This window comes from Gossypium raimondii, chromosome 10 (assembly GCF_025698545.1).
Source record: "Gossypium raimondii isolate GPD5lz chromosome 10, ASM2569854v1, whole genome shotgun sequence".
In the NCBI taxonomy this organism is placed as follows: domain Eukaryota; kingdom Viridiplantae; phylum Streptophyta; class Magnoliopsida; order Malvales; family Malvaceae; genus Gossypium; species Gossypium raimondii.
This window is the reverse complement of record NC_068574.1, coordinates 54,293,279-54,437,457: the sequence shown is the minus strand read 5'-3', so window position 1 is coordinate 54,437,457 and position 144,179 is coordinate 54,293,279. Positions and strand designations below refer to the sequence as shown.

Below are 144,179 nucleotides of genomic sequence, written 5' to 3'. Positions count from 1 at the left end.
TTACTAAGCTTTGTAGCTTACCTTGTTTGTTTTTCCCGTGTTTTATAGATTTTGAAAGCTAGCTTGAGTTCGGGGATCATCCAGGAACATCGTCATTTTATCGATCGTTATTTCGGTACCTTATAAGTTTGTACTTTCGACTTATGGCATGTATAGACTAGTTTCGATATGGTATATTTTGATTAGTGTATATATATAGCCATGTGAAAATGGCTCAATAATACTGTTAATGTTTGTGAATATTATGCCATGAATTGAGCTCATTTTAGAAGTATGTTATATAGTATATAATTGTGTGATAATAAGGATGTCCAAATAAGTTTGCTGATTTTGCTTCTTAATGTTCAGATATGGATATTAAGTCATGCTCGAATGTGTTTAAATGCTTAATTATAATTGTCTTAATGGTGACTGATTGACGCTACCTAATTATGCTACAAATGTGTTTCAAAGACATTTAAATGTGGCTGTTTTTACATGTATAAATGCTGTCCAATTTAATGTATAAATGTTGTCCAATTTGATGTATAAATGCTGTCCAATTTAATGTATAAATGTTGTCCAATTTGGTGTATATGCTGCCTAATTTGATGTATAAATGTTGCCCAATTTGATGTATAAATACTGTCTAATTTGGTGTATAAATGTTGTCCAATTTGATGTATAAAAGCTGTCCAAAACAGGGTAGATTACCTATGTTTGTATTATGTTGCATAGTTAGTAAAGTGTTATGAAATAAATTTATACAAATAGATGTTTTGATATATGATTGGTATATGATATGTAATGATAAATGTTTGAAAATATTTTAAGTATTTGAATAATATAAAATTTTGATTAGGTAAATGGTAATGAAAGGGTTGAAATTTGAAACATGATTTGATAATGTAATTTAATTAGTAAAGCATGATTGATATTTGACGTGGTTTGTTAATGACCTATGTTTTGACGAATAAATTGTTTCGATCATTAAGTGAGATAAATTAAGGTTTAAATATTTATATATATACAACTATGGTATTTGGTATATTTTGTTAAGTATGAGATTTTTATATTTAGTAATGCTTTGTAACCCTAATTCGGCGTCAGATACGGGTTAGAGGTGTTACACGGTTGGCTTGCCTTTTGGCAGCTGCCGATCCTTGTTGAAGAGGAACAAAAGATTGCTCCGGATTAGCCATCATTAAGTCTTAAACTCATCGGCCCCATCTGAACTGATTTTTCATCTACCCATCACACTTTCAAACATACTTTGATCTAACATTACGCCTGTAATATAGCTCTCTTCTAGCTATTCTTTTTGGGCTTTTGAGAATTACCCTCCAGTGGGCTAAGAAACCCACTTAGACTAACCTTTTCACCAAATTAACCCGCTCATCATTCATGATTAAACCATCATGATCCATCAGCTTCAAATTAGTGTCCTTAATTTGTGGGAGTAGAGAATCCCTAGAATCCCTAAAAATATGCGGCAATTCAGTAGTTTCCAAAATTGTCGATATATTCTCTGATTCCACTTTCTCTTCCGATTGTTGACCAACATCCAAGACCTAGTTAGATGTACCATCATTACTAACCTTTCCATTGGCCCCGTTAAACACTTCAACACCCATTGTATAGGAACACTGCTTCATCGATTTCTTAGTAGAAAAACCAAATTTCAGACTCTCTTTCCCTAACAAATTTGATTCAGCTTTAAGCGCCAATGAGTAAGGGAGTTCATCTTTCAGTTTATCCTTTTCATCAGTTGGGATCCCATTACACACCTTAACCCCATGACCCATTCGTCCACACCCAAAGCAAAAATTCGGCAAGTTCTCATACTTAAAAGAAAGTCAAAATTTCTCTTGATTACCAACTGAGATAAAGAGCCCTCTTCGTAACGATTTCTACACATCTAACTAAACTCTTAAACAACAAAAATCCCCTTTGATTTATGATCTGATAACCCTTCCAAAAGTTGACCCAATTGCATGCATGAGATCTTTCTTATCACATTCCGGCAGGAATGGACCAATCTTAAGCCAAAATGGAGAGAGAACAAGCTAGATTTTACTTCGTTCTATGAGATTTACCAATCAATCAAAAATGATAAGTTTCCTTCGAAATAGCCAAGGTCGACCTTCCAGGATCATCTCCAAATCATCATCGTTCTCAAACGAGATCAGAAATAAATTTTGCCCTGCCACTTGGATCTCAAACTTCTTCCTTATCTTCCAAATACTCTTGAGTTGTGCACGAAAACTATCCGGATTGTAGGATTTCCTTGTCTACACAGAGCATAATAATGCCGGGCTATCACTCGGGACAACCAACGAACTCTTCACAGAAAACTAGACAAGTTCTTCTTCAAGGAGAGAGATCTCATCCTTCCCCATTCTAAAAAAAGTCACCACCTTCCTTCAATGCAACCACAACAATCATTGTTTCTTTAGGACACTAAGAGAAAGCACTATTGACTTTTTCAATTTTGTAATCGACATCTAAAAACACATTTTACTAAATAGTTTTTAATCATAAATAAAGATAAACTATATTGAGAGTGAAAATTAAATATGAAAATAATAATTTACAAAATGTTAATCCTCTTAACTAATGAAAATGAAAACTCACTTATAAAAGTAATTAATCAATTGGAAAATAGAATAACGTAATCAACAAAATATAATATAATAGATAAAATGTAAAATTTCAGCAACTAATAACAACAATAATAGATAAAACTCACTTATAATTTGAAATATTACTTGAGGGTATGTATGTATGTATAAACAGAGAATTTGATTATAATACCTCTTATATTATTAAAATTTGATACTATTAGTAGGATCATATTATTTTGAAACTAAATTATGATTAAAAATATAAAATTTCGATCGATGATTGTAGGTTTTGTGATTCAAACAACCTTTAAAAATTTTATCCTTTTTAGTTTTAATTATTAAATTAAAATTCAACCCTAAAATTAATTATTTTCAAAAGGAGCATAAATTGGTTGGCTGTTTATCCTAAAACGAAGTCCCAACTGATATTTAGACAAAATTTGAAATTGTCTTAACTCAATGTTCAAATTGATGTTTAGATAGAAGTTTGAACAAGATAACTTAAAGTGAGAAATAGGAGAATAAGGCAAAGAGCGTAATATATATACAAGCTTCGTTAATGTAGCTTGGATAAACAATCCTAAGTTTATAATGTTTATAGAATCTCGCTAAATGAATGATTTTATTTAACAATCATCAGGATCACCTATTAGCTTAGCCCAATCTATCCTTAGACAAGAAGTAATTGCAATCCCAAAACTGATCCTAATTGTTACAAATCACTGACAAAAAAATTTCACTTATAAATCGCAATAACTCTCAAACAAAATGTCTATCACAAGTGAAAAATTACAAACCAAAAGATCAATAAAACACTTTACAAAAACTCCCAAAATGCACTCAATAGTCGCACCAAATGTAGTCAACCAATACAAGAGCTCTTCAACCGAATTTTTGATAAGATTAAAACTTTAAGTGTTGGGGATTGACCCGATTAAGTAACGAACAAGTAAAAAATAGTGGAAGTAATTGAGAAATTGAACACACAAATTTAACGTGGAAAAACCTCTCCAAAGAGGACAAAAAACCATAGGCAAAGATAATTATACTATAATGGCAAAAGAATGAAGAGTAAAAAGATGAAGATAAAAACTAAACCCTTAAACCTGAAAAAACAAAGAACCCTCAAAACGTAAACACAAAATTCTCCAAAAGTGTTATATGAGTTCTAATATCTAATTGGTGTATTTTCTAAGGTTGTAAGAGCCTATTTATAGGCTAAATTCATAGGTCAAATAATAAAATAATCTAGACTAATCAGAGTTTGATTGAAACAAATAAACAGAGTTTAACTGGAAGATTATTTCTCAAATTTGACTGAAATAGGAGTCATACTTAACAAATCTCTAACTTCACTTATATTTCCATAACACCATCTTTGCCAAAGCCCGCCACAAGCCTATCTTGAACTATGCAGGAAATTAATTGAGTCAAATATGTGCTTAGAAATTGGAAGATTTCTAGCCTTCAACTTGTATGCTGCCAAATCAAAACCAACCCAGGTATGATTTTCACGAACACAGTGCCTTAAATTTTCAAAACTTACATCTAAAAGAGAACCTCTCTTCAATCAAACGATCATACCTTTTTCCCTCTTATGACCAAGTTGCTCCGCTCCAAACCAGTTGATTCAACTTCGTAACGGACGAGGGACGTCCGATTTCACTAGTAAATGTAGAACCTTTCAGAATATAAAGACTGTCGGTTCTTTTACTTTTTAACAAAATGAAAGCCCCACAAGACACCTTAATGCCGCTCGACTCAATGTTGATTCTGCAACCTTTTGAGTCTAAAACACTCAATGAGATGAGATTCTTTCGTAAATTAGGTACATACCTAACGTCTGAGAGTGTCCTAAACGTCTCATCGTGCATCCTAATTTTAACAGTGTCAATACCAACTACCTTACTGGATAAATCGTTTCCTATCCGCACAACCATTCTCTATTATGACACATGTGGAAAGAACATCCTAAATCTAGGATCCACTCAGACGTAAGCTCGGAGCTTTTGCTCGTTGACACTAATAAGAAATCATCACCACTTTCGTCGGCCAAATTAGCACCAACTATATCTTCCTCGTTACTTTCAGCAGCCCTTTTATTTCATAGTTTATAATAATCTACTTTGGCTTGACCTAACTTCTTACAATAGCGACACCTTTTGTCTTGCTTCTTTGATGTAACCAAAATGGAAGCTTGCCTATCTGCCTTGCTATCCTAATCAAACTCATTGTTGAGTTTGTCTTTACTCAACAAATGACCTTTCACATCCTCGAATAAGAGTTTGCCTCTGTCATAAATCAGGGTCTCCTTGAAAGACTTGTATGAAGGGGGTAAAGAACACAATAATAGCATAGTCTGATCTTCATCGTCAATCTAAACCTCAACGTTACTTAAATCATTTAAAAGGGTAATGAATTGAATGATGTGATCTCTAAGAAGCTCACATTCGTTCATGCGAAACGTAAATAGACATTGTTTCAACACTAAATGGTTAGCCAGAGACTTAGTCACATAAAGAGTTTCTAACCTTTTCCACAAGGTGGATGAGGTCCTCTCCATTAATACCTCATACAATACCCTATTTGCGAGGCACAACTGGATTGCAAACAAGGCCTTTTCATCAAACTCTTCCCATTCTGATTAATCTAGATTTTTGGGCTTTTTCCCGGTAACGACCTTTTTCAGGCCAGTCTGAACTAAAATTGTCATCATCCGAACTTGTCACAAATTGAAATTTGTGACACCATCGAACTTCTCAATGTCAAACCTTGTTGTTGCCATCTCTGAATAGGCTGATCTATGAAAATTGAACTTGTTTTGATAACACTTTGGGGATCAACTTGATTAAGCAACGAACAAGTAAAAAATAGCGAAAGAAATTGAGAAATTGAGAAATTGAACATAAATTTAACATGGAAAAACCTCTCCAAAAAGGATAAAAAACCACGGGCAAAGATAATTTTATTATAATGACAAAAGAATGAAGAGTACAAAGATGGAGATAAAAATTAAACCCCGAAACCCAAAGAAACAAAGAATCCTCAAAACGTAAATATAAAATTCTCCAAAAGTGTTATAAGTTCTAATATCTAATGGGTGCATTTTCTAAGGTTGTAAAAGAGCCTATTTATAGGCTAAATTCATAGGTCAAATAATAATAAAATAATCTAGACCAATTAGAGTTTGATTGAAACAAATAAACAGAGTTTAACTGGAAGATTATTTCTCAAATTTGACTGAAATAGGAGTCATACTCAACACTAAGTTAATAATTGAATTTATCTCTTGAATTATATTGAATATTTATGCCATAACTTCCTTCACATCCAAGTACAACCAACTTGATCTCCAAGTAAAAGGATGAGAATAAGGTATGAAATGAGGAAAACTAATCCTTGCTCCTTTTCCTCTCCAAATTTGATCAACAACTTTGAATACAGATTAGAACATGGCTTGAGGATCATTTGCTGACTGAGAATCATACCATGGAGAACTAAGGAAAAAAAATGCCAACTTTATATTGCACTTAGATTGTCTTGAAGGCATATCTAGATTGCCTTCTAAATTAATTATTAAATTAATTAATTTAATCTTCTTATAAATTTTAAAATTTTACTAAATTAATTTAATTCAAAACAAAATTTAAATTTTAGAAGGAGATTAAATTAATTAACTAAATTAATTTCAACATTATAATAGCAAATCGATTAATACTATTAAGGGATAACAAATTTTCAACAATTTATTTAATTGATCTTTAATGTTTTAAAAATTAAAATTTCAATATTGCAAAAAATAATACTTTAGACAAGGGATAAAAAGTACAAAATGATCAATTTTAATGCATTATTTTAATTTCTATCACTTTTTCACTTTAATTCTTAATGATTTTTTAACCTTAACCCAATATTTAAAAATAGGATATTTTTGGGCGACCAAAATAAAAATGTAAACATAAAAGTAAAATCAACCTCAAAAAGTCAATTTAAAATTTTTAATTTGAAAAGTCATTTCATATACTTTAGACGATGAAAGTATAGGCAACAATCCCACGACTGTTTATCGTTACAATAGAATTTTAACAATAACAGCACAACATTTAGAAATGACTTTTGACGTTGATAATATCAATTTTTCTTTAACCCTAAGTCATTCAGTCTCAAGGTGTAATATACCGAAAAAGAACTCATTTTATTCGTTTTCTTTCATGACTACAAATTGATTTGATGGTGGGAGTTACCAAAATCAATCAACACCATTGCATATGAGTTACAAACTACATTGACTTGCCATTATTTTAGTTGTCTGACATTCGGAATACCTTTGCTTCATCTCTTTCAATCTGCAGATGGTCTTTGCAACACCACCTCTTCATCACAGAGTGCTTTTGTATCCGAATTGGAGACCCTATTTTGCTACAACCGTAAAGTTATTGATATAAAATTTAAAATTATCAAATTATTAAAAATAAATTAAGAATAAGGTTAAATGTGAAAGTGTATTTGAATCCATTGATATTTTAAAATCTTCGAGTTTTACAGTTTTGATCTTCTAAATTAGCACACAAATAATTTAGAGAAGATGATTAAAAGATGGAATGTCGGAAAAGTAATATATGTGTAATTTGGGGATCATAACCTTAGTATATAACTTCTGCACATTAATCTTAATTCCAATCAGTCTATTATCAATTAAAAATTAATTACAAAAGTATTTACACATATTTGACCCATACTTAATTTATTAACTAAATTGTTAGAGGTTGGTGTTGGGTCATATATGCACATTTATTAGGCTTAAATTGCATTAGTCGGATCTTACTTTCTTGGTCCAAAAAAAGGGTATTGCTATGCCAAGGCCATAGTCGCAGAAATGTAACCAGCCTCATACGCGGCGTGTTGTGGTCAGAGAATGGTTAATTATTTTCTATATTATTACTCTCTATTTACTTTCTTAGTACATTACCATTATATTATCATATTTAATTCATTTGACTTCAATATAGATTGAGAGACTGTAAAATTACCAAAATTGCATTTATTAAATTATAAATAAAGATTAAAAGATCAATTAAATTTATGATGTAATGACAAATGATTTTCGTTAAAAAAGTCTTTACTAACATATAGTCTTGTGTTCCATTCTTGTTAACTCTTTACTCCTTTTCTCTATCAATAAATAAATAAAATAAGAAAACCATTACACTATATTGTAAGTGAAAGTTAACTATGAAAATTAAGAAAATATTATAACAATAACACTAATAATATTCAAAATATTGAATTTTCTCAATTAATAAATAGATATAGAAAAATGCACTTACTATAATAAATAAATATAAGCGAAATGTTAATTAAGAGAAAACCAATAAAAAAATGAAGAGACTGATTAATTAGTATTTTTTTGAACAATTTTATTATTGGTTCAAATCATTTTTTTTACACAATGCCTAAAAATTATCTATGACCCCTCTCCAACACATAAGTAGGAGGATAATGCACTTCAGCGCACTCGAACCCACATCCTTCTGTATTGGCAACAATGCCCATGTCAATCGAGCTAAGACTCAATTGACTAATTAGTATTTATTTTTATCTTTGCCTAATAAAAATAGAACAAAATTATTAAAAGGGTAAACTACAAAATAGTCAATTTTGGTTAATTTTTTTTCCATTAAATTATGAAAAGTTATATTTTGGTCACCAACATTATCGAGTTAATGTTTAAGTCACTCATCCATTAATAGTCATTACAACCTTAATGGTAAAGTAACATGGCACGTTAGCACAAGGGTTAATATCTAATTTCACCCTAACACTATAGTTAACATATTTAGTCCTTTTACAACTTTTTTTTAACGATAATTCTAAAAAATATTAAAAATTCTTTAAAATTTTATAAAATTATTTATTTACTTTTGAAACTACAAAAAATTATAATTATGAAAAAAAGAAATTTTAAAACTCATAAAATCCTTAAAAATTAATATAAGTTTAGTCACTTTAGGTTAAATTTTAAAATTATAAAAATAATTAAAATATAAAAATTCTTTAATTTTTTTGAAATTTCATCATTGATTTTTAAATAATATAATATTTTGAAAACATAATATCAATAAGAGAAATATTTGATAAATTGCCAAGAAAATTTTTAGACTCGACAAATATGGTCACAGGGGTTGACAAGTGTCCTATAGAGATATACTAAAATATTAAAAAAGACACATGATAATTTTCTAAAACTACTTATGAAAAAAATATATATATTGACAGCATACCTAATACTAACCCTATCAAGAATAGGTTTTGAAAATAAATTTAAGATTACCTAGAATACTACTAGCCGACCTAAAATTTCTACCATAGGATCTTAAAAAAACAGCTAATAAAAGCTAAAAAAAAAGTGAACCATTAGATTAGTAAGAATGAAATCCCAACCATTGGAGAAAAGAAAAAGGGTTAAAAAAAGGTGGAAATTGGCATTTCCTGGTTACGGGTATCTAAGACACCAAACAAATATGAAATTAGGGGATCCTTTGAATGTGTGATGCATTTATTTACAATTAGTGTAAAAACAATTGTGATAGTGAAATTAAATACTATAATGATATTATAGCATAAAATAAAAAAAATTAAATACACCGCACTGAAAATAAACGCCATCCAAAGAGACACTAAATTCAAAACGTGTATAATCTTTTTAGATGAAACACAATACCATGCCTTTACAACACCATTATCTTTTTATTTAATTTATCAATTTTTTTGAATTTTAAATTTCTCAATTAGTAATACTAATTTTTCTTTTTGCTTTTTAACATACCCATCATCTCCAAAAAGTTTCATCGAACAATAAAAGCAAAAACAAAGAAGCAAAAATCAAGCCTCAGAATGAAGAATGAAAATTGAAACCGAAACTAAAATGAATAAAGAAACAAATATATATTTGATATATGAATTTTAATTTGTTACAATTATACACATAAAATTTTGATTGTAATTTAAATATATACACAAAATTTTAATTTTGATTCAACCATACACATTTAAAGAAATAAATATATAAATTTATTTTTATATTAGATAAATATAATTAATATTGTATGCAATATTTAAATATAAAAATATTATATCAATAATTATATTAATAATTTATGAAAATTGATCAATTTAAAATTTCATGTATAAAATTATACAAAATAAAAAATAACATATAAAATTACACATTAAAACAAAATTGATATATATTTTTAAAAATTTAGCCCTTTAAAAAAGTTCCTAATAATGCTCAATAAAGTAAACTATTATCATGATCTGTCATGTTCTTTGTCCCCTTTTCTGGAAAGATTTCCCACTATAAATCCACTCATCAATCACGTTGCACTTTTTGTTTGCAAATAATAATATTAGTTTTTATTTAAAAGAAAAATATATTAGTCTTTTTCATAATTAAGATGGTATTTTATTAATTCATAATAAAAAATTCACTTGATAATTATTTAACAAAAAATAATATAATAATAAATTTGAATTTAATAGTAAAATTTGTAAGTACAAATATCCTGTGAGGAAAATCTTGAACACACGAACGAAAAAAAAGAAAGAAATAGGACAAGACTCCAAAGCGTGTATCAAACCACTATCTTTAAGGTTATATTTGCCCCTACCTATCTTCGATGTACAAATGAGTTCCAAGCAAATTAATCTCGAGGATACAATGAAATTAATGACTATTTGTGTTTGCACTGACAAGAATAGTTTACTAAGCACTAAGCAATATATAGCAAGAAACTCAATTTCTACAAAGAATTTCTGCAGAACTTTTTATAGAACAATCTAATAATATTAGAAAATGAGGAAGGATAGAAAGAACTTTTAGAACTTGTTTGTGTGATTTTCAAATGAAATCTCATTCCTATTTATAAGAATTTTCATGTCTCTTCATAGAGACATCTTTCAATAGTGTATTTATGAATAAATAAATAATAATAATTATTCATTTAATTTTATAACCATTTAAATAATATTATTTGAATAGTTATAATTCTTTTTAAAAATCAAATGATAGAACTTTTGACCAATGACCAAAAGATTTATCTTTTGACTAATTACACCCATTCATTTATAGTTATTGGAATACTATAAATATTTGAAAATGTTCCAACACAATTTTAACAATGTTAATATTTTTAAAAAAATCACTTTAATATTTTTATCAAAATGCTTTAATATTTTTATCAAAATAAATGTTAAATTTCTTATTTAAGTGTAGTATAGGGATCGAAATTAAAATTTGACTATTAACTTATAAATATGTATATTTAAAATTATTTTAATTAAAAATTTAAATAGATAATCATATTGCTTAAAATATCTTGCCGCATCCAAACCTTTGAAATATATATATACATCTTTGTTGGAAAACAATAAAATAAATTTTTTTAAAATGGAAAAATAAAAAATATAAATGTTAATTCGATTGGTATCGGTATTGTTGTCAGTATAAGAGAACATAAATTCGAGCATGTTCAAGCACGTTTTATCCTCCTATTTAAAGGTTGAAGAAGAAGTAAGAGTAATTTTAGACATTTCATAAAAAATATAAATGTAACTGAATAAAAAATTATTAACTCTGCATGATTAAGAGAACCTATTGGTAAACAAAACTTAAGCGAAAAGCATAATTTTTGGGTAAATTTACCTGTTAGTTACTCTAGAGTTAGATCGTTTTCATTTTGATCATTTCAATTTTTTTCATGGGGTCATTTTTTCATTCGTGAAACAGTTTTACTAGATATACTTGCACTTTTGTATTTGGATCTCTTTAATTGAAAACTCTTACTTTTTTTTCTTACATCACTTTGAAAATTTTAGGTAGAAATTGAGTGGATTGATTTGTGTTGAATATCAATCAATCAAAGATTCTTTTAAACACTTTTAGCGTGAATGTATTTTTTAATTGAAGAAATCCAATTTTTATTGAAGACTAATCATAGAAGATCTATACATATTTGATTCATTATTGAAGACTTATTGAAGCACAATTCAAGGGAAGATATGTGTCGAAACTATTTTTATTTTGAAAAACGGGGTCGACTTTTAAAACGAAAATGGAGTCGCTATTAATCTTTTTTCGAGGTGTGATCGCGTCACCTTAAGATTAATCATTTTAATAAAATTTTTTGATTTATTAAAATAATAATTTTGGTCTACAAAATTCGAGAAAATGGGCTCGGGAGTCGGTTACACACGAGGAAGGATTAGCACCCTCGTAACGCCCAAAAATTGGTACCTAATTCATTAATTAACGTCCTAATGTCGAAAATTTGAAAAGATTTTAAAAATCTGAATAAATCATGTTGACACCATTTTTTTGATGGAAAACGGGGTCGACTTGGGTTTTGGAAAATGAAAACGAAAATGGGAGTCGCCACCGATCCTTTTTAATGAGGTGTGATCGGATCACCTTGAAAAGTGATTATTTTTAATAAACGATTTGATTTTATTAAAACAACAAGTTTGGTCCACGAAATTCAGAAAAACGGGTTCGGGAGTCGGTTACGCACGAGGTAGGATTAGCACCCTCGATACGCCCAAAATTGGTACCTAGTTAATTACTTAATGTCTTGGTGTCGAAAAACTGAAAACTTTAAAGAAATTTAAAATACTATCCTTAAAAAAAACTCGAATAGCATGAATTAAAATTTAAGAGAATATTTGGCTATTTGGTCAAACGGAAAAATCGAAACCCAGCGCATTAGGACACGTTTCCTTAAATTTCCAAACGCAAAATATTGTCTTATTTTAAAATTTTTAAAAGGATATTAAGCCATTTGGTTGAACAAGAAAAATCGACACCCAGCACCTTAGGGCATGTTTTCTCGAATTTCAGTGGACTAAAATGAAACAAGAGTAAAATTTCAGGGCTAGATCAAAATAAAAGAAAAATAACGAAATAGGACCAAACTGTAATACGCTGCAAAATCAGGGGGATTGCACATACAAATAGCCCGAATACTAAAAACACGCGGATCCTCCGGGTCGGGTCGGGTCAACACGCGGATCCTCCCCACCAAAATGACGTCGTTTCATGTTTAGTATAATGTAACAGCCCAATTTTCAGTAGTGTCAGAACAATGATTTGAGATCACTAAATTTGATGAAAAAGTTAGAAATATTTTTGAATCAGTGAATTTTGTGATTTAAAAGAAATTATTAGGTAAATTGGGTCAAAAACGAGGTATCGAGACCTCGATATCATAAACTGAGCCGTAAATATTTTTATAAATATTTACAGAGTGTCAATAGGATAATATTAAAGTTTCGTTAAGAAATTTTAACGTTTCGATAGTTAATTATGAAAAAGGATTAAATTGCAATAGGGATAAAAGTTTAATTATAGATTAAAGAAAAGTTAAAAGGACCAAATGGGCAATTATGTCTTTTTCCAAAGTTGAGGCGGCATAAGTATAAAAATCTGAGATTTTATGTGTTAAAAAATATTATTATATTATAGTAATGATTATGTTTTTATATTATATTATTATTAATATATTATATTATATTATATATATACATAAAACAAAAGAAAGAATAGAAAAAGAAAGAAAAGAAACAGAATAGAAGAGACGAAACAGAGAAAGAAACAGAGAGCAAAACGGGCAGAGAAGGAAGGAAAGAAAGAAAGAAAGAAAGAAAAAGAAAAAGGGGAATTTAAGGTTTTAAGGTTCCAAGCTCAATTGGTAAGTCAAATTAAGTCTTTTTCTTATAATTTTGAGTTTTGGAATCCTAGAGATAAATACTACTTGATTTATGTTGATATTTTGAAAGTTAGTAGATTGTTAGACATGAGTTATGTTGAATTAATTGATGAACTAGAGGTTAAAATGATTGAATTTTAAGTTAGAAGTTAGTAAAAGATTGATTTGTAAAATAAAATATAAGTTTTGAATTGATAGGGATTAAATTGAAAGAATCCCGAAATTAGGGATTTATGGGGAAATTGAAGAATTAAACTGAGTTTATAGTAAGAATTAAGAGAGAATATAGAGTTAGAATGAAAAATAAAATTAGTATTGATAAGGGATTAAATTAGAATTTGGGTAAAGTTTAGGTATACGGAAATGTTTTAATGAAATTGTGTATTAATGATTTTAATTGTTTAATTACGTAGCTAATGTCGTACACGAGTCATTGTCCGAGAAAGGAAAGGGAAAGTGGACAAGAAGTGACTCGAGAGAAATTCCGGTTAGTATTACCATAATTCGAATTTAATTATTAATCGTTAAAATTTAAATTAATATACATGATAAGAAAATTGAGGTGAGTATCATGATTGAATCGAATGAAATATATATATATATATATATATACGTATTGATATTGAATTTATTGATAGTAATTGTTGAATTTTGAATAATATGTTTAGTAAATAAAAATAAGGAGAATATCGATATTTAATTGAATGAATTAAAAATATGAATTGAATAAAAGTGAATTAAATTATGAATAAGTGTGAATACGTGAATTGAGTATTGACTGAAAAGTGGTTTGATTCGAATCGAAGTATGATTTGTGAAATATGTATTGGTACTGAACTGTACATTGATTTGAAAGTGGGAAGTGAATTTGAAATAGAAAAATGTATTGAATCAAATGGTGATTAAATTGGAATGATTTGAATTGAAAGTATGAGAAAGTGATTGAATTGAAATGTGATTCGGAAACCCTATTAACTAGTCGGGCTGAGTCGGATATAGTTGGCATGCCATAGGATTGGAAGAGTTCAGGGATACTTCGACCTCGAGTCGATGAGACACTGGGTGTCACTATATTTCTTCGGATAGATTCGATGAGGTACTGGGTACCAACTTACTTTGGCTTTGCCGATGAGACACTGGGTGTCAACTATTGCTTCGAACTATCCGATGAGGCACTGGGTGCCATTCTGGTGTGTTTGGTTGGATCCGTGTATCCGCCAAGGTCCGAGTCTTGTTAATAGGGGTAAATAATTGAAATGAGAAAATTTGAATAAGTGTGACTGATTGGGATATGGAAAGAAATGAGAAAGTGAAATTGTGAATTGATATGTGAATTGGAAATCGAGATATGAGATTTAAATATATGAACCCAAAGTTCATAATATGATAAAGAGTAAATTTTGTTATATGATATTAGTGAGTAAAAATTGCAATAAAATTGATATTGAATATAAATTAAATGAAATGAATTGTATATGAATTGAAATGAACTATTGGAATGAGATGTAAAGAAAAAAAATCCCACGGAATTGAGATAGTGAAATAAGGTATGAATACAATTAAATATAAGATTTGAATTATTGCTTATTGTTATTAATTATCAAGTTGATTTAATGTATGAGATAATTAATGAATAATTGTAGACATAAATAAAATATATATAATTTATCGATTAATGTTATTAATTTGAATTATGGTAATACCACTGAGTATACCCATACTCAACAGACGGTTGTTTCCGTCATGCGCAGTTAGTAAAAAACCGTTGTTCGATCCAAAGATCCAAAGTAATCCCGACCTCGAGACATTTTAGTGATGTACCTTTCTGTTGATAATGTGGCATGTACCTAGGTAATGTATAAACCTAAGTGATGTATAGGGATTAGTCATTTTGAATGTTGTATCTATGAGATTGCTAAAGAAAGATGTGTGAGTATGTGATAATGTTTGGCTTTTAAAATGGTTAAGTATGAAAATCAAGAAAGGGTAAACTTTGCAAAGAAATAGAATTCAGGCAGCAACAGTGATGTAACTTTGAAAAATCACCTAGGATAGTATAAAATGAATTAGAGGGTGAATAATATATTAAATTAAATCTTGTTAAGTCTATTTTCATAAAAAATAACGGTTTAGCAAAAAGAATTTTATATTTTAAGATATGTGAATTTTAGTGAGACAGGGTCAGAACTGTTTTGGAGTCCCCTGTTCTAAGTTTAGAAAATCACTAAAATGGTACAAAAATAATTATGAGTTGTAGTTTATATGTATAGAATCCTTATTGAGTCTATTTTCTGTAGAAACAAGTAATAACTTCATATGACAATCCTACAATGAGAAATTTTATTTTTAGTGACAAGAGGTCAGGGCAGTCAATTGGTGAAACAGGGCTTACTTTAACTAATAAACTGTACTAATTGGCTGGACCAAAAATTATGAAATTTTTATGGTAGGAAGATATACGAGTTTAGTTTCAGGTAAAATTTATGGAATTAAATTTTGAGTTCCGTAGCTAAAATTATAAGTAATTTAGTAACTGCTGCGCGATTGGGCAGATTTGTTGTAAACTGTTTGATACTTTCGGTAATGCCTCGTAACCCTATTCCGACGACGGTTCGGGGTTAAGGGGTGTTACATATAAATATTAAAAAAACCAAAAAAAAAAACAAATCAGTTTCATCACTTTAAAAAAAAACAAGAGAGAACTTTCTCATTCTCTCTCAGGCCCCAAGTCCGGCCATAGGTTCCGGCAATCCTCCGTAGTAGACGCTGCAGTCAAGTCAAGCCACCGTCTTGTGATGGCGAAAACTAAAAAAAGGTAATTTTTTTCTCATTTTCTTTATTTTTGCTATTTATATTTATATTTATATATATGTAATCGAAAAGAAAAGAGAATAAAATAAAAAAAACCTTCCAGATCGAAAAAAGAAAAAAAAAGGAACAACACCTTGAATCTATTTTTTATTTTCTTTCGATTGAATCCTTTTTGTTACAAAAGTTGTTGGAAGCCCCCCCAAAATCTCGTAGAGAAAAAAAATAAAAATAGAGACCCCCCACTTTACAATGCAACACATTCGGCTTTATAGCCGAAAGAAAAGAAAAAAAGATCTAAGAAAATCTCTCATTGCTACTGTTTTCTTCTGCTTTGCGTGTTTCTTTTCTCTTTGCAGGGAGTTGTTGGCGCGATAGGGAATAGGCGGTACGGTGGCAGAGGGTAGGTGGTGCGGCTCCAGAGATTAGGAGGCTAGGGTTTCTCTTTTTTTGTTTAGGTTGTGGGCTGTTAGGGTTAGATTTAGGTGGGTTGGGATTTGGGTCTTTATTGGGCCATCTGATTTGGGTTTGTAATTGGGTTAGTTTGGGTTTGTTTGCCTGGGCCGGGCGAAATTGGGCTACTACAGCTGCCCCTCTTTACTCGTTGTTGTGTAACAAGAACAGAGCAAAGAGTAAGAAAGACCAATTTTGCCCGGTCTCACCGAGTCTTGACTTCTTGGTGCCTTTCTTTTTCAGGTAACTTTATCCCAGTCCACAGTGTCTCGTTGCTTCGATCGACTTCACTGCACTTCAGAAAGATCTGACTTGTAGCTTCAATCTTTTTCGCAGCAACTTCAGGGGGATGATGTTTGTGGTTCTAGTCTGCTCCACTGCTACGTCAGGGAGATAAGATTTGTATCTTCAACCTGTTCCACTGTGACTTTAGGGAGATAAGGTTTGATCCAATTCGACCTACTCCAACTTTAGAGGTATATGATTCATCGTTTTCATCCACTCCACTGCAACTTCAGGGAGACACGATTGATATTTTTCGTCTGGTCCACTGCAACCTCAGGGAGATAAGACCTGATGCGATCTACTCTGCTGTAACTTCAGAGAGATAAGATCCTTTATTTTAATCCGCTCCACTGTAACTTCAGGGAGATAGGATAGTGTCTTCGATTTGCTCCGCTGTAATCTCAGGGAGATAAGATCTCTGGCTTCAATCTGCTCCACTGTAATCTCAGGGAGATAAGATCTGAAATTCTTCAGTCTACTCCACTGTAACCTCAGGGAGATAAGACCTGATGCGATCTACTGTACTGTAACTTCAGAGAGATAAGATCCTTTATTTTAATCCGCTCCACTATAATATCAGGGAGATTAAGATTACTATCTTCAATCTGCTCCGCTGTAATCTCAGGGAGATAAGATCTCTGGCTTCAATCTGCTCCACTGTAACCTCAAGGAGATAAGATCTGAAATTCTTCGGTCTACTCCACTGTAACCTCAGGGAGATAAGACCTGATGCGATCTACTCTGCTGTAACTTCAGAGAGATAAGATCCTTTATTTTAATCCGCTCCATTGTAACTTCAAGGAGATAGGATAGTGTCTTTGATCTGCTCCGCTGTAATCTCAGGGAGATAAGATCTCTGGCTTCAATCTGCTCCACTGTAACCTCAAGGAGATAAGATCTAAAATTCTTCGGTCTACTCCACTGTAACCTCAGGGAGATAAGACCTAATGCGATCTACTCTACTGTAACTTCAGAGAGAGAAGATCTTTTATTTTAATCCGCTCCACTGTAACTTCAGGGAGATAGGATAGTGTCTTTGATCTGCTCCGCTGTAATCTCAGGGAGATAAGATCTCTGGCTTCAATCTGCTCCACTGTAACCTCAGGGAGATAAGATCTGAAATTCTTCGGTCTACTCCACTGTAACCTCAGGGAGATAAGACCTGATGCGATCTACTCTGCTGTAACTTCAGAGAGATAAGATCTTTTATTTTAATCCGCTCCACTGTAACTCAGGGAGATAGGATAGTGTCTTTGATCTGCTCCACTGTAATCTCAGGGAGATAAGATCTCTAGCTTCAATCTGCTCCACTGTAACCTCAGGGAGATAAGATCTGAAATTCTTCGGTCTACTCCACTGTAACCTCAGGGAGATAAGACTTGATGCGATCTACTCTACTGTAACTTCAGAGAGATAAGATCGTTTATTTTAATCCGCTCCACTGTAACTTCAGGGAGATAGGATAGTGTCTTCGATCTGCTCCGTTGTAATCTCAGGGAGATAAGATCTCTGGCTTCAATCTGCTCCACTGTAACCTCAGGGAGATAAGATCTGAATTATTCACTGATCTGTTCTCTGGGAACATGACCTGTATAATGAACCTAATTATGCCTAATGATTAGGATGGCATGATCAAAATGAATCAAATGCTCCTAACTAGACATGTGTGAATGGTGTTTGCATGAATGCAGATTTTTTTTTGAGAATGATCCCGCTTAGGTTTTCATTACTCGAAGTTTATTAAAGCTTTGTGACTGACGTGCTACAACGCTGTCTCGCATGACTGGCTTTTCTGAAGAAACAATTAGCCAGGTTGCCTCCCATTGTAAACCTTAAAGTTTAATCCACTGGGGCACAAGAATTTATACCATCATTCTCCCACGGTAATCCAAGGGTAGAAATATTTGGCTTTTCCTCAGTCCTCTTTTAACACAATTCGGGGATATAGGATCTGAACCGTTCTGGTTTCTTACACCCTTCTCAGGGTGTCATTCGTACCAAAGACTTATGCGCAAATGAGGGCTCTCTTTTCCGAGGTAACCTCTTCCCATTACTTGATGATCATTGCTTGTTTGTTCATTTAAGCTTTGTCATTAACCCGTCATCTTATCATTTTGTTCAACCAATTTATTTGACAACATAATCCAAAGAGAAAGTCTAAATTTAGACTATTCCTTCTCAAATTTCCAACCTTTAAATTTGGTGTGCTCTAAACAATAGTCCTGTTTTAGGCTCCTATATTATTTAGAAACTTTTCAGAGTAATATGCAAAACTTCCTTTGTGAAAGTTTTATTAGTCCATTAATCATTATTCTAATGCAGCATGCTTTGCAAAAAGGGTCATAACAATGGATAAGAATAAAATTGGTTCTGAGCATAGCTCGAAAGGAATAAATTACCAAAAATAGTAAAGAAGGATAATGAAGAAATTGATCGGGAATGTATATCTTGGAAAGGAAAAAGGTATTCCAAGAACAACAAATTTAATATAGATAATATGATAATTGGGTGCCCCAGATATCACAGCTTGAACTTCTCTGTACGAACTTTCTGAAGACCATTTTGAGTTGGACATGTGCTTAGGAGATCTACAGCGCTTTGTCGATGCCCCAAGATGTCGCCTATCCTTTCTTGTTGATTCAGGCACATCAAGATCACCACATGCCCCAATATGATCAAAATTCGAATCGCTCTGATCGCCTCATGCCCCATTCTGAACAAATATTTGAGCCGCCATTTTCGGGTTTTCAACTCAAATCCCCTTTGGCCTAAGGCGCCCTTTCCGGGTTTTCCCCTTAGCCTCTCTATTTTTCATTTTCATTTTTCATTTTTCATTCTCATTTTTCATTTATTTAATTTTTTTTGACTCAGAGTGCCCTTTGCGGGTTTTCACCTTGGTCCTTTCTTCTTCTTTAAACAAAGTATTTCTTGACTGGATCTGAGTTTATAGGACTAGCAATCTCACTCAGGATCAGTGTTCTTCTGAAAAATGTCTTCTTTACAATGCAGGGACATTCTCGGTTTGGCATTCATTTCCCTCTGGAATATTTTTGGAGAGGAATGATCTTTTTCGACATCCAACTCTCTCGTGGAATTCTCTGAGATGACACTGTTCATTATGGGCTCGTATCATTTGTTTCTGGTACATTCGACCCTGAAGAATAGCTTTTAACCTTTTTCCTAGGTTCAACTGATCGCATCGCGATTGGATCCATTCTGCTTCATCCAATTCTAGCCCAACTAATACCCAGAGAGAAAGGATTTCAATAGGTAAAACTACCTAAACCCCGCAAACCAAAGAGAAAGGTATTGCCCCGGTATAGATGTTCGACAAGCAAAGAAGGCAAATAGTAATTTCTCATGTCAATCCTTGTAAGTCTCAGTCATTTTCCTTCAATTTTTTATGTTCAACTCTAGGTAATTCAGTGACGAATCGTGGTGTCCACTTCTGAGTTAATTTGAGACCTCAGCTATCGTGCTATTGTTTAAGCTCAATGCATTCTCCAATACCCTTTTCTCTGAAATTCTGTATCGGTATACGATGACCTTGATCCATGAAGTAGCCTTTCAAAAAAATGAAGCAATGCCCATTAGAAGTCTTTGATAATGGTGATGTCCATGCCCATTGTGCTCGAAATTTGAGTCGCCTTTTTCGGGTTTTCAACTCAAAACCTCATTTGGTCACAAAGCTGTTGACACCATTTTTTTTGATGAAAAACGGGGTCGACTTGGATTTTAAAAAATAAAACAAGAGTCGCCACCAATCCTTTTTTATGAGGTGTGATTGGATCACCTCGAAAAGTGGTTGTTTTTAATAAACAGTTTGATTTTATTAAAATAACAAGTTTGGTTCACGAAATTCAGAAAAACGGGTTCGGGAGTCGGTTACGCACGAGAAAGGATTAGCACCCTCGATACGCCCAAAATTGGTACTTAGTTGATTACTTAATGTCTTAGTGTCGAAGAGTGAAAACTTTGAAGAATTTAAAAATACGATCCTTGTATGAAAAAGTTGAAAATTTTCAGGAAAAGGGCATGTTTCACGTTATTCGAGAAAGAGAATCATATCCAGTAAGTTAGGACACAATGTCTCAAATTCCCGATGCGCGAATGAAAATGCTTGTTCAAAAGACATTTAACTATCTTGGATAAAAAAGGGATTACGACCAGTAAGTTAGGACACGATCCTTTTTTAATTCCCGATATCGTTTAAAACATGAGTTTGAAAAGATTCGTGTAATAAAGTTTAAAAGAATATTCAATTGTTTAAATCAAATGAAGAAATCGCAACCAAATACGTTAGGGCACAATTTATCAAAATATTAAACATTGAATATTACATTTATTTCGAAAAATCATCGTTTCGAGAAAACAACATGTCACATCCAATGCGTTAGGACACAATATATTGAATTCTCGATAACGAACTTTTTATCATTTTTAAAAGAGTAATCTCGGTTATTTAAGTTCAACGAAGAAAGTCGAAACCCAATACGTTAGGGCTCGATTCTCTCGAAGATCCAAAATACCGAATATTACTTATTTCTAAAATTTCTTTTTCGAAATCTAAATAAAAATGGGTGTAATGGAACAACGATGTTAATGATGTAAGTAAAATAATAATACGAGCAATAGCATCAAAGATAAGATAAAAAAAAAGTACAAATCAATAACATACTGAAATAGCAATGTATACAAGCAAATAAAATTAAAGCATTCCTTCAAATCAATGATGAAAATGAAATAAATAAATAAGTAAAGAAATGAAGAAGGCTATAAAATATAAAAGATATATATATATATATATGTATATACGTAAAAAAAATAAGAAGAACATATGTATATATATATATTTAAAATCTTGAGATATAAATGTGCAAGTGTGTATGTGTATACGGGTGTATATATAAAGTATAAATAATAATATATGTAAGTATGTATATATATATGTAGAAAATAAATAAAATAAAATAAAAGTTTATAGACGTATATATATAAATGTTTAATGAAGCTAGACATATATATAGCAAAACGTATGTATATATATAAGCTAGAAAATATTTAAAAGAGATATAGATATATATACATAATAAGATATAAAGATATTTATAATAAGGTATATATATATATATATATATATATATATGAAAATTAAAATGGCATATAAATATGTAAATATGTAAGTAAATCATAATATATAGAAAGAATATACACGCATAAATGTAAAAAGGAAGTAAGGCCTACTTATGATATGTTTTCTATACGTAGATACATATACATATATAATAATCTTTTAGACATAAAAAATAAAAAAATAAAATGAAAAAGAAGAAAAATACACAAATGAAATAAAGACAATAATATCAACAAGAAATAATAATACTGTATAATAATACTAAAATATTTGATTTAATGGGGAGAATAAGTATAGTAGTCGATTTTGGATCAAATCGAAAATAAAACAAAATTTTAGGGCCGTAATTAAAAATAAAAGAGACAAAAAAGACTAAATTATAACGTGTATGAAAAGCGGAGGACCGAATAGGGAAATAACCCCTGTTGATTAAACGACGCCGTTCCAACGAAGTCAAAGCACATGGTCTAAGGACCAAACTAAAACAGAAGCAAAATTCGATGCCAAAATTGCAAATATATAAAAAAAAACTGCATTGAATACGCCGCAAAAGAGGGAGGACCTATGGCGCAAATATCCCCCAAGGCAAAACGCGCGGATCCTTCCCCCTGGGCCGGGTCACCGCGCTGGTCAAGGGGTCTCAAAACGGCGCCGTTTTAATAGTATTATAAAAGCCAAATTTCTTTTTTTTAAAACCCTATTTTTAGCCTTTCTTCCAAAAAACAACAAAAAATCTCTCTAGTTTACTCTCCCCTTTCTGAACTCTGGCCCTGGGTCCGGTGAAGCTTTACCGTCGACGCCGTCGCGTCGGCCACCGTGCGCGGTGGCTGGAAAATTCAAAAAGGTAAAAGTTTGCTTTTTTTTTACGTTTATACGTTATATATATAGTTTTTAAAAATAAAAGAAAAATAAAAATAAAGAAAACAAACAGTTTCAAAAGGAAGAAAAAAATGAAGGGAAAAATAAAAAAATAAAAGGGAAAATAGAGTTTATACCAAAAAAAAAGGTTTTTGAATCTGTTTTCTTTGCCTTTCTATTTCTTGAAACCATGAAAGAGGGGCCGAACCCCTTTTACAATGTTTGATATGGCTTTTATAGCCATTTTACAACTCTCTCTTTTTGTTTGTTTTTCTCCCCTCTTTTCTGTTGTTGGTACTGCTATTCTTTTATTGTTTGCAGGTACCTTGACGAGACAAGGCAAGTGGGCGAGCAATGGAGCAGAGAGTAGGTGAACGACGATGGGATAGTGGCGGCGACAGGCAGAGCAAGTGGCCGAAGAGTTGGTGGCTAGGGTTAGGGGGCTAGGTTTTTTTCTTTTGTTGTTTTTTTCTGTTATTGTTTTCTGATTTGGGCTGAAAAGATTTTTATTGGGTTTGGGTTGTTTATTTGTTATTGGGCTGATTGTTTTGGTTTAATTGTTTTGGTCCCTTGGGCCCGGGTCAAAAATTGGGCTTGTACAAATCAAATTTGATGTTAAGACCTCCTTGTCCCGAAGTAATAAGATGTCACATCTAGTAAGTTAGGATACGACCTTTTAACCCTCGAAACTAAGCTTGTCTCATGCATTAAAGTTTAAAAAGGAGATTCGGTTATTTGGATAAAAAAATCGAAACCCAGTAAGTTAGGGCACGATCTTCTCAAAGCTCCAAAGTACCGAATATTGCCTTATTTTTAAAAGTTTTCTTTTTTAAAATTGGGGAAAATTGACGCAATATTAAAACGATGCGTAAAAACTTTGATAAAAAAAATGGCAATATGAAAATACAAATAAACAATTTATAAAACACATAATGGCAATTATTTAAATACTAGCATCAATAATCAAAGACCAATGAATTTAAAACAAAAAATAAAAAAAATATAAGGCAAAATAAAATGTAAACCAATTTAAAAATAATGAATTTGAAAATGAATAATAAGGAAAAAGAAATTTGAAATCAACAATATACAAATCAATAAATAAATTATATATATATATATATATATATAAAAAGTAGGTAATATGTATAGGTTTGGAATAAATAATATATAAAAAATGAAAATAGGTAATATATAAAGTAATAATATATAAATGAGTTTAAAAATAAATATTGTGTAATAAGGAATTTAGAAAAGTTATACACAAAACATCTTAAAAATAAATGGTATATAAAATAGATAGTATAAAAAAAATTGCGATTGATAATATATGGAAAAAATTAAAGCAAATAATCAAACAATTTAAAATAGATGATTTATAACACGAGTTTTTAAAAATAAACAACATGTGTGACATAATATTAAAAACAAATAAAGTATATAATTAATGGAAGAAAATAAAAGAATGATAAGAATGGTTAAATGAATGAGCAATATGTAAATAAGAAAGTTGATGGATAAATAAACGAATAAAAGTAAAAGAATAATTAATGATTAAACAATTAAATGGATAAATAAAAAAGGTTAAAAAAAGGCTTAAGTCAGCCTAACTCTCACAATATGAAGATTCAACGAAATTCCTCCACCAAAATCTAACTCAAAAAATAAGAACAAAATAAACGAAGATGAACGAAGAACAAAATAAGAACAAGCCACAGAAAATAAGAACGAGCCACAGAAAATAAGAACGCAAGAGAGGGAGAAATTAGGGTGAATGCTCTTAAGAATTATTATTGTTCCAAACTCAAGTGTTTTACAATGAAGGGACAGGCCTCTATTTATAGTTGAGCCTCCCCAAATCCAACGGTACAGATCAATTACATCAACGGCTAAGATTAAAGGGTATCTACAAATTAAATCTCTAAGATTACAAAATCATATCTTCTAAGATTGCGTATCATACCTAAGATTGCATATCCTTGAAGATTATGTTTCCATATGCGTCAAGCTTGTAGATGGACCTTCAACCTTTTCAAGTAATGGGACATTCCGATCGGGCCAAATGATATAATTTTAGACTAGACTTGGACTTTGTTTTATTATTTTGGGTTTATTAATTTTTTTTGTAAGCCCAAGCTAAATTGACCTATTACAATATGTTTACACTGATTGGATTTTTTCCAAGACTCACACACCTATTTAAAGAAGCCTTGTTTATTTCATTAAGTATGATTGAGAGAAAGAACTTATTTGTTCATTTTGCGGAACTCATTTTCACTATAATTGTTTTGGTCAACAAATTATTTTTTTGTGTTGAGTTTGTAACTAAGCTTTCAAGAGGGAAGTCTTAGTGGTGAGTGTTCTAGTTGATGTATAGAAGTGAGGTTGCAACTTAGTGAGCGAGTTGAACTTAAATCACATCTTGTACTGTAGATTGATAATGAATTACTCTCTAGGCAAGGCCCCTCAAGCTATAGGAAAATTTTCTGGATAGCATAAACAAGTTCTATGTCCATCTCCATTTTTACTCTTCAAGTTGTTCGTCTAATTACAATTAAACCTACAATTGACAAGAAATTTAAACAAATTCTCAATAGGTATCAAAGCCTAACACTAAGTGACAATTTTGTAGTTGAAATTGTTAAGAGATGCAAAGAATTTTTGTATTAAGGCTCCTATGCTTGATTGCTCCAACTACGCCTACTAAAAGGTAAGGATGAGGGTGTTTATTAAGTCTGTGGATGAGAAAGTCTGAAAATCTATATTGACTAGTTGTGAGCCTCATAAGATTGACATGAGTGACAGAAAGACTCCCAAACTAGAATTCACATGGATTACTAAGGAGAACAAGTCAGCCAATGAAAACACCAAAGCTCTTAATGCCATACATGACCCTCAAGAGTTCAAGCAAATCTCAAAATGTGTCATTCCTAAAGAAGCATGGATAATCATGAAAACAACTCATTAAGGTAGGTAATCCAAACTTCAAATGTTGATAACTGGGTTTGAGACTTTTAGAATCCTTAATAATGAATCTTTGTATGAATTTTATGCAAAACTCTATGACATTGTAACCAAGAATTTACTTTTAGTGAGGAGTACTCTAATGCTAAGCTGGTTAAAAAAGTCTTAAGGTGGCTATAGAGGAGGTTAAAGATATTGACACAATGAGGATTTGTGAACTCATTGAATCCTTACATATCTTCAAGATGAAGATACCAAAACGATTAAGGGTAAAGTAAAGAAGAATATTTCACTATATGTTACATCCGAAGGTTCAACTGAAGGTGAAGCTACCAATGAAGATTTGTCTGAGCAATTAGCCATTCTCATAGAATATTTTAATAAGATATTTAAGAAACTACCAAAAGAAAAGAAGAAACTTCGAAGGAAATCACAACTTCAACAAAGGCAAAGGCAAGGCTGTAACAACCAGTGAAAAAGCATCCAATGAGAAAAAGAAATGAGAACAAGGATTTGACCATATTCAAGCTAAATTTGAAAATATTTTGAAAAAAAAGAAGAAGGTGTCACTCTATGTGGCTTGGAGTGACAAGGATTCTTCAAGCTAGACAAACAAATATACGGAGTATCTTAATAATTATGTGGCCTTTACTACTCAAGATGCACTAGAAGTTGAAACTGACTTAGACAACTTCAATGATAGTGATTGTAATACCCCATACTCGGCTTAGACGTTATGGATGAATCTTAAGAAATTAAATAAAATAGTTTTAAACCCAGATGTTGAACTGGAGGACATGTGTTTCGATGATATTAATTTCTGCAAACCTCTTTCCAATTTTTAGAAAGTTTCTGTTTGAAGTTGTCCATTTTACAGAAAATCATTTGATTTATTTCTTAGTTTTTCAGTAGAAATTTTAGAGTATTAAAATTTGAAAACATATAACTTTGTAGTTTTAAAATAATATTTACTAAATCCAAAAAAATCAAACCAAAATCGAAAAGTAAAGTCTCAAGCAGTTACATAGTCCAAAAAGTCCAAAAATTTTAGAATCATTTAAAAATGTGAACCAACAAATTTAGCTAACTGGGAAACCAGTCCGAGCTCCCGTGTAATGCCCTGTTTAATTTAAATTTGTTTTTGTGAAATCTATCATGAATGAGTATTTGCTTCTGTGGTTAAGTGATGGGTGTGTGTGTTTGAGGTCTTAGGTTCAAATCCCACTTTTGGGAAATTCTGTTATTTTTTATCCTAGCATTATCCTTGGTGGTTTCACTTATATTCTATTACTAGTGAACTCATATTAGAATCAGCCTGCTGGTTTGAGTGATAAGGTGTTAGCTTACAGTGAGGTCTTGTGTTTGAATCCCTATGTAAGCGTGGATGATATTTTTACTTCGATTGTCTGATAGAGGTTCGGTGGTAGTGAAGTTCTGAGATAGTTGGATGTGTTTAGTGGATAAGATTCTAGGGGGATAAGGTGGTTAGTGGGGAGTTGGGATTTTGGGTGTTTTGAATTATTATTTTTATTAATTTTTTCCCCAAAAAATTCCATTTCTTTCTGGTATTCTGATGTTTTTGTTATCTTTTCTTTTTCTTTTTTTCCCTGTTTCGTCTTTGACTCTGAATTGAACAAATAAAGAGATAAAATAAAGACAAAAATGAAGAATTCAAAGCAAATAATGAGTTGGAAAAAAGAAAGGGAAGAACAAAGTATGTGTGGATTCAAAATAATCTAGAGAATATGACCTAAAAAAAAGATGTCGAAATAGTTCTGTCGGTTCTATAATCTTCTCACCTCCATTCAGAGTTCTTAGTTACTTCTGCAGGTTGAATCTTAGCAATGAAATAATATAATTAAGTCAAAATTCATTGGATGATTGTATCATTAACCATTTCTTTATTTTGGTGAGAGGAACTTATCATGAATCCACTAATTTCTTCTGCTTCCGTTATTCCTGTTGGGTTGGTTGTCGGGCTTGCTTCTATTGGACTTGGAGTTGGTCAAGGTACTTCTTGCTGCGAAGTCAGAGAAGGTATCATGAGACAACTTTGAGGCGGAGGGAAAAATACGAGGTACTTTATTGCTTAGTTTGGCTTTTATGGAAGCTTTAACAATTTATGGGCTGGTTGTAGCATTAGCACTCTTATTTGTAAATCCCTGTGTTTAATCCTATAAACATGAGAATTTTGTATTTTTTTCTTATTTTATGGCTTGGAACTTATTCCACGCTTTTTTTATTTCGATCAAGATTTCACCCCTACAATTTATTATTCGTTGGGACAATAATCCGTGGGAAGGATTAATTTGAGGATGAGGAATTATCACACCGACTCACTTTCTTCCTTCCCCTTCTTAGTTCAAGGGAGCCCCTTATTTCTTATTTTTTGTTTACTTATTTCTTATTTATTATTTAAAGGAGTGTTGCAACAAATGAGGTATTTTTCCATTGACATGAAACACCCCCCTAATTCTAAGAATTATTATTATATTGGGAATTTTTAATTGAAAAAAACACATTTCTAGCTAACTAGATAAATAGAATATATTTCTGACTCCATTTAGACATAGGTAAATGAAAATTCATAATCATAATAATAATTTTATAATAAATTTAATAATTTATTAAAACAAAAAAAGAAATACATAGAATTAGAATAATTAGAATAATATAAATATGATAGAATAGAATAAATGGAAAAGGAGTCAAAGCGATATAATACAAAAAAAAGTCTATCTAAAATGAAATAGGAGATCATATGAAAAATGTAACTGATTCTTTCGTTTCCTTGGGTCACTGGCCATCCGCCGGGAGTTTCGGGGTTAATACCGATATTTTAGCAACAAATCCAATGAATCTAAGTGTATTCCTTGGTGTATTGATCTTTTTTGGAAAGGGAGTGTGTGCGAGTTGTTTATTTCAAGAATAGGCTGGATTCACCCAGTTGTACTTTTTTTCATTATAACTAGGAAAGAAAAGAGTGCATGATCCCGCGAATTACTTCTGAATAAATTTTTAAAATCATATTATAGAACCATAGCATTTCGAGATTCATTGGTACGATAGACTTTGATTCTCTATTAACCAATAATCTGGGACCATTAACATGGTTAAGGCCAAACCCGTTTGAAGTTCAAACACTTATGTCGATAAAACGATTTGAACCCCTTTTTCCAATGTTGAATCGATGACCTATGTATAAAGGGAGAAGAATTCTTTGAATTTGAAGAAAAAAAGAAACAACTTTGCTGACAAATAACAATTATACAATTCTAAGTACAATTAGAAATTTCAAATTATATGTAAATTTTTTATTTTTTATTGTACTTTTTAATTTTTTGATATATTTTCTATTTTGGTCAGAAGAATCCTCTGAATATTCTGGTCTTGGATTAGTAATCAGTTTCGATATTTTGGAATATGAATAGAGACGAGAGGGAGAGGGTAAGCTCATTACATTAGAAAAAAAAGATATTCGAAATTAATTCCCAATAAATAAGAAATAATTGAGTGTGAGAGCTAAATGAATTGAAAGGTTCATGTTTGGTTCGGGAAGAGAACATGGAATTTTTGAAATAAAAAAAATGAATGGAAAGATATTCGAATTTTATTAAGTGATTTATTAGATAATCGAAAAGAGAGGATCTTGAATACTACTCAAAATTCAGAAGAACTACGCGAGGGGGCTATTGAACGGCTGGAAAATGCTCGAGCCGGCTTACGAAAAGTAGAAACGGAGACGGATCAGTTTCGAGTGAATGGATACTCTGAGATAGAATGAGAAAAATTGAATTTGATTAATTCAACTTATAAGATTTTGGAACAATTAGAAAATTACAAAAATGAAACCATTTATTTTGATTAATTCTTTCTCTACTACTGTGTGCTTTGCTTTCTCTCTATTTGGTTCAACCAATCGATCGTTTTAATTGTTGGGGTTTGATGTTCGGTTGTTTTTCGTTCATCTTGGTAAGTCTGGAAGTTCGTTTCGTTTGGTTTTCGTTCCTTTTGAATGGGTATGTTGGTGTGTAGTCAGGGAGATTAATCTCTGTGAGTATGTTACGTAGGAAAAGATTGTGAAGCTGAGGATTTTGCTACTACAACCTAATCCGTGTTAGTGGTTTTCTGTTCGTCGGTGGTAAGTTTGTGAATACGATTGGATTCTACTTTGAGGCTTTGTTTTTGAATAATTTTTTTTGAGTTTCGTAAATGTATATTGAAATTGAGCGTTGGAATGCTATTTTCAGGGTTCGATGGTCTCGGGGTTGATTTTGCATCGAAAATGAACCAGGTATGTAACAAAAACACGAGAAAATAAGGTTTGACGAAAGCTGAAAAAGCGGTCTGTTGACGCCACACGGGTGTGTGGCCGGCCATGTGTGACACATGACCGTGTGATGGGCGAGTGTGTGGCTGTGTGGGTCACACGGGCTAGGCCAATTTAGGTATGTGGGCCACATGGTCATGCTACATGGGCTTGTGGGCCACACAGCCATGTGGGCCTAAAATTTTGAAAATTTTCCTAGGGTCACATAAGTCGTTCCAATCGGCTGTGGGCCTTCCATGGGGTCGGTAAGGACAAAGCAAACCCTAATGCATGATATATGCTATTTCGATAGACTGATTTGAACATTTAGAAATTTATATGTATGATTAGACTGGTTCGTAATAACATGTATGTTACCTGTATATAAGCATGCAAGATATGTTAATTCTGTTATATCTTTTATTTGTTATTTGTATTTATGTATGGGGTAGAATTTGTATATATGGAAACTATCTTGTTAAGTGTTCTGTGAGTCGACATTTTGCCGATATACTGACAGCTTGACCGCAAACTATCCTGTTAAGTGTAGTACAAATACTATGTGGTGTGTAGGGCTGGGTGGGTGTTTCATACCCCACGTGGTGTGTTGGGATGGTTGGAGGTTGTGTGTAGAGGATGGGGTAGCACTTTGCATATCTGTATGTATCTGATAATCTGATTCTGATAAGGACTTATGTCTGCTTCTGTTCTGATATACTGAAATTCTAAAATTGATGCATGTATGTTTTCGTTGAGTTACACACTGACTTTATGAAAACTCACATCTATTTGTCTATTCTGTTCAGGTAAGGTGGATCGGTGCAACGGAGTCTCAGTAGTGGCCACTAGTTCGCGAATTATTTTGATTACAGTTTTATTTAAAATTTAGATTATTTTTGAGAGTTTTGTAATTTTGGGACTTTCTAAACTGTTTGTTTTAATTTCAGTTTTGGGTGTGGTTTTGACTTTTATATTGTAAAGTTTAACAAAACCACGATTTACACAAATAAATATAGTTTCTGAAAAGACAAACTCGGTTTTCAACTTTACTATATCAAACTTCCACTGCAAAATAATGTTTCTGAAAGAGCAAATTAACAATGTTTTCCTTAACGAAAATAATAATTTGTTTGATAAGATGTGGATTTCTTTTTAGTCATTTTAACATAACAAGATGATTTTTAATACTATTCTTCGTAACACTCCCAGATTCAGCCGTAACGTGTAGGTCGAATTTGTGGTGTTACATTTAGTGGTATCAGAGCCATGTTACAAAATTCAGGCTGTGAATTTTGTGTTCAAAATTGAATTTAGAAAAGGAACGATCCTGTAAGTACTTCTGGACTTAGAGGTACTGTAGTTAGAACTATCTGAAACTATATTGAGTTAGCTAGAAACTGTGATTTCTGAAAGATTTCTGAATTTTTGATAAATGTTTGAAGCATAAAACATTTGGTAATAAACATAGAAACCGATGCATAAAATTTTGTAATGTAGATAAAATTTTGGAACAATGAGCGCTCGTAGAACTCATGGTCATAGTATTCGTGGGCACAGCGGGCGTCGTAGGGGTACTCGAGCTGAGTTTTTCTTTTTGTGCAGTATGCCAAATCTGGATACGAGCGAGACACCAGTTTCACCTATTACCAAGACTGGGTCTCAAAGTCACTTGGCGGGAGACGACACATTATCTCAAGCCATGCTTAATTTTTTTGAGTGGGTCGCTGGACCCCATTCTAGATCTGGGGGCCGTAGATCAGTAACTTAACGACTCCGGTCCAATAGAGCTGAACTGTTTAGGGGTGTCATTGAAGTTGCTCCTACTGTGGTCAAATTTTGGTTGGAGGCCACCGAGAGAATAATGAACGACATCGACTGCACTCCTGAGTAGAAACTGAAGGGTGAATTTTTTTGGTTCGCGACGAGGCATATTAGTGATGGTTATCGATTGAGGAGGATACTTAATCGAATTGGATTAGTTGGGAGTATTTTAAAACTGCCTTTTAGAGGAAATATGTGGAAACGAGTGATGTGGATGCTCGCAGGCATGAGTTCATGAATATCACTCAGGGAGATAAGTCAGTGACCAAGTATAAGGCCGAATTTTTGAGACTGAGCCGCTACGCTCGAGGCATGGTGACATTTGAGTATGAAATGTACGTACATTTTGAGGATGGTCTGAGGGATAATCTGAGAGTATTGATTGCTCCGTAGAGGGAGAGAGAGTTCGCTATTCTGGTGGATAACGCGAAGATCGCAGAAGAGGTTAAGCGCGTGGAGCACCAAAATAGGGATCGTGAGAGAGGTAAGAATAAGAAGGAATCAGAGCCCTCTAGTTCTGTTCAGAGGCTTAAGAAATAGGCCAAACCTGATGGGCCTTCTAGAGTGGGAGTTTCAATTGCTCCTACTGGGGTTCAGTCGTGCAGCGATTGTGGTAGGCGCCATCCGAACGAGTGTTGGAGGAGATTAGGGCTTGTCTGCGTTGTGGGTCATTGGACTATCGAATTAAAGATTTTTTAAAGTATTCTGATCATATACAAGCTACGGGTCTGGATTTTGTTCAGCTTCAGAGGGCAGTACAGTAGCCATTTAGGGGTCGTGGTCCAGCCAGGGGTGGTAATGGTTTGGGTAGAGGACAGAGAGCACTGGGCAGAGGTCCTAATCAGACTGAGGCGAGACAGATTGCACTGGTATATACTGCTCGATGCCAAAAGGATAGAGACGCCCCTGATTTGATTACGGGTACGTTCTTTATTTTTGTCGCCCCTTATACTACTTTGATAGACATAGGGTCAATACACTCGTATGTAGCTAGTACTATTTCTGGAAACTTGAGGATTACTGTAAAGAGTACTTCTGGTGAGATTTTTTTACTGAGTCTATTAGGTCAATCTGTTCGGGTTAATAGACTGTATAGGAATGTACCGCTGGAGGTTAAAAGGGTTATGTTTCTGGAAAATTTGATGGAGATACCATTTGTAGAGTTCGATTTGATTTTGGGTATAAACTGGTTACTAGAGCACTGAGTCATTTCGGATTACGTGACTAAGAGGGTCGTTTTGAGAACCGAGGTTGATGTGAAAGTGGTTGTGATCGGCGAGCATCGAGAATACTTATCCAATTGATCTTCGCTCTAGTAGCCGAAAAACTAGTTCGAAAAGGGTGTGAAACATATTTGGCCTTTGTAAGTGTTTAATTTTCTAGGGACTCTTCTATTTGTAACACCAAAATAATGAGGGAATTTTCGGATGTATTTTTTGAGGAATTACCGGGCTTACCTTTGAATCGAGAAGTTGAGTTCAACATTGAGCTTCTACCGGGTACAGCTCTAGTGTCCATCGTTTAATATCGAATGGCACCGAAAGAGCTTACGGAGCTAAAGACTCAGTTTCAGGAGCTTTTGCATCGTGGATTTATCTGTCTTAATGTGTCTCCGTATGGGGCACCAGTTTTGTTCGTAAAAAAATAGGACGGTACCGTGAGGTTGTATATGGATTACCGACAGTTGAATAAGCTAACTATGAAGAATAAGTACCCACTTTCGAGGATCGACGATTTGTTTGATCAGTTTCATGGGGCTTTAGTATTCTCTAAGATAGATCTCCATGCTCCAGCTGTATTCATGGATCTGATGAATTGAGTTTTCTAGCCGTACTTAGATCAATTTTTTGTAGTATTTATCGATGATATTTTGTGCACTCTAAGACCGAGGAAGTGTATGATGAGCATCTGCTTCAGATACTTCGAGAGAAATAACTCTACGCTAAGTTGAGCAAATGTGAATTCTAGTTACAGGAAGTAACCTTTTTAGGGCACGTGGTTTCTACTAAGGGGATCCGAGTTGATCTTCGAAAGATTAAGGCTGTACTTGATTGGAAACAACCTAAAAATGTTTCTGAGATCCATAATTTTCTAGGTCTTGCGTGTTATTATCGGCTGTTTGTTGATGGGTTGTCGTTGATTGCAGCTCCTCTGACTAAGCTTCTGCGTAAAAATGTTCCTTTTGTCTGGACTGATGAGCAACAATCGAGCTTTGAGAAGCTCAAGACTGTTTTAACTCAGGCTCTTGTTCTGATAAAGCTTAAATCTAGTAAAGAGTTTGTGGTTTACAGTGATGCGTCGCATGTCTGTTTGGGATGTGTATTGATGCAAGATGGTATGGTTGTGGCTTATGCGTCCCGACAGATTAAGTTACACGAGGAAAATTATCCGACGTATGATCTTGAATTAGCTATCGTGGTTTTTACTTTAAAGATCTGGAGGTACTATCTATATAGTGAGAGGTGTATCATCTACACCGATCACAAGAGCTTCAAATACCTCCTTACTCAAAAGGAGTTGAACCTTAGGCAGCGGAGATGGATTGAGTTGCTCAAGGATTATGACTGTACGATAGAGTATCATCCTGGTAAGGCCAATGTGGTAGCCGATGCTCTCAGTCGTATAGGAATGTCTGATTTGAGGGCGATGTTCTCTCATCTCAATTTGTTTGATGATAAAAGTTCGTTAGCCGAGTTTCAAGTTAAGCCGACTTGGATTAATTAGATTCGAGATAAGCAGTTGAGGGATGATTCTCTGGTTTAACGATTTCGTCAGGTTGAGAGTGATAGTACATCTGATTTAGAATGGAATAAGGATGGGATTCTGTGTTTCTGAGGACGAGTTTGTATACCGAACGATTCCAGTTTGAAACAGTAAATTTCGAGGGAAGCAGATAGTAGTCCTTATGCTATGCACCCTAGTGGAAATAAGATGTATCGAGATCTCTGTGAACTGTACTAGTGGTTGGGTTTGAAACGTGAGGTAACAGATTTCGTTTCTCGATGTCTGACGTGCCAGCAAGTTAAGGTTGAGCACCAGTTGCCTTCGTGTTTGCTCTAACCCGTTAAGATTCCCTTATGGAAATGGGAACATATGACGATGGATTTTGTTAGTGGGTTACCTTTAACACCTATTAAGAATGATTCTGTATGGGTCATCGTATATCGTTTGACCAAGTCCGCCCATTTCATTTCGGTTTGGATAGATTATTCTCTACAGAAGTTGGCTAAACTTTACATTTCTAATATTGTGAGACTTCACGGGGTTCCGGTTTCGATAATTTCTAATAGGGATCCTCACTTCACTTATCGGTTTTGGAAGAAACTTCATGAAACACTGAGTTTGAGATTGGACTTCAGTACTGCGTTTCATTCTCAGACCGATGGTCAACTGGAGAGGGTGATTCAGATACTGGAGGATATGCTTCAAAGTTGTGTGATTACTTTTCGAAGGAGTTGGGAAGACTTTCTGCCTTTAGCTGAGTTCGCCTACAACAACAGTTTTTAGTCTAGTATCCATATAGCAGCTTACGAGGCTCTGTATGGTCGTAAGTGTCGTATTCCACTGTGTTGGACAAAGCTGGGTGAACGACTGGTTTTGGGTCCTAAGTTCATTTTCAAGATTAAGGATAAAGTCAGACTGATTCGGGATCGTCTTAAGGTAGCTTCTAATAGATAGAAGTCCTATGAAGATCTAAAAATGAGGGGTATCGAGTATTCTGTGAGTGACTTTGTCTTTCTTAAGGTATCTCCGTAAAAGAAGGTTCTGTGGTTCGGATGTAAGGGCAAGTTGAGCCCTAGGTTCATTAGGCCATATTGGGTTCTAAAACATGTGGGACTGGTTGCTTATCAGTTGGAGCTACCTTCGGAGTTAGACCATATCGATGATGTGTTTCACGTCTCTATGTTGGGGCCGTACCAGTCTGATCCATCTCACGTTGTTTCTATTGAGGAGATCGAGGTTAGACCGAACTTGACATTTGAGGAGGAGCTGATTTAGATTTTGGATAGAGATGTAAAGATTCTGAGGAGGAAGTCTATTCCGTTAGTTAAGGTGCTATGGCAGAACCATTGCACTAAGGAAGCCATATGGGAGCCTGAGGACTCGATGCGTTAGCAGTATCCTCATCTGTTTGGATTAGGTAAATTTCGAGGCCGAAATTTCTTTTAGGGGGTAGAGTTGTAACACCCTGTTTAATTTAAAGTTTTTTTTGTGAAATCTATCATAAATGAGTATTTGCTTTAGTTGTTAGTGATGGAAATATGTGTTTGAGGTTTTGGGTTCAAGTCCTACTTTTGGGAAATTTTGTTTTTTTATCCTAGCGTTATCCTTGGTGGTTTGGCTTATATTTTATTGCTAGTGAAATCATAACAGTGGTAAGGTGTTAGCTTGACCTAAGGTCTTGTGTTTTAATCCCTGTGTAAGCATGGATGATGTTTTTGCTTCAATTGTTTAATAAAGGTTCGGTGGAAGTAAAATTTTGAGGTAATTGGATATGGTTAGTGGGTAGGATTCTGGGGGGATAAGGTGGTTAGTAGGGAGTTGGGATTTTGGGTGTTTTGAATTATTATTTTTATTATTTCATTTTCCCCAAAAAAATTCCCTTTCTTTCTAGCATTCTGACGATTTTTGTTATCTTTTCTTTTTCTCTTTTCCCTTATTTTTCTACTAATTTTTGCTTTGCTTTCTCTCTGTTCGGTTCAACCAATCAATTGTTTTAATCTTTGGAGTTCGGTGTTCGGTTGTTTTTCATTCATCTTGGTAAGTCTACAAGTTCGTTTCGTTTGGTTTTCATTCCTTTTGAATGGGCGTGTTGGTGTTGTAGTTAGGGAGATTAATATTTGTGAGTGTGTTGCGTAGGAGAATATTGTGAAGCAGAGGATTTTGCTACTACAGCTTAATCCGTGTTAGTGGTTTTCTATTCATTGACGGTAAGTGTGTGAATACGATTGGATTCTATTCCGAGGCTTTGTTTCAGAATAATTTTGTTTGAGTTTCATAAATGTATATTGAAATTGGGCGTTGGAATGCTGTTTTCAGGGTTCAATGGTCTCGGCGTTGATTTTGTATCGAAAAAGAGCTAGGTGTGTAATGTAAATACTAGAAAACGAGGTTTGAAAAAAGCCAAAAAAGTGGCCTATGGACTTCAAACGGGCATGTGGCCGACCATGTACGACATACACCCGTGTGACGAGCGAGTGTGTGGCTGTGTGGGTCACACGGGCTAGGCCGATTTGGGCGTGTGGGCCAAATGAGCATGCCACATGTGCATGTGGGCCATGGGCCAAGCTATATTAGCCACATGGGCATGGCCAATTTAGGTGTGTGGGTCATACGGGTGTGTGGGCCAACACAGGCATGTTGGCCCAAAATTTTAAAATTTTCTCTAGGGTCACATAAGTCATTCTGATAGACTATGGGCTTTCCATGGGGTCGGTAAGGGCAAAGCAAACCCTAATGCATGATATCTGCTAATTCGATAGACTGATTTGAAGATTTAAAAATTTATAGGTATGATTTGACTGGTTCGTAATAACATGTATGTTACCTGTATATAAGCATACAAGACATGTTAATTCTGTTATACCTTTTATTTGTTATTTGTTTTTGTGTATGGGGTGGAATTTGTATATGTCGAGGAAGTGTTCTATCAGGCGACATTTCGCCGATATACTGGCAGCTTGACCGCAAACTATCCTGTTAAGTGTCGTACGGATACTATGTGGTGTGTAGGGCTGGGTGGGTGTTTCATACCCCACGTGGTGTGTTGGGATGGTTGGAGATTGTTTGTAGAGGATGGGGTAGGACTTTGCATATCTGTATGTATCTGATAATCTGATTCTGATAAGGACTTATGTGTTCTTCTGTTCTGATATACTGAAATTCTGAAATTGATGCATGTATGTTTCTGTTGAATTGCACACTGAGTTTATGAAAACTCACATCTGTTTGTCTGTTCTGTTTAGGTAATCCTCAGATATAGGCAGGTCGGTGCGACGGAGTCTCAGCAGTGACCACTAGTTTGTGAACTGTTTTAATTACGTTTTTATTTAAAATCTTATTTATTTTTTAGAGTTTTGTAATTTTGAGAATCTTTGGACTGTTTGTTTTAATTTCGATTTTGGGTGTGTTTTTGACTTTTATATTATGAAGTTTGACAAAACTACTGTTTTACACAAACAAATGTTTTTCTAAAAACACAAACTTAGTTTTCAACTTTAACTATATCAAACTTTAACTGCAAAATAAGGTTTTTGAAAGAGCAAATTAACAATATTTTCCTTAACGATAATAATAATATGTTTGATAAAATGTGGATTCCATTTTAGTCATTTTAACATAACAAGATTGTTTTGAATACTTTTCTTCATAGCACTCCCAGATTCAGCCATAACGTCTAGGCTAGTTTTGGAGTGTTACATCCCGCATGCCACCTGATCCTATGTTTGCTGATTACCTGATAAGATAAAAATATAAGGTGAACTAAAAAGCTCAGTGTGTAACTTAGCCCCATATAAAGAAATTAGATAGCAAATTTACACAGAAATTAGAAATCGGATAAATACGAAAGCATGGCATATCTCGCAATGCAATACGGTAGACAGATCAATTACAAATAAAAATACAAATCCTACCTCCATCCACTACACACTATCTTCGTCCATCCCTACACACCAGTTAGGGTAATAAATACCCATCCAACCCCACACACCAATATAGTGAGCGTATCTCACTTTTCAGAATAGTGTAGTCAAGCTGCCAAAAATAATGAAGTAATATGCTAGAACAGGATAAGTGTGGTCAAACCACCAGAACAAATATGTGGTTAAAACCACCGGATAAGATAGATCATTAAACTGCCAACACTTCCTTCATCACATCATAATCCCACCCAATGCACATGCAATCACTATCCATATACATCCAGATGCATACAAATCATACATGCTTTACACATTAGAAATTAAAACATGCTTCCAAAAGTTACACATACAGAAGAAGAATTTAAAATTTAGGTTAAGAAATTAAATTAGGTGTCCGAGAATTAATTTGGTTAAAACATATTTAAAAATGAGGTTTGATTTAAATATAATTTTTAAATTGGTTTTACTTGTAAAGCAAGAACTTACTTGGAAACGAAGGAAACTGGAGGTGGTTAAATGGGCAATGACCCAATTTTTAAAAATTGGTTGCCTATTTAGCAACCCCACCATTCCTTCCCTTCATATCTCTTTCAAAAATTTGCCAAACACCAAATTAATACTTTTCTTCCGAAATTAATTCATTCCTTTTTTTTATTTCTATGCTCTCCAAACATAAAATCTCTTTTTAATTTTGAAGATTAATCACGTTTTCATCCTCAAAAGATCTTCACACATTGTAGCTCAAATTAGCTTGTAACACCCCAAACTTGACCTAGACAATATGCCAGACCTGGAGGTATTACACTTCCCATTTGAAAACCCAAATCAAAGCTAGCTTTGGAAGTTGTAAGAGCTGAAAATATTATTTTTGACAAAACTCTTACATGTTTTTCTTTTAGAAAACCACACACAAATATTATTTATTTTTCGGAATAGCACATAATGTGATACCTAAGTTTGCAACGGAATTTCAAAGATGATATGTGACACCCCAAACCCAGCCTAGAAGTCCAACCCAAGTTTAGAGAGTTACATCGTTGATACTCACATACCACACAAGTAACACAATAATACTAAACCATGCTTCACAAAATATCCATCACAAAGATTAGTTAGTTCATAACCTTCCAAAGTTCTACTATCATAGATTACTGAAGTCCTAACATAATATCCATGTGTGGTCGTTTGAAATACAGACACATGGCCATGTCCCAACCTGTGTGTTCGCCCGTGTGGATATTCGAATTAAGGTCACATGGCCATGTCGCAAGCCGTGTGTCAGGTCGTGTGAAACCTGCACCTAAAGACAATAAAACACACGGTTGTGTGAGTGGACCATGTGTGTCACGCGACCATGTGACAGCCTGTGTCCTAGGCTGTGTGTAGCATATTTAACCCCTAATTCAAGCCATTTCATACATCATTCGTTGAGTAACAATTCATATCATATCTAGATCCATTCCTAAGCTCAAAATCACATTCAAATAATCAATTACATGCCAAAAATTCATCCATCCTATACCTAACCAATATGCCATTCAAAGGCACCTCAAACAAATATTAATCATTCAAATAATCAAGTTAAGAGAACATATGACATCAACCACATTTTCATAATCAAAGCTCCATCAAAATAGCCAAATATAATCACTTTCATCAAGTTGTCATTATAACTAACATTTACCAATTCACATCAACACTTATAACATTAAAAATATTTTTTATTATCATATCTTATCATATTCGTGTCCTCATTTTTTAAAAATTATTGTATCGTCGTGTCCCTATCATATCGTACATATATTACCTGTCTGTGTCCAAACTTCATAGCACGTTGATGATGATGGTGATCAATGGAAAAGAGAGGCGGGAAGATAAATGAGGTATGCTATTTTCTACAGCTGGTTTCAATGACTATAAGATTACTCTCATACTGGGTTTAAGGTCTCTAATTGAGGTTTACCCTTAATATGAAGTTGCTATAACTCTTTCATGTTTATTTCCACTTGTCTCTCTCTACTTTCATGTTAGAAGAATTTTCGAAAAACAAGAATCTCCACTATCTTATTAAAGTTTTGAAAGCGAGAGAAACCAAAATAATAAAGACATAAATGAAGCAGGAAACACGTGAAGAAGAAGACCCCACCATAATTCCACTATAATCCATTATTAATTATTTTCTTTTCAAATATTGATAAGGTAATGCAATCAATAAATCTAATTCACAACGATAAAAAAAAATATAAAATACATCACATCTAAAAGTATTTTTATTTTGAAAATATTTCTCTGTATTTAGTAATATAGTGGTAGAAATATTACCCTGCTGCATCTAAATTTCAAATGGGTTTAGCCTTAATCAAGTTAATGGGCCCAAATTATTAGTTAATAAAGAATCAAAGTCGATGTACTAATGAATCACGAAATGTTATAATTTTAAAATATAATTTTTAAAATTATTAGTTTGCGAGATCATGCAAACTTTTCATTCCTAATTATAATGAAAATAAAAGTACAACTAGGTCAATCCAAACCTATTCTTGAAATAAACAATTCGCACACTCTCTTTCCAAAAAAGATCAATACACGAAAAACTATACTTAGATTTATTTGATTTGATGCTAAAATATTTTTATTAACCCCAAAACTCTCGGCAGATGGCCAGTTACCCAAAGAAACGACAAAATCGATTATAGTTTTCATATGATCTCTTATTTTATTTTAGATAGACTAAAATTTTTGTATTATGATGTTTTGACTCCTATTCCATTAATTTTATTCTATCATATTTATATTATTCTAATTATTCCATGTAATTCTTTTTTTTGTTTTAATAAAATATTAAATTTATTATTAAATTATTCATTATTATGATTATGAATTTTTATTTACCTATGTCTAAATGGAGTAAAAATATATTATATTTATCTAGAAATGTATTTTTTTTAGTTGAAAATTTCTAATAATAATTCTTACTAGAATTAGGAGGCAAGTTTAATGTCAATGGCAAAATACATCATTTGTTGCAACACGCCTATAAACAATAAATAAAGGGTTCTCTTGAACTAAGAAGGGGAAGGAAGAAAGTGAGTGTGTGTGATAATTCCTCGTCCTTAAGTTAATCCTTTCCATGGATTATTGTCCCAATGAAGAATTAATAGCAAGGATGAAATCTTGATAGAATTCGAAAAATCGAGGAGTAAGTCCTAAGCCATAAAATAAGAAAAAAAACATAAAATTATCATGTTTATAGGATTAGACAAAGGGATTCACAAATAAGAGTGCCAATGCTACAACTAACCCATAAATCAGACGAAAATAATTTTTTTCATTAATAAATTTTATTTACTCAGGATTCTTTATTTTAATAAAAAATTTTGTTAAATAAATTCATTTCGTATAAAATAAAAAGAGCTAAGCTTTTGTTAATTTTAAATTTTACTTTTAATTCACTTTAAAATATAGATAAATTCATTTAATATATATAAAGTTAAATATTACAAAACTAAAAGAGATACAGTAATAACAAATATAAGAAAAAAAAAAAGAATGAGATGATAATCTCTTCTTTCAACTTGGATGTCATAAGTTTATACATGCCCTTTGGGAGGATGTTACACCTCTGAATCTGAGTTATTAGATGAATCTTCATCAAACATGTGAAGGAGGAGACTCCACTATAATTCCACTATACTCTATTATTAATTATTCTGTTTTCAAATTTCGACAAGGTAGTGCAATCATCAATAAATCTAATTCACAACAATAAAAAAATATAAAATGTTTTAAATGGACGAAAATGACTTTTTCATTAATAAGTTTTATTTACGTAGGAATCTTAATTTTATTAAATATTTTTTAAATAATTTCATTTCATATTAAATAAAAAAGAGCTAAGCTTTTCTTACACTATTTTAATTTTAATTTTATTTTGTAACACCTCATACCCAGTCTAGACATTAAGACCAAATCTGGAGAGCTACATGAATCATTTCTGAAAAATCCAACCTTTAACCCTTCAAAGTTTAGTAGTTGAAAATCATCTAAGTAATTAAAGCAAACGTGGAAATCCATACGTATAACTAGTAATTTGACATAAAACTCACGATAATATAATTCTAGATAAAACAGTAGATAACTAGAAAAGAGAAGACCGAGCTCCTGCTACGCCATCCCGCCTAAGCCTGTGGATTACCTGTAATCCAATAAACAAACTAAAAGAGTTTACAATACAGTGTATAACTTGCATTTTCAATTAATTAATACATAACAGAAGAAATTCTAGTTTCTCATTAATCAGGCAATTCCCGGAATTAGATACAGAAAAAGAAACAGAGGATATAAGATACAGTTGCAAACATTTCAACTTCAGATGTAGATTCCTATTCCAACTGCTACACACCATATAGGGTATCAAATACCTATCCATCCCTACACACCGCATAGTGATTGTACGTTATGTTTCAAAATAAATGCAGTCCAACTCCAGATCATCGTGCGATAAATCACCAGAGTCAAATATAGGTTTGTGGCTTAGCCACCAAGTTCGATAGATTATTAAACTACCCGCACTTCCTTCCTTTCACAATTCCAACCCAATGCAGATGTAGACTTAATAGATATCAAAGATGTGTATCTGGTAATACAAATTTAAATCATGCTCATATAATGCTATCACACTTACCTATCAGATTTCACATCAAATATTTATAGAAAACAATAGATTATTCAATAACGGGTCGTCAGATAATGGTTTCCTTGTTTAATTTAGATCATACAGACCCTACGGTAGGCCTATGTTCGAGTTAAACAATAAATACGGTTCTGGGTAAAAATCTCAATTTTTAGCCCACAATAAATACGACCGTGTGCCTCAAAATAGCAAGTTACACAGTCTAGCACACAACCCTGCACATGCCCATGTGACTCAAGACCCCAAATATATCTGACACGACCTGGACACACGCTCGTGTGACTTTAAATCCAAAATAGTGAGTTACATAGCCTACCATACGACTTACCACATGGCCGTATGGTGTTGACAACTATGTTTTCCAGCTATGTCATTTGGAAGTTTTTAAGTTTTCATTACACACCTGATATAGTTTCGACGTAGAAGCAACAACGTTGATTCCGGAACCTAAAAACGACATTCGGTTGCCAAGTTGAATGATTTATTCACAACCAAAACGCTAAAATCACATCCAATAAAAAAATTATGTCAAATAACTTCAACAGAAAAGTCCAACTTAGAAGTTAAGCACTTACCCTTGCATGTAATAGTGAAACACAGACCAAATTCGATGAGGGAATATTACTATTGAGATTTTCGCCTAAAAAGAAGACCAATTGATTACTGAATAAAAAGTTCAGAACAAAATGACAGAAGTTTAACCTTGATAAGGACAGACAAAATCAGGCTAAAATAGAAGAAGACAATAACGAAACTTACACTCTTGCCCTTTTAAACAAACAAGAACAACCCAATTCCTCAAAATCTAGCCGCAAAATTAGCAAAATGAAACAAAAAGAAAGAGAACAGGAGGAAGAGGACATGATGGTAATTGGAGAAAAGAAAAGAAAAAGTGGAAAATGTGAAAACAAAAAGGAGTTTTGGGGAAAAATTAATTAAATAAAGAAAAGCTGATTTCCAAATAGCACACAAAAAATATTTCCTTATTGCTTACACAGAGACTTGAATACAAGAACGCAGAGTATATAGAAGCTTAACCATTGAACCAACAGGCTTATTCTTGACATAGGTTAACGCAAAAATAAACTTAAATTGAGACTTCAAGGATAAGGGTTAAATAAAAAAAACAATAAAAATTAAAGAAGGAAGACTTGAACCTCTGATCTCAAACACATAAACAGAACACCTAACCACAGATACAGAGACTTAATTATTGACAAAATTTATCAAAAAAATGTTCAAAATTTGGGGCGTTAAAACTCTCTCCCCTAAAATAAATTTCGGCCTTAAAATTTACCTGACTCAAACAGATAATGGTATTGCTGAAGAATCGAATCCTCAGGTTCTAAAGTGGCTTCCTCAGTACCATGATTCTATCATAGGACCTTAACAAGAGGAACTATTTTCTTCTTCAAGACCTTAACGTCTCAATCCATAATCTGAGTAGGCTTTTCCTCGAAAGTCATATCCGGTCGTACCTCAATCTCCCAGACAGGAACAACGTGAGATGGGTTTGACTGATATTATCTCAACATAGAGACGTGGAACACGTCATGAATACGATCTAACTTAGGAGGTAGCTCAAGCTGATAAGCGATAGGTCCAATACGCTTCAGAATACGATAAGTCCTAATGAACCTCGGGCTCAACTTGCCCTTACATTTGAACCAGAGAACCTTCTTCCAATGTGATACTTTCTGAAAAGCTTGACTCTCTACAGAATACTCAATATCTTTCTTCTTTAAATCCACATATGATTTAAGCTACTTTAAGACATTCTCGAATCAATCTAACTTTATCCTCAATCTCAGAAACCAAATCAGGACCACACACTTGATGCTCACCTAACTCGGTCCAACACAGAGGAGTACGACACTTACGACCATACAAAGCTTCGTAAGGTGCCATTTGAATTTTAGATTGGAAACTGTTGCTATACATAAATTCAACTAGTGGTAGGAATTTCTCCCAACTACCCCAGAAATCAATCATACAGCTTTGTAACATATCCTCCAGAATTTGAATAACTCGCTCAGATTGTCCATTTGTTTGAGGATGATACAAATTAATGAAATCCAATTAGGTGCCTAATGCCTCATGAAGATTCTTCCATAATTAAGAAGTAAAACACGGATCTCTGTCAGATATGATTGAGACCCGCACGCCGTACAGTCTTACAATCTCAGAGACATAGAATTTAGCCAGCCTCTAAAGCGAATAATCAGCCTTGATGGGTAGGAAATAGGCATGCTTGATTAATTGATCCACGATAACCCAAACAGAATCTTTCTTAGTGGGTGTTAGAGGCAACCTACTAACAAAATCCATCGTCACACACTCTCACCTCTAAAGGGGAATATTCACCGATTGTAGCAAACCTAAAGGTAGTTGGTGCTCAGCCTTAACTTGCTGGCACGTTCGGTAATGAGAAACGAAGACAGTTACCTCATTTTTTAAACTAGGCCACCAATATAACTCTTGAAGATCTCTGTACATATTAGTCCTACCGAGATGCATAACATAATGATTACTATGCACTTCCCACAGAATTGATTGCCTCAACTCAACATCGTTAGGCACACTAATCCGACTTTTAAAACACAGAACACCGTCACTATTCAGTCTAAAATCAGAAGTTTCAGTATCTTCAATCGACTGAAAATGCAAAACCAGAGGCTCATCGCTTAACTGCTTAACTTGAATCTGATCAACCCGGGTTAGCCTCACTTGCAACTCGGCCAATAGACTACCATCGTTAAACAAACTTACATGAGCAAATATCGCTCGCAGGTCAGTCATCGCTCTATGATTAAGAGCATCAGCCACAATATTAGCCTTGCCGGGATGGTACCCTATAGTGCAATTGTAATCTTTAAACAACTCAACCCCCTTACGTTGCCTAAAATTCAACTCTTTCTGAGTTAGAAGATACTTGAAACTCTTGTGATAAGTGTAAATGATACACCTCTCACCATACAGATAGTGCCTCTAGATTTTCTGAGTGAAGATAACCATAACCAACTTAAGGTTGTGTATGGGATAGTTGCATTCGTGTGACTTAAGTTGTCAAGACACATAAGCCACAACCTTATCATCTTGCATCAGAATGCAACCCAAACCAACATGCCAGGAATTACTTTAGAACACGAATTCTCTACTAAATTTGGACTGTAATAGAACAGGTGTTTGAGTCAAAATGGATTTGAGTTTCTCAAAGCTTATTTGCTACTTATCAGGCCACACAAATAGTGCATTTTTACACAACAAATTAGTCAAAGGAGTTGTGATAAGCGAGAATCCCTAAATTAACCTTCAGTAGTAACCTGTTAAACTAAGAAAACTCTGGATATTAGACACATTCTTTGGCTGTTTCCACTCAATCACAGGCTCAACCTTTTTAGGATCAACTTGGATCTCCTCAACAGATACAACATGCCCCATAATGGTAACATCTTGCAACCAGAATTCACACTTGCTAAATTTGGCATAGAGTTATTTCTCACAGAGTATCAGTAGCATTATTCGAATATGTTCGTCGTGCTCGCTCTCAGTCTTAGAAAAAATCAAGATATCTCCGATGAAGACTACGACAAACTGATCTAGATACGACTGAAATACCCAGTTTATCAGATCTGTAAATGCATCTGGAGCATTCATCAAACCAAATGGCATTACAAGTTCCTTGTAATGCTTATAACGAGTCCTAAAACCCGTCTTGTACACATCAGTCTCCTTAACATTAAGCTAATGGTACCCAAAACAGAGATCGATCTAGGAAATTACAGATGCCCCATGGAACTAATCAAAAAAATAATATATTCTCGGAAGCAAAAACCAAATATTCACTGTCAACTTATTTAGCTGACGATAATCCATGCACATTCTTATTGTGCCATTCTTTTTAACAAACACAACCGATGCTCCCCACAGGGACACACTCAACCTAATGAACCCCTGATCGAGAAGTTTTTGAAGCTGAACCTTTAACTCCATAAGCTCTTTTGGTGCCAAGTGATAAGGAGTGATGGACATAGGAGCGGTACCTGGAAGAAGTTCAATACCAAACTTAACTTCTTTGTCCAGAGGTATCCCCAGCAACTGATCAGGGAAAACATTCAAAAAATCCCTTACAGTTCGAATGTCCTTTATAGAAGGTTTCACAAAGTCAAAATTAGACACAAAGTCCATATATGCCTCACAACCTTCCTGAACTAACTTTTCGACAATTAGAGCAGAGATCACATTAGAGTGGTAATCTCAATGTTCACCGATCATAACAATCTCAGTATCATTATTAGATCTCAGAGTTACCCTCTTAGACGCATAGTTTAGACTGACTCGATGTTTTGCTAGCCAGTTCATTCCCATAATCAGATCGAACTCTCCAAACGAAAATTACATCAAATCAACCAAAAACATAACACCCTAAATCTCTAACAGAACCCTTCTATAAATTTTACTATCTTGAACCGGCTGACCTAGAGGACTAATTATAGAAACCTCTCTAGTAGTATTCTTAGTAGATGTTTCCAAATTCACAGAAATAGTCCTAGATACATACGAGTGTGTAAAACCAATGGTTACCAAAGAAAAATACAGAGCAAAATGAATAAAGAACATACCCACTATAACATCGGCATCGTCTTTGTCTTCGCGGTACCTAATCGCATATATTAAGGTAGGCTATCGTGCCTTAGTCTAGTATGCACATATGTCTGTGCCCTCTAACCCTTACTAGAACCATTACCACCCTGGGCCAGACCACGACCCCTAGATGGTTGTTGTACCGCTCTTTGTGATTAAACTAAACCTGAAGTTGGAGCTATGCAGAAGCTTGCACCTGATCAGAACGAAGGGGACAGTCCTTAATGCGATGCTCTATCGACCTACAACACAGGCATACCCTCAATTTCCTCTAACACTCGCTCAGATGGTGTTTGCCACAATTGCTGTAGATTTGAATCTCAATCAGTGTAGCTGGTGCCTCAACCTTCGGAGGCCCATCAATCCTAGCCCATTTCCTAGGGCCCTGAACAGAACTAGAGGGAACTGAATCCCTCTTTAACTAACTCTAACTCTTCTTTCACTCCCTTCTCTATCGCTCAGTGCGCTTCACCTCCTCAGCTATCTTTGCCTTATCAACCAAGGCCTCGAATACCTGTTGCTTCTGAAGAGATATTAGAAATTTCAGATCATATCTCAGTCCTTCCTCGAGTAGGACACTCTTCTTATAGTTGTTTGAAACCAGACCGTGGACATACTTGTTCAATCTCAAGAACTTGGCCTTATACTCTGGCACGATCCTCTCACCTTTAACAAGGCTCACAAACTCGAGTCTACAGGCCTCCACATAACTCACCCCCTCACCCCCACATACTTACTCTGAAAGGTGTTTCTGAAGAAATCCCAAGTGATGTGTTTGGGTTGAGTGCCCTCCTAGATGGCTAGCCACCAATGGTAAGCCTCATCTTGCAACAGAGACACTGCACCCCGTAATTTTTGTATAGGAGTATAGTCGATATCATTCATGATACATTTGGTGGCCTCTAACTAGTATTCGGTGACTGTCGGGTTGACTCTAGTGACGCCTCTGAAAACTTCAGCACCGTTCGACCAGAGTCATTCTGTAATCAGCCCTCGGCCTCTGGATCCAAAATGGGTCTCCACAACTCTCTCTAACACTCATAGTATAGCTTGAGATAATGTATTGTCCCCAAGTATTGGATTCTAAGACCCCGTCTCAGTAGTAAGAGTACCAATAATCTCGCTGGTCTCTAGGTTGGGCATATTACCCATAGAGGATAACTCTGTGCGAGCTCCTCCTCAACGCCCATGATGCTCATGAAAACTACGTCTATGACTACTGTGAAAAATCATTGTTTTAACTTATCTACAGTGCCAGAAGTTTACAAATCAATTCAAGTATCTTATTTCATAATTCATATCACAGTCTTTAACTAAAGCCAACAAGTTTGTTTACTTTAATATCTACTAGCTAATTAGTATAACTAAAGCAGAAGTACTTACAAGTTCAGCACCAGAGACTCAGTCTTGTATAAAATTAGTTTTCAGAGTTAATCAGATAAACATTTTATTCAAAAACCTACAATTCATAAAACGGGAGCCTAAAAAATACAACTCGAGTTTTGAAACATGGCTCTGGTACTACTAAATATAACACCCCATACCTAGCCTAAACATTAAGACTAAATCTGGAGAGCTTCATCAATCAATTCTAAAAATTCCAACCTTTAACCCTTCAAATTTTAATAGTTGAAAATCATCTAAGTAATTAAAGAAAATGTGGAAATCCATACTTATAACCAGTAATCTAACATAAAACACACGATAATATAAGTCTAGATAAAATAGTAGATAACTAGAAGAGAGATGATCGAGCTCCTGCCATGTCGTCCCGTCTAAGTGTGTGGATTACCTGTAATCTAATAAATAAACTAAATGAGTTTACAGCACACTGTATAACTTGCATTTTCAATTAATTAATACATAATAGAAGAAATTTTGGTTTCTCATTAATCAGTCAAATCTCGGAATCATATACAGAAATAGAGGATATCAGATACAGTTACAAACATTTCAAACTCAAATGAAAATTCCTATTCCAACCGCTACACATTATCTCCGTCTATCCCTACACACCATATAGGGTAGCAAGTACCCATCTATCCCTACACATTGCATAGTGACTATACATCACGTTTCAAAATAAATACAGTCCAGCTACTAGATCAGAGTGCAATAAATAGCCAGAGTCAAATATAGGTTTGTGGCTTAGCCACCAAGTTTAACAGATTATTAAACTACCCGTAGTTCCTTCTTTTCACAATTCCAACCTAATACAGATGTAGACTTAACATATATCACACATGTGTATACGGTAATATAAATTCAGAGCATGCTCATATAATTTTGTCACAGTTACCTATTAGATTTCACTTCAAATATTTATATAAAACAATATATATACAATAACGGATCATCAGATAATGGTTTCCTTGTTTAATTCAGATTATACAAACCTTACAGTAGGCCTACATTCAAATCTAACGACAAATACGACCCTAGAGAAAAATCTTAATTTTTGGCCCACACGCCCATGTGGATTAACACGGTCTAGGTAGCTGGCCTGTGTGGTCCACGTGGCCTTACACATGCCCATGTGGATTAACACGACCTAGGTAGCTGGCCTGTGTGGTCCACATGGCCTTGCACATGCTCGTGTGGCCTACTTCAGTGTCACATTCGGCCTGGCAGACAGCCATATGACTCAAAACAATAAGTTACATGGTCTAGCACATGGCCCTACACATGCCTCTGTGACTCAAGATCCCAAATATATCTCACACAACCTAGACACACACCTGTGTCCCTAGCCCTTATGTCTCTAATTCCAAAATAATGAGGTACACGACCTGGACACACGTCCATGTGACTCTGAATCCAAAATAGTAAGTTACATGACCTGTCACACAGCCTCATACATGGTCGTGTGGCTCACACGGCTTGGCACACAGTTGTGTGACGTCGACAACCATGTTTCTTAGCCTATTTCATTCACAAGTTTTCGAGTTTTCATTACACACTTGATACGGTTTTGACGTAGAAGCAACTATGTTGATTCTGGAATCTAAAAAGGACATTTGATTTCCCAATTAAATGATTTATTCACAACTAAAACTCTAAACTCACATCCAATTGAAAATTACGTCGAATAAACTTCGACAAAAAATTCCAACTCAGAAGTTAAGCACTTACCCTTGCACATAACAGTGAAACACAGACCTAATTCAATGTGGGAACATTACTCTCGATATTTTCGCCTAGAAAGAAGACCAATTGATTACTTAACAAAAAGTTTAGAATAAAATGGTTGAAGTTTAACATCGACAAGAACATAAATAATTAGGCAAAAGCAAAAGGGAACAATGGTGAAAGTTATGCTCTTGGCCTTTCAAACGAACAAGAACAACCCAATTCCTCAAAATCCACCAACAAAATTAACAGAAAGAAACAAAAACAAAGAGCATAAGAGGAAGAAGAAATTATGGTAATCGGAGAAAAGAAAAGAACAAATTAAAAATGTGAAAACAAAAATGGAGTTTTAAAGATAATTAATTAATTAATTAAAAATAAAAATTGATTTCCCAATAGCACACCAAAAATATTTCCTTATTGTTTACATAGAGATTCAAACACAAGAACGCAGAGTATACATAAGCTTAACTATTGAACCAAAAGGCTAATTCTTGAAACATATTAACGCAAAAATAAACTTAAATTGAGAGTTCGAGGATAGGGTTAAACCAAAATAAACAGTAAAAATTTAAGAAGGAAGATTCAAACCCCTGATCTCAAACACATAAAGAGAACACTTAACCACAAATGCAAAGACTTAAATATTGACAAAATTTATCAAACAAATGTTCAAAATTTGGGGCATTACATAATTCACTTTAAAATATAGATAAACTAATTTTCAATATCCATTAGTTTTCTAAGACTTCTCACCAATGGATTTAATATAAACTTTTATGCAATCTTTCTAGTAAGCATAATGGTTAGTTTCTAGCATTGGGGACGTCAGATAGATGATCCTTCCTTAGCTTGTATTAAACAACAATAGGGATCTTCACTAGCTATGTTAAGTGACAAGCTCTAGCACCAAATTCTGGCTCAAACAATTGCTATGAAACAAGCTATGTTCTTGGAAGGAATGGCTAAGGGAGTAGGCACTCCTTCAAGCACTGCAAAAATAGGAATAAATAATGGACAACAAAGTTTGTTAACATAATTCAGTTTCCTTACGTTTGCGGAGCCTAACTCAATAAGAAGTACCCACCATCTTGAATCACTTACAACAAGTGACCCTAAATTTATCCCATCACAATTTCCTCAATTTTGTACCTTCGAAGACTAGAACCCTCACCACCAAATTCAACCCGATGAACTTAGCATGTAAAACCACGACAGAAATGTTTTACAATCAAATGCACTCTCACAAATAATGTTCCTCACTTGATCAAATTAAGTGCTCTCATTTCTAAGTACAATAAGCTATACAAATCTCTCAGTTATATAGAGATTCGATATTTGCTAACGTAAAGAAGATCTATCACAATCCTTATTAAATAACAACGAAATAAGCTTAATACAATATAATAATAACAAGCAATGTAAACAAGGACTATTGGTAGCAAGTATTCAATGATTTAATCCAATCTAACTTCCTCAATCCAAGAGATAACATAAGTATGATTCGATCATATCCTCCATGTGTTTTCTCAAATGATACAATCTTCATTTATGGGCTAGATACATTATACAATATCAACATGACATAAAAATTAGTTTAATAAATTGGTAATTACACAAATATGGAAGCAATCTCGTCCGTCGTAGTAGATTAGGGAGTGGGCACCCATTCAACCTCTTCATATTTTTTAACAAGTGACATGCATTAAAAATTAAAATGCAAAATTTGAATTAGATGTTATGGTAGTTTAACTTTTTTTTCTATTATGAAAATTTAATGACTATATTAATATCATAATTAGTAGTATAAATATATAATAGGTGGTCCATTGAGCTTCTAGCTTAGATAGCCTCCCACTTTCGGGGTCAACCATAGGGAGCTACTCACCAGGCCTTATCATATATAGACTTGATATATGTCTTCATGTGTGCTTTCCAATATGCATAATTTCCAGCCTCCAACATAGGGGGATGTGAAGTAGATGAACCTTCCATAGCTTGAATTTAGCAACACAGAGGATCTCCATTAGCTATGTTTAATGGCAAGCTATGATACCAATTGTTGGCTTGAATAGTTTCTAAGTTACAAGTTGTGTGCTTGGAAGGAGTGGCTAAGGGGTTCCCTTAGCCACTCTTTCATGCACTGCAATAACATGAATAAAATAAGGGACACAAAGATTGTTTACATAGTTCAATTTTCCTACGTCTGTGGAGCTTAGCTTAGTGAGAAATACTCACTATCTTCAATACTTACAACAAGTGATTCTTAATCTATCACACACCAGTGACAATTTCCTCATCTTTGTACTTTTAAGACTAATACTCTCACCAGTAAATTCACCCCTGTGAACTTAGCAAGTAAAATCACAAAACAATAGGTTTTACTATCATAATGCACTTATGCAATAAAGTTCATCGCTTGAACAAATTAAGTGTTATCTCTCTCAATACAATAATCTATACAAATCTCTCAATTTTATAGAATATTTCGAAACATGCTAACATAAAGAAGATCTATTACAATCCCTACAAAACAACAATAAGATACGTTGAATAAAATAGAATAATAAGAAATAAGATAAACATGGACTCTTTACAGCTAAAAATGCAACATTCCTTTCTAATCTAATATCCATGATTAAAGGAATTAGATAAACGTGATCCGATCTGATCCAATCTTCCAAATATGTTTCCTGAAGTGATATGATCTTCATTGATGGACTAGATACAATCAACATAATCAACATAGCCCATAATTTTGGTTCAATAAAGTGCCAACAACACAAATATAGAAATTGCATACGTTGTCGCAGTTATTTAAAAAGTGGGCATTCCCTTAGACAGTCCTTTATACTTTTTATATTTTGCAATCGACAATATTAATATCATAATTAATAATATAAATATATCATTTTTAATTTATTGAAAATATATTAATATATTCAATCGCCAAAATTGATCAGATTTAAGTTGAAAACGTTATCAAATTTATTACACAAAATGATAAATTCAATAGAAATCTAAGAAACTTTGGAGGGGCGGATAAAAGTTTACCACATATTTATATATTTATGAAGGGGCCAAAACAAATTTTGAATAATTTTCAGGTGGGAGGCTCTTTCAGATGAGAAGATTTGGTGAATCTAATTTGATTTAACATATAACTCACATCAACGCTAGGAGACGAGATTTTGTTTTCTTTTTAATCTTTGGGGACGGGGATAATTTTTTCACCACTACATTAGTGGGGTTGTCAGCTAGGAGATGAGATTTGTCTAAAAGAAAATGGGTTATTTCATTAATTGGGCCACCTTATATTCCAATAAAGGTAAAATAATACTAAATTTTTATGAGGACATAAATTTAAGTACCTTTAAACACCTCTTTGTTTTCCTAAAGTTTATAAGTAACACTAAAATTGTATTGTAAAATTATTAGGAAAGCAAAAACGAGAAACGCATTTCATGTATGCATCGACTAACTTTAATATCAAATGAATTTATAATATAAGTTATTATTATCACGTTTTACAACCTATAGAATTACTTAATTTTAAGATACTTTCATTTTGGTCACCCAACATTAAATCTCTAACGGCAATTAACTATACATGTCACATTATGTTTGCACTTTCATTTTGGTCATCCGAAAAAATATCTTTTAAAGTATTGATTGGAAGTAAAATCTCAACAATTAGTGAAAAAATGGTAGAAACTAAAATAATACACAAAATGTCAAAGTGTATTTGTTTATCTCGTCGCCAAAAATTCTAAATTTTGGTTTTAAATATAAATTTTAAATAGTAATATTCAAGATTATAGTAACAAATCAGTTGACATTATCAATGGATAAAAAAATTCAAAAATTTATTGAATTTATTTTGATATTTTGAAATTATTTTAAAAATTATCAATAAAATTATTGTTTTTAATAGTTGCCCACTAAACCCAAAATTCTTTTGATTATATGATTTTAATCTTCCATGCTAAGTTAAAAGTAAAAAAATCTTTGCAATTAATTAAGTTTATCTTTCATTCCAAACAAAACTCATAATTTTTTTATAACTTCTTTACCGATATGAAAAACAAGCAATTAATTCGATTAATTGCAGTATCTTTTCCTTTACTTTTAGCATAGCATGGAAAATTTGAGATTATATAATAAAAAGAAATTTAAGCTTAGTAGACAATTATATATCAAATATGAGTTATTTGAGTTGATTTCGTTATCTATAATCTGAAACATAAAATAAAATTTTAAAACTTAAAAGGAGATTAAATTAATTAAATTTAATATTGTATTAACAAATCGGTTGACATTATCAATTGATAAAAAATCAGCAATTTGTTCAATTTATTTTGATGTTTTGAAAATTAAAATTTTAATATTAAAGAAATTTAAAATTTTCGCAATGGGATAAACAAATACAATTTAACAATTTTTGTGCATTATTTTAGTTTCTCCTGCTTTTCACTTTAATTCTTGATTTTTTACCCCAATCAATACTTTAAAAAAAATTTTGGGTGACCAAGATAAAAATAACCTAAAAGTTGGGTGACTAAAATGAAAGTGTAAACATGATGTGGTATGTATAGTTAACCGCCGTTAGAGATTTAATGCTTGGGTGACTAAAACGAACACACCCTAAAAGTTAGATGACTGAATTGCAAGCATTCACCCAAAATGAAAGTGCCCTAAGGTTGGGTGACCAACTAGATAGTTTAGCCATAAAATTAAGGGAAAATATTTACTACACTGTCAGTAGAGTTTTTAAACTCGACAAACAAAGTTAAAGGTTAACAAGTGTTCGATAAAGATATAATAAAATATTAAAAAATAAATATTTAAAAAACACATATCAATATTTTAAAATTATTTGTATAAAATAATACACTACTAATATATCAAATACTCACTTTAAAATTAATCTTGTCATCTTTCTTGATTTGTGTAATAATCTTATTGAATGGCTGACGGAATGAGAAAGATTCCCAATACATATGCATGACCGAATAAACGATAAATGTCATGTATTTCGAAATAAAAACACATAAATAAAAGAAAAATAGTTAAGTCATTTGATTTTGATAAATCGCACAACGACCCTAAAAGTTTATTAAAAGATAGTATAGATAAATAAAAATATTTTTTAAAATTATTTAATAATAAATATAACTGGAGTGGTAATAAATGTATAATTTAATATTATTGATATTGAATATGTATTCCACCTTTACATTTATAAATTTTAATAATTTTATTTAAAATTATATAAAAGATAAATATTATAAAACAAAGAGAAATATAGAATGAAAAAAGAGAAAAATAGATAAATGAAAGGATTATTCAACTTTCAGTTTGGCATATGTAAAAGACTTATACATACACTCTATTTATAAGGCCTCAACCACCATAAGTTACAAAACTCTAATAAATATAATTAAAGTACCTTATAAATTTTTAGGGAGTTACAAGAGTTACAAGAGAATGAATTCTTGGGGGGTTATGGGGGCTATGTGGACATCCATTTTACAACACTCCCCCTTAGATGTCCATAAATGAAAATGTGTCTCATTAAAAAATGAGTACAATGTGTTTTAGACTTCCCCTAATAGCAACATCACATAACATCTTTGAGTCGACGCATTCCATTCTTGTGTAGTAGTCTTTCAAACGTTGAAGTTGACAATGCCTTAGTAAAAGGATATGCCAAATTATCACTAGAACAAATTTGTTGAACTTTTATATCCCCTTTCTTCTCAAGATCATGAGTGAAGAATAATTTTGGTGAAATATGTTTTGTTCTGTCACCTTTTATGTAACCACTCTTCAATTGAACTATACATGTTGCATTATCTTCGTATAAGATAGTTGACATCTTTTCCTGTAAAGGCAAATTATATATCTTCTGGATATGTTAGATCAACAACATTAGCCAAACACACTCTTGGCTTGCCTCATGCATTGCAATTCTTTTCACCAGAGGAATCTATAACATAAAGCGAACGTTGGAGTGTATTCATTCTGATCTGTGGGGGCCATCCGGAGTGCCTTCGAGAGGTGAAGCTAATTACATGCTAACTTTTATTAATGATTTTTCTAGAAAAGTTTGGGCGTTCTTCCTGAAGCAGAAAAATGACGTGTTTTCCGTATTTAAGTCTTGGAAAATTATTATTGAAAAACAAACGGGAAAACAAATAAAGTACCTCCACACTTACAATGGCTTAGAGTTCTGTTTTGTTGAGTTTAATAAACTGTGCAAGTCAGAAGGGATCGTGAGACACTTGACAGTTCGTCATAATCCACAGCAAAACGGTGTTGCAGAACGAATGAACAGAACGATCATGGAGAATGATCGATGTATGTTGTCCAATGACAACTTACCAAAGTCATTTTAGGTCGAAGCAGCCTCTATTGCATGTTTTTTGATCAACCGATCTCCATCTATTGCCATTGAGAAAAAGATTCCACAAGAAGTATGGTCTGGTAATCTTGCTGACTATTCTGATTTAAAGAACTTTGGGTGTCCTGCATATGCTCATGTTGATAATGGAAAATTTGAACCGAGATCCATTAAATGTGTTTTTCTTGGTTATAAAGCTGGTGTAAAAGGGTATAAGTTATGGTGTCCTAAAAATAGAAAAATTATGATTAGCAGAGATGTTATTTTTGATGAAACTGCTATGCTACCTAACTTATCTCTTGAAGGCTCTTCCAATAAAGAAAATCAAAAGCAGGTGGAACATCAGATTAATCCAGAATCTACAATAAAATCGACTCCTCAAGCCAGTACAAAAATTCAGAATAGAGTTGCTTCTTCACCACAATACTCTATCGCCAAAAACAGAACTAAAAGAGAAATTAAACCTCCAAAGAAGAATGTCGAGGCTGATCTAGTTGCTTATGCTTTAAATGTGGCTGAAGATATAGATGTAAACCAAGAGCTATCTAATTATTCTGAGGCGGTTAGGTGTAAAGACTCAGAAAAGTGGATGTTTGCTATGTAAGAGGAGATGAAATCACTCCACAAAAACAAAATATGAGATCTTATGAAACTTCCTAAAGGTAAAAGGATTGTTCGTTGTAAATGGGTGTTTAAAAACATTGTTCCTTTATGTTGATGACATGCTGATAGCAGCGAAAGATAAAGGAGAGATAAGAAATGTTAAAGCCCAACTAAGTGAAGAATTTGAGATGAAAGATTTAGGACCAGCAAAGATGATACTTGGTATGAAGATTCTCAGAGATAGAAAAACAAGTAAATTGTTCCTAAGTCAGAAGGGGCATATTGAGAAAGTTCTTTGCAGGTTTAATATGCATAGTGCTAAGCTTGTTAGTACTCATTTAGCAACCTATTTCAAACTTTCATTGTGTAACACCCCTAACCCGTATCCTTCCCCAGAATAGGGTTATAGAGCATTACCGGAGTTTACAAATTAATTTTCAGACATTTTATTTCATCAAGCATTCATATTTATAACCAATCAAAATCAAAACATTTATGAGCTAACATTAACCAATTTAACTTATACAATAACCAGAATCAAATCATCCAAAATTTTCGATAGAACCAATGGATAATGTTATATATCTCCAAAAAGCTTCCAACCCAATCGAGCTTCCGATAATCATTTCAAAACATCCAATAATAATTCAATTCCAAACACACATATATATAATATTCATTACCAAATAGCATTCAATTCAATTAAAATTATACAAAATATAGTTCATACGAACTTACCGAAAGCTAAATTGCGAAATACCAAAATTCGGGGACATTTTGAAAAATTTCTATTTTTCTCGAATTTCCACCCAATATTGATCTAAATTAATATTTCATTCAATTTAGTAATTTAAATAATAAAACAATTCATTTCATGCAATTTGGTCATTTTTTTGACATTTTTCCAAAATTGCCCCTAAAGTTTTACTTTTATTCAATTTAGTCCTCGAGCCCAAATCATTCAAATTAACCATTTGAAATGCAAATCCATGCTAGCATAATATTCATAAATTTATTTTCCTCCTCCTCCTCTCCATTCCACATCCTTAATTTACATAACATGCTTATAAGTAACATTATCTATAATTTTACTATTTTCTTGTAAATTTATTCAAAGCTGTCCATTTGAGTCATAGTCACTAAATCATTTATATCTTGAGCTACAGAAATCCAAATTAAGATCCGTTAATTTTCTATGAAACTAGACTCACATATCTTATTTCCATAAAATTTTCAGAATTTTGATTCAGCCAAATAGTACAGTTTATTCTTTAAAGTTTCCCCTATTTTACTGTCTGACAGTTCCGACCACTCTTCACTAAAAATGAATTATCTAATTTTACAGAATTTGGATGATGTTTCTGTTTATTTAATTTGAAAATAGATTCATTAAGGATTCTAATCATATAAATTATAACTCATAATTATTTTCTTCAATTTTTTATGATTTTCCAAATTCAGAACAGGGGAACCCGAAATCATTCTGACATTGTCTCACAAATTGTATTATATCTCATGATTTACAATTTTATTACTTACACCGTTTCTTGTATGAGAAACTAGACTCAATAAGATTTAATGTCATATTTTATTCATCTTCTAATTCAATTCCCACAAGTTTTGGTGATTTTTCAAAGTTAACCTACTGCTGCTGTCCAAACTGTTTTAGTGTAAAATATTGATTACTAAGTTTATAACACTCTTATTTTCTTTCTCTACACTATTTCTCATCACTTTCTCTTATTTCTCTTCACTAACATACCAAGAATATAAAACCTTATATAATAAAGCTCTACATTAACATCAATTTCATACCTTTTCAATAATATCAAACTCAAAAATATATTGAAATCTTGATGTTCTTACCTTGCTCAATTGATTTCAATCTTTAACTTGATTTTCTCTCCTCCAGCTTCTATTTCTTGAATCTAACTTGATATTCTAGCTCCCCATAGTCTCCTTGTTATCTTTCTCTCTTGATGGATATGAAAATTCTTTTGATTTCTAAGTGAAAATGGTGAATTTTTTATAAAAGGACCAAATTGTAAAGAAAAGAAAGTTTCTTTCTTTCTTTCCTCTTCATACGTTGGTTGCATGGGGAAGAAGATGATAATTCCTCATCTTTCCTTTCATATATATACTAAATAGAATAATAATAAATTAATAAAATATCATTTAAAAATCATATTAAAATATTAATAAACTAATATTTATTTAATTAATTAATCTAAAATATCACCAACATCATCATTGCCTTCTAGATTTCTCTCTCTTCTAATTGACCATTTTGCCCTTCATAATCTTTTAAAATTCCATCATTGAGTCACACTTAATTTGGTAAAATTACGATTTAGTCCCTCATAATTCTTATCTTATTCAATTTGGTCCTAATTCATCCATTTTCCTTAGTTTCTAGATCATTCCACCCTTAAAATATTTACACCATTGGTCCTTCAACTTTTCATATTTACACCTTAACCCCTTAATCTTTGAGTATTTACTCTTGGGCAACAAAACTTTTCTCACTTTTACGATTTAATCCTTTCTTCAACTAATATGTCATAATATACGACCCAATGTTGACATAAATCCAAAATTTCCCCTTTTTGACGCTTTATTTTCTTATTTTATTATATCAAAGATAATATCTTACTGTAAAGATTTTCGGGGTATTACACATCGGCTTTGTCTCCACAATCAGATGATGAAATTGAGTATATGTCATATGTTCCATACTCTAGTGCAGTGGGATCTCTCATGTATGCTATGGTTTGTTCACGTCTAGATTTATCATATGCAATTAGTGCAGTTAGAAGATACATGGCGAATCTCGGTAAAGAACATTAGAAAACAGTTTAGTGGATTTTAAGATACTTATGAGGTACGCTTACAGTTTGGAAGAACTAGAGATGGAGTCATTGGGTATGTTGATGCTGATTTTGCTGGAGATCTTGATAGAAGAAGAGCTCTTACAGGTTATGTCTTTACAATCGGAGGTTGTGCAATCAATTAGAAAGTCACTTTGCAAACTACAGTTGCTTTGTCTACCACTGAAACTGAGTACATGTCGATTACTGAGGCTTGTAAAGAAGCTATTTGGTTGATGGGACTCTTTAGTAAACTCAATGAAGACCTTTAAATCAATACAGTATTTTGTAACAGTCAGAGTGTCATCTTCCTTACAAAAGATCAAATGTTTCATGAGAGAACAAAACACATTGATGTTCGGTATCATTTTGTTCGTGATATTATTGCTCGTGGTGATATTGTTGTGAGCAAAATTAGTACTCATGAAAATCCTACAGATATGATGACTAAGTCACTTCCTATAACTAAGTTTGAGCATTGCTTAGACTTGATTGGTGTTCATTGTTGAAGTTAAACCCTTAAGGGGTTTTATGGAAGAGGTGGAGAACTTGTTCGTTGATAGTTCACAATAAAGAACTTGTTCATTGAGAATTCGTGTCAATGTGGAGATTGTTAGAATTAAGTGACCGGAATCCTTATTTAAATAAAATATAGGGGTAAAATAAAATAAAAGTAAAATTCCTATAGAACTACACTTCTTTTATTTTATTTTAGAATAAGGTTTTTTAAACCTTATTATACTCCATCTATTTGATATTGATTAGAATAAGGCGTTTCAATCTTACTACACTCCTATTAGAATATGGTTTTACAAGCTTATAAATAGACATAGTTTACTCATATTGTAATTAGTCGAATTCGACATAGTGAATTTTCTTCTACTCTGGCCGTGGTTTTTTTCCGAAAAGGCTTTCACGTAAAAATCTGTGTGTTCTTTATTTTTATTTCTATTTTCTTTGCGATATATTGTCATTAACGACATTCTATTTTTATATATTTATTTATGGTAGCATTGGGCTCATTTACTAATACTACAACTCATTTACTATTACTACTGATGGGAGTCGAGTCCACCAATATAAACCTACGCCTAATTTGCAATTTAAGCAAGATAGGAGTAGGGTCGATCCTCGAGACCTGGGTTTCGCAAATTGTTGCTCTCTTGACCAGATCTATGTCGGGGCAGTTGTCGTGCCCAAGATATTAGGGGGAGGATAAAATCAAAAACCTGGAACCTGAAATAAATAAATAAAACGCGTAAAAAGTAAAAGTTGAAAATGAACTAATAAAAAATAGTTAAATAAATTTGAAGAAAAAATAATTAGAATAAGCTCAGCTTTAGGCACGGATTTTTCCTCGTCTTTAAACCGATCCTCGAAATTAGATGAACTCCTCTTTTCCAATAAGCTAGTTATAGCTACCAAGGACGCCTCGGACACCAACTCTTCCTTGTGCAAATTAGTTATGGAACGTCCAATAACTAACCCTTACCGATCGAACAACCACGAAACGTTCGTGATTTAGAACTCTGGTAGCTTTGCGTTCTAGAAGAGCCTAGCTCGAACTAATGCCCTCAACCGCGTGGGACATTTAAATCCAGTTACTACTTCCCTTGACGGAACCAAACAACAATCTCCACTTGGCACGCCAATGTGTTTACAAAAAACCGATTAGAATCAATCCTTTCGGAATTCCAACTGTACGTCTAACCACACTAAATCAAGTCTTTTTTGGCTTAATGTTGATCTGACTTTGTGAGTTGACAAAATCATACTCTTAATCCGGAGAAAGAATAAGTATTGGAATTTAGGAGTTAATTTGCTCGGGTTCGTAACTCACGGGTCTTGACGAGGCTAATTCCGACCTAAAGTTGAAAATAGATTTAGTTGGCTAAGGTTTGGGGCATGTTGGTATTGGATAAATTAAATAAGGTAAAAATGGGTGAAAAAGATGGGTGGCGTGATCGAGTATGAGGGGCTGGAATTTTGGTGATGTATTAAAGTGGGTTAGCTACTGGGAGTGAAAAGAAAGTTTGAAAAATTAATTGTAAATGGTCTAAGAGGTAACAAGCTGGAAAGGAATTGAAAGTAAAGGAAACTAAATACTACAAATAAATTTGTTGGTAGAGAGGAGAGAATGTATAAAAGGATGAAAGCTTGATTTCTTGCTTGATGAATAAATGAACAATGTAGCCTCTATTTATACTAGTGACTTTACTAAATTAGGAGCCAACTAGTCATAGAAAATTAAGGAAAAATATTCCATGATATACAAAAAATCCCAACATAATCTCCCACTAAGTCAACAAAAATTTCAGCTAATTAATCTTGGAAAAATTCTGCTTTGGCCCTCCTTCTTTGCTTATTTCTTCAATCTAGCCCAATTGTTTCCTTTTTCTTCTATTTAGCCCCAAATTGCATCCCTACACAAAATTCAATATAAACATGAAAAAATTAGTGGTGCGCTCTCATAAATTAACCAATTTAATTACATAAAATATGTAACTTTAGCATTTAATAAACTACAATGAACAGATTTAACTCCATTATTGAGACGTTCCAGCATGGGAACCAATGGCCACGAAAGGGCATAAAAATATTCAATAAATAGAAAAGTTCAGTGCTGTGCGGATTCAGAGCAAAGACATACTTACAGATATGTTTCACGGTCTATAAATAGCAAATTCCAGTGTTACGTGGGTTCAGAGCAAGGCCGAAAGACCTTGGCTAAGATGGATATGGTGAATGCGAACGGAGAGCATGTTAATGAGCTACTTCAAGCTCAAGCTCACGTTTGGAACCACATTTTCAATTTCATAAATTCCATGTCTCTCAAATGTGCAATTGATTTAGGTATCCCAGATATTATTCAAAATCATGGCAAGCCCATGACCATTACTGAGTTGGTTGCTGCACTGCCAATGCTCAACCCTACCAAGGCATGCAACATCTACCGGCTCATGCGTATTTTGGTTCATTCGGGATTCTTTGCACAACGAAATTTATGCAATGATGCTCAAGAAGATGGTTATGTTCTTACGAATGCTTCTCGTCTGCTACTTAAGGATAATCCCTTAAGCGTAACACCTTTTTTGAAAGCTATGTTGGATCCTATTTTAACAGAGCCTTGGCATTGTTTAGGCACCTGGTTCAAAAATAATGATCATACTCCATTTGATACCACACACGGAAAGACATTCTGGGACTATGCCGGACATGACCAAAAGCTAAACAGTTTGTTTAATGAAGGAATGGCTAGCGATGCTCGATTGGTTAATAGCATTCTTATTGACAAGTGCAAAAAGGTGTTCGAGGGATTGAATTCTTTGGTGGATGTTGGAGGTGGTACCGGAACATTGAGCAAGGCCATTGTTGATGCGTTTCCACACTTGGAGTGTATTGTGCTTGATCTTCCTCATGTTGTTGCTAACTTACAAGATAGTGGGAACTTGAAATATGTTGCAGGTGACATGTTTAAGGAAATTCCAGCTTCAGATGCAAGTTTACTAAAGGTTTTTTGCTAAATCTTTTATCAATTATCTCTGTTTTCACAATAATGTGCAATAGATATAATCATATCATTTTGATCAATGAATGGGTTATGCTTTTGTGTTAATTAAACAGTGGATATTGCATGATTGGAATGATGATGAATGCTTGAAGATTTTGAAGCGATGTAAGGAGGCAATTTCAAGACAAAACAAGAAGGGAGGAAAGGTGATGATAATAGATATGGTATTGATGAAGAATGAGAAAATGAATGGTGAAGCCTTCAACTCGACAGAAACGCAGCTCTTCTTCGATATGCTGATGATGGTTTTGGTGACCGGAAAAGAGAGACAAGAAGAAGAATGGGCTAAACTATTTTTTGCTGCAGGGTTTAGTAACTACAAAATTACTCCTATTTTAGGTTTGAGATCTCTTATTCAAGTTTTTCCTTAATAAAATTAAGTAATATGTTTGGAAGAAAAGTCACAAACGCTAAATATAAACCGTAAAAAGAATATGAAAAATACTAAAAAAATTTATAACTCTTATATTGTTTGTCTTTCTCTAATTATAATTTATCTCATAGTTTATCAAATAAAATATTTTTGACCAATAATGACATTGCAATTAATGGCTACAGTAAGCTAATCAGAATGAGAAAGAAAATAGTCGAGATTTTTTCAAAATAAAAAAATAATTACGAGAATGATATATCATTTAAATTATTAATGAAAATGGAGTCTTTTATAGAGTATTATTGGTTGTCGCCAAGCTGCCAATCATTATAATAATTTTTTTAAATAGTGTCACTTAACACATTAACGACACTGATATAAATTTAAATTACACAAATATATAAAGATGTCACTCAACAAATATCAAAAGTAAATAAGCATGTGATTCAAACTGAATTAAAATTAAAATTATACGTGCATGGACTGAAGTAAAACAAATTACGGACAAAACCACCAAACTATGAAAGGCTTGAATTGCCAATTACCCAAAACCTAAAAAACTGCATACCCACGTTATTGGTGAACTTGGCGGCAAGTTTCCTCTCATATTATAAACTCTCTCCGAGGGCCTTTATATATATATATATATAAATCAAACCGGTTTTGCCAATGTATTAAGTGATACTACTTAAATATATATTTTTCTCACCATAATTGGGAGGTGGGTCCGCCTGATAGCTTGGTGGGATCCAATGAAGCTATAAAAAATATCTATTTTCATAAATAATTTAAATTTTTTATAATTTTCGTAATTAATTTTTTTATATTATTTTGATAAAAAAACCCAAAATAATCCTTATGTAAACATTCAATTTCACCCAAAACATTTAATGAAAATTCTCTTGATTTTGGATTGAATTATGGACCTTGGACACCCAATTGTACCAGTGCTGTGTGAGGGTCTACTCATCTTTGGCAATTTCATTTTGGGGTTTCATACCCATTGAATTAGACACATTCAATAATCTTTCATTATTTCTTTGATTTTTTTTTTAAATCTTTCCTCATATCACAGTATCTTCAATTTTACATGCCTCAGCAGAAACTGAAAGTTCACAAAGTTTGGAATGGATACAAAGCTTGAAATGCTTATGCACATCACTAATAAGGTACATTGACCCTTTCACTCAAAATCATACTTTACAGTTTTTGTCATTCATACATTTACTGACCGACGCATCAAAGGGTGCTCCAGAGATCAAACTCTGATGCTCTTTTTACCCAATTTGCAGATAACTGCAACTCATCAACCATCATATTAGCTCAACCCTGAAAATTTGACATCAATAATCGGCATCATGTGTGGGAATCTTGAGCAAAAGCCATGGATTCTCCAACCAAGCAACCTAGCTTAACTATTATCGATACTCAAACCCTTGAGCCGAGATCATCGCTTTAAGCAACTGCTTTTCAATCGCTTATAGCTACCTTGATGCACCTCCCAGACCGATAACCACGAGAAAAGCCATAGACCTCAACTACCCATCCCTCGCCACAATATGTCTACAAAGAAATTCCAATAGCCTCTTTCACTAGTTGGGTGAGACCAAGCCACAAGTACAACACTATAACTGTCGATCTACAACACCAAATTCGTTCATCGATCATGATTAATGTGCGAACCAATGTTGCACAACCATCTTCGACTATAGCATGTCCTCTGGTTCCCAAAGTACTCTATTAGTCACATTCAGACCACCAATTGTGAACAGCATGCCACAAATATTATCGTAATCATGAACGGCTAGTCCTACACCATCAGACTCGTGGCAACCTGATCATTAGTCTTTGTGTGCATCAAAATTCCAATTCTGATCTAACTCATTTGAAGCAGAATAGGGGGCTCTAGACTGAACAAAAAGATAGCTAGAACATAAGGTACACATATGTCGCTATTCGGTTATTCCGTCAACCACCAATTTTTAACCGAACAAATAGATGAAATTTTTAACAGAAAAGACCAATTTGTTCTTTTTATAGGTGATAATGATGATGTAATCATCTGACAATTCATACAATTACACATTAAACCATAGTTCACGTATAGTTTTGAGATTTATCGCTAAAAAATAAAAAATATATAAAAATATATATATATAATTCAAAAATATTAAAAAAATCACAAAGAAAAAATGAATGGAAATTTCAATTTAATCTCCTGCCCCCTTCGCCTTATCGTCTATATAATCTTGGACCAAAAGCCACGGTTGGTACTTGCCTGGGCTTGGTGGGTGGCTTTTGGTAGTGGATGGTCAAAAATGAAAAATATTAACAATAAAAAAATCTCAACATCAACCTTAACACCAGCATAAAATACTGTTTGAAAATTGTAAAAGAAAAAATTTAAAATGGGGGGAAAATTCCTCTCCTCATGGTTTTTTTAATAAATTTATTAATATCCAATATGCTACAATCTCATACCTAAAGAAATAAACTCAAATTCAAACTCAGACCGAAACAACCAAGTCCAATAAAGGCTAATTGCCCATACAAATGATAGGATAGGCCTCAAACAAAGCACAAACGGTCTTCCACAAAGCACCCTTTCCATCTCTTGTATTTTTGAAGTTTCTACTGGCTTCCTCTTCAACTCAAGTAGTTAGCACAAAATGAAGAAGGGATTTTGAAGCCTTGAATTTGCATAGCAAAGCCTATGCTCAAAACTATTAGATCTAGGCGCCTGCCCGAGCAACCTCAAGTAAGGAGCACAAAGCTTATAAGGCTTATGGATATCACTAGTAAGGTACGTTGACCCTTTGACTCAATATCATACTTTACACTTTTTGTCATTCCAAAATTTACTGACTTTTTTTACCAATGATGAAGTCAAGAGCTTTACTACTAACTTATTTTCTCAAATCTTTCAAAATCTAAAACTATAAAGAATATTGTGTTTTCTCTCATTATCTTCTTTTTATTTTTCTTATTTCTTTTAAACACTCTAAAAGGTACGTAGAAAGCTTCTAGCTGTTCAGTTAATCTATTTCACACTCTGCTTATAATAGGTTTTAGTAATACAATAGTTAGATTATGGATTCTTTTTAAAAAAAATTTATATTGATTTTGAGGCTGGGTGTTAAATATTTTAGGGGTAGGGGCCTAGTTGGTTTTCTTTTTGTTCGATTTGGGATAGATGAAATTTGGTCTCAAAACCATAAAAATTGGTTGGATCGATTTTTTATCAATTTATCTAGTTTGTAGTTGGCGGTCTAATTATCGATTTTTGGATCGATGTACTAGTCGATTTCTAGTCTAATAAGCCGATCTAATCTGGTTTAAACAATCATGATTTTTGATGATCAAGAAACAAAAGAAAAAAAAGTCAAAGTATGGATTAATGATTACATTTTTTGCTTTTGATTTAAATATGAAAAAGGTTCATGTAGTCTTTTGAAATTTAAAATTTACTCCTATAATTTTTTTTCGTTTGCAACAAATGTCTTGACAAGTGGCAATGACAAGTGGATCTTATGATTTACATTTTGAAATGGCAAGTGAGATATATTTCTTTCGTAGCTACTTGACAAACATATTTGTAACATCTTAAAATAGGGCTTTGATGTGGTGCCCCAAACTCAGCCGGAATGGTCTGACCTGAATTTCGAACGTCACATTAGTCGCTGATTCCGTTGTAAAAGGGACCAATCGACCAATCACACCACACAATTAATCATGAAATATTTAATAAAAACCTAATATCATGCTTCCGTTGTGCTGCTCTGATCAACAATCAACAACAAGACTAATTCACAATTTAATACTTAATAGACAATTACCTCGAAAACTTTAGTTAAACATACGTGCATTCAATAGAGCATTTTTAAAATACTGTATTTGTAGGGACTTGGAAAAACCGTTTAGTTTAAAAACATATAATTAGATTTAAAATGTAATATATAGTAATATGTTGGGAAAAATTCCATTTCACAAATTTTAGTAATAGGATTGTAGGATTTAACATATAAATCTTATTTTTGGAAAATTTATTAATGCCTCTTGCACAACCTCATAGCATTATAAATTAATTAGTTAGCAGACATTTAACAATTTACATAACTTGACCAAATTTTGTGTTACATCTCATGCATACCAAGCACATGTTTGTATCTAAATCACACATAAAACATCTAAGGTTTACCTCGATGACCAACGACTCTTCAATCCGCACTTACAAGTTAGTCGAACAATTATTCAAACCAATTATCAAACAATCATAATCCATCATTCAATCATCTATCTAACGCAATGATAAAAGTTTTAAACCAAACAATTAAATAGTCCACAGTGTCCCATTACAACTTGAAAATTATAAGTTTAATACTAAATCCCATAACTTGGTCTCACATTGCCTTCCTCATTAGGTTAGGGAACATAATGATGTACCCAGATATAGCCTCGATTTGGATCACTTGGATGACTCACTCCCACACCTCTTCACAAGATAAGTCACTGCAATATTATAAAATAGTGGGTGAGCTTATGAAAGTTCAGTGAGTGCTCAAACATACTACAAATAAACACATCAGTTAGGTTAAAAGGTGACAAACAATAACGGTTCACATATTATTGCAGTCTACACAAAATAGTAACTCACACGACACAACAATTCTCATACAATAAGCAGTGCACAAATAATAAGTAATTCACATAAAATGGAAAGATCACATAAACTATCAATTCGCACCAAACATCTGTTCATATGAAATAACAGTTCTTACCAAATGACAGCTCATGCAAAATAATAGTTCATATGAAATATCAGTTCATACCGAATAACACTTCATGCGAAATAAAAGTTCATGCTCTATCAGAACTCATATATCTCAAATATTGATAAATTTTGCTTTTTCTGATTATGAAACTTATAGAGACTCTATCACCACCTATAAGTGGACTCTATCACCACACATTGGATAAACGGATCTCCAAAACACACCACATGACTCATAAAGTCGTACGCTATCTTCATGTAAGTTTAGCACGTATGCTCACACTCTCCAAACACACCACGCTATCTACAATGAATGGAGCTATGCTCGACATTCCTTTATCTCTCCAACACATCTCCGAGGCACAATGTCCATCACAATAAAAAGGGGTGAGTACTCACAATTCTATGGCATGCCAACTATATTCAATGATTCCATAAGGTCACAATGTCAAAATATCTCTTTAACACATTCATAATATTCAATATAATAGGGCTCGTAATTAAGCAGAGCTCGAACATTATAACACAGTTCGCAATTCACAATTCGCAATAGAGCATGGTTCGCAAATAATGTCACTTTTATGCAACATATATTGCACACATAACACAGTTCACATATCACTCACGATTTAGCTCACATAAATCATTGTTCACATATTTTATTTAGCGTAGGGCACGCAATACCTTAGCTTACACGCAATGCAACTCAAAATCTCACAATACACAATTTGAAAAATTAATGCAGTTTGCCATATTAATACAGATTACCAAATTAACACAGTTCGCCATAATAATATAATTCACCAAGTTAACATGGTTCACAATATAACACAATACACAAATAGAATTGACTCGCAATATCTTAACTATCATAATTCACTTACGGATTCGTACATGCATAGATATGCATTATCGATAAAATTTGTATATTATAAGAGTCCACATTATATTATTTATTCAGATATATTAATCATAAATATTACAAAATTATATACGAATATAGCTTATATATATACATATTTATTTAATGACCTTTGTGACTTTAAATTTTAAGCATACATCATAAATTTATATATTATAAAACCATTCTCGTAATTATATATATACAGAACCATGCATATATATATATTATATTATATTATATTATATTATATTATAATACCAAAATCCATTAATATATATTAGGTAAAATAAAGACATGCATATATATTATATAAGATGAAGTCATGCACATATATATATATAATATATGTATAGCCACCCACGTGTATATATTTATATTACAACCAACACATATAATATATATATATATATATATATATAATTACTTAGCACCAAAGCACTCATATATATTATATATATGACTCAATCTCACGCATATATATATTACCAGCTCCCTCGTTGATATTATATATATAACACCTAATATATATTGTATACAAAATAAAGTCAATGTTTATATATTATAAGTTCATGCATTTTTCACCATTAAAATCACATAGTATATATACTCAACGATTCAACCAAAATTATAAGAATTTGCATAATGAAGAAGCCAAGGTTCACATATTAATTAAGCAGGGGATTTGCATATGCTACCTTAGCCTGTGTACTAGAGTTTAAATGTAGTATACCAAATTAACCACTCACCTTAGTCAATACATCTTGCACAACAATGTCAAACAAGCTTTTATTACCCTTTCAAATTGCTCGTGAAATCTCCCAATGAATCCGAAACATTGCATACACATTAAATACAATATAAAAATCATTATTATCAGCCTTAAACTAAAAAAATAGTAGCAAAATCACCACTCGAAGCTCACTTTTCTCATACCGAAAGTTTAACTAGTTTTGCCGAAATAGGTGTTTTACCACTCAAACTTGATCTCTAAGCCTTAATTTTGATTCTAATATACCTAAATATCATCTAATTACATATCCAATCCATCAATTACATCCAATTTTACTGATCTAATTTTTCCGGAAAAATCAAGCTTACATTCAATTTGCTTAAATTCATTAAGGATTTCTTAAATTAAGATAAAATACCTTTTAATTAGATCAAAATGAGCTAGAAATCACTTTAAAGCCAGAGCTTAGCCAAGAAATATGATATCTACCATTTTTAATCCAAAAATCAACTTAAAATAAAGTGATATATTGAGATATCAATTAAATCATTTAAATCTTAAATTTAAATAACAACCCGCTTAGTTTAATCATAAAAAGTTAGAATCTCACCTCAATTTTTCAAAATTGATGAGCTATGGAGCTAATTCGAGCTTTGAACGTGTAAAGAACTTTAGAGAAATTGAGGTTGAAAACATGATTATTCTTCAAAATTGAAAAGAGGTTTTATGTTTAGAGAGCTTAGGCATAAAAAAGGATGACCTAATTTCTGGAGAAAAGCTTTGATTTGGTGTTTGGAAAATTTTTGAAGAAGATGAAGAATGAGAGGGAAGGAGACGTGGGGTTGTTGAATAGGCAACCCATTTTTAAAAATTGGGTCATTGCCCATTTAACCACCTCCAGTTCCTTCCCTTTTTCAAATAGGTCCTTACTTTTCAATTAAAACCAATTTCAAAATTATTTTCAAATCAAACCTCTCTTTTTTTAAAAATCCTTCTTCATCAAATTAATTCCCAGACACCTAGTTTTAATTTCCTAACCTAAAATTATTAATTCTAATTATTCTAATATTTTATTTAATTAACTCCTAATTATTTAATTACATAATATAATTAAGGTTTCCGGTTCACTAACCCCCGACTTACTTACTCGATTCTCCTAACCTGGTTTTCGGGATGTGACACTTGAAGTTTGAGCCAGGCGAGTTGCGGTCACCAGTGGGACTAGCGAGCTGTGGACGCCAGTGGACCTGACGAGCCGTTGGCACTAGTGAATTAGGTGAGCTACGATCAGTGGATTGGATCGATGATTAAAATTAGGAGTAGCCAAAGGGCAGTTCCGCCAAAATTAGGAAGTTAACTTATTTTCCTCTTCACAACACCACGCATGCACGTAACTCTTTTCTACTTCTACTACGAATAGGGCATCCTAAGAACATCAAAACACCTAGTGTCTATAAATTAAGCTCTTTTCATTGAAAAATTCATATTCTTTTGAATGACAAAACTCTCTCAAATTCCTTTATCGATTATCTTGTTGTCAAGTTTCCACGAAAACAAGAACTTAGAACTTAGCTCTTAGGATTTAAGGCAAAACTATGTTTCTCTATTGTGTTGATATTTAGAAATAATTAAGAAAAGCTCACTGTAACAGTCCGTTTTAAGCTAAATCAGAACAATGGTTTCGGAACCACAAATCTGAAGTTGTAAAATTATTTTAATATTATTTTTGGTATTTACAACATGTTATTTGATATGTGTGAAAATTTCGTGATTTAATTTTACTGATTGGTTAGTTAATTTGATAAAAGGACTAAATCTCGTAAAATGCAAAAGTGGCATACTAATTGTTTAATTATTTATTTGCTATGATTAATTAAATGTGAGGTCCTTATGATGTGATTAGACTATAAAGGAGATAGTGGATTTTAATGGCTTGACATTTGTGTAATTATTAATGTTTTAAAAGGTTAAAATATTTAAAAAGTAATTAAAGTTAAATTAAAATAAAACAAATTAGGTTGTCATCTTTCTTTCATCATTTTGAACCGAAAGTAAAAGCATCGAAAGCCATTTCTGGAGCTTTTGCATCCGGCAATCTTGCATGCTTGATTAGGGTATGTTTTGAGCTCAATTTTTGATGATTTTTACGTTTTTTAGATCGTTGCTTCGTATACTAGCTAGCCCGTTGTCGAAACCATTTTTAAATTTGAAAAAAAAAGGATCGACTTTGAAAATGAAAATAGGAGTCGCCACCGATCTTTTATTGAGGTGCGATCGAATCACCTTGAAAATAATTTTAGGTCTGCGAATTTTGAGAAAGCAGGTTCGGGAGTCGGTTACGCACGAGGAAGGGTTAGCACCCTCGTGACGCCCAAAATTGGTACCAAATTGATTGTTTAATGTCTTAGAGTGGAAATTTTGAAAAGATTTTAAAAATACAATCCTTTTAAATGAAAATTTGAATGAAACGAATCGGAGGATGAAACTCATTTATTTCAAGGAAATAGATTGTCACACTCAGTAAGTTAGAGTGTAACATTTTAAATCCGCGAAATTAAGTTTATCTCTTGACTTTTAAAACCTATACATTTTGAGAAGGGTATCTAATTATTTGGGTCAAATGAGAAAATCAAAACCCAGTAAGTTAGGGTTTGATTTCACAAAATTCCTAAATATCGAATATTGCCTTTATTTTTATTTTTATTTTTTAGAAAAAATCCTCGTCTCGAGAAAACATGTCATACCCAATGCGTTAGGACACAACGTATCGAATTCCCGAGAATGAGCTTTTTAATTAAAGAGGATATTCAATTTCCTAGATCCCGAAGAAGATTGGAATCTAGTAAGTTAGGACACAATCTTTTCGAGGATCCCAAATTTCGAGTGTCGCGTTATCTTGAAAGACTTTTGTATAAAATGATTTTGATATTTAAATGATATGAAACATAACCTTTTAAGCAGATAAAATGCTATAGAATGATATGTACAACGTGAAATGATAATTCGTAAGCCAAAATGTACATTAATGAATACAAATAATCAATTGATACAAACAAACAATATCGTATACATAAGAGCAATGGTTGCATGTAAATATTAACATTTAAAAGCTAATGAATTAAAAATCAATAATATACATATATTAATTTAAATAAATAATACACATGGAGTGAAAAACTTGATATAAATAATAATATATATGATAATATATATATATATATAAGTTGAAATAAGCGAAATAAATTAAAATAGGGTCCTTTAAAAAAATTATATGTGTGTATAGATAAATAAAAGATATAGTATGAAATCAATAACATATTATATATGAGCATATGTTTAATAAAATGATTTAATATAAATTGTATATAGGTATAAAATAGTATTGTATAAAAATGTTAAAACTTAAAATAATATTACATAATAACATAAAATAATGTATATACGTAAGAAAAATGGTGATTAAATATATAAACTAGTGTAATAACAAGATCAATAATAATATTAGTAATAATAACACTGATAATAATAATAATAATAAATTAATTAATAATCTAATTAATAAAGAAGCAAATAATAAAAAAAGGATGAAATTAAATTAAAAACAGGATTGAAGAAAAGAAAAAAAAATGAAAATAAAGTAAAGGGGCCAAATGTAATGCGCGAATAAATTGGGGGACCAAGTGGGAAATAATCCCCGTCCTTCCAAAACGCGACGTTTTGATACGGATCAAATTGGAATAAAACCTGGAATGCGTGGTCAAATCTAAATAAAATAAACTGATGAATTTGAAATAGTTATAAAAAGAAAGGGGTACGTTTGTGCAAATTTTCCCTTGCACTATAAAACGCGCGGATCCTTCCCCGGGTCGGGTCACCGCGCGGGCCAAGAGCCACTAAACGGCGTCGTTTTGGCGCTATGGGCTTTAACGCAAAACGACACCGTATTACACTATTATTTAAACAACATTTAGATAAAAAAAATTAGTTGCTGCCTATGTTTTTAAAAAAATTGTGCTTGCTCTCTGCTAGGGTTTCACCTTAGTTTCTACCACCGCTCACAAGCCGAAGCAACAGCCCTCTCAACTCCGATTTTGATGGTGTAGACGGAGGCCGACGACGAACTAGCTGAGGTAAATACCCTTCTTATTTGCTTTTCCCTTCTTTAAAATAGTAACCAAAACGTAGAAAGAAAAAAAACGAATTGGAAAAGAAATAGTCAAAAGAAAACCCCCTTTCCCTCTGGCGCCGTAACCCCGAAGACCCCTCCAACTCCATTTTCAAACGGAGTCAACGGACCCCGACGGTGCTCTCACAATGGTGAGAACCTCTTTTTCCTTTTTCTTTTTCTATTTACCCACGATTAACCAAAATCGAAACCTCAAACTCCTGACAGAAAACCAAAAAAGTAAATAAAAAGAACAGTCACCTTTTGAACAATTTTTGCTTTTGATTTTCTTTTCTTAATTTTTTGTATTGATCGTGCGTCCGTGTAAACTTACAAAGGTTTAGCCTTTTTGTTTTATTGGCTGAAAATAAAAAACGAAAAATAAAAAAGAAATAAAAATACAATCTTTTGTTTTCTGCTGCGTTGTTTGCTCCATTTGCAGGTACGTCGTACGAGATCGAGGACGTGGCACGTACGGAGGCACGAACGTGGCACGTACGGAGTTGTGTGGTGCTGGGGGTCACTGTTTCAGCGCTCGTGCCATTTTCGAAACCCTAGGGTTTCTATTTTGTTTCGGTTTTGGGCTAGGGATATTCGCGCTTGATTTTGGGTAGTGGGCCACACAGGCTATTGTAAATGGACTGCTATTGGACTGTTATTAATTTTGGATTTGGTTTATATTTTTTTGTGTGGGCCCGAGTCAAAATTGGGCATTACACCCGTGTTTTAATTTTCAAAATTTTTGATGATTTTGTAAAATGCCATTCATGAATAGTCAAGCTTTTTGATGTTTGATGATGAAAAATAAATATTTGATGTTAGATTATTATGTTTTATTAAGTGATTTTTGATAAAAATGTTTATTAAGGATTAAATTGTGAAAATTGTGAATTGAGGGGTTAGGATGTGAAATAAATAGAATTTATGGATTTCTATGGACATAGGGAAGATTCGACCAAGCATGAGTATATTGAAATTTTGTGTATTTTGTGTTATTTTGAAATAGGGACTAAATTGTAAAAATGTGAAATTTTGGGGCAAAAGTGAAAATGTGCCTAAATGTGTGTTTTGGATTAAATTGAATATATTAATGAGTGAATAAGCTAAATTTGATATTATATAGATCAAGAAAACCAGAATTCGAACCTAGATCGAGGAAAAGCTAAAGTTATCAATTAAACGACTCGATTCGCCGTCTTAGCATCCCAGGTAAGTTCGTACATGTTAAACATTGTTACAATTACGCTTTTAGTGCTTCGTTATTGTATAAATTGTATACACGAGAATACGATCACGTTTAATGATAAATCGGTTATGTTTAGCACCTAGTATGAAATTCGAGATAGCTTGGGCTATTTATGGCACTTAGTGTGCAATTTGGAATAGCTTCAGCTATATATGACACTTAGTGTGCGAGACTGAGATAGCTTCGGCTATGTAAGGCACTTAGTGTGCGAGATTATAATAGCTTCGGCTATACGATGGCAATTAGTGTATGAAACATTGAGTGATTGATAATATTACGAGAAGGTTTAAGTTAGTTATGAATTTGTACAGGTATATACAAGTAAGTAGGAAGTTCAAATAAAAAAGGTTAAGATTTTGCACATAAGTATATGAATAAGCTTATGGAAGGTTTGATATTATCATGAGTTATACATTAATTTGTTCAAATTGTTGATTTGTGCTTTATGAATTATTGAGTATATTTAGTACGAACTTACTAAGCTTTGTAGCTTATCCTGTTTTTTTTTCCTGTGTTATATAGATTTTGAAAGCTAGCTCGAGTTCAGGAATTGTTCAGGAACATCGTCACACTATCGGTCACTATTTCGGTACCTTATAAATATGTACTTTCGACTTATGGCATGTATAGGCTAGTTTCGATATGGTACATTTTGATTAGTGTATATATAGCCATGCGAAAATGGCTTAATAATAATGTTAATGTTTGTGAATATTATGCCATGTATTCAACTCATTTTAGAAGTATGTTATATAGTATATAATTGTATGATAATAAGGATGTCCAAATAAGATTGCCGATTTTTCTTCTTAATGTTCAGATATGAATATTAAGTCATGCTACAAATGTGTTTCAAAGACATTAAAATGTGGTTATTTCACATATTAATATGATATTCAAATGTGGTTGTTTTTAGATGTATAATGCTGTCCATTTTGAGCATATTGATGCTGTCCATTTAGAGCATATTGATGCTGTCCACTTTAATGTATAATGTTGTCCAGTTTGAGCATATCGATGTTGTCCAATTTGATGTATAAATGCTGTCCAAAACAGGGTAGGTTACTTACGTTTGTATTATGTTGCATAGTTAGTAATTTGTTAATGAAATAAATGTATACAAATAGATGTTTTGATATTTGCTTGGAATATGATATGTCTTGATAAATGTTTAAAAATGTTTTAAGTATTTGAATGATATAAAATCTTGATTAGGTAAATGGTAATGGAAGGGTTGAAATACAAAGCATGATTTGAAAATGTAATTTAATTAGTAAAGCATGATTGATATTTGATGTGGATTGTTAATGACCTATGTTTTGACGAATAAATTGTTTTGATCATTATTTGAGATAAATTAGGGTTTAAATATATATATTTACATGCACATGACGCATATTTATATACAACTATGATATTTGGTTCATTTTGTTAAGTATGAGATTTCGATATTTATTATGCTTCGTAACCCTAATTGGGCGACGAATACGGGTTAGGGGTGTTACACTCGCAGCAAAGGAAACTAGGTTCGCCAAAAGACTAGCATGTGCGAACCTAGGTTCGCCTGTGTTTATGTATAAGTCTTAATGTGTTTTGCCTGTTAGTAACTTATCTATGTTGTAGAATTACGAACCTGATAGAATTGTCTAAAAGCAAAGACAAGGGAAAAACGAATCTTGTTTAAAAGCTTTCAACAAATTGGTGAGTGTTCAAGGGTCACCACTTGTATGTGCAAACCATAGAGTTAATTAGGAGCTTAGGGCTTTAACCTAAGTTTTGAGAGTAAGTCTTTGCTAAAACTCTATTTTGTGATTGAGTTTAAATATGTGTTTTTGTGAATAGTAATATGCGAGCTAATTATGAATAGTGTTCTATGAGCTCCTCTTGATTTCTGAGCTCTATGTTTAAATGAATGTATTGACACTATAATCTTCTGAAACCGTTGGATATAATGACATGCCATAGGAATGTGAGTACTCATCTTCGTGTTTTATGTTTTGGGCGAGAGGCCTTGAGATAGGGTAGGAGAAATAAGAGAATGTTAAGCTAAGCTCCATTCAATGGGATATGTTGGTGTGTTTGGAGAGTGCTAAGCTTTATGCTACACTTATGGGACATATTAAGACTCTTTGAGTCAAAGTAAGGAGTTATAAGAAGATCCACTTATCCAACGGAAAAGAACATGTGAATAAGATTGTGTTTTTCAAAATATTATGTTTTACTGTTTTAAGCTAACTAAAAGTAGATAACTGTGAACCAAGATTCGTGTAAATATGGCGAACCCGGTTCACAGATCCGTAACTTTGTTTAAATACTTGTTTAACTTATGTTTTCTATGCATGCTATGTGGTTTTCTTGTATATTCATTGAGTTCACAAGAGTTCACACATTCCTCTCTAAACATTAAAGACAGTTAGATCGCACAGTGTGTAGCGGTGATTGCGAGTGATCTAGGCAAAGTATAAACACTGGAAATGTGATATAAGCGAACTCTGGACATAAAGGGAAATGTGGGTTTCCTCTTGGGCTTAATGATTTCTTTCTATCTATAGACTTCGCCAATTGCTTTAAGTCTTAGTTTTGTTTTATATTTGTATTCAATATCTCTTGGAAACTGATAAAACTATATATGCACACCTAAATTTTTAAGTATACGAATATAGTTCAAAGATTTGCTAATAGTTTTTTAATTTGCAAGTACATGCTTAAGTATTTAATCTTTAACTGTGTTCGCCATAAGCAAAACTTGTAATAAATCAACTTGAGTAACCTTTATAGAGTTCGCCATAGTATTTGCGAAGTGATAAGGTTGTCGAACTGTGGAAAGTGCGAACCCTAACAATTGGCAAACTAGTACTTGCGAACCCTGAATAAATTTTGCTACACGGAATTAAGAGAGACCCTGCGAAACGTGTTCGCAGAATATAAACACATAGGGGTACGCGAAGACCTATCCTGTTTAAGGAAACTTACCCCAAAAAAGACTTAGAATGCATGAGGCAAGCATGGGTGCGAACCCCAACGTTAGACAGTTGAACTGCTGTGTTCCGCGAGGTATATTGCTCTGCAAAACTTAGAGTTCGCATGTTCTTAATTCCTTTCATCAAATAATTATGTCTTCAGGGAAAGAGTAGTTAAGTTCTTACAAGCGATGTAGGTTCGCATGTTACTGCTGTTGTGTACCATGAAGCTAGCGATGTGAGTTCACGAGGCTGTGATTTATTAAATCTAAACATGTTTTATGTTTTAACTTATGGTTTGCTGGAGGTTAAGTTGTGTTTAAATGGAGAGTCACTTAGGTGGTTAATGTGGCATTCCATAGCTCGGGTCCGGCGACCGGACTGGGTATAAGGTGTTACAATATTAAAGGTTCCGATTTCTTATAAAGATGGGAACAAAAGGAATATATATCATGTTTATGTTTTGGTGATTATGTTCATGGCAAGGTAGTTGTGTTTTCTAGTTTGTTGTGGACGGAGGTGGTTCAAAATGGGGAACGTTATGGCTTTTTTATTTCTCTTGTCAAAGCTGAATGAGAAAAAGATAGCTAGAATAGCTCATTTAGATCCACAAAATAAGCTGACTTTTTACCAAAATAATATATAAAAAAGTAATTATGAAAACGATATAGGATCTAGATTATTTTCGAAAATGGAATGTTTTTATTGTGTCACTGGGTGCCGCCAAACTGTTAGAAGACACCATATTAAATCTCACCCAATCATATGCCAATCATTAGGTGGCACTTGTATGAATTTTTTTGGTGATGTGGCCTGAAAAAACCTGTTTGATTTTTATAAAGAAAAGCCTGGGAGGGAAAGTTGCTGCCAAGTTCACCAACAACGTCGGGTGCGCAGGTTTTTAGGTTTTTGGTAATTGGCAATTCAAGTCTTTCATGGTTTGGTGATTTTGTAATTTATTTTACTTCAGTCCATGCACATATAATTCTAATTTTAATTCAATTTGAAGCAAATGACAAGTAAATCATTTGCATCCTGGTGAAAAAACATATAAAACCTACTTATTTATGTTGCAAAACTATGAAAGGCTTGAATTGCCGATTATCAAAACCTAAAAATCTCCATAACCCACGAAATTGGTGAACTTCTTAGCAACTTTCCCTCTCATATTATAAACTTCTCTCTGAGGTCCTTTTTTTATAAAAATCAAATCGATTCCGTCAATGTGTTAGACGGTATTTTAAAAAAAAAAATTTCTTATTGTAATGATTAACATATGATTGTGTGAGATTTTGGGTCATTCCAGTGATAGCTTAATCGCACACAATGGAACTATAAAAAAAATACCTATTTTCGTAAATAATCTAGAACTTATATATTTTTATATTATTTTGATAAAAATAAATCCCAAAATAATCCTTATGTAAACATTCAATTTTACCCAAAACATTTAATGAAAATTTTCCTGGTTTTGGATTGAACTATGGATCTTGGACACCCAATTGTACCAGTGCTGTGTGGGGGTCTACTCATCTTTGGCAATTTCATTTTGGGGTTTCATACCCAATCTTTCATTATTTCTTGTATTTCTTTCTTTTTTAAATCCTTCCTCATATCACAGTATATTCAATTTTACATGCCTCAGCAGAAACCGAAAGTTCACAAATTATTCAAATCTTATTAAATTTTATTACACTCACGTTGAACTTGCGTTCAATTTTTAGTTTGCATATATAAAATTAACACCAAATGTTGAACTTGCGTTCAAATTTATTTTAAATATTTAAACCTTAACTGGTAATCCAATTGAAGATTTCATCTAAGATTTTTTCTAGGATTGTAATTTATGGAATTTAATAAAAGAGTATACAATTATTGATAGACAAATATATATATGTATTTATAATAAAATTTATATTTTTGTTATTAAATTTTTAATTAATATTTGATTGACTTGTGATACTAATTCAATCACGAATAATTTAAATATAATATAAATAAAAAGTGAAAATTTTAGGCCAGAATTAATTATTTACTTCAAAACTAATTGACTTGGATTATTATTTCTTTACCATGTTAGGCATTCATTATTTATTAGAATCAATTAGAATTATATTAACACAAATCATTAATCTCATTTAAACTCTATTTACTAAAAAGAATTATGGTTAGTTAACTGCATGTTTATTTACTTTAAAATTAATTTGGATTTGAATTAGGGAGCTAATCTCACCACCCATCCAAATCAATCTTAATTTATTAATTAATAGAAAGTGAGATTATTTCTTTAATAGATAAGAAAAAGTGTTTGAATAAAAAATGTTGAATTTGAATTTGCTTAGTTTGGATGCTGAGTGCTAGGGGTGTTTATTCGGTTAACTGACCAGTTAACCGACCCGAAATAACATTAACCGAATTAACCGACCTTTCAAAATTTTTAACCGTTAACCGAACAAAAATTTTTTCAAAAAAAATTAACCGAACCGAAATTTTTTCGGTTAATTCAGTCGGTTAACCGAATTAACCGAAAATTATATATTTTTTATTTTTGGTTAAAAATTAATCGAATTACCCGAATTAACCGAATTAACCGGATTACTCGAATTAACCGAATTAACCGAATTGAATCACTACATAATTAAATTATTTTTAGACTTTTAGACTTTAGTTTTAGTTTTAGAATTTTATTTTTATTTATTAAATTATTTGTAATTTTTATGATTGGGTTGGGTTGAATACTTGGCTTTGGATTTGGTTTAGGTGAATAGTGGACCTATTTATATATTATAATTTTATTTTTTAATTTTTTCGGTTAAACCGAAAATATTCAGTTAACCGACCGGTTTCGAACCGAATTAAATGTTAACTGAAAAATTAAAAAATAATTAACCGACCTCCGACCGAAAAAATTCGATTAACCGACCGATTAACCGAATTCGGTCGGTTAACCGAATTTTTTCGGTTTTACCCGAATTTTGCACACCCCTACTAAGGGCTTTTTGCGGTGAAAATAAATGGATATGGTATTAAGTTGAATATTGTTATATATATTTGGTATCTACTGTTGATATTTAAGGTTTATGATTATTTCTATCATTAATGTCGTCTTCAAGTTTTGAATATATTTATATGTTTTAACATATTTAAACATTATGCATTTCTTTTAGAAAAAAGATTTTTTCTTTTTAAATTTGTTTTTCTATTATTATTTGAAATTTAGAATTTTTATAACAATTTTATTTTAACCCATTGTGTTCATATTGTCTATATGTGCTTTTTAGTGCTTGTATAAATACTTAACAACATCAAAATGATTCCAGCAAAGAATTTAAACCATGAATTTTAAAATTAACTTATAACGGTAGTAGGACAACAATAATAGAGTTCTAGAAGAGTATGATGATGACAACGATGACAACAACAATTATTATTATTCAAGATACAAGTACAAACCGTAGGAGTTATAACAACAAGAAAGGTCTATAAGACTAGGACCATGCCAACAACACAACAACAATTCTTATTATAGGAATAGGCAACACAGTTAAAATCCCAGCAAACAACTCTAGTAAATGATGTCAACAGAGAACAAGTTTACCACTTCAACTATGTATTTCTCGACATTATTATACTAATAAGGCAATAACCAAATGCTCTCAGGGGTAAACCTCAATGAGAGATGTCAAACCCACAATAGGAGTAATTTTGAAAGAACTAAAACCAGCTGCTAAAAATAGTTTAGCCCATTCTTCTTCCCGCCTCTCTTTTCCAGCCACCAATACCAACATCAACATGTCGAAAAAGAGTTGTGTTTTAGTTAAGCTTGAGGCTTCATCATTCACTTGCTCATTCTCCCTCACAACCATGTCAATTATGATCAACTTTCTTCCTACCTTGTCTTGGCTTGAAATGGCCTCTTTACATCGCTTCAAAATTGTCAAGCATCCTTCATCATTCCAATCGTGCAATACCTTCTGTTCAATTATCATTCATAATTAGCTCAAAAAACATAAAACATTAGCTAACCCACAAACTATGATTACATTTGCCTTCAAATCTTTGAATATTATCATGTGTAATGGAATTTGTTGTGCATTATTTATAAAAGTAAAAATACCCAAAAAAAATAATGCGAATAAATTTAGTAAAGCTTAACCTTTAATAAAATTGCGTCTCCTGTTGGAAATGCCTCAAACATGTTGCCTCCAACATATTTCAAGTTCTTACTCCCTTGCAAGCCAGCAACAATATTAGGAAGATCAAACACAGTGCAGTCCATGAGTGGAAATGTATCAGCAATGGCCTTGGCCGTAGTTCCTGTGCCACCCCCAACATCTACAAGGGAGTCCAATCCCTCAAATGCCCCTTTACACTTGTCAACTAGAACACTAGTAACCAATTGAGAATCACTAGCTAAGCCATCATTTATCAAATCTTTTAGCTGAGGATCATGGGTAAAATAGTCCCACAATGTCTTCCCATATGCAGTAGCAAATGGAGTATGATCATCATTTTGGAACCAGGTCCCTAGAAAACTCCAAGGCTTTGTTATAATAGGATCCATTGTAGCCTTCAAAGTAGGCGTTATGCAGAAGGGATTATTCTTGAGCAAAATACGAGAAGAGTTGGTAAGAACATATCCTTCTTCTTGAGCATCATTGTCTAGCTTTTGGCGTGCAAAGAAGTCCGAGTGAACTAGAATGCGCATGAGCCTATAAATGTCGCATGCTTTAGTAGGGTTGAGCATCTGTAGCGCAGCAACCAGCTGGGTAATAGTCATGGGCTTGCCATGATCATGAATGATATCAAGGATGCCTAAATCAAGTGCACATTTTAGAGACATGAAGCTTACGAAGTTGAAAGCATGTCTCCAAATGTGAGCTTGTGCTTGGAGTGCCTCAATAGCATCCTCCCCATTACCATTGCCCATATTCATCTTAGCTGACGTCTTGTTTGTTTTTAAGATCTTTTTGTTTTGAAGTGAATTAGCATACGGCTCAATATGCTATTTATAGGCTATGATACGCCTGTTTGATTGGACAAGGTGCCATTTGGGAGCCGGGCTCTTCATCAATTTATGCACTAAAATTTAATGACTAAAAGAATAAGTGGTTGATTTCATCAACTGCTGCAAAAAATTAATTAAATCTCTATGTGATGCCATATGGAAAGTGGACTGTCGATATGTGGCTCCAAGCTAAACTATCAGTACAAAGGACACTACGGCACCAGTCCTGACGGCATGGATCTGCTGTGATGCAAAATGATAAACAAAAATCAGAATACATACAAACCGAAAGCTATATAGCTTATGGTCAAACTCATGCAACTTGTTGTGCGCTTCAAAAAGAAAAGGTTTATATCAACATTTTTAATTAAAAACTGTTAAAAATTGTAATATTATTATAATGTTAGAAATTTTGGTCTTAATATAATTTTTTTCTCAACCCATAGTAAAACCTTCCCAACATATTTCATGTCTAGAAGTCCCAAACTTTGAAAACCTGACCGCCACCATATAGATTAGATATATATTCAATAATACGATACATGCGCAAGCAGATAGCTATTGAGGCAAGCCAACCTATCTCCACGCCATTTTCGCTCCTCAAGTTCATGACTACCTCATTGATTTTTTTATTTCTCTTTAAACAATATTCTCTCACAATTTTAATCATAAAAGAAACATTGAAAAAAAAATCCCTTTTCATAAATATTAATAAGCAATCTCGTTTTAATTACACTAAAATATAATATTAAAAATATGTCAATTGACTCATTGGCATGGATATTGTTGCCAATAAAGAAGGACGTGGGTTCCAGTGCGCTGAAGTGCATTATCTTCCTACTTATGGATTGAAGAGATTATAAATAGTTCTAAACGTTGTGTCAAAAAAAAGTCATCAATAATTATTTTAAAAAAAAGTTAAAATCTTAGAAAAAGTGAATGGCAAAATTGGGAGCCCCAAGCCATATCAAGAGCAAAGAGTAGTTATTTAAGATTTGGATGGTGATTGATGTGTTATATATGATGTTAGAAAATGGGTAAATATAATTTTTTTTAAATTGTTAATCTCACAAACTTACTAAATACAATATCACAAGTAAAATATAAATATAAATATATGCTCGATCAAAAACAATATTATATGACACACATGAGACACGCATAACGGATAAAGAATCAGAAACAATTGGACTAAATCGAAAAGAATATGACTTCACCCCACACATGGCACACGAACTACGTGGGATGAAGACTCATACATCGCAATTACATATGATAAAACTCGACCCTAAATATCAAGACTCAAAATTGATACTATATTAAGTTATAATAGAAAGAAGTAAATGAATGAATAAATAATATATGTGACAATATTTTAGCTCATTCCCTTTTTAGTTACTGATTTTGGGTATTCAATCTTTTCTTTTACGTCAACCTTGATTAGAAGGAAAGAATATCCAATAAATAAATAATAATATACGTGATAATATTTGATAAATATTTTTTAGTGAAAATGATGAGCTGTTGCATTAAAATGAAAACAGCCGCGTAAGATCACTATGAGTAAAATATATGTAGAAAAGTAGTTAAAGCCTGTCTAGAAAATACAAACAAATAGATCAAAGAGTCATGTAAGTATGAAATAAGAGTTTTGATTTCTACTTCAAACATGCTTTGACCAAAAACAAAAAGGAAAAACTTGTTTCACTTTAATTGAAGAAATTGTTTTCAAAAATATATATTATGAAGAGTTAAAAAAAATCCTTTTAGAGGTTTGATTTCTTAAGAAGTTTTGTCTAATTTAAAAGGAACAACTAAAACTTTATTCAACTATCTTTTTCCTATTTGCATTTAGTAATATAATTTTATAAATATGATTTTCGACATTAAATTGAGTAGGTGTACATCAAATTTGAAACATCAATACAATAGTTTTATTATTAGTATATATATTAAAATTCAAATAAAATAAAAGTCCGAGTTTATGTAAAATGGTAAATATTAATATCTAGATTTTAAATTTATTAACTATAATCATTTATATATAATTATTTAATATTTTAGGGTAAAAGCACACTTTATATTAATTAAAAAAAAGAATAAAAAGACAAGCTAAACCCATGTCTAACAGGCTTATCTCGTACATCTAATCCTATGCATCTCATCCTCAGAAGCGTTGGAGTTTACAACTCTTTTGGGATCAGGTGAAAGAACATTCATAGGTATTTCAAAAACATGAAAAGAAGCATAAAATAAAAGTCACCCTAGTTAATTTATGAGCCACCTTATTAGTCTCCCTTCTCATCTATTAGAAAGACAAATCAGAGAAAAAGGAATGGAGAAGAACGAAGTCTTTAACAAGAGTATCGAATTCAAACACATCAATACTTGGAAGATTTTAAGCATTGATCACACTTTGACAATCAGATTCAATAACAATATTATCTAACCTCTAAACGCAAAGCCAAGATAACGCTTCATAGACATCAAATATCTAAATAAAATGAGGGTCCCAATATGCAATTATTTAATATTTATACTATATTAAAGTTTTTTTGCTTAGTTCATGTCACAAGTTAACTTGAAATGTCATAAACATCGAAATGAGTATATGATAGCAAATGCAATTAAAGATACTTATATCACTGAACTTGAAATCGTGGCCTATTGATCTAGGTGTTCACCTTTCCTAGGACTAGGCTAGGGAAAATAATCGTTTTACAAAAAAAAAAAGAAGATATTTATATCACTACTATAAAAAAGGCTTAGTTCAATACACAACCCTCAAACTATACCATTTGAGTTGGATTCATTTTTTTTGTCAAATCAAGTACTTAAATTATAATATTGTAACCATTATGGGCCCATACCATTATCTCTGCTAAAAAAAATACCCTTTAGCAAATTAGTAGTTGACATGTGAAATTTTTAATAATATAAAAAAATAATATTAGATATTTGAGCACCATCTCTGTCTAGGTGTTATGATCTAAATCAGCCCATTGTCCTCCACTTATGCAAAGATTTGATAAGCAAAAGCATATGTTCTTTAATTGGAGTACCAAGCTTTTCCCTAGAGTTCATCAATTTTGTAAACTTTTGCGACATAGCAAGAGAGTGTCACGACATAGCCCTAAAATCAAGCCCTAGCTCATAAACTATCATCAATGTTGCGACACAAGCCTTAAAATCAAGAGGGTGTTCATGTTGGATCGAAAGGGTAAGTTAAGTCCGAAATTCATAGAACCCTATCGAATTCTTAAGAGAATCGACCCACCTGCTTATCAATTAGAATTACCTCCCGAACTGGATCGGATCCATGACGTTTTCCATGTCTCTATGTTGAGACGGTACCGATCTAATCCTATCCATAATATTCCAATTAAGGAGATCGAATTGAGATCGGATTTGTCCTTTGAGGAAGAACCAATTCAAATTCTGCATTGAGATGTAAAGGTTTTGAAAAGGAAATAAATTTCTCTTGTGAAAGTATTGTCACGGAACCATAGGATAGAGGAGGCTACATGGGAACCAAAAGTCACGTTCCACCAACAGTATCCTCATTTATTCGATAAATTTCGAGGATGAAATTTCTTTAAGTAGGGAAGAACTGTAACACCCTAAAATATATAGGTTTAGAAGTAATAATTAACTAAGAAATGAGTCTTACTCTTAATGGTTAATAGCTTAGTATACTCCCTAGAGATTTTAGGTTCAATCCACCTTTCTCCAATTTCTTTGTTTTAATTTTTCAGCAAAGTAGAATAAAAGTCCCCTAGAATATATATTTAATGGAGCAAATACATTTCAAGAGTGAGCAGTAGCCAAATGGTTAAGCCTTTGCATTCCTTCCCTTGTTTTCAAGGTTCAAGTCATGCCAAACACCTCCCCATCTTCTTTCCCCTATTTAATTTCGACAAGAAGGGTTAATTACCCAAACAATCCCTTAAATTTTGAAAACTCTGGGTATTTATCTTTTCCTAATAACATTTGTATTCTTGTTCCTTTTCCAAACTAAACCAAAATTTATTTATTTTTCTCTCTATTTCTTTCTCCCTTTTTCTTTTCCATTCTTCCATTTGTGAATATTTTTCTCCATTGTTGTGAAATATTATTTTCCATCCTGAACCTAAAAAAAATCTTCGATCAACCTAATTTTTCTATTAGTTTAGCGTAACGTCATCAATTTCGTCTCTAATCTTGCTAAGGATTGGTAATCGCCTTATCTATAAATTGAACTTCAAAGATTCGTAATATCATTATCTTGAAACTAATTTTTCATCCATTATCAATCTTTTTAATGATTTCTTGTCGAAATTCACGATAATCTTGATAGATTTTGATAACATTTGTTAATCCTTAATTAATGTTGTTTGAAGGACTTGATTTAGGTATCCAACACCAGATTTGATTGAGAGGGACGTCGCTCGAGACACCGGTGACAGGTGTGTGTTCTTTTACAAGTGACTTGGGGCAAAACCAATCCTAAAATAGGGCCAAATGGCCAACAACACGGGCTTGTGGTCCACACGCGGCCATGCCCCCTTGAAACCCAAGAATGTTCGACTTTCACATGGCCTAGGACCCCCTACACAGCCTCCCACACAACCGTGTCACCCCTGAAGCTTAATTTTGAATGACCTGCATGGCCTAGCCACACGGCTTTGTATTCCATCCACACGGCCCAAGGCTTCCCACACGATCCTATAATATAGCTGTGTGTCCCCTGAAACTAAGATTTTACTGTTTTGACCCAGAATTCTATGTTTTGATCATATGAATCCCTGTATAAGTTCTGAACTACTTTTAGTGTTTGAAATTATGCAATTAGGTCCCTAAGGATATGAAATATGTTAGAAACCATGATTGATCGAATTAATACGGTGTTTATTTGTATATGTATATTTGTATAAATTACTGATAGTAAATGTTAATATTTGCATAAATGACCTCTATTACTATTAATCCGAATACATGAAAAACATGATTTTGCTACTGATTTGCCATGTATTAGTACATTAATTGCTATCATACTTGATCTATATTAAATATGCCGCATTGCATTACATGGGATGAGACGATGTGATCAGAAGAAGTCTGGCAGTTTATCCACATTTATCTATTTTGTGTGTATCCACAACCAAAGGCAAACTCCATCTGCGGGTATTGCTGTGTATCCATAACCAAAGGCGGATTCCAACTACGGGGACTTACTATATGTCCAAAGTCAAATGGAAGTTATTATTTACGAACCAATAGTGGTTTATCCATATCCCGTTGTGTTGGAGAAGGGAGTTCTGGGGAACTCCCATTATAGTATGTCGTGGTGGGGTAGGATCTATTTTGTTAAAAACCAAAACTGTATGGCATTTTAAACTCATGTGCATACAAATCTGGAAAATCTATTATTATATATGTGTGTCTATATATGTTCATTGTGGGTAAATATGAAAATTTGGTTATTCTTAAAACTATTATTGTGAGTTCCGATATATTAATGGCGGTTGCTTTGAAAAATTGATACTTTGAATTGTTATCTGATTGTGAATATTTTATGCGATATTATCTAATGCATCTTACTAACTATTGTACTAATTTTCTTATGATTAACTCAAACTAAGAGTTGTAGCTCACTCCCCCTTAAATTTTCATCCTTAAAGATAACCCACCAGGTTAGGACGCAGACGTGGCAACTGGAGTGTCTCGGTTCGGTTTCAAAATTTCAATTTATTAAGACTTATTATTTGGGTTATCCTATTATTATAGTTTACTGATGTTTATGGTGTAATTAAAGGGTAGACGGTAACCCTTTACCGGCATAATATCACTTTCAATTTCTTTTAGTTATGAATTACTTAATTTAAGTTTCTTTTAACAATTTTTTTAATTTTAATCCCTCAAATTTTCAAAATTTTATTTTGGCTCCCCGATAATGAATTGTTGGCTTCGCTCCTGATAGCGTTTAATCGTCAAATTCAATAGATCTTTTAATTTCTAGTATTAATAAATTATTAATTTAAGATTTGATTTTTTTAATAATCAAGACATCGATCATTGATAACAGTGTCACAAGTGCTTTCTATCAGTAGAAACTAAGTAATGTAAATTAGTTAAGAGCAGTTCATTGTTCGTTAAATAGTTAAGGGTAGTTTTTTTTATTCTGTTAGCGATTCATTTCTGGTGTATAAGTATTGGAAATCTGATTGTATTTGTTAAGTCAGATTAACGAATTTCCTCATATTTCATATTTCTAATATGGCATCAAAATGGTTTTTTTTCCTTCTAACTGCCCCATTAGCTATGGATGTTGTGACCATTGACATATCAATACTTGGACGATTTAAAGCACTGATCACACTTTGACAATCAGACTCAATCACAATATTATCTAACCTCTGAATGCAAATCCACGATAATGCTTCGTAGACATCAAAAATCTAAATAAAACGAGGGTCCCAATATGCAATTATTTAATATTTATACTATATTAAAGCTTTTTGCTTAGTTCATGTCACAAGTTAACTTGAAATGTCATAAAAATCAATATGAGTATATGATACGAAATGCAATTAAATATAATTATATTCTAAACTTAAAATTGTGACCTATTAATCTAGGTGTTCACCTTTCCTAGGACTAGGCTAGGGAAAATAATCGTTCTACAAAAAAAAGATATTTATATCACTACTATAAAAAAGGCTTAGTTCAATACACAACCCTCAAAATATACCAATTTTTTTAGTTAGATACATTTTTTTGTCAAATCCAGTACTTAAACTGTAATACTGTAACCATTATGGGCCCATACCATTATCATTGTTAAAAAAAATACCCTTTAGCAAATTATTACTTGACAGTGGAATTTTTAATAATATAATAAAAATTAATATTAGATATTTGAGCACCATCTCTGTCTAAGTGTTATGATCTAAACCAGCGCATTGTCCTCTACTTAGGCAAAGATTTCGTAAGGAAAAACATATGTTCTCTAATCGGAGTACCAAGCTTTTCCTTAGAGTTCATCAATTTTGGAAGCTTTTGTGACATAGCAAGAGGGTGTCGCGACTCAGTCCTAAAATAAAGCCCTAGCTCGTAAACTACCATCAGTGTCGCGACATAGGCCAGAGGGTGTCGCGACACCGACATGACATGAGGAATTAATTAACCAAGGGTGTTTTTAGCCGCACAACAAACTTCAATGCAAAACGTTAGCCGAATTAGGTCAATGATTGATGACTAACCCTAGGTCAAACACTTCATGAACAATTTTTATTTAGCTTTGTATTCAGTTTAGTTTTTAATTAAGTTTTTCATTAGTTTAGTTTTTCCTTTTATTTTGTTTTTCACGGGGATCAGATTGTATATCGTCATACTCTTCAATGAATTATTGTTCGTGCTTCTATTAATAAATTATTAGGATTTTTCTGATATCTACTATTGATTTCTTTTATAATGTTTATCTTTTATTATCAATTTCTTTGTATGTGTTAAATCCATGGGGAACTAATCCGGTAAGGAAGATTAACGAGTGGAAGTGGGATTCATTAACTTCTAATTAGGGATTCTTAGCAAATCAGCTGGTCGGGGATAGGAAGAACTTAAAACCCTAGGCTTGATGACTTTAAGAAGTCATATAGGTGGGAATGAACCCAAAATTAGTATTACCTATTCGTTAAAACCTTACCCCTGTCCAATCTGGACTGCGACATCGAGAGATAAGTAGTTTTTGCCGACTCATTAGGTTAGTGGAAGACAGAGAGGCCCTAAGTAGAACCTAAGTAGAAGCAAATTATGAACACTAAAATGAGTTAGGCTTCTATCATTAGAATTGATAGAATCTGCACTCTATTCCCATTCTTAATTATCTTATTTTTATAAAATATATTTTCTCATGACCTTAAGATATATTGTAATATAATTTAATTTAATTACTAACTAGACCCATCAACGTAGAAATTAATATTAGTTTAGTCTCTCCTTCCTAGGGTACAATCCTCGAATACTTACATACTTCGTTGTAAACTATATTACAACCTAACCCATATACTTGTGGACACCGCCTTAGTTCCTATCCTTAGTAGCAGTATTCACACCTTTGGTGTTGGTACTTGGGAGGCAGTTAGTAACTAAGTTGCACAATTATTTTATTTAGAGCGACTAAATTGAGAAAAAATTTAGAGTAATCAAAATAGGACAAACCCTATTTGAGTTTTAGCCAATCCAGTAGAAAATTCTGGTTTTTAGAAGAGCTAGTTTTGGACCTGCATTTTTGTTTGAATTAATATGTATTTTGGCTGCTAATTGCTTATATATGTTGTGTGGTTATATATATGAAGCTTTGGAACTGTTGGAACCCTCTTCGAGTAAGGCAAAAGGTGAGAAAAAGCTAGTTTGAGCTTGCGATTTTCAAGTGAAAACATGAACGGTGAGTGTTCTGGAATCACTGCTTGTAGGCACGATTCATAGTGTTAAACGAGAGCTTAGGAGTAGCCTAAACCCTTATCATAAGTTCCAAAAATAAGCCTTCTTGTCCCATTTGTTTTTTTAATTGTGATGAATACGTGTAGTGAGTTGTGATAATTGATATAAAAAAAATAGTAATTAATATGTGAATTATTTTAGTATGTGTTATGTGATCTAATGATATTGTGGCTCATGGAGCATTGTGGTTGTACTTGTAAGTATATTAATTGTGAGTATTATTTGGAGGGATAAGGGGATGTGAGCTAAGATCCATACAATGAGACATGTGAGGGGAAATAAGGAGAGTGTTAGTTATATACTTCACTTTTGGGACATGTCTGACTCTACGAGTCATTTGGTGTGATCGGAGATTCATGTATCCGACATGTGATGATAGAGGTCATTATATGTTTCGCAACTCAAGTATCAATCTATCATATTATATGTAATTGTGTGGAACATGTTTTATGCTTAATAGAGTATGTGCTATATTGCCAACTTTTCGCTATATGTGACTTGTGTGAATTGTGATATATGCTTGACTAAATATGTGTGTTACATGATATATGTTGCATGAGTATGTAAATACTGTGCAGATGAACCAATAGATAATGCATGGATAGGTACTCTACGACACTAGATATATGACTATTGTAATTGAACTTATATATGGTTGTCTTGAGGATGCGTGATGATATGTTTGCGATGTGGTTATTCTAGTCATTCATTGAGTTTGTTAAGCTCACCCACTCCCTTCTTTACCCATTGCAGATTAGTTGTGTGCCAGTGTGAGTGGTGTGGTTTTCAAGAGGTGATCTGAGCTAGTTTTGTGTTATTTTGTAGGTGTTCTTTATTTAATTACTTTTTGGGGAAAGGGAAATGTGGTAGTCTTGGTTATTGACATGTTATTTTCTAGACATTTTGTTGGTTATTGCTTTTGTTTATAAGGTTTAAGAGTTATGGTTATGCTTAGGTTTACAAACATCGATGATGGCATGGTGCTTCTAGCTCAGAAATGTTTTTTGAACTGTCGAATTTAGTTGTTGGATAATTATTTTTCTATGTTTTTGATGCATAATGTTTAGAAACTAAACTGAAACGGGTTATTCCCAAACCTAGCCTAGACATTATGGCTAGATTGAGAAGGCTACATTAGCCACCGAAATGGCTAAGCTATATTAGCCATCGAAATGACTAGGCTATATTGGGGGGTGAGCTTATGAAAAGCTCAGTGTGAGTCGAACAATTATTTAAACAAACATAAATATCGAATAGAGTGAAATAGGTTAGCTTTAACAGAAGAAAATAGAACCATCATAGGAATTTCATATCATTACATAGTCATTATCAAATTGATGTCAAATGGTGTATGAGCATTGGTCATCATTCATTCGAGTAACAATAATTAATTACGATACCATTTAATATAAAAAAATACAATAAATAGCATAAATCAATAACACTCGAATATGTCGTGCACATGATACAATGTAAAAAGGTTCCTACCCATACCATCAGCTACACACTACGAGTTCCCCAAAACTCGTCATCCGAACTCCAAAACATTATGGGCTTAAGCCCATTATGGTTAAAACGACCAATAACTATATACGGAAAATTCTGCCAGTAAAAATGCAGCCAAGTTGCCAGTAAAAATGCGAAAAAATTGCCATTCCCCTCGGTACTCCAGGTGCAATGCATTGACTAGTGAACCAATAATTTGGCTGTTAATTCAATCCAATCAGCAAGCTAATTTATCAAATATAATTTGATATTTAACATTTTCAAACAATTTTATGAGTTTAGGACCCACACCTTATTTTTCGCTTTCTCGCAGTACACTAGCGAATCTTCCAATTTTCCTTAACAATTCCTTAAACGAACCTAAACTGAAATTCAGTATAAATTCAATCAATTTACCATTAAACCATCCCCCAAACACCCACTTATGAGTTCAAACCAATCGTTGAAATTATAACTATTTTATGAATCCAAACTAGTTAAATTCCTTACATTGTATCGATGCGAACCGTACGTACAATCGTTCTTCGGTTTACGAATAATTTGAGGCGTTTGGCTCAACACTTAATTCAATAATATACTGGAAAATAAGTAGCTAATTAATGATTAAATTTCTTCATTTAATCAATTCATAACCTTTACCCAACAACTATGTCGAAATAACAAACTAGTTATCCTTGATATCACTTACACTTCAATATTTGTGGGATCCGATTGGTTAATTCATCAAGAACATATCTCCATAATAAACATGTGATTAAAGGCTGATTAGGAGGATTAAAGAACAAAATTTAATGCTGGAAAAATATGGGCAAGACCTAAGAAACAAAACAACCCCAGGCACCACCACCAATGGTGGCTAAAATTGGGGCTAAATTTTAAAACGGTTTGAGATATCATTAAAATTTAGAAAATACCATTAAAAAATTTTTAAATCCCCTAAATTCTAGATCTGGAAATTTTGGCTTTTAATTGACAATATTAATCAATAAATTGAAGAGAAAAGATATCTTATCCAAGCTAGTTGAGAGAAATGACAATGACACTTTCTTGGAAATATTCGGGGTCGCTCTTGGGGTTCAAGATTTTAGATTTTGGGATGATAAATGGAAGCAATATAATAAAGAAGATGGTGCCCAATCTTGATGCAAAAAGAAAAAAAAAAGATGATAAAATGTGAGTTGTAGGTGACGACATTAATGGAGGAAAGGAAAAAAAATCAATGAGAGGGAGAGGAGGAGATGAACGGTTAGGGCAATGAGCAAGAGGATTAAAGATGATTATTTCTGAAAAATTAACATTTAGACCTAGGTTTACAAGGCTTGGGTGGCACACCCATTAAAAACAAGGGATTTCTACCAAAAATTAAATTATTTCATAAGGAAAGGAATTTGAACTTGGGACCTCATTTCATTTCCATGCTTTCTCATATTTCTTTTCAACATTAGGCTTCTTCCTCATTCTGGAAATAACTTTGCAATATTTATTTTAAAAACAAGGCATGTCACATACTAGGGTTTAAGGCAAAATTTGTAAAATAATAAAAATGGTGAGAGAGAAGGGATTTGAACTTGGGTTTCAAGGAAGGTTTCACTAACACTTATCCAATAAACCAATACCTCATTTATTTCCTAAAAAAATACATAGATAATCTCAAAAGTTAAGGCATGACCACTCTCTCTCGATTCACAAACCTGATTCTACTAACCCCCGATTTTTGGGATGTTACATTATTTGATTGTGTATGCTACATTATTAAGGTCTAGAGTAGGGGTATCGATAGTCGAGCTTAAAAATCAATACCTCTATGTTTTGAAACATGCAGAAAGTTAGATTAGAGATTTGGTATCGATACCTTTGCTTGAGTATTGATGCTCAAGGTCAAAAATCAAAATTTCATGACAAGTACCGATAATTTTTGAGACTTTGGGATTTTAGTCGAGAAACAAAATGCAAGTTTGGTATCATTTTTCCAAGTGGTATCGATACCACCTAGAGAAAATATCGATACCCAAGTGTTAGTATCGATACCTACGAACAAGTTTTAGAAATTTTGTTACATGGACCTTATGCATGGTTAATTATTATTATAAGACTATTTGGTGTATGGTTAGCATGTAACATTGATAACTAACAAGTTAATTGACTTAAAACCTATACGAATACTAAAATGGAAGACGCTTCGTTTAGAATAAACTTTTACTTATTGTATATGACATGAGACGGTGGTGTGACATCCCGTATTTTGGCTTGGTGACCAAGCCCGGTTTAGGGTGTTACAGAAATGCATGCTTGTGGTAAATTCTAATACATTCACTGAGCTTGTTTAAGCTCACACCCTTACTAAATCCTTGTAGGTTAGTAGTGTTTTTGGTGTGAGCGGTGCAACCAAGGAAGTGATCTAAGCTAGGCAATACTAACTTGAGTAGTTGATTATATTGTTCTTATGGACTTTTGGAATAAAGGCAATGTGGGTAGAATCTTTGCTAGTTATTATTATTGTTTTGTTGGTTTATTATGATTTTGGACTTCTAGAACTCTGGTTGTTTACTGTTATAGTTTTATTCATTCTTTTACGCTTTTGGACTTCATTTGTAGGTATTTCGATGCATGAGATTGTGGTGGGTAATGCGTGTGAGGAAGATATTTTTTTTAGCATGAATACTTCTCTATTGTGGTTGTGATTTGGTTGATTTGCATAGGGGTATCGATACTCGAGGCATAAATATCAATACCTAGATCTTCAAATGTATGTGCAGGAAAACAGTAACTGAATTTGGTATCGATACTTTTTTTACGAGTATCGATACTCGAGGTAAAAATACTGATACCTTTGTTTATGTATCGATAAAACATTTTGATTTAAACTTGAGTTGAAAAAATAAAATGCTGGAATGTTATTGATTTTCTTATTAGTATCGATACCCGACTTCCCAAAATATTGATACCTACTATTGTGTATCGATACCTACATTATTTTTTGGAAATTTGCTATATGGTCCCTAAGCATGTATTTAAACTATTTCGAATGTTGTATAATGTTTGTCTAATCGCAATCACCTCTGAAAATGCTTAAAATAATAAAAATTGTTCTTGCTTGAAGCTGTGTGTGTATGTGGTAAAGTTACGATAATGTTGTAGTCTCATGTAACTCGGGTCTGGCGGCCATGCTGGGTGAGGGGTGTTACAATGGTTGAGTGTGAATTTAGTGGTATCCAGTTCTGCATAAGTATTCATCCGTGAAAAATGTCTATGAATAACTGTTTTGAGTTAAGTGTATGTGTTAAGGCATGGATCGTTAAAAGTGAACTCCGAGGATATGTTCTAATGAGAATTATATGTGTGCTTTAGAAGCTTAAGAAATGTTAGGAAGGACCGTTAGTTAATTAAATAAGGAAGATATGAGTATAATAAGAGCATGATAGTTGGCTTATAAGGGTATGTTGAAACTGAAGTGATATCTACCCAAAATATTCGTTTAGAAGAATGGTTTGCAGGCTATAATTCATACAAGAATGCAAAGTGCCTATCATGGTGTTTCTGTAACAAAGCTCACTAAGTACTCTTGGACTTACAATGTTTGTTATTATTTTCAGGTTTGGAACGAGTTTGCGCCAGGAGAGACGATGTCAAGAGTATGCGAAGGTGTTGGCGGTATGGGCTATTATGCATACAACGGAAAAGTGGCATAAAAGTGGCATAGTCTAGGACTACACCATCTGTATATGTCATTAATAAACTTCTATTTTGTAATGTTTCATGTCAACTCTATTGTAACTAGTTATTTCGAAACATTTCTCCTGTATTAAAACGTTAATTATTCAGTTAAAATAATAAATAGAATACTTAAGGAAATGAGTAATATTATATTGTTTTGTAAAATTTGTTAATAATTGGTGTAGTAACGTGTGATATTCGGAGCCAGCAAATCGAGTCGGGTTGAGGGCATTACAACCACGACCAGAGTAGCCACCACCCCGACCACCCAAACCATTTTTAACCCTAACCATGGTAGAAGATAATAGAAATAACAGTTGAAAGTCCAAAGACATTTACCTATAAACGATAACTCCTCTTCTTGCTGGTGGTATCTCGTGAACTTTCTGAGTAAAAATAACTAGTGAATAGTTTAGGGTTAAGTGAGCGTCATTTTAAAGAAAAAGATTCAAGAAAACGGTTCAGTTTTCAAAATAATAAGCCCAATAAGCCGCATACAACAGTATTCTGCTATCGTTAACAAAGCGTATGTGATAAGCTTTAAAAAAACTAAAAAGACTAAAAAATATACTCATTTAAAGAAAACTAAAAAAAATCTCAAAATTATACAAATAAACCATATACTCATTTAAAAAAAACAAACTTAAAATAAATATAAAATATTCTTATAAACTCATAATTGCATTAAAATTTATAAACTAAAATCTTTAAAAAACTTATAGTTTAAGTTAACATGTTTCAAGCATTCACCCTATAGGGATTTTTTTTAAATATATGCTATAGATTCACTACTCTCACGTATGATAGTCGGGTAAAATTATCATGAAATTTATTGTATTAGGACTTAGATTACATGTTATCTTCTCTACTTAAAAAAAAAAGCAAAATTGGTCTTTGTATGTTAGATCAAATAGCAAACTGGTCCTTCTATTAAAAATTTAATCTATTTCTATAGTTAAAAATTAGTCGACGTACATCAACATAAGGTACACATGGCACATCATATGTCACTATACAGTTATTCTGTCAACCACCAGTTTTTAACCGTATAAATGGATGAAATTTTTAACAGAAAAAATTAATTTGCTCTTTTTATGGGTGATAATGATGATGTAATTATCTGACAATTTATACAATTGCACATTAAACCATAGTTCACGTATAGTTTGGGATTTATCGCTAAAAAATAAAAATATATAAATATATATAAGTCAAAAATATTAAAAAAATTAGAAAGAAAAAAATAAATGGAAATTTCAATTTAATCTCCTGCCCCCTTCGCCATATCGTCTATCTAATCTTGGACCAAAAGCCACGGTCGGTACTTGCCTGGGCTTGGTGGGTGGCTTTCTGTAGTGGATGGTCAAAAATGGAAAATATTAACAAAAAAAAAAAAAATCTCAACATCAACCTTAACACCAGCATAAAATACTGTTTGAAAATTGTAAAAGAAAAATTTTAAAAATGGAGGGAAAATTCCTCTCCTCATGGTTTTTTTAATAAATTTATTAATATCCAATATGCTACAATCTCATACCTAAAGAAATAAACTCAAATCAAACTCAGACCCAAACAACCAAGCCCAACAAAGGCTAATTGCCCATACACATGATAGGATAGGCCTTAAACAAAGCACAAATGGTCTTCCACAAAGCACCCTTTCCATCTCTTGTATTTTTGAAGTTTCTACTGGCTTCCTCTTCAACTCAAGTAGTTAGCACAAAATGAAGAAGGAATTTTGAAGCCTTGAATTTGCATAGCAAAGCCTATGCTCAAAACTATTAGATCTAGGCGCCTGCCCGAGCAACCTCAAGTAAGGAGCACAAAGCTTATAATGCTTATGGATATCACTAGTAAGGTACGTTGACCCTTTGACTCAATATCATACTTTACACTTTTTGTCATTCCAAAATTTATTGACTTTTTTTTTTACCAATGATGAAGTCAAGAGCTTTATTACTTACTTATTTTTCCAAAATCTAAAACTATAAAGAATATTGTGTTTTCTCTCATCATCTTCTTTTTATTTTTCTTATTTATTTTAAACCACTCTAAAAAGTACGTAGAAAGCTTCTAGCTGTTCAGTTAATCTATTTCACACCGTGCTTATAATAGGTTTTAGTAATACAATAGTTAGATTAGGGGTTCTTTTTTAAAAAAATTATATTGATTTTAAGGCTGGGTGTTAAATTTTTTAGGGGTAGGTGGCTAGTTGGTTTTCTTTTTGTTCGATTTGGGATAGATGAAATTTGGTCTCAAAACCATAACAATCGGTTGGATCGATCTTTATCAGTTTATCTAGTTCGTAGTTGGCGGTCTAATAATCGATTTTTGGATCGATGTGCTAGTCGATTCCTAGTCTAATAAGTCGATCTAATCTGGTTTAAACAATCATGATTTTTGATGATCAAGAAACAAAAGCAAAAAAGTGGAAGTATGAATTAATGATTAGGTTATTTGCTTTTCATTTAAACATGAAAAGGTTCATGTAGTCTTTTGAAATTTAAATTTTACTCCTATAATTTTTTTTTTGTTTGCAACAAATGTCTTGACAAGTGGCAATGACAAGTGGATCTTTTGATTTACATTTTGCAATGCCAAGTGAGATATATTTCTTTCGTAGCTGCTTTGACAAACATGTTTGTAACATCTCAAAATAGGGCTTTGATGTGGTGCCCCAAACTCAGCCGGAACGGTCCGACCCAAATTTCAAATGTCACATTAGTCGCAGAAGTGACTCTCCATTTAAAACCACCACAATGCACACCAATCGACCAATCACACCACACAATTAATCATGAAATATTTAATAAAAACCTAATATCATGCTTCCGTTGTGTTGCTCTGATCAACAATCAACAACAAGACTAATTCACAATTTAATACTTAATAGACAATTACCTAGAAAACTTTAGTTAAACATACATTCATGCAGTACAATATTTTTAAAATATTGTATTTGTAGGGACTTGGAAAAAAACTGTTTAGTTTAAAAACATATAACTAGATTTAAAACGTAATGAATAGTAATATGTTGGGAAAGATTCCATTTCACAAATTTTAGTAATAGGATTGTAGGATTTAACGTATAAGTCTTATTTTTGGAAAATTTATTAAAGCATCTCGCACAACCTCATAACATTATAAATTAATTAGTTAGTAGACATTTAACAGTTTACATAACTTGACCAAATTTTGTGTTACATCTCATGCATACCAAGCACATGTTTGTATCTAAATCACACATAAAACATCTAAGGCTTACCTCGATGACCAACAACTCTTCAACCTGCACTTACAAGTTAGTCTAAGAATTATTCAAACAAATTATCAAACAATCATAATCCATCATTCAATCATCTATCTAACGCAATGATAAAAGTTTTAAACCAAACAATTAAATAGTTCACAGTGTCCCATTACAACCCGAAAATTATAAGTCTAATACTAAATCCCATAACTTAGTCCCACATTGCCTTCCTCATTAGGCTTGGGAACATAATGATGTTCCTAGATATAGCCTCGATTTGAATCACTTGGATGACTCACTCCCACACCTCTTCACAAGGTAAGTTACTGCAATATTATAAAAGAGTGGGTGAGCTTATGAAAGCTCAATGAGTGCTCAAACATACTACAAATAAACACATCAATTAGGTTAAAAGGTGACAAACAATAACAGTTCACATATTATTGCAGTTTACACAAAATAGTAACTTACACAACACAACAATTCTCATACAATAAGCAGTGCACAAATAATAAGTAATTCGCACAAAATGGAGAAATCACATAAACTATCAATTCGCACCAAACATCTGTTCATATGAAATAACAGTTCTTACCAAACGACAACTCATGCAAAATAATAGTTCATATGAAATATCAGTTCATATCGAATAACACTTCATGCGAAATAAAAGTTCATGCTCCATCATAACTCATATATCTAAAATACTGATAAATTTTGCATTTTTTTGATTATGAAACTTATAGGGGACTTTGTCACCACCTATAAGTGGACTTTATCACCACACATTGGATAAACGGATGTCCGAAACACACCACATGACTCATAAAGTTGTAAGCTAACTCCATGTAAGTGTAGCACGTATGCTCACACTCTCCAATCACACCACGCTATCTAAAGTGAATGGAGCCATGCTCGACATTCCTTTATCTCTCCCACACATCTCCAAGCCACAATGTCCATCGCAATAAAAAAGGGTGAGTGCTCACAATCCTATAGCATGCCAACTATATACAATGGTTCCATAAGGTCACAATTTCAAAATATCTCTTTAACATATTCAAAATATTCAGTATAATAGGGCTCGCAGTTAAGTAGAGCTCGCACATTATAACATAGTGTGCAAGTCACAATTCGCAATAGACCATGGTTCGCAAATAATGTCACTTTTATGCAACATATATTGCACATATAACACAGTTCACATATCACTCATGATTTAGCACACATAAATCATTTTTCGCATATTTTATTTAGCATAGGGCACACAATACCTTAGCTTGCATGCAATGTAGCTCAAAATCTCCCAATACACATTTTGACAAATTAATGCAGTTTGCCATATTAATACAGATTACCAAATTAACACAGTTCGTTATAATAATATAATTCGTCAGGTTAACATGGTTCACAATATAACACAATACACAAATATAATTGGCTCGCAATATCATAAATATCATAATTCACTTACGGATTTGTGCATGCATAGATATACATTATTGATAAAATTTGCATATTATAAGAGTCCACATTATATTATTTATTCATATATCCGTTCATACATATTACAAAATCATATAGGAATATATATTATATATATACATATTTATTTAATGACCTTTGCCACTTCAAATTTTAAACATACACTCATAAATTTATATATTATAAAAACCATTCTCGTAATTATATATATTGAACCATGCGTATATATTATATTATATTATATTATATTATATTATATTATAATACCAAAATCCATTAATATATATTAGGTAAAATAAAGACATGCATATATATTATATAAGATAAAGTCATGCACATATATAATATATGTATAACCACCCACGTGTATATATTTATATTACAACCAACACATATATATAATATATATAAGATGCATATATATTACTTAGCACCAAAGCACTCATATATATTATATATGACTCAATCTCACGCATATATATATATATTACCAGCTCCTCGTTGATATTATATATATAACACCTAATATATATTGTATACAAAATAAAGTCAATGTATATATATTATAAGTTCATGCATTTTGCACCATTAAAATCACATAGTATATATACTCAACAATTTAACCAAAATTATAAGGATTTGCATAATGAAGAAGTCAAGGTTCACATATTAATTAAGCAGAGGATTTGCATATGCTACCTTAGCCTGTGTACTAGAGTTTCAATGTAGTATACCAAACCACTCACCTTAGTCAATACATCTTGCAAAACAATGTCAAACAAACTTTTATTACCCTTTCACATTGCTCGTGAAATCTCTCGATGAATCTGAAACATTGCATACACATTAAATACAATATAAAATCATAATTATCAGCCTTAAACTAAAAAAACCAGTAGCAAAATCACCATTCGAAGCTCACTTTTCTCATACCGAAAGTTTAACTGGTTTTACCGAAATAGGTGTTTTACCACTCAAACTTGATCTCTAAGCCTTAATTTTGATTCTAATATTCCTAAATATCATCTAATTACATATCCAAACCATCAATTTCATCCAATTTTACTGATCTAATTTTTTCAAAAATAAGCTTACATTCAATTTGCTTAAATTCATTAAGGATTTTTAAATTAAGATAAAATACCTTTTAATTATATCAAAATGAGCTAGAAATCACTTTAAAGCCAAAGCTTAGCCAAGAAATACGATATCTACCATTTTAATCCAAAATCAACTAAAAATAAATTGATATATTGAAATATTGATTAAATCATTTAAATCTTAAATATAAATAACAACCCACTTAGTTTAATCATAAAAAGTTAGAATCTCACCTCAATTTTGCAAAATTGATGAGCTATGGAGCTGATTCGAGCTTTGAACGTGTAAAGAACTTTAGAGAAATTGAGGTTGAAAACATGAGTACTCTTCAAAATTGAAATGAGGTTTTATGTTTAGAGAGCTTAAGCATAAAAAAGGATGACCTAAATTGGGGAAAAAAGCTTTGATTTGGTGGTTGGAAAATTTTTGAAGAAGATGAAGAATGCGAGGGAAGGAGACGTGGGGTTGTTAAATAGGCAACCCATTTTTAAAAATTGGGCCATTGCCCATTTAACCACCTCCAGTTTCTTCCCTTTTTCAAATAGGTCCTTACTTTTCAATTAAAACCAATTTCAAAATTATTTTTAAATCAAACCTCTTTGTTTTTTTAAATCCTTCTTCATCAAATTAATTCCCAGACACCTAATTTTAATTTCCTAACCTAAAATTATAAATTCCAATTATTCTAATATTTTATTTAATTAACTCCTAATTTTTTATTTATATAATATAATTAAGGTTTTTGATTCACTAACCCCTGATTTACTTACCCGATTCTCCTAACCTGGTTTTCGGGATGTGACACTTGAAGTTTGAGCCAGGCGAGTTGGGGTCACCAGTGGGACTAGCGAGTTGTGGATGCCAGTGAATCAGGTGAGCTATGATCAATGGATTGGATCGATGATTAAAATTAGGAGTAGCCAAAGGGCAGTTACGCCAAAATTAGAAAGTTGACTTATTTTCCCCTTCACAACACCACTCATGCATGTAACTCTTTTCTACTTCTACTACGACTAGGGCATCCTAAGAACATCAAAACACCTAGTGTCTGTAAATTAAGCTCTTTTCATTGAAAAATTCATATTCTTTTGAATGACAAAACTCTCTCAAATTCCTTTATCGATTATCTTGTTGTCAAGTTTCCACAAAAACAAGAACTTAGAACTTAGCTCTTAGGATTTAAGGTAAGACTATGTTTCTCTGTTGTGTTAATATTTAGAAATAATTAAGAAAAGGTCGCAGCAAAGGAAACTAGGTTCGCCAAAAGACTAATATGTCCGAACCTAGGTTCACTTGTGTTTATGTATAAGTCTTAATGTGTTTTGCCTGTTAGTAACTTGTCTTTGTTGTGGAATTGCGAACTTGATAGAACTATCTACAAGCAAAGACAAGGGAAAAGCGAATCTTGTTTAAAAGCTTTCAGCAAATTGGTGAGTGTTCAGGGGTTACCACTTGTATGTGCAAACCATAGAGTTAATTAGGAGCTTAGGGATTTATCCTAAGTTTTGAGAGTAAGTCTTTGCTAAAACTCTATTTTGTGATTGAGTTTAAATATGTGTTTTTGTGAACAGTAATATGCAAGCTAATTATGAATAGTGTTCTATGAGCTCCTCTTGATTTCTGAGCTCTATGTTTAAGTGAATGTATTGAAACTATAATCTTCTGAAACCGTTAGATATAATGACATGCCATAGGAATGTGAGTACTCATCTTTGTGTTTTACGTTTTGGGCGAGAGGCCTTGGGATAGGGTAGGGGAAATAAGGGAATGTCAAGCTAAGCTCCATTCAATGGGATATGTTGGTGTGTTTGGAGAGTGCTAAGCTTTATGCTACACTTATGGGACATATTAAGACTCTTTGAGTCAAAGTGAGGAGTTATAAGGAGATCCACTTATCCAACAGAAAAGAACATGTGAATAAGATTGTGTTTTTCAAAATATTATGTTTTACTGTTTTAAGCTAACTAACAGAAGATAGCTGCGAACCAAGCTTCATGTAAATATGGTGAACTCGGTTCATAGATCCGTAACTTTGTTTAAACACTTGTTTAACTTATGTTTTTGTGCATGCTATGTGGTTTTCTTGTATATTCATTGAGTTCACAAGAGTTTACACATTCCTCTCTAAACATTGAAGACAGTTAGATCGCACAGTGTGTAGCGGCGACGGCGAGTGATCCAGACAGAGTATAAACATTGGCAATGTGATATAAGCGAACTCTGGACATAAAGGCAAATGTGGGTTTTCGCTTAGGCTTAGTGATTTCTTTCTATCTATAGACTTCACCAATTGCTCTAAGTCTTAGTTTTGTTTTATATTTGTATTCAATATCTCTTAGAAACCGATAAAACTATATATGCACACCTAAATTTTTAAGTATACGAATATACTTCAAAGATTTACTAATATTTTTTTAATTTGCAAGTAAATGCTTAAGTATTTAATCTTTAACTGTGTTTGCCATAAGCAAAACATGTAATAAATCAACTTGAGTAACCTATATAGAGTTCGCCACAGTCTTTACGAAGTGATAAGGTTATCGAATTGTGGAAAGTGTGAACCCGAACAATTGGCAAACTAGTACTTGCGAACCCTTAATAAATTTTGCTACACGGAATTAGGAGAGACCCTGCTAAACATGTTCGCAGAATATAAACACATAAGGGTACGCAAAGACCTATCCTATTTAAGGAAACTTACCCCAAAGAAGACTTAGAATGCATGAGGTAAGCATGGGTGCGAACTCCGACGTTAGACAGTTGCATTGCTGTGTTCTGCGAGGTATATTGCTCCGCAAAACTTAGAGTTCGCATGTTCTTAATTCCTTTCATCAAATAATTATGTCTTCAGGGAAAGAGTAGTTAAGTTCATACAAGCGATGTAGGTTCGCATGTTACTACTATTGTGTACCATGAAGCAAGCGATGCGAGTTCATGAGCTTGTGATTTATTAAATGTAAACATGTTTTATGTTTTAACTTATGGTTTGTTGGAGGTTAAGTTGTGTTTAAATGGAGAGTCACTTATGTGGTTAATGTGACATTCTATAGCTCGGGTCCGGCGACCGGACTGGGTATAGGGTGTTACAATATTAAAGGTTCTAATTTCTTATAAAGATGGGAACAAAAGGAATATATATCATGTTTATGTTTGGGTGATTATGTTCATGGCAAGGTAGTTGTGTTTTCTAGTTTGTTGTGGTCGGAGGTGGTTCAAAATGGGGAACGTTATGGCTTTTTTATTTCTCTTGTCAAAGCTGCATGACAAAAAGATAGCTAGAATAGCTCATTTAGATCCACAAAATAATCAGACTTTTTATCAAAATAATATAAAAAAAGTAATTATGAAAATGATATAGGATCTAGATTATTTTCAAAAATGGAATGTTTTTTATTGTGTCATTGGGTGCCGCCAAACTGTTAGAAGACACCATATTAAATCTCACCCAATCATATGCCAATCATTAGGTGGCACTTGTATGAAGTTTTAAAAAATATATTTTTAAATTTATATAGAACAAAAAATCCACTATAGAAGCAATTTTTTTTTTGGTGATGTGGCCTGAAAAAACCTGTTTGATTTTTATAAAGAAAAGCCTGGGAGGGAAAGTTGCTGCCAAGTTCACCAACAACGTCGGGTGTGCAGGTTTTTAGGTTTTTGGTAATTGGCAATTCAAGTTTTTCATGGTTTGGTGATTTTGTAATTTATTTTACTTCAGTCCATGCACATATAATTCTAATTTTAATTCAATTTGGAGCAAATGACAAGTAAATCATTTGCATCCTGGTGAAAAAACATATAAAACCTACTTATTTATGTTGCAAAACTATGAAAGGCTTGAATTGCCGATTATCCAAAACCTAAAAAATCTCCATAACCCACGAATAGAGCCACATGGCCAACCATAGGGGCCTGTGGACCACACATCCCCCATACGCGGCCATGCCCCCTTGAAACCCTAGGATGTTCGACTTTCCCATGGCCTAGGACCCTCTACATGGCCTCCCACACAACCGTGTCACCCCTTAAGCTTAATTTTGCATGACCCACACGGCCTAGCCACACGGTTGTACATTCTATCCACACGGCCCAAGGCTTCCGACATGATCCGATAACACAGTCGTCTGTACCCTGTAACTAAGATTTTACTGTTTTGACCCAGAATTTTATGTTTTGATCAGATGAATCCCTGAATAAGTTCTAAACTATTTTTAGTGTTTGAAATTATGCAATCGGGTCCTTGAGGATATGAAATATGTTAGAAACCATGATTGATCAAATTAATGCGGTGTTTATTTGTATATGTATATTTGCATAAATTACGAATAGTATATGTTAATACTGTATCTATACTTGTGATCGTATGAACGACATGACCTATGTTACTATTAATCCGAATACATGAAATGCATGATTTTGCTACTGATTTGTCATGTATTAGTACATTAATTGCTATCATGCTTGATCTATATTAAATATGCCGCATTGCATTGCTTGGGTTTAGATGATTTGATATGAAGAAGTTTGGCAGTTTATCTGCATTCATCTGTTTTGTGTGCATCCACAACCAAAGGCAAATTCCATCTACGGGTATTGCTGTGTATCCATAGGCAAAGGCAGATTCTAGCTGCAGGTTTATGTTGTATAAACTATAGCCAAAAAGCAGGTTTCATCTGTAGGACTTTTTGCTGTGAACCCACTACTATAGGCAGATTCCAACTACGGGGACTTTCTATGTGTCCACAGGCAAATGGAAGTTATTATCTGCGAACCAATAGTGGTTTATCCATATCCCATTGTGTTGGAGAAGGGAGTTCTAGTTAACTCCCATTATAGTGTGTAGTGGTGAGGTAGGATCTATTTTGTTAAAAACCAAAACTACATGGCATTTTAAACACATGTGCATACAAATCTGGAAAATCTATTATTATATATATGTGTCTATATATGTTCATTGTGGGTAAATATGAAAATTTGGTTATTCTGAAAACTACTATTGTGAGTTCTGATATATTAATGGTGGTTTTGCTTTGAAAAATCGATACTTTGAATTGTTCTCTGATTGTGAATATTTTATGCGATATTATCTAATGTATCTTACTAACTGTTGCACTAATTTTCTTGTGATTGAACTCACACTAAGCATTAGAGCTCACTCCCCCCCTTAAATTTTCATCCTTAAAGATAACCCACAAGGTTAGGAACGCAGACGTGGCAACCGGAGCATCTCGGCTCGGGTTCAAAATTTCAATTTATTTAGACTTATTATTTGGGTTATCCTATTATTATAGTTTGTACTACTTTATTTCGAACTATGGCATGGAACCTAGGCTTTAGATTTGAGATTTTATTTTGCATGACATTTTATTTAAAATTTTAAGATATTATGCTATAATTATTAATTTGTATGCATGAACCCCCGGTTTTCCTTAAAACCAATAGATATCATTTCTTTTGTTAGTAAATTAAAATTAAGATTTTGAGGAATAATAAAACGGTTTGTAATTGAATTTTTCTACTAAATTAAACGAAGGTTTTAAAATGGTTGCTTTCTAAACTTAGATAACCCTGGTAAGCCATCTCGATGGCTGATGTTGTCTTCTAGATTCGATCTAGCATCTAGGTCGGGTCGGGGAGCTTACAACACCGGTGGGCACACCATTTTTCTACTAGAACTGGCACATAACGGTACCTATCTATTTCGATATATCATTTCAAATTTATTGATATTTTAAAAAAGAATTTAATACATATAAATATTTACAAATATTAAATAAATGATATTGAATAAATTTCAAATATAAAATATTCATCAATTATATAAAAATATTTATTAATGAACTCCACAAATAAAAATTCTTATCATTCAAGAAATTTAAAATTAACAAGAGAAAAGAAGGTGAATATTGATGCAGAATTTACCATAATATAATTAACGAAGATTATTAGATTTTCAGTATCTAGATTAGATTACTTATTAGGATATATTCAATAATATGATCCCGTTTAATCACGCCAAAATATAACATTAAATGGACAAATAATGATAATGACACATTTGCGTTCATATTAACAAATGATCCGTTTTAATCACGCCAAAATATAATATTAAATGGACAAATAATTGTTGCTTACACCTACTAAGCTAAAATCTCTAATTATTTAAAAAAAACAAAAACAAACAACGGTGTTAGTCAACCGCAGACATTTTTGCTGATGTTCATGGCGTAATTAAATGGTAGACAAGAAAAGGATATTTATATCACTACTATAAAAAAAGCTTAGTTCAATACACAACCCTCAAACTATAACAATTCTTTTAGTTAGATACATTTTTTTTGTCAAATCCGGTAACCATTATGGGCCCATACCATTATCACTGTTAAAAAAATACCCTTAGTTGACTCGTGGAATTTTTAATAATATAATAAAAATAATAATATTAGATATTTGAGCACCATATTTGTCTAAGTGTTATGATCTAAACCAGCCCATTGTCCTTCACTTACGCAAAGCTTCATAAGCAAAAGCATATGTTCTTTAATTGGAGTACCAAGTTTTTCATCAATTTCGTAAGCTTTTGCAATGTAGAAAGAGAGTGTCGCGACATAGTCCTAAAATCAAGCCCCAGCTAGTAAACTACCATTAGTGTCGCGACATAGACCAGAGGGTGTCACGACACCGACATGACATGATGAATTAATTAACCAAGGGTGTTTGCACAACAAACTTCAATGCAAAACGTCAGCCGAATTAGGTCAACAATTGATGACCAACCCTAGGCCTATAAATAGAAGGATCTAAACTATAGGTGATCATGGGCCGGGCCCAAAAAAAATTCAGCCCGCTTCCTAGGCTATGGGCCTGAAATTTTGTCTAGGCCCGGCCTGAGGAAAAAAATACTAAGCCCGAGCCTAGCCCGGCTAGACCCTTTTTTTATGATAGAAAAAATAATTTTACCATTTTTATAATTTTTAAAAGATTAAATTAACGTTTTTTATCATTTGAGGGGCAAAGTGTAATTTTACCATTACTATTTTAAAATTTTATAAATTATAAAGAGTTAAAAAAAAGAATTTTTATTTTTATTTTAGAGTAGAACCCTTCCCGTGAAATATCATATCAACAAATTTAACAATACTAATAATTAAAATTCAATTTTAAAATTTGAAATATAAAAATAAAAAATTTTAAAATAAAAAAAAAAAAGGAGGAAGGAAGGGCTTAGCGATTTTTACGGGCTTAAGGAAATGGGAAATAGGGAGGGGAAATGAGAAATTTATTTTTAAAAATATATATATTTTTGCCCGAGGCCCTGCTCGTTTTCTAAACGGGCTTATTTTTTTGCCCAAACCTATATTTCAGGCCTATATTTTTACAAGAACCCTTTCATATTTCGGGCAGGCCATCGGGCCGGGCGGCCATGATCACCTCTAATCTAAACACTTCATGAATAGTTTTTATTTTGCTTTGTATTCAGTTTAGTTTTTCATTAAGTTTTTCATTAGTTCGTGCTTCTGTTATTGAATTATCAGGATTTTTCTCATCTCTACTCTTGATTTCTTTTATAATGTTTATATTTTACTATCAATTTATTTGCATGTGTTAAATCCATGGGGAACTAATCCAGTAAGGAAGATTAACGAGTGGATGTGGGACTCATTAACTTCTATTTAGAGATTCTTAGCAAATCAGCTAGTCGGGGATAGAAAGAACTTAAAACCCTAGGCTTGATGACTCTAAGAAGTCATATAGGTGGGAATAAACCCAAAATTAGTATTATCTATTCATTAAAACCTTAACCCCATTCAGTCTGGACTGTAGCATTGAGAGATAAGTAGTTTTTGCCAACTCATTAGGTTAGTGGTAGGCAGAGAGGCCTTGAGTAGAACCCTAAGTAGAAGCTAATTATGAACACTGAAACGAGTTAGTCTTCCATCATTAGAATTGATAGAATCTGTACTCTATTCCCATTCTTAATTATCTTATTTGTATAAAAGAAATTTTCTCATCACCTTAGGATATATTGTAATATAATATAATTTAATTACTAACTAGACCCATCAACGTAGAAATTAATATTAGTTTAGTTTCACCTCCCTAGGTTACGATCCTCGGATACTTCCATACTTCGTTGTAAACTATATTACAACTTGACCCATATACTTGTGGACACTGCCTTGATTCCTATCCTTAGTAGTAGTATTCACACCTCTAGTGTTGGTACATCGAGAGGCAGTTAGTAACTAAGTCGCACAATTATTGTATTTAGAGTGGCTAAATTGAGAAAAAAATTTAGAGTAACCAAAATAGGACAAACCCTATTTGAGTTTTAGCCAATCTAGTAGAAAATTCCATTTTTTAAAAAGGCTAGTTTTGGACCTGCATTTTTGTTTGATTTAAGATGTGTTTTGGCTACTAATTGCTTGTATATGTTGTGTGGTTATATATGTGAAGCTTTGGAACTGTTGGGGCCCTCTTCGAGTAAGGCGAAAGGTGAGAAAAAACTAGTTTGAGCTTGCGATTTTCAAGTGAAAATGTGAACGATGAGTGTTTTGGAATCACTGCTTGTAGGCATGATTCATAGTGTTAAACGAGAGCTTAGGAGTAGCCTAAACCCCTATCATAAGTTTCAAAAGTAAGCCTTCTTATCCCATTTGTTTCTTTTTATAATTGTGATGAATACGTGTAGTGAGTTGTGATAATTGATATAACAAAAGCGTAAGTAATATGTGAATTATTTTAGTATGTGTTATGTGATCTAATGATATTGTGGCTCATGAAGCATTGTGGTTGTACTTGTAAGTACATCAATTGTGAGTATGATAAGCATACTATGTGATAGCGATAATGTTGCATATTTGTTGATCAATAACAAAGAATTTGTGAGTGCTCATCCTTGTGTTGTGATTTGGGGCATTGAGGCCCAGGATGGATTGGAGAAATAAGGGCATATGAGCTAAGCTCCATTTACCAGGATATGTTGGTGTGTTGGAGAGTGATAGCTTGATGCTTCACTTATGGAATATTTTGGACTCTTTGAGTCGATAATTCATTGGAGATTCATGTATCTGATGTGTGGTGGTAGAGCCCACTTTTAGGTTTCATAGTCTTAAATGGCCAACTTATCGTGAATGATTTTATGTTTATATATATGTTGTATGTAGGTTTATGAGAAATAGTAGATAGTTTGATTTAGTGAATGAAACATGGTTATAGTAAATATATTGTTATGAATGTTTTTGAAAATGTTCATGATCTAACCTATGTTGAAATTGTAACACCCCAAAATAGGGCCTAGGAGTTTTAGGGGTGTTTTAGGGATTTCAACCTTAGAGTGCTCGAAATTTCATAGCGTGGTAAATCAGAATTATATTCAACTATGGCATCTTAGCTGCTAAATAAATTTTTGAAAATAAGTTTTAAAAGTCTTTCAATTTGGACCAAGGGACTGATTTGAAAAAAAGGGAAAAGCTGGGAGTTTTTAAGAGGCAATTAGCACAGATTTTAAAATTTCAGCCTATTTCCTTCCCCAATAGTAAAATCATGTTAGTTTCTTCTTCACCTTTCCCTTGTTGTCGTCCCTTGCTCTTCCAACACTAAACCACTTGATTTTGATTTCCAAACTATAAGCTTTTGATTTCCCTCAACACCCAAGCCTTAAACACTTATAAAATCACTTAAAAAACACCAAAAACTCTGTAGATTTCATCATCTTCTCCAAACGTGGGTTTTCTTAAGTTTGCGTCAAAAGTTTGATTTTCATCCATCAAAGATAATGTTTCGAATTCTTATGAGTTTTTCATGATATCTAGTCTTTAAAATTGAAGTATTAGCCATTAAACTGCAAATTTTTAATAAAACCCAAAATTTGGGACATTAATGGTGGATTTTTGAGTTTTGAGTAAAAATGTGGTTTTGAAGTGTTTTTCAACTCATTTTATCATGATTAGAAGGTTTTTAAACTCACTTTCAAGTTTCGTTGATGATTTCTTACTTTTTAATGAATTTTGTGAAAATTGCCAAAAAAATGTCTAAAAGTTATGATACCATGAATTGAGTAGTTTTTAGTGGTTTAAGAGTTAAGGATTTGGAGTAGATGACTAATTAGATGAACATAATTCATTTTAGGCAAAAAGGTTAAGTGTAGACCGAGTTATGAGCATTCTAAGTTTTTTTATGTTAAATTTTGGTTACACGAGAACTTAGAATAGGTTGATGTTTTAGTTGGTTTAAGTGAGTCCTTGGCTACAATCTGGTTGTGAATTTTGTATGGTTATTGTGTGTTAAGCCTCGGATTCATTGGAGCCTTCTACAGGTTAAAGGAAGAGCTAGTTGAGCTTTTGACTTCTCGGTGAAAGCATAGGGGTGAGTGTTTGGAATCACTGCTCGCAAACACGAGTCAGGTGTTATTGGAGAATTTAGTAGTAGCCTGTACCCCTATTCTAAATTCTGAGCGTAAATTTTCTTGTATCTATATTTTTTTTATGGATTTGTGCTTATATGATTATGAAATTGTGCATGGTGTTGAGAAGCTCAAGTATGTGATATGTGGATATGGTATTTGTTGTGAAAAGTGCAAATGTATACATGATATACACATTATATGAAAGTGATAGTATTTTCTAAAAGATGCTAACATGTAGTGATAGTGCACAGATAATCGATCAGTGTTATGTGTTTGATTTCGGATATTTTGGCCTTGTGATTTTGAAACCATTGTTGTAACACCCCTAACTCGTACCCGTCACCGAATTAGCATTACAGAGCATTACCAGTCAATCGAAAAACATTTATCATCATAACATTAAAGAAATTAAACTTATTATAAACCAATCAATCATATGAATTTTGTCCCTAAATCGATCTTTCGAGGCACTAAAAATAGCTTAAAAGTAATTCGAGACTAAATTGAAACAAAACAGAATTTTTAAGAAAAAGTTGAAACAATTGGAAAAAATGGGGGTCAATCGGTCGTGTGATAGGTTGTGTAACAATCGAACAAAGGGGCACACGGCCGTGTCCCATCTTGTGTCCTCACCCATGTAACTCACTAAGTAGGGTCACACGGCCGTGTCGCAAGCTGTGTAACTCTCTGAGTTGCCACACACAGTCGTGTGCCAGGCCGTGTAACTCACTGAATTGAAACACTAAGAATTTTCATAATTAACCTAAAATCAAACCATTTTAAGTCCAATTCATACCTAACCATTCATACCAATTGGACACATAATCAAGGGATTTAAACATCATTCAAACACATATAAACATGCCATTTCAAACACCTTAATTCATCTAACCAATATGTCATTCAAAGGCACCACAATTATACCAAAAACATCATTTACCAAAATAAGTCAACATTGTCATATTTCAAGCATAAAAACCTAGTTCAATTATCTACCTCATGATACCACAATGACCATTTACAAGTCATCACAAACATACCAAAATGACCTCATATACAAGCACTTAAAAGTGACCAAAATGACATAACTCAGTGAGGTGTTAAGGTTCACCAAACCAAACATAAACTTCAAAGCATAAACAAACAAAATCATCATCAACGCATTCACAAACTACCATCACAAAAGATCCTATACATGCCATTTTTATCCTTGGCCACAATACTCAAAAACTACCGAAATGGTTGTTGGATAGTGTGATAGGTCTCCGACGAGCTTCCAATCAATTGAGCTTCCGAATATCTATAAAAGAAAGGAAAATAACTACGTAAGCAACGAGTGCTTAGTAAGATCGTATAAACTTAAACATAACTTACCATTTCATTAATACAATTCATAGATTAAGCATAAATCATTACCAATGCCATAAGCTTAGTATAAGCCTATACAACATCATCAAACTCACAAGTTAGTGCACTTATCCGTGATACAAATGAATTCAACCATAAGATAAGTTGATTTCCATATACAAATACATCATTTAATTCATCAACCTTTTCATAAGATCATGATTTATTCCATTTGCATACTTACCATTTCATTTCCTTTTTTTACCTGTTGAACCATCTAGAATTACATCGGATACCCAAGAATGCTCACACATAGTGTGTTTTTCCATATAACCATAAACTTTCCTTTACATCAATACTCATACGAGCCGTGAAATTGGCCTGCTCACACGAGCTAAGGGTTAGACTGTAAGCTACACGATGCTGCTCACATGAGCTATGGAGAATCTACAACAAATGCAAGACCTTAGTCATCAGTAGGACATTCAAGACTAGCACTCGAAACATCAAATCCCAAATGACATGTCATTTGTATCCTAAGAATTCTTAAGGTTCAAACGTGACTCGTTATCCGTCAATTCATCATAGCATTGATACACTTATATTCAAATTCATTTATATTAAAACAACATAGCATATAATCAATTTAGCTAACATTAAAACGATTATAGTTCATACGAACTTACCTCGATAACTATGGTCATAGTAGTAGAGTCGAACTAATGCGAATCTTCAGCTTTTTCTCGATTTACGTCCGATTGTGGTTTATCTTGATATAAATAAAAATTTTATTCAATTAAGTACTTCTAGTATTCAATTTATTCCATGGTTCATATTTAACAATTTCCAATAAAGCCCATAGATTTACACTTTAACAATTTAATCCCTAATTGCAATTTCACCAAAAATCACTTAACAAAACATGTTTATTTCACAACCAAAATGAATAATCTATCAAATAACTTCAAAACCTATTTAAAAACATCCATGGAAAGTCCTTCAACCTTTAACATTTTTGCAAATTAACCCCCAGGCTAGCTAGATTAAGCTAAAATGAACTCAAAAACATAAAAATTAATAAAAATCGGGTACAAAATCATACCATGAAATGAAGAATTCAAAACCGAAGCTCTCCCCCCTTCAATGGTGTATTCAGCCAAAGCAAAAAAGAAATGGGGAAGATGATATCTTTTTCTTAGTTTATTTTAAGTTTGTTTACTAATTTACCTTTTACGCTTAATAATAATACAAATTTTAATAAAACCTTGTCCATATACATACACTAACTCATTAAATGATATAATTACTATCTTAGTCCATTATTTTAAAATTTCATAGCCATTTGACCCTTTTAACTAATAGAAATAAACTTTTATAACTTTCACAATTTAGTCCTTTTACTTAATTAACTACTTAAACAACAAAATTTCCTAACGAAATTTTAATACGACCTTAATATAATCTCGTAGACATTAATTAAATATTAAAATAAATAAATCACTCATCAAAATTATGGTCTCGAAATGAAAATTTTCGACACCACTGAAAATAGACTGTTACAATTGGATATGGTTGGCATGCCATAAGATTGTGAGTACTCACTTATATGTATAGTGATTTTGAGCATTGAGGCACTGTGACATGTTTCGAGGGATAAGGGGATGTGAGTTAAGGTCTATGCAACGGGACATGTGGGGGGAAACAAGGAGAGTGCTAGTTATATGCTTCACTTTTGGGACATGTCTGACTCTACGAGTCATTTGGTGTGATCAGAGATCCGTCTATCCAATCTATGATGATAGAGCTCATTATATCTTTTGTAACTCAAGTGTCAATCTATCATATTATATGTAATTGTATGGAACATGTTTTATGCTTAATGGAGTATGTGCTATATTGCTAACTTTTCGTTATATGTGACTTGTGTGAATTGTGATATACGCTTGACTAAATATGTGCGTTACATGATATATGTTGTATGAGTATGTAAATATTGTGTAGATGAACCAGTTGATAATGCATGGATAGGTACTCTACTACACTAGATATAGGACTATTGTAATTGTGCTTATATATGGTTGTCTTGAGGATGCATAATGATATGTGTGCGATGTGGTTATTCTAGTCATTCATTGAGTTTGTTAATCTCAGTCACTCCCTTCTTTACCCATTGCAGATTAGTTGTGTGCTAGCGTGAATGGTGTGGTTTTCAAAAGGTGAACCGAGCCAGTTTTGTGTTATTTTGTAGGTGTTCTTTATTTAATTACGTTTTCGGGAAAGGGAAATGTGGTAGTCTTGGTCATTGACATGTTAATTTCTAAATATTTTGTTGGTTATTGCTTTTGTTTATAAGGTTTAAGAGTTATGGTTATGCTTAGGTTTATAAACATCGATGATGGCATGGTACTTCTAGCTCGGACACGTTTTTTGAACTGTTGAATTTAGTTGTTGGATAATTAATTGTCTATGTTTTAGAATAATGATGTTTAGAAACTAAATTGAAATGGATTGTTCCCAAACTTGGCCTAGACATTATGGGTAGATTGAGAAGGCTACATTAGCCACCAAAATGGCTAAACTATATTAGCCACTGAAATGGCTAGGCTATATTGGGGGTGAGCTTATGAAAAGCTTAGTGTGAGTCGAACAATTATTTAAACAAATATAAATATCAAATAGAGTGAAATAGGTTAGCTCTAAGAGAAGAAAACAAAACCATCATAGGAATTTCATATCATTACATAGCCATTATCAAATTGATGTCAAACGGTGTATGAGCATAGGTTATCATTCATTCGAGTAACAATCATTAATTACAATACCTTTCAATACAACAAAATACAATACGTAGCATAAATCAATAACACTCGAATATGTCGTGCACATGATGCAATGCAAAAAGGTTCCTACCCATACCATCAGCTACACCCCACGAGTTCTCCAGAACCCGCCATCTAAACTCCAAAACATTTTGGTTAAAACTACCAATAATAATATGTAGAAAATTCTTCCAGTAAAAATGCAGACAAGTTGCCAGTAAAAATGTGATAAATTGCCATTCCTTTCGGTACTCCAGGTACAATGGACTGACTACGAATCATGCGGACTTAATATGTCGGCGGTACTCCACGGAACTCCTTTGTCAACAGCAAAATCCCAACCTAATGCATATGCAATGTTACACAGTCTCACACGCAATCATATCTCATTACTTTTCCCATTCATTTGACATGCTCAACATGTCCTCAATAATCACATACTTTCAATAAATGGAAACAGTGTTCTATTCATTCAAATTACCATTGCGTTGGTATCAATCAATATCGTTCAATTTCACATACTTTACGAATTTTCATTGTGCATGAATACCACCGATTTTAGTACACAATATAACAAATATCTCATGCATTTAAATCATAAATAAGCTTAAAATCTCAACACATTATATCATTCAGTCAAACATTCTCATATCTCATAACTCAAATATGCAATTACAAACTCAATCAAATATTCATACTATCAAACTAGCAATTTTGCCAACATATTAATCTTTTAATGCTCAAGACATACCTGGTTCGGCCACTCAAAAAATTAATAATTTGGCTATTAATCCAATCCAATAAGCAAGCTAATTTATCAAATATAACTTGATATTTAACATTTTCAAAAAATTTTATGATTTTAGGACCCACACCTTATTTTTCGCTTTCTCGCAGCACACTAGCGAATCTTTCGATTTTCCTTAATAATTCCTTAAACGAACCTAAACTGAAATTCAGTATAAATTCAATAAATTTACCATTAAACCATACCAAAAACACCCACTTATGAGTTCAAACCAATCATTGAAATTATAACTATTTTATGGATCTGAACTAGTTAGATTCCTTACACTGTAGCGATGCGAACTGTACGTACAATCGTTCTTCGGCTTTAGGAATGATTTGGGGATTTTTGGTCAGCACCTAATTCAATAATATACTGGAAAACAATTAGATAATTGATGATTAAATTCCTTCATTTAATCAATTCATAACCTTTACCCAACAACTATGTCGAAATAACAAACTAGTTATCCTTAATTGCCCTTACACTTCATGATTTGTGGGATCCGATTGGCTAATTCATCAAGAACGTCTCTCCATAATAAGCATGTGATTAAAGGCTAATTAGGAGGTTTGAAGAACACAATTTAATGCTGGAAAAATATGGGCAAGACCCAAGAAACAAAACAGCCCCCTTTCTTGCACATAGGTGGACGCACCACCACTTATGGTGGCCAAAATTGGGGCTGAATTTTAAAACGGTTTGAGATCTCATTAAAATATAGAAAAATACCTTTAAAAGAATTTAAAATCCCCTAAATTCTAAATCTGTAAATTTGGTTTTTTAATTGACAATATTAATCAAGAAATTGAAGAGAAAAGAGATCTTACCTAAGCTAGTTGAAAGAAACGGCAATGACACTTTCTTAGAAATATTCGGGATCATTCTTAGGGTTTAAGATTTTAGATTTTGGGCTGATTTAGATGAGGATAAATGGAAGCAATTTAATAAAGAAGACGGTGCCCAATCTTGACGCAAAAAGAAAAAGAAAGAGATGATAAAATGTAAGGTGTAGGTGACGACATTAATGGAGGAAAGGAAAAAAAAATAAAATCAATGAAAGGGAGAGGAGGAGATGAACGACGAGGGAAATGAGGAGGGGGATTAAAGGCTGATTATTTCTAAAAATTAAAATTTATACCTAGGGTTACAAGGCTTGGGTGGCACACACATTAAAAACAAGGGATTTTTGCCAAAAATTAAATATTTCGTAAGGGAAGGGATTCAAACTTGAGACCTCATATAATTTCCATGCTTTCTTATATTTCTTTTAACCATTAGGCTTCTTCTTCATTCTTGAAATAACTTTGCAATGTTTATTTGAAAAAAAAGGCATGTCACATACTAGGGTTTAAGAGAAAATTTGCAAAATAATAAAAAAAAGTGAAAGAGAAGGGATTTGAACTTGGGTTTCAAGGAAGGTTTCACTAACACTTATCCAATAAACCAATACCTCATTTATTTCCTAAAAAAATACATAGATAATCTCAAAAGTTAAGGCATGACCACTCTCTCTCGATTCATAAACCTGATTCTACTAACCCCCGATTTTTGGGTATGCTACATTTTTTGCATATGTATGCTACATTTTTTAGGTCTAGAGCAGGGGTATTGATAGTCTAGATTAAAAATCAATACCTCTATGATTTGAAACATGTAGGAAGTTAGATTAGAGAGTTAGTATCGATACCTTTGCTCTAGTATTGATACTCAGGATCAAAATATCGAAATTTCATGACAAGTACCGATAATTTTTGAGACTTTGGGATTTTATTCGAGAAACAAAATGCAAGTTTGGTATCATTTTTCCAAATGGCATCGATACCACCTAAAGAAAATGTCGATACCCAAGTGTTAGTATCGATACCTATGAACAAGTTTTGGAAATTTTGTTAAATGGACCTTATGCATGTTTAATTATTATTATAAGGCTATTTGGTGTATGGTTAGCATGTAACATTGATAACGAACAAGTTAATTGACTTAAAACCTATACGAATACTAAAATGGAAGACGCTTCATTTAGAATAAACTTTTACATATTTGGGCTTGGTCACCAAGCTAGGTATAGGGTGTTACAGAAATGCATGCTTGTGGTAAATTCTGATACATTCATTGAGCTTGTTTAAGCTTACACCCTTACTAAATCCTTGTTCATTAGGTGATTATATTATTCTTATGGACTTTTGGAATAAAAGCAATATGGGTAGAATCTTGGCTAGTTATTATTATTGATTTGTTAGTTTATTGTGATTTTGGACTTCTAGAACTTCTGTTGTTTACTATTATAGTTTTATTCATTCTTTTACGGTTTTGGACTTCATTTCTGGGTATTCCGATGTGTGAGATTGTGGTGGGTAATGCGTGTGAGGAAGATATTTTGTTTTAGCATGAATACTTCTCTATTGTGGTTGTGATTTGGTTGATTTGCATAGGGGTATCGATACTCGGGGCATAAATATCAATACCTTGATCTTAAAATGTATGTGTAGGAAAACAGTAACTGAATTTGGTATCGATACTTTTTTACAAGTATCGATAGTCGAGGTAAAAATACTGGCACCTTTGTTTATATAAAGATAAAACATTTTGATTCAAAATTGAGTTGAAAAAACAGAATGTTGGAATGGTATTAATTTTCTTATTAGTATCGATACCTGGCTTCCCAAAATATTGATACCTACTATTGTGTATCAATACCTACATTATTTTTTTTGGAAATTTTCAATATGGTCCCTAAGCATGTATTTAAACTATTTCGAATGTCGTATAATGTTTGTCTAGTCGCAATCACCTCTGAAAATGCTTCAACAAATAAAAATTGTTCTTGCTTGAAGCTGTGTGTGCAAGTGGTAAAGTTACAATAATGTTGTAGTGTCATGTAACTCAGGTCTAGAGGCCGGGCTGGGTGAGGGGTGTTACAATGTCTGAGTATGAATTTAATGGTGCCCAGTTCTGCATAAGTATTCATCCGTGAAAAAATCGGCAGGAACGGTCTGACCCGAACTTGGAACGTCACATTAGTCACCAAACTGACAATCCATTTCAAACCACCACAAACACAGTAACCGACCAATCACACCACACAATTAATCATGGAATATTTAATAAAAATCTAATATCATGTTTCCGTTGCGCTAATCTGATCAACAATCAACAACAAGACCACCAAACTATTAAAATTAGAATTATATGTGCATGGACTGAAGTAAAACAAATTACGGACAAAACAACCAAGTATAAACCTTAAGAGTTATAACAACAAGACAAGTCTATAAGAGTAGGACCATGACAACAAAACGACAACAATTCTTATTATAGGAATAGGCAACAAAGTTAAAATCCCAGCAAACAACTCTAGTAAATGATGTCAACAAAGAGCAATTCTTATTATACTCATAATGCAATAACCAAATGCTCTCGGGGTAAACCTCAATGAGAGATGTCAAACCCACAATAGGAGTAATTTTGAAAGAACTAAAACCAGCTGCTAAAAATAGTTTAGCCCATTCTTCTTCCCGCCTCTCTTTCCAGCCACCAATACCAACATCAACATGTCGAAAAGAGTTGTGTTTTAGTTAAGCTTGAGGCTTCATCATTCACTTGCTTATTCTCCCTCGCAACCATGTCAATTATGATCAACTTTCTTCCTACCGTGTCTTGGCTTGAAATGGCCTCTTTACATCGCTTCAAAATTGTCAAGCATCCTTCATCATTCCAATCGTGCAATACCTTCTGTTCAATTATCATTCATAATTAGCTCAAAAAACATAAAACATTAGCCAACCCACAAACTATGATTACCTTTGCCTTCAAATCTTTGAATATTATCATGTGTAATGGAATTTGTTGTGCATTATTTATAAAAGTAAAATACCAGAAAAAATAATGCGAATAAATTTAGTAAAGCTTAACCTTTAATAAAATTGCGTCTCCTGTTGAAATGCCTCAAACATGTTGCCTCCAACATATTTCAAGTTCTTACTCCCTTGCAAGCCAGCAACAATATTAGGAAGATCAAACACAGTGCACTCCATGAGTGGAAATGTATCAGCAATGGCCTTGGCCGTAGTTCCTGTGCCACCCCCAACATCTACGAGGGAGTTCAATCCCTCAAATGCCCCTTTACACTTGTCAACTAGAACACTAGTAACCAATTGAGAATCACTAGCTAAGCCATCATTTATCAAATCTTTTAGCTGAGGGTCATGGGTAAAATAGCCCCACAATGTCTTCCCATATGCAGTAGCAAATGGAGTATGATAATCATTTTGGAACCAGGTCCCTAGAAAACTCCAAGGCTTTGTTATAATAGGATCCATTGTAGCCTTCAAAGTAGGCGTTACGCAGAAGGGATTATTCTTGAGCAAAATACGAGAAGAGTTGGTAAGAACATATCCTTCTTCTTGAGCATCATTGTCTAGCTTTTGGCGCGCAAAGAAGTCCGAGTGAACTAGAATGCGCATGAGCCTATAAATGTCGCATGCCTTAGTAGGGTTGAGCATCTGTAGCGCAGCAACCAGCTCGGTAATAGTCATGGGCTTGCCATGATCATGAATGATATCAAGGATGCCTAAATCAAGTGCACATTTTAGAGACATGAAGCTTACGAAGTTGAAAGCATGTCTCCAAATGTGAGCTTGTGCTTGGAGTGCCTCAATAGCATCCTCCCTATTAGCATTGCCCATATTCATATTAGCTGACGTCTTGTTTGTTTTTAAGATCTTTTTGTTTTGAAGTGAATTAGCATACGGCTCAATATGCTATTTATAGGCTATGATACTCCTGTTTGATTGGACAAGGTTCCATATCGAAGCCGACCTCTTAATCAATTTATGCATTTAATGACTAAAAGAAGTGGTTGATTTCATCAACTGCTGTAAAAAAAATAATTAAATCTCCGTGTGATGCCATATTGAAAGTGGACTTTCGATATGTGGCTCCAAGCTAAACTATCAGTACAAAGTACAGTACGGCATCAGTCCTCAGGGCATGGACCTGTTGTGATGCAAAATGATAAACAAAAATCAGAATACATACAAACCGAAAGCTATATAGCTTATGGTCAAACTCATGCAACTTGTTGTGCGCTTCAAAAGGAAAAGGTTTATATCAACTTTTTTAATTAAAACTGTTAAAAATTGTAATATTAATATAATGTTAGAAGTTTTGGTCCTAATATAATTTTTTCTCAACCCATAGTAAAATCTCCCCAACATATTTCATGTCTAGAAGTCCCAAACTTTGAAAACCTGACCGCTACCACATAGATTAGATATATATTCAATAATATGATACATGCGCAAGCAGATAGCTATTGAGGCAAGTCAACCTATCTCCAGGCCATACAGGAGGACGTGTGTTCAAGTGCCCTGAAATGTATTATCCTCCTACTTATGGATTGAACAAAGATTATGAACAGTTCTAAGTATTATGACAAAAAAAAAAAAAGACATTAGTAACTATTTAAAAAAAGTTAAAATCTCGAAAAAGTGAATGGCAAAATTGGAGCCCCCTTGTTAATTTGACAAATGCATTAAATACAATATAATCGCGAGTGAAATATAAGTATAAATATATGTTCTATCAAATACAATATTATAATAGAAATAGGTAAATATATATTTTTTTAAATTGTTAATTTCACAAACTTATTAAATACAATACAATCACAAGTACAATATAAATATAAATATAAATATATGTTCGATCAAATACAATATTATATGATACACATGACACACGACAACTAATAAAGAATCGAAAACAATTGGACTAAATCGAAAAGAATATGACTTCACCCCACACATGGCACACGAACTACGTAGGATGAAGACTCATACATCGCAATTACATATGACTTAAAGAGGAAGGACATTGAATACAGTGTTGGCGATCAAGTCTTCCTGAAAGTGTCCCTAAGGTGAAAGGTGTTCATGTTCGATCGAAAGGGTAAGTTAAGTCCAAAATTCATAAAACCCTACCGAATCCTTATGAGAATCAACCCAGCTGCTTATCAATTAGAACTACCACCTGAACTGGATCAAATCTGTGACGTTTTCCATGTCTTTATGTTGAGACGGTACCGATCCAATCCTACCCATATTATTCCAATTAAGGAGATCGAATTGAGACCAAATTTGTGCTTTGAGGAATAACTAATTCAAATTTTTCATTGAGACGTAAAGGTTTTGAAAAGGAAATAAATTCCTCTTCTTAAAGTATTGTGATGGAACCATAGGCCGGAGGAGACTACATGGGAACCAAACGTCCATGTTCCGCCAACTGTATCCTCATTTATTCGAAGTAGGTAAATTTCGAGGATGAAATTTCTTTAAGTAGGGGAGAATTGTAACACCCCAAAATATATAGGTTTAGAAGTAATAATTAACTAAGAAATGAATCTTAGTCTTAATGGTTAAGAGTTTAGTACACTCCCTAGAGATTCTCGGTTTAATCCACCTCTCTCCAATTTTTTTGTTTTAATTTTTTAGCAAAGTAGAATGAAAATCCCCTAGAATATATATTAAATGGAGCAAATACATTTCAAGAGTGAGCAGCACCAAATGGTTAAGCCTTTATATTCCATCCCTTGTTTTCAAGGTTCAAGTCATGCCAAACACCACCCCATTTCATTTCCCTGCTTAATTTCGACAAGAAGAGTTACTTCCCAAATAATCCCTCATATTTTGAAACATCCGGTATTTATCTTTTCCTAATTACATTTGTATTCTTGTTCCTTTTCAAACCAAACCAAATTTTATTTCTTTTCTCTATTTAATTCTCCGTTTTCTTCTCCATTATTCCATTTGTGAATATTTTTCTCCATTGTTGTGAAATATTATTTTCCATCTCGAACCTGAAAACAATCTTCGATCAACCTAGCCTTTCTATCAGTTTAGCGTAACGTCATCAATTTCATCTCTAATCTTGCTAAGGATTGGTAAGCACCTTATCTATAAATGGAACTTCAAAGATTCTTAATATCATTATCTTGAAACTGATTTTTCATCCATTATCAATCTTTTTAATGATTTCTTGTCGAAATTCACGGTAATCTTGATAGACCTTGATAACATTTCTTAATTCTTAATTAATGTTGTTTGAAGGACTCGATTTAGGTATCCAAGACCAGATTTGATCGAAAGGGATGTCGCCGAGACACGACGGCAGTGTGTGTTCTTTACAAGTGACTCGGGCAAAACCAAGCCTAAAATAGAGCCACATGGCCAACCATAAGGGCCTGTGGACCACATGTCCCCCATCCGCGGCCATGCCCCCTTGAACCCTAGGATGATCACCTTTTACATGGCCTAGGACCCCCTACACGACCTCCCAAACAACCTTGTCACCCCTGATGCTTAATTTTGCATGACCCATATGGCCTAGCCACGCGGTGTGCATTCCATCCACACGGCCCAAGGCCTCCGACATGATCCGATAACACAGTCGTCTGTACCCTATAACTAAGATTTTACCATTTTGACCCAGAATTCTATGTTTTGATCAGATGAATCCCTAAATAAGTTCTAAACTATTTTTAGTGTTTGAAATTATGCAATTGGGTCCCTGATGATATGAAATATGTTAGAAACCTTGATTGATCGAATTAATGCGGTGTTTATTTGTATATGTATATTTGCATAAATTACGAATAATATATGTTAATATTGTATCTATACTTGTGATCGTATGATCGACGTGACCTATGTTACTGTTAATCCGAATACATGAAAAGCATGATTTTGCTACTGATTTGTCATGTATTAGTGCATTAATTGCTATCATACTTGATCTATATTAAATATATTAATTGCTATCATACTTGATCTATATTAAATATGGCGCATTGCATTGCATGGGATGAGACGATGTGATCGGAAGAAGTTTGGCAGTTTATCTGCATTCATCTATTTTGTGTGCATCCACAACCAAAGGCAAATTCCATCTACGGGTATTGCTGTGTATCCATAGCCAAAGGCAGATTCTAGTTGTAGGTTTATGCTGTATAAACTATAGCCAAAAAGCAGGTTTCATCTGCAGGACTTTTTGCTGTGAACCCACAACTAAAGGCAGATTCCAACTACGGGGACTTTTTTTGTGTCCACAGTCAAATGGAAGTTATTATCTGCGAACCAATAGTGGTTTATCCATATCCCGTTGTGTTGGAGAAAGGAGTTCTGGTTAACTCCCATTATAGTGTGTAGTGGTGAGGTAGGATCTATTGTGGTTGTGATTTGGTTGATTTGCATAGGGGTATCGATACTCGGGGCATAAATATCAATACCTTGATCTTAAAATGTATGTGCAGGAAAACAGTAACTGAATTTGGTATCGATACTTTTTTACTATGTGCAGGAAAACAGTAACTGAATTTGGTATCGATACTTTTTTACAAGTATCGATACTCAAGGTAAAAATACTGATACCTTTGTTTATGTATCGATAAAACATTTTGATTCAAAATTGAGTTGAAAAACCAGAATGCTAAAATGGTATTGATTTTCTTATTAGTATCGATATCTGACTTCCCAAAATATTGATTCCTACTATTGTGTATCAATACCTACATATTTTTTTGGAAATTTGCTATATGGTCCCTAAGCATGTATTTAAACTATTTCGAATGTTGTATGATGTTTGCCTAGTCGCAATCACATCTGAAAATGCTTAAACTAATAAAAATTGTTCTTGCTTGAAGCTATGTGTGCAAGTGGCAAAGTTACGATAATGTTGTAGTGTCATGTAACTCGGGTCTGGCGGTCGGGCTGGGTGAGGGGTGTTACAATGTCTGAGTGCAAATTTAATGGTATCCAATTCTGCATAAGTATTCATCCATGAAAAATGTGTATGAGCAACTGTTTTGAGTTAAGTGCATGTGTTAAGGCATGGGACGTCGCTTGAGACACCGGTGATAGGTGTGTATCCTTTTGCAAGTGACTCGGGGAAAAACCAAGCCTAAAATAGGGCCATATGGCCAACCACACGGGCATGTGGACCACACGTCCCCCATACGCGGCAATGCCCCCTTGAAACCCTAGGATGTGTCGATCTAATCTGGTTTAAACAATCATGGTTTTTGATGATCAAGAAACAAAACCAAAAAAAATGAAAGTATGGATTAATGATTATGTTATTTGCTTTTGATTTAAATATGAAAAAGGTTTAGGGTTTAGGGTTTAGATGTAGTCTTTTGAAATTTAAAATTGCATCCAATAATTTTTTTGTTTGCAACAAATGTCTTGACAAGTGGCAATGACAAGTGGATCTTTTGATTTACATTTTGCAATGGCAAGTTGGATACATTTCTTTCGTAGCTGCTTTGACAAGCATATTTGTAACATCTTAAAATAGGGCTTTGATGTGGCACCCTAAACTCGGCAGGAACGGTCCGACCTGAACTTGGAACGTCACATTAGTCACCAAACTGACTCTCCATTTCAAACCACCACAAACACAGTAACTGACCAATCACACCACACAATTAATCATGGAATATTTAATAAAAATCTAATATCATGCTTCCGTTGCGCTCTGATCAACAATCAACAACCACCAAACTATTAAAATTAGAATTATATGTGCATGGACCAAGTAAAACAAATTACGGACAAAACAACCAAGTACAAACCTTAAGAGTAATAACAATAGGAAAGGTCTAGAAGAGTAGGACCATGACAACAACACAACAACAATTCTTATTATAGGAATAGGCAACACAATTAAAATCCCAGCAAACAACTCTAGTAATTAATGTCAACAAAGAACAATTTTACCACTTCAACTATGTATTTCTCCACATTATTATTCTCATAATGCAATAACCAAATGCTCTCAGGGGTAAACCTCAATGAGAGATGTCAAACCCACAATAGTTGTAATTTTGTAATAACTAAAACCAGCTTCTGAAAATAGTTTAGCCCATTCTTCTTCCCGCCTCTCTTTTCCAGCCACCAATACCAACATCAACATGTCAAAAAAGAGTTGTGTTTTAGTTAAGCTTGAGGCTTCATCATTCACTTGCTCATTCTCCCTCACAACCATGTCAATTATGATCAACTTTCTTCCTACCTTGTCTTGGCTTGAAATGGCCTCTTTACATCGCTTCAAAATTGTCAAGCATCCTTCATCATTCCAATCGTGCAATACCTTCTGTTCAATTATCATTCATAATTAGCTCAAAAAACATAAAACATTAGCTAACCCACAAACTATGATTACATTTGCCTTCAAATCTTTGAATATTATCATGTGTAATGGAATTTGTTGTGCATTATTTATAAAAGTAAAAATACCAGAAAAAAATAATGCGAATAAATTTAGTAAAGCTTAACCTTTAATAAAATTGCGTCTGCTACTGGAAATGCCTCAAACATGTTGCCTCCAACATATTTCAAGTTCTTACTCCCTTGCAAGCCAGCAACAATATTAGGAAGATCAAACACAGTGCACTCCATGAGTGGAAATGTATCAGCAATGGCCTTGGCCGTAGTTCCTGTGCCACCCCCAACATCTACAAGGGAGTCCAATCCCCCAAATGCCCCTTTACACTTGTCAACTAGAACACTAGTAACCAATTGAGAATCACTAGCTAAGCCATCATTTATCAAATCTTTTAGCTGAGGATCATGGGTAAAATAGTCCCACAATGTCTTTCCATATGCAGTAGCAAATGGAGTATGATCATCATTTTGGAACCAGGTCCCTAGAAAACTCCAAGGCTTTGTTATAATAGGATCCATTGTAGCTTTCAAAGTAGGCGTTATGCAGAAGGGATTATTCTTGAGCAAAATACGAGAAGAGTTGGTAAGAACATATCCTTCTTCTTGAGCATCATTGTCTAACTTTTGGCGTGCAAAGAAGTCCGAGTGAACTAGAATGCGCATGAGCCTATAAATGTCGCATGCTTTAGCAGGGTTGAGCATCTGTAGCGCAGAAACCAGCTCCGTAATAGTCATGGGCTTGCCATGATCATGAATGATATCAAGGATGCCTAAATCAAGTGCACATTTTAGAGACATGAAGCTTACGAAGTTGAAAGCATGTCTCCAAATGTGAGCTTGTGCTTGGAGTGCCTCAATAGCATGCTCCCCATTAGCATTGCCCATATTCATCTTAGCTGACGTCTTGTTTGTTTTTAAGATCTTTTTGTTTTGAAGTGAATTATTATACGGCTCAATATGCTATTTATAGGCTATGATACTCCTGTTTGATTGGACAAGATTCCATATGGGAGCCGGGCTCTTCATCAATTTATGCACTAAAATTTAATGTTTAAAAGAATAAGTGGTTGATTTCATCAACTGTTGTAAAAAAATTAATTAAATCTCCGTGTGATGCCATATTGAAAGTGGACTTTCGATATGTGGCTCCAAGTTAAACTATCAGTACAAAGTACCGTACGGTATCAGTCCCGAGAGCATGGACCTGTTGTGATGCAAAATGATAAACAAAAGTCAGAATACATACAAACCGAAAGCTATATAGCATATGGTCAAACTCATGCAACTTGTTAGAAATTTTGGTCCTAATATAATTTTTTTCTCAACCCATAGTAAAATCTCCCCAATATATTTCATGTCTAAATGTCCCAAACTTTGAAAACCTGACCGCTACCACATAGATTAGATATATATTCAATAATATGATACATGCGCAAGCAGATAGCTATTGAGGCAAGTCAACCTATCTCCACGCCATTTTCGCCCCCCAAGTTCATGACTACCTCATTGATTTTTTTTATTTTTCTTTGAACAATATTCTCTCTCAATTTTAATCATAAAAGCAACATCGATGATGAAAAAAAAAAACCATTTTTCATAAATATTAATACGCAATCTCGTTTTAATTATACCAAAATATAACATTAAAAATATGCCGATTGAGTCTTAACTAGATTGGCATGGATATTGTTACCGAAACAGGAGGACGTGTGTTCGAGTGCGCTAAAATGTATTATCTTCCTGGTTATAGATTGAACAAAGATTATGAATAGTTCTAAGTATTATGTAAAAAAAAAGACATCAGTAACTATTTAAAAAAAAGTTAAAATCTCGAAAAAGTGAATGTCAAAACTGGGAGCCCCCTTGTTAATTTGACAAACGCATTAAATACAATATAATCGCGAGTGCAATATAAGTATAAATATATGTTCTATCAAATACAATATTATAATAGAAATAGGTAAATATATATTTTTAAATTGTTAATTTCACAAACTTATTAAATACAATACAATCACAAGTACAATATAAATATAAATATATGTTCGATCAAATACAATATTATATGATACACATAACACACGCACAATGGATAAAGAATCGGAAACAACTGGACTAAATCGAAAAGAATATGACTTCACCCCACACATGGCACACGAACTACGTAGGATGAAAACTCATACATTGCAATTACATATGACTTAAAGAGGAAGGACATTGAATACAGTGTCGGCGATCAAGTCTTCCTGAAAGTGTCCCCAAGGTGAAAGGTGTTCATGTTCGATCGAAAGGGTAAGTTAAGTCCAAAATTCATAAAACCGTACCGAATCCTTAAGAGAATCGACCCAGCTGCTTATCAATTAGAATTACCTCCCGAACTTGATCGAATCCATGACGTTTTCCATGTCTCTATGTTGAGACAGAGATCGATCCAATCCTACCCATATTATTCCAATTAAGGAGATCGAATTGAGACCGAATTTGTCCTTTGAGGAAGAACCAATTCAAATTCTTCATTGAGACGTAAAGGTTTTGAAAAGGAAATAAATTCCTCTTGTGAAAGTATTGTGACAGAACCATAGGACAGAGGAGGCTACATGGGAACCAAAAGTCACGCTTCGCCAACAGTATCCTCATCTATTCAAACTAGGTAAATTTCGAGGATGACCTAGAATTCTATGTTTTGATCAGATGTATCCCTGAATAAGTTCTGAACTATTTTTAGTGTTTGAATTATGCAATTGGATCCCTGAGGATATGAAATATGTTAGAAACCATGATCGATCGAATTAATGCAGTGTTTATTTGTATATGTATATTTGCATAAATTATGAATAGTATATGTTAATATTGTATCTATACTTGTGATCGTATGAACGACATGACTTATGTTACTATTAATCTGAACACATGAAAGCATGATTTTGCTACTGATTGGTCATGTATTAGTACATTAATTGCTATCATACTTGATCTATATTAAATATTGCCGCATTGCATTGCATGGGATGAGATGATGTGATCGGAAGAAGTTTGGCAATTTATCTGCATTTATTTGTTTTGTATCATCCACAACCAAAGGCAAATTCCATCTGTGGGTATTGCTGTGTATCCATTGCCAAATGCAGATTCTAGCTGCAGGTTTATGCTGTATAAACTATAGCCAAAAAGTAGGTTTCATCTGCAGGACTTTTTGTCTGTGAACCCACAACTAAAGGCGATTCCAACTACGGGACTTTCTCGTGTGTCCACAACAAATGGAAGTTACTATCTACGAACCAATAGTGGTTTATCCATATCCCGTTGCGTTGGAGAAGGGAGTTCTGGTTAACTCCCATTATAGTGTGTGTAGTGGTGAGGTAGGATCTATTTTGTTAAAAACCAAAACTATATGGCATTTTAAACACATGTGCATACAAAAATCTATTATTATATATATGTGTCTATATATGTTCATTGTGGGTAAATATGAAAATTTGGTTATTCTGAAAACTACTATTGTGAGTTCCGATATATTAATGGTGGTTGCTTTGAAAAATCGATACTTTGAATTGTTGTCTGATTGTGAATATTTTATGCGATATTATCTAATGCATCTTACTAACTGTTGCACTAATTTTCTCGTGATTGAACTCACACTAAGCGTTACAGCTCACTCCCCCCTTAAATTTTCATCCTTAAAGATAACCCACCAGGTTAGGAACGCATACGTGAAAATTAGAGTGTCTCGGCTCGGTTTCAAAATTTCAATTTATTAAGACTTATTATTTGGGTTATCCTATTATTATAGTTTTTGTACTACTTTATTTCGAACTATGGCATCGAACCTAGGTTTTAGATTTGAGATTTTATTTTGCATGACATTTTATTTAAAATTTTAAGATATTATGCTATAATCATTAATTTGTATGCATGAAGCCCCGGTTTTCCTTAAAACCAATAGATATCATTTCTTTTGCTAGTAAATTGAAATTAAGATTTTGAGGAATAATAAAACGGTTTGTAATCGAATTTTTCTACGAAATTAAACGAAGGTTTTAAAATGGCTGTTTTTTAAACTTCGATAACCCTGGTAGGCCATCTCGATGGCTGATGTTGTCTTCTAGATTCTGTCTAGCATCTAGGTCGAGTCGGGGAGCTTACAACACTGGTGGGCACATCATTTTTCTACTAGAACTGGTACATAACGGTACCGATCTATTTCGATATATCATTTCAAATTTATCGATATATTAAAAAAATTTAATATATATATATAAATATTTACAAATATAAAATAAATGATATTAAATAAATTTCAAATATAAAATATTCATCAATTATATAAAAATATTTATTAATGAACTCCATAAATAAAAATTTTATCATTCAAGAAATTTAAAATTAACAAGGGAAAAGAAGGTGAATATTGATGCAGAATTTACCATAATATAATTAACAAAGATTATTAGATTTTCAGTATCTAGATTAGATTACTTATTAGGATATATTCAATAATATATATGATACAAACGTAAGCACTTACGTACTAAGTCGCGTATTGAGACACGGCAACCGTCCTCGCCGTTTTATCTTCATGAATTAATGACCTCCCACCAAAATATAATATTAAATGGACAAATAATTGCTGCTTACACCAACTAAGCTAAAATCTCTAATTATTTAAAAAAAAAAACCAAACAAACAACGGTGTTAGTCAACCGATGTTCATGGCCTAATTAAAGGGTAGACGGTCACCCTTTACCGGCATAATATCTCTTTCAGTGTCTTTTAGTTATGAATTATTTAATTTAAGTTTCTTTTAACAATTTTTTAAATTTTAATCCCTTTAATTTTTAAAATTTTATTTTGGCTCCCCGTAATGAATTGTTGGATTCGCTTCTGATGGGGTTTAATCGTCAAATTCAATAGTTAATAAATTATTAATTTGAGATTTGATTTTTTTCATAATCAAGACATCCATTGTTGATAACAGTGTCACAAGTGCTTTCCATCAGCAGTAACTAAGTAATGTAAATTAGTTAAGAGCAGTTCATTGCTAGTTAAGTAGTTAAGGGTAGTTTTTTTTATTCTATTAGCGATACATTTCTAGTGTACAAGTATTGGATATCTGATTGTATTTGTTAAGTCAGATTAACGAATTTCCTCATATTTCATATCTCTAATATGGTATCAAAGTAGGCTCTTTTCTTTTTTTCCCTTCTAATTGCTCCGTTAGTTATGGATGCTGCGACTTTTCACACATCAATACTTGGAAGATTTAAAGCATTGATCACACTTTGACAATCAGATTCAATCACAATATTATCTAACCTTTGAACACAAAGCCACAATAACGCTTTGTAGACATCAAATATCTAAATAGAACGAGTATCCCAATATACAATTATTTAGTATTTATACTATATTAAAGCTTTTTGCTTAGTTCATGTCACAAGTTAACTTGAAATGTCATAAAAATCAATATGAGTATATGATACCAAATGCAATTAAAGATAATTATGTCACTAAACTTTAAATTGTAACCTATTGATCTAGTTGTTCACCTTTCCTAGGACTAGGCTAGGGAAAATAATCGTTGTACAAAAAAAGAAGAAGATATTTATATCACTACTATATAAAAGGCTTAGTTCAATGCACAACCCTCAAACTATAACACTTCTTTTAGTTAGATACATTTTTTTGTCAAATCCAGTACTGAAATTATAATTTTGTAACCATTATGGGCCCATACCATTATCACTGTTACAAAAAAACCCTTTAGCAAATTGGTAGTTGACACGTGGAATTTTTAATAATATAATAAAAATAATAATATTAGATATTTGAGCACCATCTCTGTCTAAGTGTTATGATCCAAACCTGCCCATTGTCCTCCACTTATGCAAAGATTCATAAACAAAAGTATATGTTCTTTAATTGGAGTACCAAGCCTTTCCTTATAGTTCATCAATTTCGTAAGCTTTTGCAACATAGCAAGAGGGTGTCGGGACACAATCCTAAAATCAAGCCCTAACTCAGAACTACCATTAGTGTCGCGACACGAGCCGATGGGTGTCGCGACACCGACATGACATGAGGAATTAATTAACCAAGGGTGCTCACACAACAAACTTCAATGCAAAACGTCAGCCGAATTAGGTCAATGATTGATGACCAACCCTAGGCCTATAAATAGAAGGATCTAAACACTTCATGAATAGTTTTTATTTAGCTTTGTATTCAGTTTAGTTTTTCATTAAGTTTTCATTAGTTCGTGCTTCAGTTATTAAATTATCGATTTTCTCATCTCTACTCTTGATTTCTTTTATAATGTTTATATTTTACTATCAATTTCTTTGCATGTGTTAAATCCATGGGGAACTAATCCGGTAAGGAAGATTAACGAGTGGATGTGGGATTCATTAACTTCTATTTAGAGATTCTTAGCAAACCAGTTGGTCGGGGATAGGAAGAACTTAAAACCCTAGGCTTGATGACTTTAATAAGTCATATAGGTGGGAATGAACCCAAAATCAGTATTACCTATTCGTTAAAACCTTACCCCCGTTCGGTCCGGACTGTGGCATCGAGAGATAAGTAGTTTTTGCCGACACATTAGGTTAGTGGAAGACAGAGAGGCCTTGTGGAGAACCCTAAGTAGAAGATAATTATGAACACTAAAACGAGTTAGTCTTCCATCATTAGAATTGATAGAATCTGCACTCTATTCCAATTCTTAATTATCTTATTTTTATAAAAGATATTTTCTCATCACCTTAGGATATATTGTAATATAATTTAATTTAATTACTAACTTGACCCATCAACGTAGAAATTAATATTAGTTTAGTCTCACCTCCCTAGGGTACGATCCTCGGATACTTTCATACTTTGTTGTAAACTATATTACAACCTAACCCATATACTTGTGGACACCGCCTTAATTCCTATCCTTAATAGCAGTATTCACACCTCTGGTGTTGGTACGTCGGGAGGCAGTTAGTAACTAAGTCACACAATTACTTTATTTAGAGTGACTAAATTGAGAAAAAAGTTAGAGTAATCAAAATAGGACAAACCCTATTTGATTTTTAGCGAATCTAGTAGAAAATTCTAGTTTTTAGAAAAGCTAGTTTTGGACCTACATTTTGGTTTGAATTAAGACGTGTTTTGGCTGCTAATTGCTTTTATATGTTGTGTGGTTATATATCTAAAGCTTTGGAACTGTTGGGGCCCTCTTTGAGTAAGGCGAAAGGTAAGAAAAAACTAGTTTGAGCTTGCGATTTTCAAGTGAAAATGTGAACGATGAGTGTTTTGGAATCACTGCTTGTAGGCACAATTCATAGTGTTAAACAAGAGCTTAGGAGTAGCCTAAACTGCTATCATAAGTTTCGAAAGTAAGCCTTCCTATCCCATTTGTTTCTTTTTTAATTGTGATGAATACGTATAGTGAGTTGTGATAATTGATATAACAAAACAATGAGTAATATGTTAATTATTTTAGCATGTGTTATGTGATCTAATGATATTGTGGCTCATGGAGCATTGTGGTTGTACTTGTAAGTACATCAATTGTCAGTATGATAAGCAAGCTATGTGATAGTGATAATGTTGCATATTTTTTTATCAATAACTAAGGTTGTGTGTGTTAAAATGGTAAGTAAAAATGTGTGAAATAATAGATATTTTGGCCTTGTGATCTTTTGAAACCATTGGTTATAGATGACATGCCATAGGATTTGTGAGTACTCACCCTTGTGTTGTGATTTGGGCCATTGAGGCCAGGGATGGATTGGAGAAATAAGGGCATATGAGCTAAGCTCCATTTACCGGGATATGTTGATGTGTTGGAGAGTGATAGCTTGATGCTTCACTTATGGGATATTTTGGACTCTTTGAGTCGTTAATGTGTTGGAGATTCGTGTATCCGATGTGTGGTGATAGAGCCCACTTTTATGTTTCATAGTCTTAAGTGGCCAACTTATCGTGAATGATTTTATGTTTATATATATGTTGTATGTAGGTTTATGAGAAATAGTAGCTAGTTTGATTTAGTTAGTGAAACTTGGTTATAGTAAATATCTTGTTATGAATGTTTCTGAAAATGTTCATGATCTAACCTATGTTGAAATTGTAACACCCCAAAATAGGGCCTAGGAGTTTTAGGGATTTTAGCCTTAGAGTGCTCGAAATTTCATAGCGTGGTAAATCAGAATTATATTCAACTATGGCATCTTAGCTGCTAAATAAATTTTTGAAAATAAGTTTTAAAAGTCTTTCAATTTGGGCCAAGGGACTGATTTGAAAAAAAGGGCAAAGCTAGCAGTTTTTAAGAGGCAATTAGCCTAAATTTTAAAATTTCAGCCTATTTCCTTCCCCAATAGTAAATTCATGCTACTTTCTTCTTCACCTCTCCCTTGTTGTAGTCCCTTACTCTTCCAACACTAAACCACTCGATTTTGATTTCCAAACTATAAACTTTTGATTTCCCTCAACGCCCAAGCCTTAAACACTCATAAAATCACTTAAAAAAAGCCCACAACTCCGTAGATTTTATCATCTTCTCCAAACGTGGGTTTTCTTGGGTTTGCATCAAAAGTTTGATTTTCAGCCATCAAAGATAATGTTTTGAATTCTTATGATTTTTTCATGATATCTAGTCCTTAAAATTGAAGTATTAGCCATTGAATCGCAAATTTTTAATAAAACCCAAAATTTGGGACATTAATGGTGTATTTTTGAATTTTGAGTTAAAATGTGGTTTTGAAGTGTTTTTCAACTCATTTTATCATGATTAGAAGGTTTTTAAACTCACCTTGAAGTTCCGTTGATAATTACTTACGTTTTAATGAATTTTGTGAAGTTTGCAAAAAATATGTCGAAAAATTATGATAATATGAATTGGGTAGTTTTTAGTGGTTTAAGAGTTGAGGATTTGAAGTAGATGACTAATCAGATGAACATAATTCATTTTAGGTAAAACGGTTAAGTGTAGACCGAGTTATGAGCATTCTAAGTTTGTTATGTTAAATTTTGGTTACATGAGAACTTAGAATAGGTTGATGTTTTAGTTGGTTTAAGTGAGTCCTTAGCTACAATCTGGTTGTGAATTTTGTATGGTTATTGTGTGTTAAGCCTCGGATTCATTGGAGCCTTCTACAAGTTAAAGGAAGAGCTAGTTGAACTTTTGACTTCTCAGCGAAAGCATGGGGGTGAGTGTTTGGAATCACTGCTCGTAAACACGAGTCAGGTGTTATTAGAGAATTTAGTAGTAGCCTAAACCCCTATTCTAAAATTTGAGCATAAGTTTTCTGGTTTCTATATTTGTTTTGTGGATTTTTGCTTATATGATTATGAAATTGTGCATGGTGATGAGAAGCTCAAGTATGTGATATGTGAATATGGTATCTGTTGTGAAAAGTGCAAATGTATACATGATATATATGTTATATGAAAGTGATAGTGTTTTCTAAAAGATGCTAACATGCACTGATAGTGCACGGATAATCGGTAAGTGTTATGTGTTTGATTTCAGATATTTTGGCCTTGTGATTTTGAAACCATTGGTGTAACGCCCTTAACCCGTCTCCGTCATCGGATTAACGTTACAGAGCATTAGTAGTCAATCAAAAAATATTTATCATTATAATATTAAATAAATTAAACTTATTATAAACCAATCAATCATATGCATTTTGTCCCTAAATCGATCCTTCGAGGCACTAAAAATAGCTTAAAAGTAATTCGGGACCAAATGGAAACAAAACAGAAGTTTTAAGAAAAAGTTGAAACAATTGGAAAAAAATGAGGGTCAATTGGTCATGTTACAGGTCGTGTAACAATCGAACAAAGGGACACACGGTCGTGTCCCATATCGTGTCCTCACCCATGTAACTCACTAAGTAGGGTTACACGGCCGTGTCGCAAGCTGTGTAACTCTCTGAGTTAACACACATGGTCGTGTGTCAGGTCGTGTAACTTACTGAATTGAAACACTAAGAATTTTCAAAATTAACCTAGAATCAAACCATTTCAAGTCCAATTCATACCTAACCATTCATACCAATTGGGCACACATTCAAGGGATTTAAACATCATTCAAACACATATAAACATGCCATTTCAAACACCTTAATTCATCTAACCAATATGTCATTCAAAGGCACCACAATTATACCAAAACATCATTTACCAAAATAAGTCAACATTGTCATATTTCAAGCATAAAAACCTAGTTCAATTATCTACCTCATGATACCATAATGACCATTTACAAGCCATCTCAAACATACCAAAAGGACCTCATATACAAGCACTTAAAAATGATCAAAATGATATAACACATTTAGGTGTTAAGGTTCACCAAACCAAACATAAACTTCAAAGCATAAACAAACCAAATCATCATTAACACATTCACAGACTACCATCACAAAAGATCCTATACGTGCCATTTTTAACCTTGGCCAAAATACTCAAAAACTACCGAAATGGTTGCTGGATAGTGTGATAGGTCTCCGACGAGCTTCCAATCAATTAAGTTTTCGATTATCTATAAAACAAAGGAAAATAACTACGTAAGAAACGAGTGCTTAGTAAGATTGTATAAACTTAAACATAACTTACCGTTTCATTAATACAATTCATAGATTAAGCATAAATCATTACCAATGCCATAAGCTTAGTATAAGCCTATACAACATCATCAAACTCACAAGTTAGTACACTTATCCATGATACAAATGAATTCAACCATAAGATAAGTAGATTTCCATATACAAATACATCATTTAATTCATCAACCTTTTCATAAGATCATGATTCATTCCATTTGCATACTTAGCATTTCATTTCCTTTTTTTACCTGTTGAACCATCTAGAATTACATCGGATACCCAAGAATGCTCACACATAGTGTGTCTTTCCATATAATCATAACGCTTCCTTTACATCAATGCTCATACGAGCTGTGAAATTGGCCTGCTCACACGAGCTATGGGTCAGAATGTAAGCTACATGATGCTGTTCGCACAAGCTATGGAGAATCTACAACAAATGCAAGGCCTTAGTCATCGGTAGGATATTCAATACCAACACTCGAAACATGAAATCCCTAATGACATGTCATTCGTATCCTAAGATTTCTTAAGGTTCAAACGAGGGTCGTTATCCATCAATTCATCATAGCATTGATACACTTATATTCAGATTCATTTATATTACAAAAATATAGCATATAATCAATTTAGCTAACATTAAAACAATTATAGTTCACACGAACTTATCTCGATAACTAGGGTCGTAGTAGTAGAGTCGAACTAATCTGAAGCTTTACAATTTCGTCGATTTACATTCTATTATTGTTTATCTTGATATAAATAAATAATTTTATTCAATTTAGTACTTCTAGTATTCAATTTAATCCATAGTTCATATTTCTACAAAATTACCCTTAATACTTTGACTTTTCGCAATTTAGTCCTTAAGCTCAAAACTTAAATATAACTCATTTTAGCCTAAATCCAACTTAACCAATGTTACAAGGGACCTTGAAATAACCCATTATTACCAACATTTCACAATAAAACCCATAGATTTACACTTTTAACAATTTAATCCCTAATTGCAATTTCACCAAAAATCACTTAACAAAACATGTTTATTTCACAACCAAAATGAATAATCTATCAAATAACTTCAAAACCTATTCAACAACATCCATGGAAAGTCCTTCAACCTTTAACAGTTTTGCAAATTAACCCCCAGGCTAGCTAGATTAAGCTAAAATGAACCCAAAAACATAAAAATGAATAAAAACTGGGTACAAAATCATACCATGAAATGAAGAATTCAAAACAGAAGCTCTCCCCCCTTCAATGGTGTATTCGGCCAAAGCAAAAAAGAAATGGGGAAGATGATATCTTTTTCTTAGTTTATTTTAAGTTTATTTACTAATTTACCATTTTACGTTTAATAATAATACAAAATTTTAATAAAACCTTGTCCATGTACATACACTAAGTCATTAAATGATATGATTACTATCTTAGTCCATTATTTTAAAATTTCATAGCCATTTGACCCTTTTAACTAATAGAAATAAACTTTTACAACTTTCACGATTTAGTCCTTTTTACTTAATTAACTACTTAAACAACAAAATTTCTTAACGAAATATTAATATGACCTTAATATAATCCTGTAGACATTAAATAAATATTAAAATAAATAAATCACTCATCAAAATTATTGTCTCGAAATGACTATTTTCGACACCACTGAAAACAGACTGTTACAATTGGATATGGTTGGCATGCCATAAGATTGTGAGTACTCACTTATATGTATAGTGATTTTAAGCGTTGAGGCCCTGTGACATGTTTGGAGGGATAAAAGGATGTGAGCTAAGGTCCATGCAACAGGGCATGTGAGGGGAAATAAGGAGATTGTTAGTTATATGCTTCACTTTTGGGACATGTCTGACTCTACAAGTCATTTGGTGTGATCGGAGATCCATGTATACGATTTGTGATGATAGAGCTCATTATATGTTTCGTTACTCAAGTGTCAATCTATCATATTATATGTAATTGTGTGGAATATGTTTTATGCTTAATGGAGTATGTGCTATATTGCTAACTTTTCGTTATATGTGACTTGTGTGAATTGTGATATACGCTTGACTAAATATGTGTTACATGATATATGTTGCATGAGCATGTAAATACTGTGTAGATAAACCCGTAGATAATGCATGGATAGGTACTCTACTACACTAGATATAGGACTATTGTAATTGTGCTTATATATGGTTGTCTTGAGGATTCATGATGATATGTTTGCGATGTGGTTATTCTAGTCATTCATTGAGTTTGTTAATCTCACCCACTCCCTTCTTTACCCATTGCAGATTAGTTGTGTGCCAATGTGAGTGGTGTGGTTTTCAAGAGGTGATCCGAGCCAGTTTTGTGTTATTTTATAAGTGTTCTTTATTTAATTACGTTTTAGGGAAAGGGAAATGTGGTAGTCTTGGTTATTGACATGTTAATTTCTAGACATTTTGTTGGTTATTGCTTTTGTTTATAAGTTTTAAGAGTTATGGTTATGCTTAGGTTTATAAACATCGATGTTGGCCTGGTACTTCTAGCTCGGACACGTTTTTTGAACTGTCGAATTTAGTTGTTGGATAATTATTTGCCTATGTTTTAGATGCATGATGTTTAGAAACTAAATTGAAATAGATTATTCCCAAACCTAGCCTAGACATTATGGTTAGATTGAGAAGGCTACATTAGCCACTGAAATGGCTAAGCTATATTAGCCACTGAAATGGCTAGTCTATATTGGGGGTGAGCTTATGAAAAACTTAGTGTGAGTCGAACAATTATTTAAACAAACATAAATATCAAATAGAGTGAAATAGGTTAGCTTTAAGAGAAGAAAACAAAACCATCATAGGAATTTCATATTATTACATAGCCATTATCAAATTGATGTCAAACGGTGTATGAGCATAGGTCATCATTCATTCGAGTAACAATCATTAATTACGATACCATTCAATACAACAAAATACAATACGTAGTATAAATCAATAACACTCAAATATGTCATGCACATGATGCAATGCAAAAAGGTTCCTACCTATACCATCAGCTACACACCATGAGTTTCCCAGAACCCGTCATCCGAACTCCAAAACATTATGGGCTTAAGCCCATTGTGGTTAAAACCACTAATAACAATATGCAGAAAATTCTTCCAATAAAAATGCAGACTAGTTGCCAATAAAAATGCGATAAATTGCCATTCCCCTCTGTACTCTAGGTGCAATGCACTGGCTACAATAATGCGGACTTAATATGCCGGCGGTACTCCACGAAACTCCTTCTTCAACCACAAAATCCCAACCTAGTGCATATGCAATGTCACACAATCTCAGATGCAATCACATCTCAATACTTTTCACATTCATTTGACATGCTCAACATGTCCTCAATAATCACATACTTTCAGTAAATGGAAATAGTGTTCCAATCATTCAAATTACCATTGCGTTGGTATCAATCAATATCATTCAATTTCACATACTTTACGAATTTTCATTGTGCATGAATACCACCTATTTTAGTACATAATATAACAAATATCTTATGCGTTTAAATCATAAATAAGCTTAAAATCTCAACACATTATATCATTCAGTCAAACATTCTCATATCTCATAACTCAAATATGCAATTACAAACTCAATCAAACATTCATACTATCAAGCTAGCAATTTTGCCAACATGTCAATCTTTTATGGCTCAAAACATACCTGGTTCGGCCACTCAAAAAATCAATAATTGGCTATTAATCCAATCC

General features: G+C 33.0%; 3 protein-coding genes, 5 long non-coding RNA genes and 1 pseudogene across 9 annotated transcripts in view; 3 read left to right on the top strand and 6 right to left on the bottom strand.

Annotated features, from left to right (window-relative positions):
- The window catches only part of LOC105776119 (uncharacterized), a 1,574-nt gene extending 1,246 nt beyond the window's left edge, over positions 1-328 (top strand). The window contains exon 3 of the long non-coding RNA XR_001127871.2: positions 49-328. This is a non-coding gene — a long non-coding RNA (uncharacterized LOC105776119). The remainder of the gene's footprint in view (positions 1-48) is intronic.
- A 12,872-nt stretch (positions 329-13,200) lies between these two features.
- Positions 13,201-17,909, top strand: LOC128033759 (uncharacterized). Its single transcript, XR_008189791.1, has 4 exons — positions 13,201-13,348; positions 13,780-13,853; positions 16,534-16,870; positions 16,964-17,909. It is a non-coding gene; the product is annotated as an uncharacterized LOC128033759 (long non-coding RNA).
- Positions 17,910-38,274: 20,365 nt separating this feature from the next.
- LOC128034145 (uncharacterized) lies at positions 38,275-40,688 on the bottom strand. The gene is made up of 3 exons (XR_008190253.1): positions 40,450-40,688; positions 39,767-39,942; positions 38,275-38,455 (listed from the first exon to the last, which is right to left on the bottom strand). It is a non-coding gene; the product is annotated as an uncharacterized LOC128034145 (long non-coding RNA).
- Positions 40,689-63,661: 22,973 nt separating this feature from the next.
- On the top strand, positions 63,662-64,952 carry LOC105778115 (trans-resveratrol di-O-methyltransferase). Its single transcript, XM_012601719.2, has 2 exons — positions 63,662-64,493; positions 64,606-64,952. The coding sequence occupies exons 1-2, from the start codon at positions 63,714-63,716 to the stop codon at positions 64,921-64,923; spliced, it is 1,098 nt and encodes a 365-aa protein (XP_012457173.1). The 5' UTR covers positions 63,662-63,713; the 3' UTR covers positions 64,924-64,952.
- Positions 64,953-69,118: 4,166 nt separating this feature from the next.
- LOC128033704 (uncharacterized) lies at positions 69,119-72,119 on the bottom strand. 2 transcript variants are annotated; one of them, XR_008189684.1, is made up of 2 exons: positions 71,941-72,119; positions 69,119-69,434 (listed from the first exon to the last, which is right to left on the bottom strand). It is a non-coding gene; the product is annotated as an uncharacterized LOC128033704 (long non-coding RNA). The 2 variants fall into 2 exon arrangements; XR_008189685.1 differs by lacking the exon at positions 71,941-72,119 and adding an exon at positions 71,347-71,825.
- Positions 72,120-83,101: 10,982 nt separating this feature from the next.
- LOC105778114 (probable O-methyltransferase 3) lies at positions 83,102-84,710 on the bottom strand. The gene is made up of 2 exons (XM_012601718.2): positions 83,858-84,710; positions 83,102-83,675 (listed from the first exon to the last, which is right to left on the bottom strand). The coding sequence occupies exons 1-2, from the start codon at positions 84,635-84,637 to the stop codon at positions 83,358-83,360; spliced, it is 1,098 nt and encodes a 365-aa protein (XP_012457172.1). The 5' UTR covers positions 84,638-84,710; the 3' UTR covers positions 83,102-83,357.
- Positions 84,711-101,775: 17,065 nt separating this feature from the next.
- On the bottom strand, positions 101,776-104,661 carry LOC128034088 (uncharacterized). The gene is made up of 3 exons (XR_008190165.1): positions 104,480-104,661; positions 103,892-103,972; positions 101,776-101,986 (listed from the first exon to the last, which is right to left on the bottom strand). It is a non-coding gene; the product is annotated as an uncharacterized LOC128034088 (long non-coding RNA).
- An 18,218-nt stretch (positions 104,662-122,879) lies between these two features.
- Positions 122,880-124,322, bottom strand: LOC128034007 (trans-resveratrol di-O-methyltransferase-like; annotated as a pseudogene).
- Positions 124,323-129,282: 4,960 nt separating this feature from the next.
- Positions 129,283-130,766, bottom strand: LOC105778230 (probable O-methyltransferase 3). The gene is made up of 2 exons (XM_012601892.2): positions 129,942-130,766; positions 129,283-129,759 (listed from the first exon to the last, which is right to left on the bottom strand). The coding sequence occupies exons 1-2, from the start codon at positions 130,719-130,721 to the stop codon at positions 129,442-129,444; spliced, it is 1,098 nt and encodes a 365-aa protein (XP_012457346.2). The 5' UTR covers positions 130,722-130,766; the 3' UTR covers positions 129,283-129,441.
- Between the last annotated feature and the right edge of the window lie 13,413 nt (positions 130,767-144,179).

What these genes read in the sequence shown, in the direction of transcription:
- LOC105778115 (XM_012601719.2), top strand. Translation starts at nt 63,714, where the DNA reads ATGGATATGGTGAATGCGAACGGAGAGCATGTTAATGAGCTACTTCAA. An exon ending in CAGATGCAAGTTTACTAAAG is followed by an intron (nt 64,494 to 64,605) that starts GTTTTTTGCTAA and finishes TTAATTAAACAG; the next exon opens with TGGATATTGCATGATTGGAA.
- LOC105778114 (XM_012601718.2), bottom strand. Translation starts at nt 84,637, where the DNA reads ATGAATATGGGCAATGGTAATGGGGAGGATGCTATTGAGGCACTCCAA. An exon ending in GAGACGCAATTTTATTAAAG is followed by an intron (nt 83,676 to 83,857) that starts GTTAAGCTTTAC and finishes ATAATTGAACAG; the next exon opens with AAGGTATTGCACGATTGGAA.
- LOC105778230 (XM_012601892.2), bottom strand. Translation starts at nt 130,721, where the DNA reads ATGAATATGGGCAATGCTAATGGGGAGCATGCTATTGAGGCACTCCAA. An exon ending in CAGACGCAATTTTATTAAAG is followed by an intron (nt 129,760 to 129,941) that starts GTTAAGCTTTAC and finishes ATAATTGAACAG; the next exon opens with AAGGTATTGCACGATTGGAA.